The sequence below is a fragment of the Argiope bruennichi genome, chromosome 4 (genome assembly GCF_947563725.1).
Source record: "Argiope bruennichi chromosome 4, qqArgBrue1.1, whole genome shotgun sequence".
Lineage (NCBI taxonomy): Eukaryota > Metazoa > Arthropoda > Arachnida > Araneae > Araneidae > Argiope > Argiope bruennichi.
This window is the reverse complement of record NC_079154.1, coordinates 2,974,462-3,118,640: the sequence shown is the minus strand read 5'-3', so window position 1 is coordinate 3,118,640 and position 144,179 is coordinate 2,974,462. Positions and strand designations below refer to the sequence as shown.

The 144,179-nt window shown below is 30.3% G+C and overlaps 5 protein-coding genes across 7 annotated transcripts; 3 read left to right on the top strand and 2 right to left on the bottom strand.

Moving 5' to 3' along the window:
- The first annotated feature begins 30,159 nt into the window (after positions 1-30,159).
- LOC129966010 (alkaline ceramidase 2-like) lies at positions 30,160-46,534 on the top strand. Its single transcript, XM_056080341.1, has 6 exons — positions 30,160-30,525; positions 32,857-32,977; positions 34,614-34,867; positions 38,651-38,788; positions 43,481-43,732; positions 46,238-46,534. Coding segments are annotated over exons 1-6 (831 nt in total). The 5' UTR covers positions 30,160-30,523; the 3' UTR covers positions 46,302-46,534.
- Positions 46,535-54,089: 7,555 nt separating this feature from the next.
- LOC129967078 (substance-K receptor-like) lies at positions 54,090-77,124 on the top strand. 2 transcript variants are annotated; one of them, XM_056081743.1, is made up of 7 exons: positions 54,090-54,560; positions 63,989-64,142; positions 66,662-66,867; positions 67,842-68,024; positions 70,367-70,468; positions 73,873-74,109; positions 76,995-77,124. In XM_056081743.1, the coding sequence occupies exons 1-7, from the start codon at positions 54,345-54,347 to the stop codon at positions 77,094-77,096; spliced, it is 1,200 nt and encodes a 399-aa protein (XP_055937718.1). In that variant the 5' UTR covers positions 54,090-54,344; the 3' UTR covers positions 77,097-77,124. The 2 variants fall into 2 exon arrangements, with proteins under 2 accessions (XP_055937718.1, XP_055937719.1); XM_056081744.1 differs by lacking the exon at positions 70,367-70,468.
- A 4,082-nt stretch (positions 77,125-81,206) lies between these two features.
- LOC129967068 (slit homolog 1 protein-like) lies at positions 81,207-99,725 on the bottom strand. The gene is made up of 6 exons (XM_056081730.1): positions 99,314-99,725; positions 98,570-98,739; positions 89,022-89,182; positions 87,999-88,113; positions 84,800-84,948; positions 81,207-81,417 (listed from the first exon to the last, which is right to left on the bottom strand). Exons 1-6 carry the CDS (start codon positions 99,536-99,538, stop codon positions 81,278-81,280), a joined length of 960 nt encoding a protein of 319 aa, XP_055937705.1. The 5' UTR covers positions 99,539-99,725; the 3' UTR covers positions 81,207-81,277.
- An 18,251-nt stretch (positions 99,726-117,976) lies between these two features.
- On the bottom strand, positions 117,977-120,850 carry LOC129966728 (uncharacterized). Of its 2 annotated transcripts, none has more exons than XR_008784292.1 (2): positions 120,507-120,850; positions 117,977-118,832 (listed from the first exon to the last, which is right to left on the bottom strand). XR_008784292.1 is itself a non-coding variant. In XM_056081269.1 (2 exons), exons 1-2 carry the CDS (start codon positions 120,826-120,828, stop codon positions 118,411-118,413), a joined length of 468 nt encoding a protein of 155 aa, XP_055937244.1. In that variant the 5' UTR covers positions 120,829-120,843; the 3' UTR covers positions 117,977-118,410. The 2 variants fall into 2 exon arrangements, 1 of the variants encoding a protein (XP_055937244.1); XM_056081269.1 differs by having other exon boundaries at positions 120,783-120,843.
- Positions 120,851-123,553: 2,703 nt separating this feature from the next.
- LOC129965405 (slit homolog 2 protein-like) lies at positions 123,554-135,278 on the top strand. The gene is made up of 6 exons (XM_056079256.1): positions 123,554-123,913; positions 126,551-126,720; positions 129,052-129,212; positions 130,974-131,088; positions 132,981-133,129; positions 135,055-135,278. Exons 1-6 carry the CDS (start codon positions 123,698-123,700, stop codon positions 135,201-135,203), a joined length of 960 nt encoding a protein of 319 aa, XP_055935231.1. The 5' UTR covers positions 123,554-123,697; the 3' UTR covers positions 135,204-135,278.
- The last annotated feature ends 8,901 nt before the right edge of the window (positions 135,279-144,179 follow it).

Sequence of the window (144,179 nt, the reverse complement as noted above, 5' to 3'; positions counted from 1 at the left end):
GTTGGACAAGAAATTAAAATTTTAGTGATAATAGTTTAATCTTCCTCTAATGTTTTCTTTCATTTCAATAAATTTTGTAAACTTTGATTTACAAAAATTCCTTTGATTCATATATATATATTTTTTTCTTTATGTGCAAAGAAAGAAAAAAGTCTTGAATTACCGTAAGTGAGAATATTTTACTAAGCCTCGTGCTGCTAAATAAAATAAATGCTAGTTTTTCCATTTGATTCATGCTTCATTTGCTTTAACATCTTTCAACGCGTGAAATGTTTTTTAAACCACAATAATAATTTTAAAATGACTTTATTTAAACTGTGGTAAATAATCGGTATGCCAAGAATGCAAGTGCTGATGTCATCAACTGAGACCACTGACGAATTTTTGACTAGACAGACGCCTAGGACTACTGGGTTGAAGGCCAGTCGATAAAAGAAATGCTTATAACTTAATTTAAAATAAGTAAATTTGCAAGAAATACAAATCCTATGAATATTAAAATATTTGAACTGCAATGCGTTTTCACATTGATTTCATAAAATCATTATTAAGAGAAAAAATGAATTACTTATCCATAATTCTCATAAGGTACATTAATGAATCATTTAACTGATTTTGTAATATTACGCTTACGAGACCTGGTAAAATAAAAATTTCTATTACCCTATTGGTATCAAATTTATTTTTTCCCTAATATAAAAAATATTTTCAGTTTAAATGTTAATTAATAATTTTACGCGGTTTTTCAAGAATTGTATTGCTTTAATCCTTTACGGTCTACTGTCCAGTACCACTAGACGTCACATTTTGGTTACCATCCAGTAACACTAGACACAAAATTATTAATTTAATTTCCCTAAAATTGAATTTGTATTGTGTATGTGTGTTTCGTTCATCCAAATTGACTTATTTCCATTTATAAATTAACTTTTACCTGGCTATCAGCACTCTAATAAAATCAGTGGGTAAAATCGAAGGGTTCATATTTTCTGACATACATGATAAAAAATAAATAAAAACCTTATACATTTTTACAAAGTTATAAAAAAATTAAACTAAAGAACAACATTAACAGACTGACTGAGTTTAAAGATTTCGGAAATGCGAAACTAAATTTATCAGGTATTGAGAAAAAGAGCCTCATAAAATGCCTAAATCTGCCACTGAGTCAGATGAAGATAAGTCTAAGATCTAAGTCTAAAAAGCTACTGAACTGAAGTAACTGAAGTAAAAGTACTTGTGAATATTTTGTAACAGTAAAAGTTTTAGAATGAAATTTTATTGAATTGGTTACGCTCTGATATTTGTGCATGAATTACTTGTATTAGCATATTAATAGGAATTAATGAGTATAGGATTTATTAGTATAAGAATAGGAATTAATTTTATAAATATTTTATTAGTAATTTGCGAAACTGTTTTATTTTAATTTAACATACTATTTACTAATTACTTCAGCGTTTCTCAACCTTTCAGTATTCGTGGCCCAGTTTTTAATCATAATATTCATCGCCTCCCCCCCCGCTTACAGTATAATGTATACAACAATAATATATATTGAGTATTATGGATTCTGTTTTTAAATTATTTTTAACTAACTGCCAAAACAAGAGTAAAACCGAGCCAACGTTGGCGAGAAACAATATCTTGCATTTTGGACAAGCGGGCGGTGAACTGATAAAGTGAATGGAAGCGGGGAAAATTTAAATATTATATTTGAAATAAAAGCCAAACAGGGAGATAACGTAAAAGAATATGAAAGTAGGCAAATTCGTAAATGAAAGTTAACCTAGACGGGGTGAGCTAAGTTTAGAAATTGAGGATACATTTTTTCGAATAATAAAAGAAATAAAACAGAAGCATGACAAAACAAAAGTGGGAAAAAAAATAAGCAATAATTGTGGAAGGGAATCCATACGACCGATGACGTCTCGAACATGCGCGAAGCAAATATTTTCTCATAGGAAGAAGGAAAATGTTCGATAACGCAAGTTTCAATTCCAGCCAGTCTTATTCCAGTCGATCTTTTTATCGCTATTGAATCTATCGTGAATGTGTATGTTAGATATGCTTTCGTGTTAATTGCAATTCACTATATTATATATTCACGGCAGCAGATTTATGCAAACTCATGAATAAATTTTTAAGCGGAAGTAAGCAAGCATTAGACGATAGTCAAGCATCAACAAGTACACGGACGAGCGTGGTTCCGAAAGTAAAATCAAGGAAATATTCTCAAGAATACTTAAATTTTGGGTTTACCAGTACTGAAGTAAATGAGGAAGAAAGGCCCCTGTGTATCATTTGCTCAAAAATGTTAGCTGCAGATAGCATGAAACCTAATAAACTTAAATGACATTTGGAAACGCTTCATAGTGAGTACGTCATCAAACAAAGAGAAATCTTCGAACTAAAATTAAAATCATATAAAAAGCAAAAATCATTTTTTAAAGAAACTTTGTATGTCAGTAAAAAAGCTTTAATTGCATCTTACAAAGTTCATATAAAATAGCCAGATGCAAAAAGCCTCACGCCATTGGTGAAGAGCTTATTTTGCCAGCAGTAATTGAGATTGTAGAAACTATGTTTGGAGATAATTTTTCAAAACAATTGCAGTCCGTACCTCTTTCAAATGATATTGTTGCTCGTAGAATTGGTGATATAGCTGAAGATGTACAGTGTCAGCTTTTCTCGAAGTTGCGTGAAAAATTGTTTCCAATACAGCTTGACGAAGCAACAGATGGTAATAAAGATGCTAATTTAATTCCTATTTTCGAATTTGTGATAATATGTCAATAGTAGAAGAACTAATTTTATTCAAACCAATAGAACTCAAAACATCAGCGCTCGCATTATTCCCTATTTTAAATAATTTTATGAACGAGGCAAACATAGAATGGAAAAATTGCGTCGGAATATGCACCGATGGTGTTCATTCAATGTCCGGAAGATTCCAAGGTATACAAACACTTGTAAAACAAAAATCGTCTCAGTGCACACATTGCAGGATCCACAGAGAAGCTTTGGCTTCGAAAGAAATAAGTCCTGGTTTGAATATTGTGTTAACTACGGTTGTAACCGTAGTAAATTATATAAAAATGAAACCCCTGAAATCGAGAATCTTTTCAGCACTTTGTAAAGACATGGGTTCAGTACATTCAGCGTTACTATTTTATTGCGAGGCAAGATGGTCGTCAAGTGGGAAATTTTTGCAACGTGTTTATGAATTTGTTAAAAAAAGAAATTGCCCTTTTCCTAGAACAAGAAAACAGACAGGAGGCCGAGAATTTTCGCGATAGTTTATTTGTGATGAAATTGAGGTACTTGGTCGACATATTCGAGAAATTAAATAACTTGAATCTTCAACTCCAAGGAGTAAATACACATATGTTGGATACGAGTGATAAAGTTAATGCTTTTTGTAGAAAATAGAAATTGTGGAGCAGAAATTTAAAGCAAAAAACCTAACAACGTTTGCAAATGTGAATGATTGTACTAAAACTAATAAGGCTGAAGAAGAAGACGAAAAAGTTGTTTTGTAACCATTGAAAATCATTTAGCCATGCTGGCAAAGAATTTAAGAAGTATTTTCATGCTGATTACAAACTGATAGCAAGTTACGAGTGGATTAGGGATCCATTTCATAAGACTTCCGAAGGACTCTCAATTGATGAGGAAGAAAAATTCATTGACTTCACGACAAGTGGCGAAACTAAAAGGCAATTTAGTAATAAATAACTATTTGAATTTTGGGCAGGAGTAAGGATGATTTTCTGCACTAAAAACAAGGACATTTCACATTCTATTACCATTCATACTTTAACTTATACATACTTTAATAAATTATTAAATATATCGAAATGTATTTTGTTTTCTATGTGTATGTGTGCTTTCCTTTCAGTCAGTTAATCAATTTTTTAAAAATAATATTTTCTCTTGGATATTCTCGCCCCCCTTCCAGTTTGCTCGCGCCCCACAGGTTGAGAATCGCTGAATTACTTAATTTTACCCTACAATTTTATAAAAACACCTAAAACACTAATATTTTTTTTAAATATCTCATCTTCCTATTTTTCTGAAATAAATTTAAATCTTACCAAACTGATTGGTCAAAATATTTAAATATTTTTTCAATAGCAATTGTAATGTTTTTAACCATTTAAAACCATAAATTTGGAACAAACTTTTAGAGTGTAATATTAAAAGGACAGACAATTGATGAAAATCTGTATATTCAAAAATATTCCTATTCAGGTTATTACTGATAGGAAAAGATTTAGATTAATAATCTTTCATATTGACTGAGCAATGTGTTCAGAGACCGAAATGAGATCTCGAATTTTTATCTAAAATCAAGTAAAAACTTTTTTGTTGACATTTGCATCTTAATAAAAAGAAATCAAATTTCTACAAAGTCAAGCTTCTTTACAATTCAAACGGAAAAATTAATTTTTAAAACAATTATTTTCAAAAAGAATTTAAACTAAATCTGAAAATGCAGTTAAAATCAACTTCTTAACTACATTAAGAAATTAACTTTAGTGAAATAATATATTTACAGTCATTTCGTTTGTCAGAAATTTAATTGCACAGATTAAGTTTTTCTAAGTGAATCAATTTAGTTGCATGAAGACCAACTGGGTAAAGAAAATTCTTTCGTAGAATTTTAATATTCCGAATAATCATCCAATAAAAAATAACAAAAATTGCTAATAAAAATAACGAACTTAAAAAAATAATTCGGTTTTTTCCCCTTTTTGTTTCTACATTTAATAAAAGTGAACAAAATTTGTTTTAACATAGACCCTTGACAACATTTTCCAAAATACGATTACGTTACCATGTATAATTAACGAATTATTCTTTTCATGAAAAATAATTTCAAAATCAATGCGCAAATCAGTTCATACTTTATATAGGTTTAATTTAAAGAATGAATTTCTTTAGTCATTAGAGGATATACCCATTGCTCTCCTGGAGTAGAATTATTCTTTCATAAGCAATTATTTTAAAGTAGAAATTACTTTTCTATAAAATATTATATAATTAAAAAATATTATAAATATCTTATTTTAAATTAAATTATCATTTTAAATTTATAAATATTTTATTTTATTTATTATAAATATTTTATTTTATATTATTTATCGTCTATAGGCCTACCTTTTAGCAACACTATATCTGTCTACTTGCAATAAAATATGACAAAATTCTTACATTGTCTAAAATATTTACTAATCGATTACAGTAGTAAATTCTAAAAACCGACGATAGCTGGTTTTCTTCATAAGTTTGGAATGTATGCAAGACTACATTTGAAATATAGTCTTGCACATATTTCCCAATTTAGTTCACAAATACTGAAATATAAGGAAGGTTTAAAGAGCATTTTAAGAGACAAACAAATGGTAAACTTTTCAGTAATAAAAAATTTCAAAATAGATTAAATCAAAAAATTTTCTTGATATAAATTGTCAATCTTCTCTGCTTCTAAACTTTTCTCTTAAGATTTTTCTTAAGAGTTCTGCAACAATTCTTCATACGTATTTTTATTCGTCAACAATAAAAAAATATATTTCGTTTGCACATGAAAGATTTACTATTCATACCTTTGTTCGATTTTCAGAGATGACTTAAACTATTTTTTTTCTTGTCATCGTTAAATCACTTCTTCAAAAGAAACTAAAATCTCCTGTCAACAGATATGCATTAATGAAACGCGTATACTAAAGTATTCAAAGTCTTAACGTTACATATCAAAGGAGTACCTATAAATGTCCTCATATTAAAATCGTCTGTGATAAAATTTTTTTTAATTCCTATCAATTTTTAAAAATTAGACAGAAATGAAACATATCGTTTAAAAACGTAAAAATTAGAATTTTAAACATTATTTTTGAAAAATGAATTTCTTTTAGAAATTTTTCCAGAAAAAAAATTTGGGGGACAATTTTCTCCAAATTGAGTATAAAAAACATGCAAAAATTTAATAATTTCTCATAGCCTGAAGTCGCAACTGCTGTTTAACATCTGTTTCATTTCCTCATGAAAGTTTACTCTTCTTTCTTCCGCCTGAACGAATGACTTATGTTTGCTTTTAGACAAATTCAATCATTACTGCAATGCTATTGAAACTGTTATCAAAATATGCATATAATAAAAAAGACGTTTAAAAAATATTAGTAGAATGGTACAAAATCGTGAAGCTGCCTAATGAAGAGTACTTACTAATATCATTATATCAAAATCATCTGCGCTAAATTTTTTAAGGAATTAATAACAATTAAAAGAAATTTGCACAATATTAAAAGTGTCCGTTAAAAAGGCTTAAAATTTAATTTTATGATGGTATACGTTTTTCTGATCATTTCTTCCGATGTTTCTGTGAGAAAAAGACAAAATATGGATTCATTTCCCATAGCCTAAAACAACTTCGCTCAGCGCACATCTCTTCCATTATTCACCCTCAAGGCATTTTTCTTACATCCATTTGAACGATTGACTTATAACTGCTTTATGAATTGTTAAACCTTTACTTTGAAACAAACGAAAATCAGGAAAAAAGACATGTATCAAAATAAAACTGAAATTTAAAATACAGTGACAAGTAAACAGTCATTTTAATGCCTTTAAATTTTCTTAAAATTGATAACAATTGGAAAAAATATTGTTCAAAAATAGAATTAACAGTATTCAAGTAGCAAAATTCTGTATTTAAAGCATGTATTGAAATTTAAGATTATTAGCTTCAAAGTTACTGCGGAAAAACAGAAAATTTCGGTTCATTTCTAATTAATTGAATATGCAATTAATCTCTGCATTTAAATAAGTTCGTAGCATTTTTTTTCCTGTCTTAATAAAATATGTGTACAAATTTTGGTTAAATCAATCCAGTCACTTAGGAGGAGAGATGGAACATACATATGTACATAACCATTTAATTTATATTAATATTTAAAAAATACATGCGAATAAAAGAATTGCTAAATATCCCAAATGAATGTGATTCTTCAATTTTTTCACTACTAACGGGACATGTACAACTTAATCAAATTTTATTATTACACTTTTTATAAAAAAAAATGATTTTTTTTATTTTCTTTGCTCATTTAATCTATTCAATTCAAGGCTAGAAGCTCATATTCCATGATCACCAAGACGGCTCTGCCTATTTCCCCGTCAAAACTCAGTTTATAGAAGAATTTTCTGCTTTACATATATATTCACAAGTTTTTATCTGTTTTTATGATAAATATTGATTAGATCCTGTACATTTATGAATAGGCTTTCATAACAACTAGCAATAATAGAATTTTATATATAAAAATTTTTATTGGTCATGAGAATTTACGCACTATAACCCAAAACTGTATTGAAGCCAAAAAAAATGTTTCATTATTAGTGCCGGGTACTGCTTTAAAAATCATTGAAAAAAAAATCTATAATTTTTTATTTTTTAGAAACTATTGTTTTAATTATTAGAATAAATGGTGTTAAAAGAATTTTTAGTTAAATTTTTCACTGAAAGGATTAAAATATATTATTACCTTTTTGATTAAACATTTTTATTCTGAAATTATTATTAAAATTGAGAACTGTTGTCTATTTATTAAAATTGAGAACTGTTGTCTATTTATTAAAATTGAGAACTGTTGTCTATTTATTAAATTTGAGAACTTTATTCTAATCTATCCCTATTTGCAAAAAATGCCCAACACTGTTTTTACAATATAGTATAGAATTCTGAATGTAGAAGAACATTGTTGAAATATCGTAGAATATCTTGTCCTTATAGGGATGATCTGCTGAGAACTAAGAAAATTTCTCTTCTGAAAATGAATCGACTTTTACTACCGAAAAGCTTAATCTTCAATAAAATCTTAATTATTAAATACAAAGAAAGTTGTTTGTCGGTTTTTAAACTATAATATATAAAATCTCAGATAGCTTTAACATTACAAATGACAAACAACTTGAGTGCACGAGAACTCGTTTGGTAATTAATTAATATTTCTGAGGCAAGGTCACAAGATTATCCCATTCATCTTCATTTTCCTTGTAGCGTTCGCTTCTATAATCACCACGTGACCTTGTATTCCCGATACGTCTACGCAGTCCGTGATAATAATAACTTAGATTCGAAAAGAGGAGGAAGTATTTTTTTCCCATGTAAATGAGATTTTCTATTGCGAGGTATTATTTATACTGAAAGGAAACACACCTTAAATCAATACGAAATACAACTTATTTGTCGGCAGAGTAAGTCTCTTTTCGGTAAATTACATTGCCAAGGGTAAAGTCTCGGTCAGACTTTCCCGGCTGAAATGGGAGAGTTATTTTTGGAAAAAAATGCATCAGGTATTTTTATATAACGATCTTTATTTCTTTGTTTCCATTACTTGACTCATTTTATAATGATAACTATTGGAACAGTTTAAATTTCATACGAGTGACTAAACCTTTTTTTTTTTTTTTTTGAGACACAAATAAATTTTTCATAAATAAATTTCAGATTAATTATACATTTCTTTTTTAAATGGAGCCCTTATCCAATGTCTTTCTTAAGAACATATATGAAGAGATTTTAGCTTAACCCTTTATTTGCAGACAATGCTTTAAAGTACCGTTTAAATAGGGCTGATATCTACACAATATGATTATATTTTCGAACACTATTTGAAAAAACACGAAGACTGTTTTTCCAATAAAAGGCAATAGATAGCATCTAAAAAATAAATCCCGCGTTCACTCTGTACCAAAACTTAACGAAGGGTTCGAAAACAAATTTGAAAAATGGATGGTAAAGTAATTTGGTAAATAAAGAGTTAAGCAATAGCTCCAATTGAAGCTTCTTGTACTTTGACAAACAATAGTTTCACTCATTATGGGAAATATTGTGGTGAAACTCGGTTTCATTTTAGTAGATTCCATTGTACAGTTACTCTGTATCATTGCAATTTATCCCGTGATCTTCTTAGTTTCAGTCATTAAGAAGTAAATAGAATCTTATTAAAAAAATCAGAATTTTAAAAAGAATTTTATCAAAATTGCTTATATAAATATTTTCACCAGTGTTTCCATATTTCAACGAGTTTAGTTGTGCAAAGGTATAAAATAAAAGTGGCTGATTGAAAGATAGTAAACATTATAAATATTTGATTAATTAAAAATTTCAATTCGAGAGCGGATCTAAAAATCTGTATAATATCAGAAAGCAGCAATTTTTAACTAGTGACAGTAAAATTTTATTTTTAATATTTGGCAGCCTTCATAATTAATATATCAATAACAGCAAGTGATTTTAATAAAGGAAGACATAATAATTTATAGTTAATTACCACTGAATCATTTTAAATGGTCATTTTAATAAATAAATCATTTTAATTTATAAACAATATGCAGCACCTTATATTGAACAATCGTACTATAAAATGTAAAATAAGCTATGCAGTTCTCATCTAAAAAGAACAAAGTATCGAATATATAACCCAGCAGTTAAGTTTCCGAGTGAATGAAGGGGACAGTGGACTTTGAAATAAGCAAAAATGGACGAAAATGTGCCATTTTATTTTCATCGTATCATCACAGAATTATAGGTTTATATTCAACTAAAATAGTGTTATAAAATGTATTGTTCAATTAATAAATAATTGAAGAATTAATAGGGGGAAAATGACATCTTAATGACTTTTCTCAAAATTTCAAGATTTAAATTTTGAAATGTTCCAGGCGTCTTAGTTTTTGAAGAAATGAAATGAAATTGATAATTAAGATTTCTGTCAAATATTAAAAGAAATTTTACGTTTCGAGTTATGATAGAAGTAAGTTTCTTTTAAATGATAAGAGGACTGCTTGTCACTCTCTGTTAATTTCGATTTTCCATAGCATGAATCTTTGTTTAATCAGCTTGATGTGTTCAGCCATCTTCTCTGTAATGATAGTTGGCTCTTTATTGATGCAGAGGGGGATGGTGTCATCGATAAAAGACTGAATCTGGTTTCTTGATATGTGACCTTGAAAACATTGTATTCTTGTTAATAATATGTAACAAACTGTTAATGTTCGCAAGAAAAGATGGCTTGACAAAGACGAAAAAAATAAAGTTGAATAGAATAACAGAAGGCGTAAAAGAATTTTGCTGAAATCAGAAACAAGAAAACTACTATAGATCTTTCTATTACCTGCTTAAGAATATTTAATTATATTTTTAAAAAATATTTTGGAGCCAAAACGCACAGATAAAATGCAAATATTTTAATACTCTGCTGTATATATACTATACAAAATCCAATTTCAAAATTTTAGTAAATGAATATTAAAAAAGGAATTTCTTAACTTTTCATTTTAGTTAAAATTTATAAATGATTTAAATTTGAAAGTCAGCAAAACGTTAGAGATCATTTTATCTCCTTTTTTGTAAACATATGTGTATCGAAAGAATTATATTGCTCCGATACCTGTTTTTCAGAAACTAATTAAAATTTTTAACGATGAATATCTCTTGGATGTAAACAAAGTATTAAAATTATTATCATTCATTTAAAATTTCGTACTTATTTTGGGAGTTCTAAAAAGATAGAAGGAAAACTTTAATTTTTTCTAGACATTCCAAAGTTCAAAGGAATGCTTATCTTTTTTTAATTAAATATATTGCAAATTTTCCATTCATGATTTTTTCTCTTAAACTGCTGAACTATAAAATATTTCAAAAACTTTATTTCCAAACACTGTAATCCTATTAAATCCTCATTTCTTTAGTTTATAAATTGTTAGTTTCTTTGCACGCAATATTATGAGACTCTCTTTCGACTTTTACAAACTTTTCAAAAGTAACTCATTTCTTTTAATAACCACGCACTTTTTCTTTTTCATTTAAAGAATAAAAGATAATAAAATGGACCGAATTCTGTCTGCTTTTAATAATTTATATTTTCCTATCTTCTTATCGAAATGCATTTTCCATGTTTTTCATACATAAGCTCTTCTTTATAATACATAACTAATTTTTCCTTTTTTTTTTTATCTTTCTTCTTTTACTCCTAATAAAAAGCGCTAATAGCATCGCCATGAGACACTGTTCAGATATAAAAGAGAAAATGAATACAAAACTGTTTTTAAATGTTTTATTCCGGATGAATCTATAAGAATTGACTACTGTTGTTTTTATATATGCCTTCGGTTTTCATGTGGGCACGCATACCCCACAGTAAAAGTGTGCAGTTTATATCTTTTCTGTGCCAAATTCACAAGCACTGGCATTTACAATTTAGTGTGAAATATCTCACAACCCTGAAGGCATATAAGACACACTCTCCTAAACGTCTGTACATGGCTTGCCTCCAAATTGCGATACCCTTGGCTACTGTCTTCACAAGATTCGCCTCTTTCTTTAGGCAGTTCTAGCTCAATTTTCATAGTTTTAGCCTTTGTAATGACGACCTATTTCAAGCATTGATTTACCTTAATATCTGCTTAGTACCGCTTCCAAAGTTTTGATATGACACCGCGCGATTTTTATTTCCTCAGGTATTTCAATATGCGTACGTCCACATCCTAAATCCTCGGTAGTTTTGCCCTCGTAAAAATAATCCAGATGCGTCTTTCTGAGCCATAGCTATTTGGTGCGGGCTCTATTCGACTTACATTACACGACTTCGCTGAAAGGATTGCTTTTATGAAATTCAATAACTAAATAGCTCCTTTCGACATTCCACCAACGCTATCTGATGGATTTTAACTTGAAACAGAAACGTTATTTCTGAGGTCAGTCATAATTGTGAATTTTTGCCATAGTGTGAAGTTTACATATGATTCTAAAATATCCTAACTTTATATACCTGAATATAGCTCAGGATATTTAGGTTAGTACTATTTGATGGTTGATTTTAATTTGAAACCAACATGTTATTTCTCATGTCAGTCACAATTGTGAATTTTTACTGTAGTGCACAGTTTTCTTGTGATTCTAAAATATCCCAATTTTATATACCTGAATGTAGCTCAGGATATTTAGGTTCAAATTCAAAAGTTGCTTTTACAAAACAATCATCATTCTCTTTTGTGTCTTCATAATTTAGCTTTTTTTTAAATTAAAATTTTGTTGATATATTAAAACAGGGAGTGCATGCTTAGAGTATCAAACGATGCATATTTAAATGACGTGCGCCGTTACATTTGTTCCATTGCGCAGTTGCTTTTGTCGTATCCGCTGTTTGCGTGATGCGTGAAGGTCAATTCTAATCAGCCCCGTGCCAAAAACAGAGTTCATAAACATTTCTTCATAAGTTTTATCAAATCAAACATTATCGAATAACATCTCTAAAAACTCAATATGACATTTCGCAAATAGTTTATAACCATTATATTTTAATTTTGCTATCATTTGATAACTTGATTTAGATAAATTTAAAAATCATTTCCCACAAAAATAAATTTTCTTCTTAAACTTTTAAGAATTAAAATCTTTTCAGTGATTGAAGAAAGAGACATTTGATTCTTTTTTCCCTGATTTTTCGAATATTTTAAGAGTTTCTTTTCATATTTGCTCAGATATAAAACACACAAATAAATGCTCTAAAATATTTATAATTCAAAAGCACTTACAAGCTATGCGCATGGAAACCAAAGCTACAACTAAAACTGCGAAGAAGATTTTCCTGTGTTTGAAAAACAACTTACGAGTAGATAAATGCAGAAAGATAACTATATATAATATTTTCTCATAGATAATATTTTCATTTCATCAACATGTGTTTGGGCTTGTTTAATCTTAGTAAATATCGTATTTTTAAGCATGATGTTCTTAGGCATAGGCTAACAATGATGTTCTTAAAATTGTGTAATGTGGAAATGTTACGCACTGAATGAAATGTTCCATTTAACTCCTGAATCTTGAATGCAAGAAGAAACTAAATGTCGAATCGCAAAATTGACGTTTTGTTACTTCTTAAGTACTTGCTCACTAAGAAATGATTTTTTCAAACTTTTTAATAGAATTCTAATCGAAATTTTAAGTTTTCTTCAGTAAATTTAAAGCATATTATTGCACAAAAACCATTTTAGACCAGTTAAAAGGTTTTTAAAAAATTAACAGTCCCGAATATTAATATTATACAAAACAATTTTTCCTCTAATTTTAATGAATTTTAAAAATTTAATTTTAAAAACAATTTGTAGCGATGCTTTTATATAGTTATAATGAAATTCACATCAGTTATATTGTTTCGTTAAATTTTTCACTTGTATGCTTCTGCTAATATTAAATTAATTATTTTAAAAAATTCCTTCTTTGCACATGAAACCGAAAACTAATTTTTCACTTCCTCTTTTATCAACTATTTTTTTTTTCTTCTGTGGGCCGTAGTGGCCAGGTCCCGGCTTAGGATCCGGAGGGTCTCAGGTTTGAAACCCGATTCCTCCTGAAGAACGATCGTGAAGAACGATGGTGCACGCTAAATCCGTCGGGGCCAAACTTCCTCCCGCTGGTGTGGTGTGGAAGTTTGGAGAGGAGGTTCCAACTCAGGTGTCATTCTCGTTACCAAATTACTTCCGCCGTAGTGTTGTTTTAAAACGGGACGTTAATAGAACTAAATTCTTCTTTTACTTACTCGTATTCGAAATATACAATCAGAATGTAGGGTAGCCGCTAAATTATTCGAAAGCGAGAGTTTAGCAAATCTCAATGTTTTAGCCCCACCCCCGCATCAGAAAAACACATTTTTGAAATTATGTTTATCTGTGAACATAATAACTCAGAAATGCTTTGAGCTGAATAAATGAAATTTGGAACGTGGATTTCACACTAAATTTTATAAGTTCTATCAAATTTTGAATGGAATCCATATAGAGGAAATCTGTCTATACGACTATCCCAATGAAAATGAGCACTCTAACTACAAAACATGTATATAGAGTTAGATATATAAAATTTAGGGCAAAGGTTTAGCGTCTGAATTTTAAATAGGAACCAAATCTGTCGAGTGATGACCATAAATGGGTCTGCAATTTCACAGATACGCATGTAGGATAACTCATAAGCTCAACAACTTTAATAAATGAAATTTTGTATGTATTCGTATTGCTAATAAATAACTGTCAATATATGATTCAATCGGTCTGAAAAGAAAGCGTCCAAAATCGATATTCGATTTTCTGGTAAATGTGTATTAACCGCATGTGAGCGCTTAACAGCTAAAAAATCATTGAAAATTGCCCATTATATTCAATAAAAGAGCTATATTCATGACAAATATCGCTATTTTTTTCAATTATTCGCCAATGGCATGCAGTTAATACACAAATACCGGTGTTTGTTTTTTTTTAATTATTATTATTCTACAAAGAACACATGTGTTATATGTGAAAATAAAAATCTGCACACTCATGGTGTTCACGTCCTTAACCAAAGTCCACAATTTTATGCTGGGAGGGGAGGGGGGGGGGGAATAAGCGAGAAAATTTGGGGGTAACCACTCCTGCTTATTTTGTAGATTGCTAGTTCTAAATATCATTAAGCACAGAATACAATGGCCGTTTCAATCTAATTGTGTTTTTGGCCAATAATTGAGAATACAGGAAACTTTCTAGTATACCCTCCATTTATTAAAAAGTGGGGAGGAGCTTGTGTACCTAAGTCTATCATGCACCTAGGGCCTCCACTCTTTAATTGAATATTATTTAGTTTTATTATTGAAGTGTTCCAGTAGCAATCCTTATTGCTACTTTGTCATCCATTTTGAGAGGGCCACGGTGGCCTGATGGAAAGGTCTGGGCTTCGGAACCGGAAAGTTTCAAGCCCAATTCCAGCGAAGAACTATCGTGTAAGCAAGTCTGGTGCACGTTAAGTCCGTCAGAGCCAAACGTCCTACCGCTGGTGTGGTGTGGAAACTTGGAGAGGAGGGGTTCCAGCTCAAGTGCTGTCCTCATCATCTGAAAGCGGCCCAAAATGTCGAGGTCCGTCCCAATATAGCTCTAGTGTCGCTTTAAAAAAAAGGGACTTCAATATAACTGAACTGAGCCAGTCATTTTGAAATCTTGTAGGAGAAAGCTTTGACAAAGTATAAATGGAAAAGAATGTTAGATACTCTTAGGTAAAATTTTGTAGCTCATATTTTTTATTATTTCACTAAGGTAAATAAAATAATTTTCTTTGAACTTTAGTACATGTTTTTATTTGTAACATTAAGTACTACTTGAAATAGTAAATAAGTCTCTTAACTATATAGGCTTTTCAATAGAAGACTTTTGTATGAAATTTAATAATTTTGTTAATTGGGTCATGAATCTAGGTACGACAGCAGCATATTTTCATGTTGCTATTTTTTTGAAAGTGTTCTCATGATAAATGGAGGGAAAAGCTTTAAGTATTTAAAAAATTTTGAAGTTAATCATTTTTTTTTTGTTATTAAATGTTTTTGTTGTTGTTGTTGTTGTTGTTTTTCATGGACAAGGTGTATATCGTGCTTAGAAACTTTTGCTGTGCTTGACTTTTTAAAAAATGTTTGCTATTATCATTATTGCAAATTTTTGATTTTTTAAAAAACATAAACTTGAGAATTTATTAAAAAATATTTTTTGTATGTTTAAAAGAAAAATTATAATTATAAATAAGATTCATGCCTTATTTTAATCAAAATTTCAATCTTCATCCCACTTCTGTACCTTGAGTTCCTAATTTATTAATATTTCTCTTTCATTACATATTCATAATAATGTATTCAGATGCCTAGAAATCCTGATGGAATAAAGAGGACAAATCCTTATACGGATGTTGTTACTTAAGAAGCACTTTTTTCTTTACTGACCCTAGGTACAATCAGACATAAGACCATTGGGGGGTGGGGGGAGGGGTAAAAAACGTTTCAAACAGAATTTATTATTTCAAGTATTTAATGATGATTTCAAACTTTTTCCTATGTTCTCAAATAACTGTATTTGTGTATCATTAATCACATGCAATCGGCTGACAGCAGTTACGAAAGATATCTTTAAGGAACGATCTCTGACCCCTGGAATGCGTTTAATACAAAAGCAATATAAAACCGACAGATTGACCAAAATGTGACACATAACTACAATTGCAGTCACAAAATCAGTATCAAATTTCATATATTTAAGTCAGTGTTCATCTTGTTTGCATACATGTGAACACTTGATGGATTTGGTCCTAAATTTGTTTTGTATTTGCACTTAAGATGTAAAAATTGTGTTCCAAACTTTATATAGCTTTCTTCGTTTTGTAGCAATCGTATGAACTTATATTCAAACACCCGAGCCAATCGACTTTCTCTGATTAGATATCGTACAAAAATGGTTGGTCATTTACAAATGCGGTGAAACGACAAGACACCAAACTTTAATTGTCTACCTTTGTGTTCATTGACCGACAGATAGCCTGATGGAGAGACAAACATGCATCATTGAAGGTTTATATGCAAGTGGAAGTACAGACAGCATTCCGCTTGACAAATTTAGTGCAAATTCGAATCTATATTTCATGTGCAAAATATGCGAGCTCACTTTTAACTGACCGGCCTCTGTGTTTTGCAGTTATCGGGTTCTCTTGAATTAGAACCACAGGACAGACAGCTTCCTGCGAATGAATTTCGTTGAATATTTAATAGAGACCTAGAAATTTAGTCTTAAGTTCATATATCAAATTTCATTCATTTAGCTCCAGACGCTTTTGAGTTATTGTGTTTACAAAGGAACAGACAGACTAACAGACATAATGCAAAAATTTGTTTTTTGGACTCGCTTCCGGTATTATTTCCAACAGTCTGTTTATTGGTTTTGTCCACCAGGGAGGTCTGAAAATATGTGGAGATGTGTCAAAATCCTGATTTCGATTTCTTTTTCTTTGTATACATTGTATACGGGAAAGTAAATGGGGAGATATAAATGCATTACATAAAGTTATTAACTCTCTGTGGAAGAAATAGGTTATATGTTTCAGCTGTGTAAATAAATAAATGTTGTTTTCATTTCTTTACGTCAACTTATACGGTGTTTTTGTATGTGTGTGTGTATTTTCGTTATCATTGTTTCCCCCCATTTCGCTTCTGTAATCAAACCAAATGCGCACTAGTATCAATATACGTATCTCTTGCTCACCTGTTAAGATAATTATTGACGTATCTCAGTATAAAATAAAATTGGTATAAACAGGTTATATCGTTGCAATGAATGTATAAGATTTAAGATGACTGCTCGGATGACTGATTATGAGATTTGGAGATTACTGATTGTGATTTCGTAAATGAGCTACAGATGACTGCTCGTTTATGAAACAATGAATGGGAAAATATCTTAATCAACTTTGATTGAAACAGATTTTGATTCATTTTCCAATTTTTGAGTTTTTATTAATTGGCCATATTTTTTGGAATTATGCCTCAAACATATTCACCTATTGGTATGTGAACACAATAAAGCAAAAATTGAGAGACAGATAGATTTAAAATGCTTTTGTCATAACACCAAATCTGCAGATGCGCATTCATTCGGCAAGGTGAAAACTGCCTTCAATATTAAAAAAAAATGATTAAAAAAATCATTTTGGCAATTGACATGCAGTATGTTACATCAAAAATTTAGATTCCTATGCGTAGCAATTAATCTATAGATACTGCAGAATTGCAGTATAGTAATTGCACTGCAGCAGTAATTGTTAACACTTTTACTCTTTAGAGAAAACACTGGAAAACATCAAGTTAATCTAGACTTTTTTTTTAGTCTTATTCAATCGAAGTAAAACTTCCGGGAGCGGGGGGGGGCACCTCGAAATGAGGATGAGATGCTTCCGGCATGGTTGTTGGATCTCCCCACCCTGGAGGGTACAGAAATAGGTGGGGAATCTAACTCATCCCATTGATGATGAGACGTACTTCCTTCAGGGAGGGTTGTACCGTGGCCAGTGATAGCCCTTAGGACTCAACCACAGTTCCCGTCAGTGTTGCTGTTGCGGCGGTCCGGTCATTCAGTTTTATGCTTTAAATCCGTGTGCCTTCGTACTACTAATACGCATAGTTACTAATAATATTTCTTACAGCTATTTTCTATTCAAAAAGGAGCAGTAAATAACAGTAACATAAAATGTTAGAAAAAGATTTTTAAAATCATTCCACCGAAAACTTTCCATGAGTAGAAAATTTAAAAATAAATGAGCAAATAAAAAATAATGAACGACAAATAAAAAAAATATTTTTAAAAAATTTATTGTAATTAAATATGAAAATGTTTTTCTGAAATCCAAATTATTTTTTCCGAATTTGTTTCACGAGTAGTCGCCGAATTTCAAATAAGACGCTATATTAATTTCCGCATTCTCAATTACATTCTGTAGAATTCTATTTAAATCTTGATTCATATATTAAGAAAGCCTGTAGAAACCGCGGTGGCTTGGTGCTTCGGACCAGAGGGTTCCAGGTTCGAGACACGATTCCACCGAAGAACCATTTTCTATGCGGCTCTGGTGCACGTTAAATCCGTCGGGGCCAATCGTCTTCCCTATGGTGTGGTGTGGAAGTTTGGAGAGGGGATGCCAAATTTGATGTCGTCCTCGCCATCTGACCGCTGTTCAAAATTAAGAGTTTCGTCCCAAAATACCCTATTGCTGCTTAAAACGGGATGTTAATGTAATTAAACCAAGCTCAGAACTCCCGCTTTGAGATCAAATACAAGAAGCTCATAAAAAAGCAAAAAAAGCAAGTTACTTAAAGAATATCGACATTTGTTCTGTGCATTCCTATAAAGACATTTCATAGCACAGCAATAAATATATGTAGAAGAATAAATTGATTATTTTTTGCATCTGGATAATTTTTGTATCTACTTTTTTATGTACCCTTATTATCAATTTCATTTAAATTAATTTCTTCAAAAATTAAGAAACCTGGAACATTTCAAAGATATTTAATTCTAATTACGATATTATTTTGAGAAAAGTCATTAAGATATTTTTTTTTTCCTCTTAACCCTTCAAATATTTATTTTATTGAACAATATATCTTACGATGTTACTTTAGTTGAATATAAATATATATTTTGGTGATAAAACGATAAAAATAAAATTGTACGTTTTCGTACCTTTTTGCTTATTTCAAAAACCACTCTCCCCTTAAATCAAATACTTCTCACCAATTGAGAATTGTATGAGAAAAAAATATCTCATAGGAACCATATTATGTAAAACAATATTTTTAAAAAATTGCGTAAGTGTTATTAACTTGATACTATTCATCCGTATCAATTGCAGAAATGCATAGTCTCACTATTTTCGGCGTATATTCTACTAAAATTCTACTAAGCGTTTATTACAGTGAGTCTTTTCGCTCTAAGGAGACTTCGGAAAGTTTGTTTTCTCCACAGAGATATCTCCACCACTCTGATATCTTCATTACTTAGCACCATCTGGGTCGTAATATTTTTATACTTTTCTGAGGGATAAATCTTCTGGCTTCTCAAGAGATGGAATACTCTCCACATTCATAAATTTTTCAGCTTATGGATCAAAACGTATCCAACCTTTCTTACCCGCTTATAACATATTTACAAATTTGAATTAAAATCTGATATTATTTTTTATTTGAGCTGAGGAACATATTTTATTTCCTAACTGATAACTTTGTCAATGAAACAGTTTTCATTTTAGAGATAGACGCCTTTGGCGACTAGACAGTTCTTCAAGATCCTTGGTTACGAAAACTTTTAATACAGTATTTTAAACTTAGCTTTTTCTGAATGACACTTCTAGTATAGTGTTTTTAACCCTTAACACTCAACAGGCACTGTGAAAGCAGTATTTTGTTGTATGCTTATTTTAGAATTGAAGCACATATAATTACACGTTTATTTATTCAAAAAATAGAGACGGCGCTTTATCGTGGATCCCAGTTATGAATTTGGGTTGTTAATCAAAGTAATTGCATCGTGGTTATAAGTAATTATATTATATATGTTCCATATGTGTTTTAAGCATAAAATATGTATGCAACCAAATGCTGCCTTAGCGGTCCTATGGAATGCTAAAGATTATAATTGCTTTTTGATAAACATTCAACTCGTATTATTTTAGATGCCTTACACATGTTCTATATCAGGGATGGCGAACCAGTGGCACGTGTCACAATATTTTGGGCAGGTTACCGATCAAAACGGTTTGCACGGTTTGCAAAACGACTTGCATGTGACTTCATTTGATAAACTGAACTTGTCGCAATTCAATTGGTTAGAAATCGAGAAATTTGAAATTTAACTGGTTGATTTCCAGTCTTGTTCAATATGGATTCAAAAATTTATTGTAACAAAGAAAAAATTAGAATTGATTGAAACAGAATAATTAACAAGCAATATAAGTAAAAATGCCACCAACAAATTTTTGGAAACATGGGATACGATTCCAGACACATTTAACTGTTTGAAGAAGCTGGCTCATTCTATTTTAAGCATATTTTCATCTACCTATTCCTGCGAGTCATTATTTTCAGAGATGAATAACTCTCGCTAAGAACTCTCGATGAATAAGACTCGCTAAGAAACCGTTTGGCAGATCACTCCAATTCAGGGTGCAGGGTGTGCTAAAAGTAACATCTTACTATCCTTATATAAGTTATTTGTCATCTATTCTTCAACAACAGAAGTCACACTGTTACTTTAGTTGGAATTATTCGTATAACTAAAACATTTACTACTATATTATGCAAAATGTATTTTTACGTAGTATATAAAGAGTTTTCAGTTGTTAGTACTTAGTTTCATTATTTTTCCAATAATCACAATTCAAAATTATTTGTCGGCACGTTTATACCTCATTAAACATTTCTTCAGAAAAAATGGCACGTTGATCCATAAAGGTTCGCCACCCTTGGTGTAGATTTTGTTTCTCTACATCAGAATGAAATATAATTAAATATCATTCCATCTTTCATGTCACTCATATTGCATTATTATCATTATTTATGATTAAATTCATGAGGAAACACAGAAATGGATCTTTTGGCATTAGAATTGCATTGATTTGGATGAGTAACAAAAAATATTTAAAGACATTTATCAATAGTCATACGACTATCAACCTAAATATTTTTGTTTTCTAGATGGAAAAATGACAAGAATGAAGTGTTTAATTTATAAGTATATTTTAGTAATATTATTCAAATAATAATAATCCTTACGAATGTGTGTATTTAATAATCCTTACGAATGTGTGTATTTATTTTAACTCTAAAATATATGATAAATTTATTGTTTTCAGGCAATTGGACGAGTTTTTATATAATAAAGGAAAGTAACTGTGAAATCAATTTAAAAATTAATTTTGAACTAAAATTATTTAATTAGAATTCATTTCAAGTGAAAATGCAATGAGGTTCCTACCTAAGCATTAAATTATTCAAAATAAATTTCTAAAAAAAAATGTCAATGGTACAAATATAATACCCCTCTGTCCGTGACTCCATTTTTGGAATTACACCTCTCAACACAATAGCTAAAAACACAACGGGCAGCGGTGGCCTGGTGGTAAGATTTCGGCTTCGGAACCGAGGGGTTTCAAGTTCGAGACCCGATTCCACCGAAGAACCGTTGTATAAGCGGGCCAGGGGCACGTTAAATCCACCGAGGTCAAACGTCCTCCCGCTGGTCTGATGAGAAAGAGTGGAGCTGCCAGCTCAAGTGTCGTCTTCATCGACTGACAGCGGTTCAAAATGACGAGGTCCGTCCCAAAATACCCCCAGTGTTGCTTTAAAGCGGGACATTTGTATAATAAACTAAACTAAACGCCGCAATGAACTTTATGGATGAAATTTAATATATTGTTTTCCTATCCAAATAGCGGATTTTAAACAAATTTTGAACGCAATCTCTGAAAATGAAGTCTGTCTGCCTGTTCCGTGCCCTTGCGAGCTAAATGGATGATTTTTTGCGCATGATTTTATTTTTAGAATTCTAGATATGTGTTAGCCGTCGATTTCATTGTTAATCTACTCATGTTTTATATATATATATATATATATATATATATATATATATATATATATATATATATATATATATATATATATATATATATATATATATATATATATATATATATATATATATATATATATATATATAAAGTAATATCAGCAAGGAGGAGGGCAAAATCATTGATAAAAGTTGGCAACAGATTTAGTCAAAAAGAAATGCTTACGATGCAGAACTTATCTTTGAACAATCTAGATATGTAATCTAGACAATTTTGAGGAACTAAGCAAAAATAATAGGTTTACCTTAGTGAAAAGTGATCATTGTAAATTAATCTTTAACATCCTGCATAGCTCTGATATTTTATTGTTATTTTTATTTATAAGATTAGATAAACCCAAAAGATGAAATCTTTTTGACACATGATTTTATTTCTAGAATTCTAGATATACTTCAAACCCGTAACCGGTTTCACTGACAATGCTTTTTGTATTTATTTGATAAGAAATAACAACAAAACGAGACGGAATATAAAGGAATTTATATTTTTGTAAAAAATTTGCAACATATTTTTTGTGAAAATGAAACGTTCTAATGTGAAGAAATGGTGATTTTGAATAACACTAAATTTATAACCTAGATAATTTAAAGCACTAGTTTTAAAATAAGGTAAAAATTGAATTTAATTCATTTTAACGCGGAAAATAGTCTACCAATACATTCATTTATTCAATACTTCAAAAAAATCGCTACGAAATGCAAATTTTTACTCTTCAAAGTATATATATGCCAAATTTGGTAGTTCTCGATGAAACGGTCTGCCTCGTAACAAGATAGCTCACAAACATTTTCCTTTAAAAATAGTAGATATTAAACAAATCAACATATTCATTTAACTATTTTTTTTTAAGATTGCAATTTCTTATAAATTCTTTTCCCAGTAAAATTCTGTAATATGAAATTTCCACCCATACTTTCTTTTCTACATTCCAAAGGTATTAAGAAATCAAAAATAATAAAAAAATAATTTTAAAAAAATTCTCTCTCTCGCTTTCTTCCTTTTTTTCGCCTCAGATAAGAGAGTTATTTTTGGCGGTTATTATCAAAATTCTTGTGAGTCACTTCTTTAATTACTCGGTGGCTACAAACTTAATTTCATCGTGTCACTGTAGCCAAAGAGATGAGATGCCAAGACCATTAAGATCTGAAGAGAAACGGTGAGATGCGTTTTGTATAGTTAGAATTTAAATCGGAATCAACTGCATTTCTATTTTACAACATAAATCTTAATAATCGAGAATGAATCTGTAGACCATCCGAAATATTAAGAAAAAAATAGACTGATCGTTATACCATAATTTTAAGTAATATAATTAAAATTAAACAGTTGTAATTCGGAATCTAAATTCAAAATGTTTTCAATTCGAAATTTTTTATTTTTTTAATATTCATCAATTTCTGTGACTCCGTTTCCTATAATCGATAATCTTGAATGGCCCATGGCCTACATGTTAATATCTGGCTAATTTTTCGACATCAGAATCCCCATTCTTAAAAACAATATTCTAGTCATATATGATAATTAAAAAAGTAATTAAACTAGCATTTATTATTTCTATATATTCATTTTTCATGAAAGAATATTAAATACATACTTAGAAAGCTATCGCATCTAAAATTTTTTAAAAAAAGTATATATTTAAATTATAGAAATGACAAAAAATAAAATTTTTCTGACATTACTGAATAAATAATTTTCATTTTAAAACTGTGTATCTGTAGTTACTCCTTGTTAATATAATCCCCAGTTATCTCTGGCAAACATCAAAATTTCGAAATCAAAAATCAACCGTTACCAATCACTAATGAGAAAGGGTTTTTCATGTATTTATTGAAGCGGATCAAGAGCGTTCGATTGCAAACGCCATTTTGAAAACAAAATGATTTTTTTATTACATCACATTCTATTGGTGAAAGATTTTATTGCTTGCTTTCGGTCTGGTTGTATTCTTCCAAATTCCACTGGACACTTTGAAATATTTTTATTCGTAATATTTTTGTTCAGGACATAAAATTTCTTTGTGCTTTTTTGATTGTGCTTGCTGTGAGTATTGTGCTTGCTGCTCTCTAAATTAAATATTTACTTTTCCAATGCGGATTCTGTGCATATTAATTCATTTATTTATTTTATCACGTACTTCGAATATACAAAAGGATTTAGTCATTACGGGAAAAGAAATGGATCTTCCACTAAACACTCATTAATCATTTATCATTTTTTTATGTAGAGGATGTCGTCCTCGCAATCGGATGACGGTTGGAAACGTCGAGGTCATTCCCAAAATAGCCATAACGGAACTTTCAACGTAACTTTAGTCTACCTAACTGAAAGAATAGAATGAAGCACGTTATGAATTTATATTCCAGAAAAATCAATGTTCCTGTATTTAGATTTTATTACATTTAAAAAAGTATTATTTTCAAAAGAAATAATATGACAAATCATTTCATGCAAATTTCTCTTTTATAATTTTATTTCCATAATATAAATGTTAAATCCAGAAAAATATAACTCCATTCAATTTTACAACTAACAACATGAAAGGTTTTTGAATAAATCCATATTTTTGATAAAGAATGCTTTATCAAAACTTGAGTTTCGCTTTCTTGGAAGACTGTAGTTACGTGGCTTCGTGATCATTTCACCTCTTTGGGGTCAGTGGTTTAAGATTCCAAACCCGATTTCACCAATGATCCGCAGACCTAATGACGATCTGTTGACGCGAGATCTGATGATGCGGACCCAACATGTGACTCTCAGAAGTTAGCTACATTTACTTCCCGTTTTTAAAGCAACATTATGGCTATATTTTGGGACGGACCTCGCCATTTTGAACCGCGGTCAGATGACGAGATTGACACCCATCTTCAAACTTCAGCACCACACCAACGGAAGGACAAACTTTATTGTACCGATGTATACATAAAAAAAGGATGTAGTTCATAAGAATCGTCTTATGAAGAGACGGAGGAGTTTAAACTTGCATCCAAGTATTAATAAGTAAATTCCTTAGAAACATAATTTCAAATTTTTTATTTTTTTATAATATAATTAATGTAAATTTCAAATTCCTCAGAAATATAATTTTTTATGGAATCTGAATGTCGGCTTTCCGTTTTCGCCTAATTTGCTGTTTCCGAAGAATTATAAGATTACTGAAGTTGTTGTTTTTTTTTTAATTACTACGACTATTTTGATTACTGCAGATTAAGATCACTACAGTACTGATGAATTGTCCTTTTTATTGCAAGGATAATATTTAATATTGTTACTTATTCTAGTTTTATTATGTTTTGAAAATAAAAATTTAAAAATTCAAGAACTTTTCTAGAAAAAATTTTGAGCAAAAAAAGAAAAAAAAAAAAAAGACTAAGATAATTTCCATTAGAACAAAGATGCAAGATTTAGATACACTAAAGACATGAGAAAAATGTTGCTTTAGAACAAAACATTTTGAATTTAGTGAATCGGCGATTAGAATAGTGCTGGATTTAGACCTGATGGGACCCTAAACAGTTTGAAATAGAATGTCTTTTATAAGTCAACAGCTGGTATCCGGCTCGTTGCTGTCACAGAAGAAATAATTTTGAAAATATCGTTTGAAATTTAAAATAGCTATCTTGTTTAACTAGGAATGATAGAAAGAATCATATTTATTTTCTTGTCGATAATGAATATATTCATTGAAATTGAATATATAAAGGAGAAGCATAAATAATATATATATTTTTTTTTACTTCAGATATAATAATTATACTGTGCCTGTAACCTTCGCGCAAGTGCAAGCAATAATTTGGCAAAGTTTTATCGCAATCGGATGAAAGGTTCGGCAGCGCATAAAATACGAACAAACATACATTCATTTTTATATCTTAGATTTAAGTAGTGCTTTGGTATGAGGACATTTGCTCAAGCGAAGGATTCTTTGGGAGGATTCCCAGAAGTGGGGATTTCGATGATCCATTTTATGCTCCCTTTTGTCAGATCGGTGAATAATATGCTGGTTTGTTGACCAAGAGATATTGGGTTCGAAATTCCCTTAGTGCAGATTAATACAGTTTACCAAGTGAAATGACAAAGGGAAAGAAATAGTGTTGCTTTTATTGAAAGAAACTAAAATAAAAACTTACTTTAACTCACAAAGAGATATTGTATGCGTATTAAATAGAATTCTATTTTTTCTGCACTATTGCACATGTTCTACATACTGACCGTTTATGTAATTTAAGCAAAAAGCTCTGATGCAGATCTAGAATATGGTATAAATGTATACAAAATTGTATAATATTATTTGACATGGTATATTATTATTTGCGTAATTATATAATATTATAAATAATCACGTGATATTTATATTCTTTATCACATGATATTATACAGCAATGCATTATATTATTACTTTTTCCCAAGTATATAGAGACAGAATAGTAATCTTCAAGAAATTTTAACTCGAGATTTTGACAAATCTTCAAGTTTAAAAAAAATCATAGCTCGAAATTATATTTTTGATACTGTGACTATCTGTCTGCCCGTATGTGACAGAGAAAATTTTAAAACCCTTATATCTAGAAGGATGACATTTGGTATAAGATCTTTAAATCACATTTGTAGATTTCTAACAAATTGTGTACGAAATCCATTCGCAGAAAGCTTGTCTATTTGGTTGCTCATATATAAGTCAACTCTATTACTAAAAGGAAAGAGAGTTAAATGGATAAAATTTGGTACTCTAACTTAATATTTAATGTATAGATACCTATAAAATCCGTTGAAGATTGACGTTTTGTTTGTACCGTACCTTCATAAGCTTATACATATTATAATTCAAAACTGTAATAATATAAATACATTCAGATTGGATGTGATTCTATAACTACAACTTAAATTAAATATTGCTTTCAATCAGTTGAAAAGAAGCTCATCTAAATCACATGCTCGATTGCCAGCTCTACTAACCACATGTCAGGGATTAATCGCCAAAAAAAAAAAAAAAAAATCGCACAGGATGAATTCAACAAAAATGCTGATTCACGCCAAAAGTAATATTTCTTAATTATTGTTCGCTAATGGCGGACATTCGACATCCACGGACTTGCCCAAGGTCCAAAATATTACGCAAGGTGACAGACATAACATGTATATATATATATTGTTCAAATGTTATAGAAATAGTATGTCATATTGATCAAATATTGCGTTTTATTCTGCTTAAATGTTGGGATAAAATATTATAAAATAACACTTTCGCAAATTTTACAATATTGCATATCTTTATGTGAAGCAATTGTTATTTTTTTGGAAGTTAAACCCGATGGTTCGATTACCTCATCAACCGCATATAAAAGTGGCAAGCATTTTATACTAAAAAGAAAAAATGGAATTAGTATGGACTCAAATAGTACATGATATTGCACAATATTATAAATTTTTTCAATAGTAGTGTAGTATAATATTGAAACTGCGTAAAATCTAGAATTTTATATTGCCATCCAATTAGCACATGTGCATACTATGCATAGTATCGTATAATACAATAAAACTTGTAAAAGTAATGTTACTTAATATTGAAACAGCATAAGATGTAAGAATTTTATATTATTACCCAAATAGAACGCAATATCATAACATTTATTAAGGTATTGTTGTATAATATTAAAACTACTTACGCCTAATGCAAAGAAATCAGAGTTAGTATACATAAAGAAGAATTAGCAAATAACACTAACTAAGAATATTTGGAGAAGGACCTGACGTGGTGGGAATTTTTATAAGTGTATGTTGATGGGTGATTAAGATGAGGTTTATTGAACTTTAAGTTTCTTCTGTGAGTGAAGCATTTAGAATAATGCAAGAAAATATAGTCCATGCCATTTTTTGAGGGGGGGGTACAGGAGGGACATTATCAGTTATTATAATGTCCAAATATATTCAGTAGGTCTTCTTCTTGTGTACCGCCGATCACTCAAACACTACTGAACGAAAAAGTATTGACGGGATTTGTTGTGTATGCTCAGCAAGGTTAGAGTATTGATCACTCGAATAATTAGATTTGCAGCTATAATGTCCTCATTTTTAGTCATTGAATAAGAGATAAAAGGAGGAAATAAACCCTCTTGATACTTTCTATTTTGATAAACTTGGTGCATAATATATTCATTCTATAATAATTTGTGACAATATCTTAATGCAATTCTTTCAATTCCACGATATTTCTTGAAGGAGAAGCCGCCTTTTCATTCCAAGAAATATTATAATGTTTTAGCATCCAACGTAAAAACCATTATTATTTTTTTTTTTTGCTTTGATTTTGCTCTAATTAGAATTTTTTTGTTTAGTCTATGAATGTTAGATGGTTGTATAAACATTTTAATAGCGTTGTAAATTCTTGTGGTTGTTAAAGAACATGTGTACCAAATTTCGTCAAAATTCGACTAGGGGAGTTGAATTGTATAAGGTTCAAACGTAGAAACAAAGAAACAAATGAATTTTCAGTTTTATAAATATGCATACAATATATTTTCATGATATTTAGCAATCCTATACAATACTGCTAACTTATTTACTTCTCAATTTAAAAACTAATGCTCTAACTAATTTACTTTTATTCAAATTAAAAGACTTTTTCTCTAACTTTTAGGTTTTTTTCAATTCCTACTATAAGCTCACACTGCCCCTATATATATTTATATATCTTGTTCAAATTTTCAATTGTTAATAAAATGCTTTTTATTCATCCAGCCAAGTTCAAATACATTTTTTAAAACTTGTAGTGGATGACACTTCGTGTTAATACAGTTTCTTTTTCAAATATTAATTAATTAATTAAATTTGTCCAGTAATTTCTATTTGGTCGCCAAAATCGCCAAATTCTATTTTGCCACTTAATATTGCAATTCTGTCATATGTATATACATATTTATATTAATTGTAATTATTTAATAAAAAGTAACTAAAAGAAATCTTTTTCGTTCACCTAAGTAGGAATTGACTTAATTTTTTTATATATATGTAAGCATTATTTTATGTTAAGTAGGATGCAGTTTGAAGACAATGAAAAGACTTTTTACATTTTTAAATTCTTTTTAATCCATCGGGAAAGCATAATTATTTACAAGCAGAGATGTGGACAAGGTAGCGCAGCACAAAAGCCGAAGTGGGAAAAAAGGGAACGAAATAAATTTTCCCTCGTCTTATATAACCTGAGATTTTGATAGGGAAAATATTTCTACATAGTGCTAATATATTAATAAGATTCTGATGGGGATTTCTGACACATGTCAATCACAAGTAAGAGAAACACAGGGATCTTTTAAAAAGAATGTGCTTACTTTGCAGTTTTCTACTACTTCCCGCGGAGTGTGGGAAAGTTAGGCTTTTAGCCGATTCAGCAATTTTATAAAGTTTCTCTTGAATTAATTAAGTAGAGACAGTGGAACTGGATCAAGAAATAAGAGAATATTTTAGAATAAAGTTATTATGGGCCAAATTAAGATAAAATCTTGGAAATAATTAAATTGAAATTAAGAGTTTAAAATATCATCCCATATATATATATATATATATATATATATATTACTTGTTTATATTATAGCATACTTTCATTTATAACTGATTTATTTTCCTACAAACTTGCAAAACAATCTTTCTTATAAACTCATTTATTCAGTATATTCGCCACGCCAGCCAACTGCTTAATGATAAGGAAATTTATTATTAATTAGATGTATTGAGGATATAAAGAAAGAACTTGTCTTAAATTTGGATTAGACGATTTGATAAAAGATAAAGAATGCAGATTTATTAAAAATATTCAACAACAATATTTTGAGAAAAAAAAAAAGAAAAAAAGACGAAGAATCTTGGGAAATTAGCCTGTTCAGATAAGCGAAAGCTTTTTTAACAGAAGATGCATGATGAATATATGAAATAGCCCATAAATCCATTGGATTATAGGTTATAAATCCATTGGATTTCATTCCAATACGATGTAATTGCATCAGAATATATTAGTCAGCAACCATTTAGCTATATAGGCGGCTGTTTTCCTATTGCCTGAAGGCATATGTCCTCGACCAATGATCATAAAGATTTTCTCTCTTGCATCATTACTGTTCTTACTTCATCTTCGACTTTCCTTGCCTGGCAACAGACACTGATTGTTTTCTACTTTTTCAGTTGCGTGCTGTTGTTTTCATTTGCGATGTTCCAGTTCTTTTTTCAACTCATCTGAATTAACAAAGTACTTCGCTTTAAATTTCGAAACCTCCTACGCAACCACTAGTGTGCTTGGTTTTATGCACGAATGGATAAGATAATTTTCAAGCATTTGGCAGGCAGTGACGATAAAAAATAGTATAAAGAGTTTTTCTTAAATTGACAATTCTTTTGTCCGTCTCCCCATCTGTTGAATTGGTGTATGTTCTGCAACTTCGTAATTATTTCGGAAAACTTGGTTTAATGAACCTCGTATTTAGCTTCACTTATTTAATTGTATAGATGTACGTATTCTTTTAATTTTTATTCGTGGTTCTTATTTTTTATTATATTAATGCGCGTTCAATGCTTTGTTTATTTAATTTCAATTTATGTATCAATAAATTAATGTGATTTTATGTAACTCATAAGTTGTCTGAATTTATATTTGTGGTTCTTATTTTTTTTTATTACCAACTATATTAATGTATTTTTAATGCTTTGTTTATTTAATTTGATTTTACGGATATCATAAATTACTTATTTAGCTGTATGCTTTCTCTGAATTTTTGTTATTTATTTTATCCTATTTTTATCTTCAATTGTATTAATGTTTTTTATTGCTTTATTTTATTTTATGTGTTTCATAAATTGCTTTCTCTCATTTTTATTTTGTTCTGTTACTTAAATGTAGTTAAGATTAAACGCGTACTGTGCTTTGATCTTACAATTGATTTTAGAAAATAAATTTTTTTTAGTTTACTTAATTTTTTTTTTTTTTTTTTTTTTTTTAATCTTACGTACCTTTTTAGAAATTTATAACAAGCTTTTCATTTCCGAGGAGAAATATAAAATAATAATCTTAAATTTTTCAAATGAAATATTATGTTTTGATTTATTGAATGCTACCTAACTTATTAATTTATTTTAGATTTATACCATATTAATACCATTATTTATATTCTTGTGATGTTGATGATCCACATATTTTGAAGGTGTTGTATACTATCATTTTTGTATGTTTTGTTAAATATGTAAATATATTATAGCAAGTAAAGTATTCTTTAAATTTTAGATTATTTTGAATCTGTTAATGTTAAATAGCTTTCCATTTATTATAGTATGTATGCATAGTATCTTAATTCATATTCTTTTTCAATATTTCAACTCACTACATAAATTTTCACTTTTTTTTTTTTTTTTTTTTTTTGTAATATATGACTAAGCCTCTTGATATTTCCTTAAAATAGTATAATTTAGCTCAAGTGAATTGTTTTAAAAAAATGCTCAATTTATCAGAACATAAAAAAATTATTTTAATTTATTAAAACATAAATAATAGAACAAATTCTTTAAAAGAAAGGAAGAAAAGAAATTGAAAGAAAATTATATTAAAGAAAAAAGTACAGAAACTGTTAAAAGAAAAGTTTCTACTAAATTATTAGATATGTCTTAATAAAGTAGATTATCACAAGAATAATTTATTTTTATATTTTAGAAATTAAGATATGTATTTTTGCATTGAAAGAATGAATTATTTATGATGAAAAGCAATGTTTCAGAAATATTTTTAATGCTTTGCTCTGAAATGTGCTCTGAAATTTAATGCTTTGCTTTTTGAAATTACTGCAGTATAATTCTTCTACGGCAACTTTTTATTTGATAAGGACAAAGAATGTCAGACACACATGACATGAAAGTAGAGATTATTTAAAAAGCTGAGCTCATACTACTGAAAAATGTTAATCTCCTTAGTGAACTTCCTAGAGTAAAGTGATTGTGTTACATCTGTATATGTAGTGTTAAGCAATTTAATAGATAAAACAGAACAGAAAACTCTGTAGTAGATGAAACAGGAACTCTTGTAATTGAAATGCTATTTATTTCTTCTGTTGATTATTTTAATAATATCAAAATTGTGTGGTTGTAATGTATTTATGTAACTTCAGATGCTTTATTTTGCAAGGCATGAAAAAGGGAACTTATCTTTAACTATTAGTTTCATGCTTTCTCATATTACCAATATTACAGTTCTAGTATTGCAACTTGACTAAAAACTTATCTCTTTTTTAGAAAGGAATATAGATTATCTGTTAGTAAATTAAATATAAAGTGTTTTTCATTAATTTAGTATTTGAAATTGATAAGTATTTTAATATAATTATATTTAGCAGATTATTTTTATTAGTTTTTTATATATATTGAAAAAATTAATCACAATGTGAAAGACCTCATTAAAATTTCCTGAAAATAATCTTTGATTCAAATTTCTCTTAATTTCTTAATGATTAATAGTGTAGTGCTTCTCTTTCATGCCTATTTTCTAAATTAACTCTAGCCATAAAGTTTTATTCTCGTAAATAGTATTGAAAATGTAAAAATTTTAAGAGAATTTGTTCTTTAGAATATATTTCATATTGTCAAATTTTGTATTTCAGCTGATGAGTAGTTTTATAATGTTTACTTAGTGTTATAATATATTTAGTAATATGATATTTAGATTTCTGCTGTATCAGATATTGAAAATAATCTGCTAGTATTTCTGCTGTCTGTTTTTTGTAAATGGAATAATTTGGCAAAAATGTATTAAAATATTTTAAAGTTTTCTATATTATTTATATTAATATATTCTGTAGGAATATTAAAACTGTCGAAATGCAACATTCACCTTGGCCTCTAAGAAGAGGAACTTCACCCATTGATTGGTGTGAAGGGAATTATTTATTTTCACCAGTTATAGCAGAATTTGTTAATACTGTAAGTATCAAATTAAATTAGTTAATATCTTTATCTTTTTTTTATTGTGTGAATAATAAAATTGGAAAAACAATTTTTATTTTAGTTTAATATAACTAGTATTTAATTCATGAGAATAATCTATAGAATAATAACATAAAAATGAAATTGGATTTGAAAAGAAAAAAAGTATTTGCTGTCTATCTATTTATAATCATACTTTTCATTGTCTTTAATACCATTTGGTATCATCAGATTAATCTGCTTTTAAAAATAATTTATGCTTTTTATTTGGGTATAATAAGGGTTGTTATAAAGATGATGGTAATATGATCTGAATATCAGTTAATAATTTTAATTGATTAATACAGATACTTCTGATACAGATGTATAATTTAAAACATAAATTATTTTTTTAAGACTGTTTTTTTTTCTTCCCCTCCTCTCCTCCAGCAATAATTTGAGCTAGAAAAGTTTACCTATAGAAAAGCAAAGTGCTTTTTCGTTCAAATATGTTAAAACATTTTTACTTATTTTAAGTAATTAGTAAAAAAAAAGTTAAAAATCAATAATGCACAACATATAAAAGAATCTTCATTTTTTTTTTCTCAAGAGCAGTGAAATAAAACTAGTAACTGAGATCACATTATCATAAGTTAAATAAACTTGATGGTTTTTTTTTAGTTGTAAATCTAACATCTGTCAAATGTCTTATCTTAATTTTGTGTTGAAATATATGTGACTTATCAGAAAGATTGCTACCAAAACTAACAATTAGACTGTAACTTCCTGATATTGCATTCTCCAGATTTTAAAGTCATGCTGGCATACTAATAAAGTTTGTATATGTAATCAAATTTCAATTTCAGGTCATAATTTTTTTTAAATCTAAATGCATAGCAGTTTTTTGAAAATTTTCAATATAACATATTCCTTATTTTTATTTGCACACAAAAATAACTTATTGATATGTTATATCTATATATTAAATAGTAATTAATTGTGTATTTTTCAATGTATCAAATTACAATCAAAACACAGATGTACAGTTTTAAAAATAAGGTTTTCACTTAATTATGTTTATTCTTTTATGCCTTACAATATCTTATTATTTAATTACAAACTAATGTAATATTTTTGATATGCATCCAGTTATACCAAAAATAATTTGAGAGTAATTAGTAATTAGTTTTTGAATTTAAAAAGATTAAATTTATAAAATTGTAATTTCAGTTAATATATTTTTGTATGAACTTCTGTCTTATTACTGTTTATAGTTTTGAACTTGTATCATTATCACATTTTCATGTTTTATCATATTCAATTCAATTATTTAAATAAGGAAATATTTAAATAATTGAAATTATTTTACCACATAATTCTGAGAGTTTTAAGAAAATAAACATATCACAATTTTTGTCTCTTGAATAATTTTGTGCTATAGCCTTACAGATTTTTTTTTTTTTAAATTCATGTATTACTTGAAAAATTTTTTTAAAGTGTTCCTTGAATAAAATTTTCATTCAATATTTATTTTTTTGTTACATTTCTATGATGTTTTTTGTAAATAATTTTATTATTTGCACATGTTTATGTTTTATATTATGTTTTGTTTTAATCTTTCAATTAATTATGTTTCTTTTTGTTACATTTTCAGTTTAGTAACATTTTGTTCTTCATTTATCCACCTCTACTGACTACTCTGTTCAGGGAATATGCTCAATGTGTGAATCGAGGTGTTTATCTGATCTGGGGTTTGCTTTTAACAGTTGGTTTAACATCAGCGTATTTCCATGCAACTCTTAGTCTTGTTGGGCAGTTGTTGGATGAAGTTGCTATACTTTGGTTGTTAATGGCAGCCTTTGCTATGTGGCTTCCAAGACGTTACTTCTCATATGGCTTCAAGGAAAGGTAATTGTTTTTTCATTCTAGTCAGTAGAATTTATAAGACTGAAAAATACACTATATAAATTTGATTTATTTTGCATGAATGAGTAAGTGAAAATATCTTAGTTGAGCATCTTTGTAATCAAAATTGAAAATGAGGTGCGATCAATATTATGTAACATGATAAAAAAAAATTAATTTAAGTGAACATGAATTTACAGAATATATATGAATTTGCTACAGAAAGCTGTGATATCAAAAGATATATGAATATAAACATAGGAGCCAATATTGATTTATCTTGGTTATTTCTGCTAATGAATAGCACAATTGTAATTTTTAATTTAAATTGCCATTTGTTTCATTTCAAAATATTTTTACTTTTGAAATTGGATAGTTATGGTAAAAAATTATGATTTATTAATTTATATGAAAAAAATTACTATTATGATTAAGATGTAATTTTCTTATTTGTACCAACTTTTTTTATACTCTCCTTTCACCAACTAATCTAGTTTTAATTTCATAGCTTATGTATGAAAAAAAATGTATTGAATGAAACAAAATTGTGTTTTTAAAAATAAAATATTCAATAATTTTTTTTAAAAATTGTGTGCGCATGTGAATAATATGCTTTTTAAAGGAGATTGATATCACTTTCCAAAATGCCACATATATTTTTATTACCTTTAAATAAAAATAAAAAAAAAATGTAAACATTTTAGTGCCATATAAATCATATCTTTAAATAAGAAAAAAAAATCAGTGTTTATTTTTGTAAATTGACAAATATTGATTAGATTTATATTTAAAATGGTTTATTGTAGAGAAAGAAAAAAAAAAAACTTTTGCTATTAAATTAATATTTTATTAATTTTTTGTTTTCTCTCTTCCAAATTTTAGTTTTAAAAATAAAAAAATTTGAGTCTCCATGTTTAACATTATAGCATATTAACATATTAAATTGTTATTTTTTTTATTGTCTGTAAATTACATATTCTTATTTCTTATTCAAATGTTTTGTATGAAATGTTTTGCTCATTAAATTTAAAGCAAAATATACATGCAAATCTTGAAAATAAATATCTTTGAATTGCAAACTTACCAATTTTTTGAATTAAAAGTTATATATAAAAGACAGCTTCATTATTAAACAGCCTATTGGCTATTTCACTAATAAATTAATGTTTTGTATCCATTTAATTAACCTTCATAATAAATTTTGAAATTTTTTTTTTTAAAGTAGAGAAGTATTGCATAGAAATAAAACTGATATTATTACAAAGCTATTTTTTTTTTAATTTAAAGTGATTTTAAACTTATTTTGTTTTTCCAGAAAAAAAAAGGAAAAAAAAAACTGAAATTTGATTAAGTTAGAATTAATTAAAATCTTATTACATTAAAAAAACTTTTTTTAATTAGAACTGGCCACCCAAAAAGTAGTTGCATATCATGGTGTTAGCTCTTTGACCAATGATCTACTACATGGAGAATTTTAAATGATTTTTTTGTATCATATGTGACATAATCTACAGATTATATGCCAAGCTAAATAAGAACATACAGAAATATTAATTTTCATTTCAAGTGTATATAAGTAATTTCTAGTAATTTTATATAGGCTTGTATTTAATACATCTGCCTTTAAATTTTATAATGCGATTCATACGGTTGCTTATTCTTAATGTAGATTATTTTCTTTTGATAAATTTACATTTTTTATTACAATATTAAATTAAAATTCAATTAAGCATAGGGATTTTCTTAAAGTCTTGTTATACTCATCAATGTTTCATTTCTTTATTTAATTATTAAATATCAATTATTTAATATTTAAAAGTTTTATTCAACTTTGTACAACCTGTTTTGTGTCCATGAAATAATAATTAGATAGTTGAAATTGCATATTATGAAATTATAATTATTTTTATTAGATTAATGAATTATAATTTGAATGCAGCTATGCTGTAACAAACTTATGCAGAAAAAAACTCCAAAACTCTTACTTACAATTATAGGTATTTCTTAAGATGCTATAGTAACAGAAGGTAATTATACATACCAAACTATATGCATTTATGTAAAAAGTAAAGCATTGAATTAAAATCCATTTTCCATTATGATTGCATCACCTGTTGTATAGTAAGATTCATAACCATTGATTTATGTACCATATTAGTTCTTGGCATCCTTTGGTGATCATATAAAAAAAAATGAAGGTCCAGAAAAGATGAAATTTCTATGAATTTTAGTGCCAAATCTAAAATTCATAGAATTAATTTATTTTTTAATTGTATAACTACTGAAAATTGGAACCAATGTCACCTTAGAGGAATTAAATTTGAATAAGTGCTTTAGAAATGTTATCCTGGCTTCAAAATCATCAAATACATCAGTGTCAAAATTAACTGTAATAAAAAATATGTTGAAAAAACCAAATTTATTTTTTATGTCATTGTATTTATTTTGCACTTGTATAAAGACTTAATTAGTTCTTTTTGTATCTTTATTTTTTATAGTCTTAAATAAATTTTTGCTTTCTTAATTATCCACCAAGAATTTAAAGCTGTTTGCCTAATTAACATAAAAATTCTTTAATTGGAATAAATCTTGATCTAGCAATATGATAAAATATATTTAAAAATGAATGAGCTTTGGTTTTTGAGATGCATGTAAAAATGATTCAAAAGATGTGACTGCACATAGTTTAATAGTTTTAAAAATAATGTTGCATGGATTGATTCTACAAAATAAAATGATTTTGTTTTCTGTTTATTTCAAGAAAACTAAATATATGTGACTATTATTCTGTGATTTGTGCATATTTTATGCTCACCAAACAAAGGAAAAAGTGGGTGGATTTAATCTCTCTAAATCTCAATTGCTTTATTTTAATCTTAATTGAAAGTTCCATTATTTCTTTTAAGAAGAAAATTCTATTTTTTAAAAAATAAATCTGAGACTTTTTTTTTTTTAACTTGTGCATGGAAAACTATTTTTACAACTGTTGCCGAAACTTAAGTGTGGCTTTATAAGATATAATATTATTAAAATTTATAAATAATTCACATTATTTTCAAGTTTTCTTTTTCTGATTAATTTTTATTTGTTTTTAAAAGTATATAGCAATATATACTAATTTGTTATATTTAAAATTAATTTTACACTTTAAATTAATTTTAAATTTAAATACTAATTTTAAAAACCACTAAATTTGAACAGAAGAATGTTTTTTTCAAGCTAGTGGTTAATAAATATATTTTGCAAACTTTAGTTGTTTAAAAACACATTAAATCTCCATGCAGCTATACTTATAACCAAGCTAGTTATTTCCATAGTAGATGTTTAAACTCTTATAAATAAGATTTTAAAATGGAATCAAAGGAAATTCTGAAATTTTAAGAATGTTTCATTCTTGGAATTATCAGGAAATATACAAATCTTTAAGAATAATTTGCTTTTGATTTGAACATGAAAAAGGGAAACAGCCAGTTTGGTTATTTAATCAATTAAGAATTCTATCAACATTGACTAATATTATTGTGAAAGAAGAGGGACGATGTTGATATAGGAATCTTAGAACTAATTAGTTAATGATATGAGATATGAAAGTAATAATTGTCTGAAATGAAATTATTCTAAAGTAGTGGTTGACTTAATATTTTGATTTTCAATACTGTTTAGGTTGTTTACTTTTTGTTACATTTTTAATTAAGAATTGATTCATTGCAATGTTTTAATTTTTTTTAATTATTTGACATTAATGAAGTTAATTATTGCCATTTATTAAGTAATGTTAAATTTCAGGAAAAATTTCCAGCTTTCTGTGTTTATATTATCTTGCGCTGCGACTCTGATGGTATGCATTCACCCACCTTTAAATGCTTTTGCTTTGATGGGTTTGGGAATACCAGCTACTGCTCTATTAATTCTTGAGATTCGAAGGTAAGTTATGTATATCTTTTATTTATACTTTTGTATTGTTACTTAAAATATTTGCTACTTGGAACTTCAGGAAAAAAACATTTTACACTGCATTCCAAATATTTTATAATTTAACTATAACACTAATTGTCAAGGAAATTAATTAAATAAAAAAGGAGAAACATAGTCTTTTTTTTACAAAGTGAAATAATGTATTTATTTATATATCTAATCTAATTAGTAATTCTATAATTGTTTTATGTTTTTCACAGAAATGCATATTAATTTTTTTGAAATTTTCTTAGTAGATGAAGAAAATTTTTTAAGTTTTTTTAAAATCTAGAAATTATTATTTTTTTTATTAATATTCCATTATTACATTATTATTGATTTAATACAAATAATTTTCATAAACTGATAATGAGCATCTGACATATTTATGATATTAATAATATTAATTTTTGCATATATATATGATGCTTGATTCTGATAAGAAAATCAAAACATCACTTATATGTATATGATGCTGATTGAGAAAGTGTCCAGTAATTTTCTCTTTGAAAAACCATTTCTTTTGATTTATTCTTATTGTACAGAATACTTCTGCTTTTCCTGGTGCTTATTGTAACAATTTTATAAAATGTCAAGTTCATCCTACTTATCAGAAAACATATTTTGAATTTTATGTCTATTTCCTTTTTTCTGAATTTGTGTGATAAAAGATTAGCATAAATATCTATTTCTGCTTTTTATACTTTTGACTGTATGTATTTAGCTGTTATGAAAGGAAATTGAATTGATTTGATAACATTGATGTTTATATACAACATGTCATATTGGCATGGTGCCATATAAACATAAAACAATATATCAATTTCTCTTTTTATAACCAATCTCTGTTCAAAATTAGTATTATTAGTCATTATAAAGGATTCCACTGAAAATTTATTAACTTTGTGAAATGAAGAGTGGAATTTTTAAAATTCTAAATGTAGGTATTACAAGATATGGGCCGTTTATTTTGAAAATGGGGCAAGTCCATTTTTTTGTTATTGCGAGATATTTAAAGGTTTGCATTTCAATAAATTTAAAAATATTGGTAAGTATTAATAGATATATTTTTTGTATTATGTGGTAACAGATAATGTAAGTTTATAATCCAATAGTGTTTACAGTGCTGACTAAAAAAATAAGAGCTCCATTATAACTAAATTGACTTGCCTCACTTTCAAAATTGAGCCGTTTATTTTGAAAATGGGGCAAGTCCATTTTTTGTTATTGCGAGAAATTTTTAGGTTTGCTTTTCAAGAACTTTAAAAATATTGGTAAATATTAATAGATATATTTTTTGTATTTTGTGGTACCAGATAATGTAGGTTTAGTCCAATAGTGTTTTCAGTGCTGACTAAAAAAATAAGAGTTACATTATAACTAAATGAACTTGCCTCATTTTCAAAATTAAAGAATAATTGCAATCATTCATTTAATTGGGAAATAATATTTCAGTTGCATCAGCATATTTTTAAGAATAAAAACAAAATACTATTCAAATTTTTAAAAATATTTATTTATTTGATAAAAAGGGAAACAAAACAATGAATATTCTAATAGAAAATATAACATAACAACAAACAATTTAGTTTTATTAAGAATTTCAATGAAATTATATATTTCAGTTTATATGTAGGTATAATCAATTTGAATTTTATTCAAGATTTAACATTTTAAAAAAATTCATGATGAACGGGAGGTATATATAGTAATAAATCCATCATATCCTTGTATTTTTCAGATGTAATAAATCTCCTTTTTTTCTTACATAAAAGATAATTTTATATATCTGAAATTACTAGGAATTATTTACCTTCCTCATTGTGTTGACAAATCGATAATTTTAAATTCAAAATCTCGTTCTATCGAAGTTTTGTTCAACATTTTGCATGGTGCATCCTTTGTAAATCTGATCCAGCATATAGTTAATCAATTCACGGTTTCTACATCGGTATTTTTCTTTCTTTTTAAAACCGCTTTTTCCAGAGGTTGGGTTGAAAATAAATTTCCATGTGCAAAAAATTTGTTTTCGACAATTTTGTATTACTTTATAGTAGTCCTGGGGAATATGTAAAGAACTGGTTTCTGGATTGAATAGTTACTGGGTAGTTCCACTCCAAAATCACGATCGTTTGGTAGAAATGAATGTCCTGACAATAAAAATTTGTGATCAATGATATTTATTTCATTGTCACTGGACTGAATAATCGTTGATGGAAGTTAACATTATTATCGACACACAAAATTAAGATATACTTTTTTATTATTTATAAAATACTGTACAACCACCGATTTTCATTATCAAAAATAGATAAATAGAAACACCTTAGATTTCAGACATGATGTCAAATGGCCACATTTCCTTCACATAGAGCAAACGGAGCTAAATTTTGCAGTAATATATTCGGTCAAATATATTATGGCAATCTAAGATAGACTTGCACCACTTTCAAAATAAACAGATTTTCAATACTGTTAAGAGCTAAAACTTCCATCTCCAAAATACTAGAATCTAAATATTTTTTTACTATAAATTTTTTACTCGTAAAAAGATCATAACAAGTTTTATCTATAACTGACATTATCTCCATTTTTTCCAAAAATGGACTTGCCCCACTTTCAAAATAAACGGCTCATATATTATTATAAGGTCTCTTTGAATTCTAAATTAAGAAGTTAAGATTATTCAAATTGGAATAATTTAAATCCTTATAGCTTATGTAAAAGCCTCTTGTGCTTTTAATAATAAAACAATTTTGGATCTCTCATATAATTTTGTCTTCTCACTACTATTATAAGTCTTAAACATAGTACTGACTTTGCCATTCTTAAAAAATAGTTTGAGCATGATTGACTTGACATACAAAAGCATGTTAGTAAAAAATATGCTTCCATGGATTTAAAAAATTCTACAGAATATGAATTGATAATTTTATTAATTATAAAATCATTCTGATAATGGTCTAATATTTATTTTTCATTTAATTGGATTTTAACGCTTGAAAGACTAAAATTTACTATACAATTAACGCAAAGTAGTTAAAAATGACTGACTTGTGAAAAAATCATCAGTGCATAAATACATGTATTTAAAGTTAACACATTTATAAAGAAAATTTACTTTACATAGAAAACAAACAGTACTATTATTATTTATACATTTTTTTACAGATTTGTGGTAAAATGTTTTTGCATAAATTTTTGGCAAACCTGCATTTACATACTTATATTAGACATTCTTTTCATTAATTCAAGGCAAATAATGTAAAATGAATCACTGCAAAAAGTTAAGAATAAAAATTGTTACTCTTTATTTGCTGTGCAACTTTAAATTTTGTGCTGATTGTGGGGATTGATATAATACTTATCACTGGAAGAAATGGTATGCACGTGACTTTTGTGCATATGGACAACAATGAAGCGCAAAGAAACACATAAACGAGGAAATTTTCTGTGAAAAATATAAATGCTAAATTTTGTAATGTCTGAAAATAATTTACAAAATTCAGTAATAAAATACATTTAATTAAATCTCCCAAGCAGTTACAATAACTGATTTTGGGCAATATAGGTAGGTATTAGACTTACTTATATCAGAAACAAAGAAGAGGTAATATAAATGTAATAATTAAAAATGCTCTTGTATCATTTATAAAAAGTCACATAAAATCTGAGAAATTGTTTCATTATAATGGAATTATTTTTTTTTTTCTGAACAAAATTAAAAAGTAGTTTTAAAGATTTCCTTGAGCAATCTTGGGTTAATGGAACTTATTTTTATGAGGGCTTATTAAAGATAAAAACAAATTTGAGGTTAACAGTTCAGATTCATTTTAAATAAATTTGACTATCAAACCATAATTGTTTGATAACATTTTCTTTTCAATAGTTAATGAATAAAAAAATATTAAAAAGTAAGTTATCTAGTTTATCTTGCTAAACCTTTAATTGTGACCTGTGTAGTATATCAGGTGGCTAAAATTAAATTGCTGACATTTGTCGAAAAAAGAATACTCTATTTTGATTGTTTTTATCAGGAAGAAAAATATCATCATAATGGAATTAAATTGCTATTGCATTGAATATTACAATTCATAAGTCATAATTTTTTTTAAATATTATATTGTGAATACTGTTATTAATACACAGTTAAATCAATGCATATAAATAAAGATTATTTAAGATTGAATAAATGTGCAATTAGTATATATTTTCTTTTTACATTTCCTCTTTTTTTCCCCTCAATGTTCTGAAAGGCATACCATTGAAATTTGCTCTTATTTAGTCAGTTTTTCTCAGATAAAATACCATTTTATTATTTTCATTGATCAATTAAGCTTAAGAACTGAAACATGGTATATATATATATATATATATATATATATATATATATATATATATATATATATATATATATATATATATATAATATAAAAATTAACTAAAGAAACAAATGATTAAAGCAGTAAATTTTGAAGATAAAAAGAACCATCTGGAAAGTGTGTAAAATATTCAACATCAAATGAAACAAGCATAATTTATTTAACAAAATAAGCACTGCATGATCTTCTCTTTTTTTGTATTTATAATAATTTACTTAATTTTTTTTTTTTGTATCTCTATCAATTACTTATTCTGATTTCTTTTTAAAATCTCATATAGGTGCAAAAATATGAGGGTTGTTAAGCTTGGATACCGATGTGCATGGGTTTGGATGGCTGCTTTAATGTGTTGGATCAATGATCGTCTGTTTTGTGAAATTTGGTCCAAATTGAATTTTCCATATCTCCATGGTGCATGGCATATTTTGATTGCAATTGTTGCTTATAGTGCTTGTGTTTTATTTGCTTATTTTGATGCAATGGATACTGTTCCTGAACAATTACCAACAATTAGATTTTGGCCTTCAGACAGGTATGATAGATTTTATAACTTTAGTAGCATTATATATATATAATATAGAATTTTCTTTGGATAATTAAGAATATTTACTGCTAGTCAGTAATTTCTGCAATTGGCCATCATTTGTAATTCAAATGTGTTTGTTTACTTATTTATTTCACTAAACAAAATTTGAAATTTTTTAAAAACATCTTATTAAGCTAAACAGTTATTATGTACTCGCTTTACAATTCAAAATACTAAGTTATTTCAGTATTCATTTAAAAATATATGAATTAATGATTATATTTTCTAATGTTGTTGAATTTGAAACATTTTAAATTTCCAAATCAAATCTATTTTTAGGATTTTGATCTTGTTACAGTAATTGTTTATTCTGTAGAAAAATTTGACATTATCATAAAATATATCCATCGTTTTATAGTTTTTATTGAAACTATATAACTTTTATTACTTTGTAACATTTCAGATTTTCAATTCTTAGTAAATATTTTATTGTTAAAGGAAATGATATTGGAAAAATGTTTTTAGAGCTTTAAAATTTATACTTTTGTCTAAAGTTTAAAATTTCATAAAATTATTAAAATGTTACATTTATCTTGGGAATATTGAATAACTTATAAAAAAAGTAGAAAATCAATTCAAAATCTTTCACATTGGCTTTAGAAGTATTACCACAGTTATCAAAAATTTGATAATTGTGGATACTTTGGTACTTGTTTATTTTTCAAATGCCAGTTAGAAATCCCAAGTAAGAAGAGTTATAGGAGTCATTCATTGACCCCATTGTTAAAAAGGTATGTGAATATGGTTATTTACCATATAAAATGAAACATAAAATGTAGCTTTTAAAATCATTTAATAATATATTTAATAGGTACAGTCATACAAGAAGAAAGTAGAAAGTGTAACCTATTTGCAACAAAATAATAGAAAAATAAATTGATTATTTCATGCTGGGATTAGGAGCATTTGAATATAATATTTTCAATTGAACTAAATTAATCATTTGGGGCTATTGCACTCGTGATTTATTGTTGCGATATTGGCATGATTTTTGCTGACAAATCTTTTGGACTTACCTCATTTCTTTGTAGTCTTTTGACTGTAAAACACACAATACTTTGATACTAATATTTTTGGCAGAAGGTTTTGTTTAATCTCATTTTTTTACATGGTCTTCTGGTCCCAATTTAGATTACTTTATCTGTTGTATTTTGATATTTGTTTAGTTTATTGGATTGTTATAATTTTAATAAGGCCATTATTAATTTGTAAAGAAATAGTTACTCTAAAAAAGATTTGCTGTTCTCCTAATTTTCTAATAATCATGTGATGTTATTATGGTCATCCATCATTTAGTCCAAACTATCTATACTCCTCTTGCAATGATTACAAAGTGTCAGTTAGGTTTGAAATTTATTCTTTATGATGGTTATTCTTCTTTTGATAAATTTAAATAGGAATACTTTATTTGATAATATGGTTATTGCTTTTTTATGCCTAGGTATATAGGTAAGCCCTTATAGTTTCTTTAGAAAATGCAGTATCATTCAACTGTACCACACAAATTGGGCTTAGGCCAAATCCTATATGAACCTTTCTTTTACTTGTAGTGGCAGTGATATTTTTTTTAACTCTTAAGCTTTCCTTAACAATTCTTTACACTTTTCTGAAGAAGTAGAAAGTTGTTTCATTGAAGTATTATGGCTAAAGTATGTTTTCATCACAGTTGTATAACATTAATAATCAAATCAAAATGTGATTATTTTTGTATTTACTTTTTACATGCTGCAATGTTTGCATAATGTGTAGTAAAAGAGTGCAAAAATGCTGAACACACTACAGTTTTTTTAATACAATATTTAGCTAAAATTGGTTTTGGGTTTAATTTTTTATCTCATTTTATCATCTGAGTGTTGTTAAATAAATAAAAATTATTAATCTAATAAATGAGATTAATAAGAAAATAAGACCCAATGCATAAAATAAAAATGAATTCCATTTTTTGGAATTAATATACACATTGAACTTTAATAAAGCATGGACTATTTGGTTAGTTATGAAGTGCTCACATTATTTTTATATTGGTTTTTGTGCCAGTTTGAAAACTAGTCTTTTTTATTGTTATTTCAATTCAATGTTATAAATTTGGTTGCAAGTAGCCCTGTTGTGATTGAAGTAAAAGACATTTCGAAATGCAGTCTTTATTTTATTAGTAAAGAATCATCAATATATTTATTAAAATATGAGAAAATAGCTATCTATTGTATCAATTATAAAATTGGTGATGTACTCTATATGTTAAATTCTAGATTTTTATTGAAATTGGGATGTGTTAACCTGTCCTCAATCGACTTTTTAAAAGATTGATCTATGGCTTGATCAAAATAGTGCATAGTTTGAAAATTTACTAAATTAATATATTATGTTTGGATTTTATATGTTATGCTTCTAAATAGAAACATGCACACAGTTATATGGAAGTATCATTTCAATAAATGTTTTCAATTTTAGGTTCGAATTGGGTGTTCCCTATATTGTTCTCCGAAATGGCCGAAAGGATTTCCAGAAGATCTGAATGTATCGGTAGTCTTCCAAACTGCAGTATCGTTATTTTGTAAAGCTTACTTCCAGGCTTTTGAAAAATGCAACTTTGTATAGTATTTATAACCACTCTATTTTTTAGATCACATTATGTATTTTTGCTTAGTAAAATTTTAATCCTAGTTATCATCTGGAATGGTACTTCTCTGATGCAGCTGACTGGTGCAGCATTGTTTTAACTTTTTGTAATAAAAATGTTTTGCTTCAGGCTATTTGTCTTTTTTTAGCTCAAATCTCATTTAATCCTCTGCATACATATAATATGAGAGTGCACAGATATTATTTGAGCTTAGTGTTGATTCTTCTTAATAAGAAAGTTACTGCAAAATACAATTGTTAAAATTTTATTGATAATTATTTTTGGAATTGTAGAATGGCATTGTTAGGAATTATAGTTAAAGAGATTCCTTCAATAATTTTCTAAATTTGGCTAGTTGTTACAAAAATGTTACAAACCCATTAATAATCAATTACAGTTGCTTTTTGGGAACAAGAAATGAATTATCTAAATTTATATCAATTCATTAATGCACTGTGAATCTGGCAAATGTATGTAATAAATTGGAAATATGAAAGTGAAATATACTTTTAGCAAGAACAAGTAAAGTTGAAGTAGAAGCAAACTGCATATTAAGTATTTAGGTTCTTCTAATCATTGAATGCATAAATGTTATATTGAAAATTTAAGTTATTTTTAATTGTTAGTAATAGATACAAATGACTAAAATTAATGAGCTTAATTTATAGTCATTTTATTGGGAGCAGGTTTAGCATTTCGATGTTAGCATTTTTAATTGTTCATAAACAATTAAAAATCTATATATAATTAAAAGTATGTATTTATGCTGCAATATCTGAATTATTTCTTTAGGACTAATTTTATTCTTTCATTGATAATCTATTGTGGTGTTGCTTTATCAATGTAAGATTTAAATGTTTAAACAACATATAATAAATTTTTTTGGTGTGGGAGGAGAGAGCATTTCTTAATTCTGTATTTTTACTAATTTAAAATTTTTTGACGATTTTAATGAATAGATTCATAATAAGGAAAAATGGAAAATAAATGTTTGACAAATTATCTTTCAGCACAAATTTTTTTAAAAATGTTTAAAGTACATTTAATTAAAAATAAAAATATCAAAACTGTGAAATATTAGAACAAGGAAAGTTCTTATTTCTAGAGTAATGTATACATTAAGAATGTGCAAGGTTTTTAATGATATAGATTAATAAATTTTTAATTTGATTCCCTTTTTTTTTTCTTTGAAAATTATTGATTTATATTTTAGAAACCTATAAAGTATTTGCTTAACTGTACTTTATAAAGAAATATGAAGTAATATTTTTTAAAAATATAATGATCCTTCTTATTTTTGATATCAAACTATTACTGGACTTGTTAAACCATATTGTTTTATCTGACAAAAATTTATATTTTATGAATATAGTAAATTTTTATAAAATTTGCAAACTGCATTAGTTTTATTTAGCTTTAATCATATATTAAAAGAATCGTTATTGAATTTAACATAAAATATTTTATTTTATAATTTATGTGGCATTATGAAATGAATTTTATACACTGTTTCATCAAAAACTTGTGTAACTATCATTTAGCATTTGATAATAACCATAAAATGAAACTCCATCTCCTGTTCATTATTACTAAGACTAGTAAAAATTATGCATGTAGGCCTCATTTTGATTAAGGGCAGCAGTACTCTATATAATTTTTTAAATTCCATTATATATATATAATATCTATTATTTTGATTGAAACAGAATGCAGGTTTGAAGACATAGAAGATGCTTTGTATTTTTTAATTCCGGATCCATTCCGGGAAAGTATAATTATTTACAAGCAGAGACGCGGACAAGGCCCGTCCGCCACAAAAACAGAAGTGAGGGGGGGGGGGACAAATGATCACTAGTCTTATATAGCATGGGATTTCCGGCCACGTGTCAATTTAATACTCGGGTTCACCTGGACAAGGGCAAATGAATCATTTTCACTTGATACGTAGAAATGATTGCACAGTAATTTTTATACAGCTTCAGTTGAATTAATTAAACCGAAAGAGGAATTGGATCAGGAAATAAGAGAATATTTTACTATGGGTTAAGACAAAGTTAAGAAAAAAAAAATTAAGATAAATTTTTGGAAATTAATTTGGATTAAATTAAGAGTTTTAAATATCATTACACACACACATATATATAATATATATATATATATATATATAAATGATTTTTTTCAATGACATAAGTTGAATTTAGTTCCTTTGCGCATATTGGCCCTTTTAATTTTAGATGTGTGTGTGCAATACATTCCAGTGGTAAAGATGCTGAAGCTGATGAAATGTTTTTAATGTATCTTCCACAACCATCTACAAGATTTCAAAACAATAATAAAGCTTTTTTAAGTGCGACTAAGGAAGTCTTTGATGCAAATTGAGAACCATAATACATCGGTGGTTGTAGGCAGAAGCGTTGTTATACGTCATTGAGTGATGTAGCTACTTGTGGACACTTTACTTGGGATACTTTAGTGATGTAATAAGGTAATTATCGTTGAAGTACTTAGCTTAAGCGTTTTGGATGCGAGTTTCAATTAGAAAAATTTGAATGCATTGGCCGTGTTATGAAAAGAATGGGATCAAGACTGAGACAAAAGGAGAAAGCTTATACGATTGTAAGCACATATGAGGGGTAAAATCGAATTTTATGACAATAATAGATAAAAAATAGAATTAACATGTTTGGCCTTGCATCAAAATCTTAAGAGTGCTCATTCTAGGTGCAATTTGGATGCTCATTTGGGCAATTTTTTGGCACCGATTGTCCGTTCATTAAAATCCACAGCATGGTTTTTATTCTCTTGAAGGATACATGGTGTGCATTCAAAAAGGCTGAAACTAAACGGGAGTGCCTACCAATATAGCTACGTGTAGTTGTAGTTAAAGCCAAGTGACCTATTCTGATTTTCTGTAGAAACGCGCACTTGGGAACATCCAAACGAATGTGTGAATAAATGTCATTTGGTCATGTGTTTCCAACTCGACATTTGACCAAATTGGAGCACTGTTGGTATCCACGATGCTGCTAGCATTTTTAATGAGAAAAATGCAGCAAAGCTGTAAATTCTTGAGAACGTTAGCATATAGTCTGGTGAATATATTTTCCTTGCTTTCAAATATCTTAATAAATAATTTTATAAAAAATTGCTCGCAAAATATAACTTTGCTCAATAAAAAAAGAAAGGAAAAATGTTTAAGATAAAATAAAAATTTAATCTATGGGTCTGGAATGGCTTGAAAAGGTAAGATTATATACTTATAATATATATTTTAAATTTTAAAGTGATATTTTTGAGTTATTTCAAGAATATCTCTCAATAGTATTGATCTCGTGTTAGAAAAGTCATTTTTTGGAAAATTCTCTGTGATATTTATAAAATTTTTTCAAAAACTATATTTACCCTATTATCACAAAATATTGTACGATATCTACACGATGTTTCTCGATATTTTAAATACTGGCCAATATCGTGACGATATCGTAACAATGTCATTAGGTATTTTGTGCTAATATGGATTTCTTTAAATTTAACATCAGTGCAAAGATAAGCGTCTAACTTACTCTATAGAAAAAAAATTCAAATTTGTGTCTTTAAATACATTTTTAGGAAAAGCTACTTGGGCAATTTAACATTGCCAATATAGGACAGGAGGAACCGACTCCGTTTAACAGTAAGAAGTCCCATCTGCATGACTTGATGAAGTAGATAACGAATCAAGCACCACTGTTCTGATAGTGTCTTGTTTTTAGAATTGAAGGATCAAAGTTTCAAGAACTGAATCCATCAAGAAGCTTAAATTAATTCGAGCCTAGTGTACAAAATTATAGGGGTGTAACTTCGTTCATCCCTCAAAGGTTGGACTTTTTAGTGATACGGTTTCGGAATCAAAGGGCTACAGTTTCGAAATTCGTTCCCATAAAATATCTGCCTTGAATGCGGGCTTAGTGCAATTTAAATCCGAGGATAGGAGGAAGCCTTCTGAGACTGGAAGATATAAAAATTTGCTAAGGGAGTCGACCTTGTCATTTTACCATGGTTCAAATGTATGAAACTTCATCCTCATATTATTTCAGAATGGCAACTTAATTAAATTAAGCTGACTAAAGTGGCACATTCTGGTTCATAATTACGACTGCTTTCCTAAAATAATCATGCTATCACTGCAAAATGTGACGCTAATGTATTCGGAGAGGCTGCTTGTTGAATATTTCAGAATTCAAAAGCGCATTCATTTCAGGAATGCACACAAGATCACCACCAAATGCAGACTCTGGTAGGAGAGCACCAAAGAAAACGGATTGTCATCAAAGAGGAAAATGGAAAACAGCTACCGGCTCGTTGACGTTGAAATCTTTCGGAATATCAAACAATATAATCAGATAGTGAGGTTACAAAATAAATAAAAAATAATTAGTGAGACAGAATAAGATTTAAAAAAAATAATAAAACAGTTGAGAAAAAATGAAACTGGAGAGAAAAACTAAATGATATCTATAATTATGACTGAGTAAGCACCGTCCAATTTTTTAACTAATAGTTTCTCAAGAATCAGGATGGTAGAGTTCTTGATCATTTGGATTTTTAGTAAGGATTTCAGCTCCATTTCCAGCTGATTAGAAAGCTACTGTTAACGTTGGTTATTCCGAAGTTTTCACTCCTTGATAATGTGCAGAATCGAACTGACTGCTTTCTCACAAGAATACTTATTCTTATACTAAAATTCACTGCTACTAAATATTCGGACCACATATCTAATTATATGACTCTTCTTTGCTGTCTCTCAAGTATAGTACAGAGGGAGTCATCTAATTAGATGGATGATTCGGTACAATTAGAAAGTAAGGGTGGCCCAGTTGATGCTCATGGCAGTAAACATGCTAAAAGCACCATTTCCAGTAAAAAGTGAGCTAAAGTAAAAATTTCCTTGGATCTTTTTGATATTGACCTTATCAAAGATATGTTTCGTTCATCTGTGTTTTGTAGACTACCGCCATCTATTTTTTCATGAATCCAACATTTTCGCCTTTCCTTCATTCACGTATGAATGAAGACGGAACATTTGCCACCTGTCATTTCAAGGACCACCGTTCATGTCATCAAACTTCATTTTGGCCATCTACTGTTGGCTGTTGTGTCACATCTGCAACATCACAATGGTTTCTAACTTCATACGGTCACCACGAATCGAGAATGTCACGTTTTTAGCAAACCAGGCATAATGTTCACGGAAATGACATTTGTTTTCTGCACAACCACAGAGTTTTTGGCAAATCACAAAAGGGAGAGGGTTTTATATGATTTGTGAAATATTGGATTGGCAACTAAGTCATTGTGGCTTTTGTCAATAGACGGATTTAACATATTCTTTGGTTTTGTCAGCGTGTTCAAAGAAACTGACCTATATTGTTTTCTTGTTGTTTGTACTTCCGCCTTCAATTTAGCAAAGAAAAAGAAATTATCGATTTGTAATTTTATTTGCTTTTATCCCAATTTAAAAAGATGCGCATTTCAGACATATTTTATTGTATTATTTCAAAAAAAACAAAAACAAGAATGCATCGCAAGCACACAAGCTATATGTGCCTTACATGGGAATAAAGCCTTGAAAGTAAGGAGGTGTCAAAAATGGTTTGCCAAATTTCGTTCTGGTGAATTTTTATTGAAAAATGGACGTCTTATGAGACCCCTGTCAAATGTATTATCAATTCAAATCGTCGTAGTACAACATATGAGATTGCAGAGAAGATCAATGTATCGCGCACATACATTAAAAAAATTTAAAACAACCTGGCTGCTTCAAGAAACTCGCTTTATGGATCCCTCATAAGCTTAAGAAAATTCATTTGATGCAAAGCATTAGCATCTGTGATGAGTTTCTGAAGTGCAACGAAATGGATCCATTTCTGAAACAACCCATTATCGGTGTCGAAAGGTGGATAGTTTATAATAACGTTCATCAGGAAAGATCTTGGATCGAAGAAGTTGCACCAGCCCAGACAATACCAAAAGCTGAGATTCATCAAAAAAGATGATGCTCTCAGTTTGGTGGAATTAAAAAAGAATTTTGCGTTTTCAACTTTTATCAAGAAACCAAACGATTCATTCAAACAGTACATTCAACAATCGCCAAGCTGAGCGATGCAGCTAAAAAAAAGCGGACAGAATTGGCAAATCGAATGATGTTTTCCAGTATGATAATGCAAAGCTCCATACATCTTTGGTCACTCGCCAAAAATTATTGGAACTCGTTTGGGATGTGTTGTCACATCTTCCTTATAGCCCCGACCTTGGGCCTTCAGATTACCATTTATTCCGTTCCATGCAGAATTTCTTAAATGGTAAAATTTTGAACGAAGCTCATGATGTGAAATCCCATTTAATTCAGTTTTTTGCTTGCAGAAATCGGAAATTTTATTAACCTGGAATGACGACACTGCCTGAAAGATGGCAAAATGTCATCGACAAAGATGGACCATGCCTAACTGAATAAAGTTATATTTTTAAGCAAAAAGTTTGAATTTTCCTTCTTATTTAACATCCCCCATTACTTAGTTGCCAACCCAATAATATTAACGCTTTAGGAAAGCAACAACATTCGTCGCCATTGAATAATAAGCACCTGAAATCGTCCGATCTGCCTTTATAAGGTTAAATAAAATACATATATATTAAATAAATGTTACTTTTATTTTGCCGGCTGAGTTTGAAATCCGGCGCAGATTTACGCTTTTAGGATAAAAGCCTGATTCAAATGTCAACCATCTAACTCTCTGCGTTTGTGAGTTGTCTTATTGACAAACAGAACGCGTGTTAGACATAATCTGAAAATAATAATAATAATAATAATATTTTGAACTTTATTATAATATTTATATAATTAATTAATTAATTAATTTATATAATTAATTAATTTATATAATTAATTAATTTATATAATTAATTAATTAATTAATTTATATAATTAATTAATTTATATAATTAATTAATAATTATTTATATAATAATAATATATAATATTTTGAAAGTTTAAAATGTGGTGATGCATTTTCTTCCTCCCCTTCCATTCCATTTCCCTATTGTTCTTTTTTGACAATTAGAAAATTTTCTTTTTCGCATAAGAGGAAAAAAAAATTCTTTAAAGATAAACAGGCATCTTATCCTTCCATTGCAGAATTTTAAAAATCTCAATTTATATTCAGCATGAACAAATAAGTCGAATTTTAGCAAGAAATCAAATTTTTATTTATACGCAGCGCTTTCAAAAGAACAATGCAATTCAATGTTATAATAGTTAAGAGTACACACTCTACCCTGACGAATAGTGATTGGAGAATGAATAGAATTTATAAAGCATCTTTGTAGTACCATTATCAAATCTTTCAAAACGATGTGTGAAGTGTAATCGTATTTTTTTCTTTGAATATTAGAATGAAAGTAAGTATAAGAATAAAGGAAAAAGACTCCTTTTGTTGTTACACCTACGTATTTTTCTGATTTCTCTGTACTTACTAGTTCAAACTTTTTACTGTATCCGCCTGATGCTCTTCGATGTTCCATCCAATGAAACGATTGTGACTCTGACAAACACAGAAGCAGACGCAATAGATATGCTTATCAATTTCGATAAGCGTCACTGAATTCTTTTTGATAATTTTATTATTTCTTTTTCGAAAGGTGCTCAACCGACCTTCTGTCTTGTTGTGAGACATCAGCAGTCGTCGGTCCGTCCGTTAACGTATGCAGTGATCTATAAAAATAAATAATACATGATATCTTTGATATCACTTGATATTTAGGCCTAGAAAAATAAATCGATCCATTGTTTTGATTGTGGTTGTTACAACTCGAATCGTTGTTATGATCTGAAGTATATTTCAAATACAATAAGTTTTCTGTTTTATTTTGTTTTGGTGCTATGACTTCATTTGTGCATTCATGTTTACTTCGAACATGGCCCTGCTAATGCCGTTTGTGCGGGAAACTCAAGTAGCAGATTTTAATGTGAGTGATTTGGATTTTTCGAATCACACAAATCTATGGATACGTTTACCTACTCACGAAATTGCCCTCAAAGTGCTCGCACTGTTACCTATAATGGTAATGGGGATATTTGGAAATGTTGCAATCCTAGTTGTAATGTTACGAATCAAAGTAAGTCTTATTTTTTATTTTATTGAAGCGAATTTATGTCTACATAATTGTTTTTTAATGATCAAAGAATTCTGTAATAAATTTAATGTATGCAGAGAGTTATTCCTAAAGATAATTTTTGATAGAACTATTTTGTTTTATGAGTTTGTATAATTCTTAACTATTATATTTAGCATTGTTCGGAGTGAAAATATTTTCATCCCACAGTCTTATAAAAATTTAAACAAAAAAAAAAATCTTCTTATGAGCACAGAATCTAATTGCCATTGCTATCCGTTTAGTTCTAAATTAAAATGGAAGTACTAACTGCATCAAACGTTCTGAATCCCAGTAAATTACAGATTGTTCTAAAAAAACCGATCACGTAAAGAATGATATAACATTATTATAAAAATCACGAATGGGAACTCGGTGACAAATAAAGAAGAGGCAAGAATTTATAGCAACAATGGCTGTTATCTCCTGATTCCAAATGTAGAGAAGAAGTAATTTCATCGACAAATACAAAAGCATACGCAAAATACACACACAAGTAACCGAAATTTCAGTCATTTAAATTAAATAAACAAATAAAATTATTTAAACTATATATAACTTTTTTATTCAATAAGAATGGCAACATTGAAGTTAAAATTATCTTTACAAAACATAGAAATATAATTTTAACTAATATTTATCCAGCTTTAACGAACAACTGGTTACCTTACTGGTGGCTTTCCCATCATGATTTTCTTAGCGAAGTATTTTAAAACTGGAAATTTGATGAACGGGAAATACGTGCTATTTTAGAAGCCTTACATCTTTTTATCCATTAAGCATTTCTCTAATTTTCGATTCTGTCCTCTAAAATTTAAACTTTAATTTGAAATAGAAATAATTCAAACTTCAACTAATATAAAAATTTTTTTGCTGAATACTAGACAAGTATCGCTCAGTATTGTTGTCTTTTGTGTTTTACAGAATGATTTTTTTTTTTCACAATTTATGCAATATTTCAGAGGATCATTGATTAATTAAAAATTCTCCTTATTTCACTTAAAATTCAGTTTACCACAATATGAAAGAAGTTTCCAATTGATAAGAGCGATAATGTATTCTTATAGATTCGATAATGCTTTAGGAAAAGAACAATTTTTAAAAATTAAAAAAATTTCTTTGTTGCTTCTTGTGAAGCTAAACCTTAATTATAAGAGCAAAATAAAAAATTGTAAAAATAAATAAATAAATAATAATTAAACAGAAACTTATTTCGCAATGACAAAATAATTGATGCCGTCATGTCTCTTTATCTTTAACAGTGATGTTAAATACGCTTATATATATATATATAAGCATTATTTTATGTGAAGCAGAATGCTGGTTTGAAGGCATTGCAGATACATTTTATCTTTTTAAAATTCATTCTAATCCATCGGGAAAGCATAATTATTTACAAGCAGAGAAGCGGACATGGCACGTCTGCCACAGCGCGACACAAACGCAGAAGTCGAAAAAAAAACCCGGAAATAAATTATCCCTCGTCTTATATAACCTGAGATTTTGATAGGGAAAATATTTCTTCATAGTGTTAATATATTAATAAGATTCTGATGGGGATTTCTGACTCATGTCAATCACATGTAAAGGAAATACAGGGATCTTTTAAAAAGAATGTGCTCACTGGACAGTTTTTTATCCCTTCACGCGGAGCGTGTGAATGAATCGGCATTTAGCCGATTCAGCGATTTTATAAAGCTTCTCTTGAATTAATTAAGTAAAGAAAGTGGAATTGGATCAAGAAATAAGAGAATATTTTAGAATGAAGTTAGTATGGGCTAAATTAAGATAAAACCTTGGAAATTAATTAAATTGAAATTAGAGTTTAAATATCATTACACACACACACATACACACACACACACACACACACACACACACACACACACACACACACACACACACACACACACACACACACACACACACACACACACACACACACACACACACACACACAATTATATCTCTTAATCTAATTTAAATCCTTATTAATTTCCTAATTTTTATCTGAATTTAGTCCATTTTAATTTCATTTTAAAATGTTCTTTTATTTCCTGATCCCATTCCTCTTTTTCATTTAAGTAATTCCACACGCGCTGTATAAAACAGCTTATCTCAGCATTTTCTCACGTTCCGAGAGAAGGGATAAAATTCCTTAATGCTTACAACATTTTTTAAAGATATTTAAGATTCTGACACGTATCAAAGAAATCCCTATAAAAATCTCGTAGTAATATCACTGAAAGGAAAAATTTTGGTCTACTGTCGCGATATAGACTGACGCATTTTTTACCATTTACTCTTTGTACGTAAATTAGGCCTTCTGCTGTTAAATACATCAAAGTTTTAAAATTTCAAAAATTTCTTCTTTTCAGTCACGCAACTGCTAATCTATGTTTGCACACACACACACACACACATTGGATAAGTGAAGATATAATATTTTGTATTTTAACATGATGTAAGCATTATTTATTGTTGAAGTGATTTCGGAATTTATCACAAAGGAATATCAGGTTTAATATAAATAATATTATTAGTTAAAATATCAAAACATTTGCTACAAAGTGCAAATTTGTATTTTTCAAGATATGTTTGATCCAAATGTGGTAGCTATAATCTTAATGATCTGCTCTGTAGTGCGATCAGATCTCAGATCAACTTCATTATCTCTACTAATAATAAAGATGAATGTGTGTGTGAATCAGTAATACCTGTTGAAGTATAAATGTCTTTATATTTTAAACAATTTTTTTAAAAAAATATTTTAAGCATGCATTTGTTACAGAAATATATTTTTCATATAAACTAAAATGTAACCTGCTCGAGCAAATTATCAAGAAAATTCGGTATTCGTCAGTGTGTTGCCATCTCGTTGACAAAAGCTCAAATGAAGAGATTAAATTAACTTTCACTGCGAACTAAAACTGGAAAAGTGTAACCGCTTAAATCAGGACAAACAGCTCATTTCTAAATCGTTACTAAAAAGCATATACATCTAACATGAAAAACGGTTTAAATGAAGTAAAAAATTATATTTTATGTCATTTGAATTAATAAAGGCCCAACAAAAGAAAAATCTAGTACCCAAAAGTTACTATTTTAAATAACAATCCTATAATTTAGAAACGTTTTATTTTAAAATGCTAATGGATCATTTCATGAAAATGATAGAGAATTTTTAGACATCAAGTGAATTTCGTTCTATCTCAATCTCTAGAGTATTTATTTCTTTTGGGAGGGTACGTTAAATGTTATTTTAAGAATACTGCTATTGGTTTAACATGTTAAAGTTACATACAAATAATTTCTCGTCATGCTTTCCCTCGATGCGAAATAGGGTCAACTCCATGTAATTCTTTAAAATCGATAGTTTTTAAAACAAATTTTTTACAAGGGTAGATCAAATATAAATGAAATCTTTTTAGAAGATCTTATCTACAATATTGTTTATCAAAATGAGGCCATTTTTTCCATATTTTCCTTTAATGTTTACAATTTTTTTAACACATTGGGAGCTAATTGTTTAAAAACAAATTATGTGTCCTACGAAACTATTTCTCCTAACGTTTCTTTGAGGTTGAGGTTCTATATGTATCGCAGTCTGAATATTGTAAACCTTAACCGGATGCTCAAATACACTGAAGTTTCTTTCTAAAGAAAACTGGGCGGAGAATAGCAATGGTTGAGCGGGCATTTCCGTACCACATTACGAAAGGACATTTGAACATAGTTATCAAATTTGTTTTCGAAAATTCATTAAAACGAAAGAAGAAAATGGTTCAAAATAAAAGGGACATAATTGAAACGCTCATTTTTTAAATTTTAAATTGACATGAAAAGGTTTTTATAGAAAAATATCCTCCGAAATTGTTGGGAAAAATGATGAAATCAGGATTCATTTTTGACTTTTCAAAAATCGATTAGGAATTTTGAAAACCGTTTCCATTGAGTCCCTAATTTATTTAAAAAAAACTACGTGTCAAATTTAGTCATTGTGGATATAATTATACATACAGTTACTAAATTTGCGTAAGAGCATTAATGCTCTACCGTTTACAGTATTTTGAACGATTTTTGCACTACTCATCATTCCATTTCCTGAAAATATGCCGGCCTAAATAAAATATGTCGCAGATTTCATTTGTTCAAGTCATTGCATTTTCGAGTCATCGCGTTCTTGTGCATGCCGCAATAGCAACCGACCGATCCCTTGATGGATTTGATTTCAAATTTTATACGGATCTACATTTTAGATGCTAAACCCCCTCAAAGTTTTATCTTTCTATCTCTTTACCTTTTGTAATTATCCTGTTAAGTTGCATTCAGACAGCTGGACAGACAAATGGAAATCCACACATTTGATATAAGTGTTTCATACCAAATTTCATCCTTAATTAAAAGTGTTTTTGAATAATATTCCCCCAAAAAAAGACATCAGTCCAAAAAGGTCATTTTAGGGCTCGAGGAAGTCTGAAATGAGATGATTCGGCAAAATCTCAAATTTGAATTTTTTGACAATTAAAACATTTTCTCTGTATATTTCGTGTACGAGAAAATAAAAATGCCTTATTATTACCTATGTGCTAAACACTTCAATAAATCTTTTTCAATTTGATGAATGAATTTGAAATCAATTCGATGAATTTTTTTTCAACACTAATTATGCACATTTATTCCATTAAAAGCGAAACAAGTCAGAATTATCAAAATATCAGACTTGAACTTTTACATCCTCTGTAGCTTACTGATTATCTTAAAGTGCAACATTCGGACCGCAACTCCCGATCTTTTGAAGCCATATCAATAAATTTTATTAGTATTATCATTTTTCGCATTGATGGCAATCTTACTTAGCATGTTTTTACTTTCTCTTATGTGAAGCATACGTACAAAAAAAAAAAAAAAAGTATTGTAATCGTCAAAAACGGGAAAAAAAAATCGAACTTGAACTTACGACGAATATTCTTGTTTTCAAGTTCGACAATGTTGATCAAGTAATCAATCAATAATGTCAATCAAGTTCGATGTCTGAAATGATGTCTGTCCGTGAGCAAGATAACTCAAAAACGCGTTGAGCTATAACAATCACATTTTTGAATGTGGTATCTAAATCAAATTTGTAGATTTTAAAGGAAATTTATATGTAAGAAGGTTATCTGCCGTTGCAAACGCAAGTGATCAGGACAAAACGAAGAAAGCTAGAACTATAAGATTTGTTCACATATTTAATGTCCAAAAATTAGATATGTAAAGAATTTGAAAAACTAAATCTGTCTAGGGATTGACCGTCTCTCAGTCAATATTTACACAAGCATGCTATAGGCAATAGTTGAAAAACGCAATGATATAAATATGTAAAATTTAGTCCGTGAATTTGGGAATGCAGTTATAATTCGTTGCTTCATTTTGAATTCAACCGTGCTTGTGTATTAATATATCCAGGGATTCATCACCAAAGATCGTATACTAATAGGCACTTTCAAAACTATTGTTAGCCAGTAGCATGTCATTAATAATGCATAAGTTCGTTTATTAGAAAGTATGCGTAACAATTCTGGAGAGACCACTTTCGCTGATTTTTTTCAATAATTATTATTGAATTATATAAGAAAGATAATTGAAGAATAGTGAAAAAATTTCATTTAACATTTAATTATTATTTGTTAGTTGAAAGATTAATAATTTAATTAAAACATTATTGTTATAAAAACTTTATTTTCGGAATAAGTGAAAAAACATATTTATTAACAATAGTAAAAAATTTAATTAAGAAAAAGAGAATTGTTTATAAAATTGCTTACATAAACTATTACTGCGCGGCATCGAATTGAATTTGTCTTAGAAATCTCTTTAAAAATTCTTCATGCGGAATGAATTGATAGCAACCCATTAACATATTTGGTGATTTCATGCACACTAAAAAGGAGTTTTTAAAAGTCTATAATATTATTGCTAAAAATATAATGCTGCTATCATGGAAATTCATATCTACTAGTATTCAGAAAACGAACTAAATAATTGAAGCCTATTTTCTTGTTTTATATAATAAAAAATTATAGCAACTATTAACTATAACATATTCTAAATGCACGTCAAAGAAATAGTGAAGAATGTTTGAATCTCGTTTCTTAGTGATACGCGTGCATTGCAATCCTTACATTTCATTTTTCATCCTATTTGGCCGGAAAAGATTAGTTAGTAATCATCATTTATCAGTGTAGTTACCTTTATGCACATTCTTCTCACAACTTCACTTTCAGTACAAAGATATAAAAGAGACTCGATAATAGACAAAAAACAAAAACAAAACAAAATAAATTAATCAAATTTTATATTAATTTTTAGTCCTTTTTTTATCAAATGTTACTATCGCTCCTATCAAATGTTAAAATTTTTTAATTGATTATAAATCGATTATTTTTTCATATGTACTTTGATGTTTTAAATATATATATATATATATATATATATATATATATATATATATATATATAAAAATTAAATCATAGCTTTTAAGTTGCATTTAAAGAGTTTTAAAAGTTTTTTTTTTTTTTTAATCTTTCAAAAAGCTGTTCTCTTTCTTTCTGCATGCCGTTTTGCATACAATCGGCCACCTCGTTACCACAGAACAGAGCTGTATGAAGCATTTTTCCAGTGACCAAAGTACACCTTATGTAAGGCGCATCTTGTCGTCTTTCACTGCTTGTGTGGTTATCCAGAAGCCAACCAGTGGTACTCTTAATCTAGGGTAAAGCACATCTTGTCATATATCATTTTCAGATGTCTTCTGTCAGATTATTTTTCTCCGATTTTTTTAAAAAAACTTTTAATATTTTTTCGCAATGATTTGCAATAAAAATAGATGAAGTGCATGATGTGGACATTGACGAGGAAATATCCTGTGTTGCTGCAGTTTATGTGTTGTGTGTTATTGTGTTGTACGCAGTTAACTGGAGTCGCCTTAAACACAGAGAAGCGCAACTCTTTTACTGAGTATTTTGCACAAAACAGAATATTACCTTGTTAGGGCAAGCATTGTTAACTAAAATGTTGGACAACACTTTGAAAATAAAATTATAATACAGTATAATTGATTCTTATTAAATGTGACATTATTTTTAAATAAGTCATAACTGAGATGTTTATGTTTTCTTGCACATTTAGTTTAAATTAAAAACTTTTTTTACAAAGATTTTAATTTAATCCGCAAGGCAACGGGACTGTTTCCGCTGCCCGTTGCCTTGAGGATATCGCTATAAATCTTTCATCCTACCGTCTTCGACAGGCCATAAGAAAAGATATAAATTTAGATCACAAATATTTTAGTTCCCCTTGGTGTGTAGAATCCAGAAAGGACGTCATTTTTAGTTTTAGTTGGAAACCATTCCGGTTTGTATGTTTAACTAATTCCAACCCAAGTTCTGTCGCTGTTTTTGACTTTTATCACCAACTTCTTATGAGCATACATCGCATTTTCTTTCCGCTTCTGTAGTGCATTGAAAGTGCACTCAAACTGCTTTGAATTCATCTCCAAGCATCATAAACCTGAATTCTATATTTATGACATTGATAGTTGTGGATTCCATTTAAAAGAATTAAAAAACTCCATAATGATCTCATTATTCCAAATCATTAGAAAGTTCTTGAAAATATAAGATTTCTTAAAATTTAAGTTTTTAAACTGAGCAGCGACTTTGGATGACACAAGATTTTGGGATGGATGCACGGCCAGACTGATCTTCAAATTTGCCGGTCCTTTAATGTCCGTTCATTTTACCTACAATTTGCCAAAAACTCCAGACAAGTCCAGTTTAATAGGGTAAGGACAAGAGGGAGTGGCCCCACAACGGGCAAGATGGCTGATGTATGGTTATCCTACCGGGATTAACGGGAACGGGCCAGCTGCCTTACGGATTGTGCAAGAAAACATAAATACCTCCTTTATGAGTTATTTTAAAATAATGTCATATATAATAAGAATCAGTTACACTGTTTTATAGTTTTCTTTCCAAAGCCTTATCATACATTTCGTTAACAATGCTTGTCCTAACAAGGTCATATCCTGTTTTGTGCAAAATACTCAGTAAAAGAGTTGCGCTTCTCTGTGTTTAAGGCGACTCCAGTTAACTGCACATAACACAGGATATTTCCTCGTCAATGTCCACATCATGAACTTCATCTATTTTTATTGCAAATCATTGCGAAAAAATATTAAAAGTTTTTTAAAAAAATCGGAGAAAATTAAGCTGACAGAGGACGTCTGAAAATGATATATGACAAGACGAGCTTTACCCCAGGTTACTTGCCATAGGAAGAGTACCACTGGTCGGCTTCTGGATAACCACACAAGCGGGGAAAGACGACAAGATGCGCCTTACATAAGGTGTACTTTGGTCACGGGAAAAATGCTTTATACATCTATGTTGGATGGCCGGTTGTATGCGAATGGCATGCAGTAATGGAAAGGTGAAATTGCTTCAATTTCTAACATTTGAAAAATATATTTACAGGCTAGATTTGAAAAGCTTTCATTCATTTTAAAAAGAATTCAAAGGAGGTGTATGTTAGTCGAGGAAAGTTTACGGCAGTGTTTGTAAAAAAAAGAATTGATGGGGCATTATGAAAAAATTTGGATCTCCAGGGGATCAGGTTATCAGCTAGTCAAGTGCATATCGATAATAACTTGCGCTCCTTTATTTATAAAATTGGAAAGGGGTTAAAATTTTATTTTCACGGATATTTGCCCATATCAACGAGTAATTAATAAAAAAATGAAGCGACAAAATTGATTTTATCTTCTTCACTTTTTTTCTTATGAAAAGATGAACACCTCATTTCGTAAGTCTGCTGAAAAGCTATCGAAAAGGCTGTAACCTGCTGTTAACCTGTTTACTTAGTGGGTTTCTTAATAATGGAGCCATTTTCTGTTTTAATAGATATAACCGTATTGCACTAAAATGATTCTTGGGACACTTGAGATACTTATAGATGCCTTGTAATTCATGCATTGAATTACAACATCTGTAAATGACTTATTTTTAGATTATAAATCGGAAAGATATAGCTTTGATACAGATATCCATATCAAACATAATGACGTTACTGTTCTTTTACTTCTCTTTCTGAATTGAATAGAATCTCCATTTTCGTATATTCATGTTTACGCTGATATGTGTATTCACATATGCGCTGACGTTTTGCACTAATTGAAATCTTAAAAAAATTCTTTTAGCCTTTTCATTTTAATTTGGTTGTCATCTTTTTAGCAATTGTGTTATATATTCGATTTTAAATTTAAGCAGCAAAATTAAGTAAATTTTGGCTGAGTTTATTTGAATTAATAATCTTACTGCTGGTATATTCCCATTCTTTCATTCTTTTTACAGGGAATGCGGACCTGTACGAATATTTTCATTTGCAACATGGCGTTGGCTGATCTCATGACCATTCTGTGCTGTTCTTGGACTATCATCGTAGTAGATGCCTACCAGAACTTCATTTTAGGAAAAATTTACTGCAAATTGGATGGTTTTTTTCATGGTAAGACATTCAAAATTCTGCAACCTTTCCAGTACTTTGCAAATTTTTATAAATAACCTGACAGGATCAGACTATCTCTAACAAAATTGTTAATTTTTTGGCAACAATGCTTTTCGTATGTTAACTTCTAGAATATATTAATTAAAATTTTTTTATTATATTTAACTTAAAAGTAAGTTTTTATATCTTTGTGAAGAGCAATAACTTAATAGTAATGGTAGCTATTCCGTTAAAAAATATTCGCACACTGCGTGAAAACTGTAGGACAGATAACTAAATTTTAGTAAATTGCAATAAACAAACAAATAAATTACAATTTAAAAAATCTGTTCGGGCTGCTACATTCTCAGTGCAAAAAGTAGAAAGATACTTCTAAATAGTGTAAATAATAGAATTATTAAATAGAGAATTCTTCCACTATTGGTTTTGATTATCTCAAAAATTCGCTTTAGAATCAAATCTTATAAAGTTTGATTTTTTGTTTGGCAAACTTTTCCCCATATATCAAGCAACACTCTCCGAAGCTCATTTACATATTCAAACTGCTTGCCTTCCTTTTAAACGTGGCGAACAATCCTTGCCCATATATACTTTACAAGTTTAGTTTTGGAATTTTAACATGCCAGGTAAAACCCAAACGTTATTTGCTGCAAACAAATTTTTAACCCCATTAGATATGTACTCCGTCGTATTGAAAAATTCAGTCATCTCCGCTTAGCTCAACGCCATAGGAAAGAAGATGTGAATTCAAGACTTGGGTATGTCTGTATATTTATGCCTGACACTCAGTAACACTAGGTTTGCCATTCTTGAAAACAAGGCTTATTCTTGCTCCTTGCCTGACTGCCATAAAACTCCCCTCTCCCTCTTATCTGGGAGAATAAGTCTTCGCTTTGTTGCAGAGACAATGCCTATAGCATTGGTAACTATTGGAGCCATTGAAATTAGATTTTTCTCATCAGAAAATATAATGGAGGTTCATTCTGAATTTTGAAACATGGGATTTTTAGCCAACTGCAATCGGTATTCAATGTGTATCTCAATCCATTTAGGTTGATGTTTCCTTTTTCTGAATACGAACTTTTGAAGCTTTTCATGCTGTTGTAAGCAATTCTTCCTGAAACGAGTGTGATGCCTGCACTATTTTGAGCTTTGGCAACAATTTCATTCTTTTTTTTTTTTTTTTTTAAAGTTCCAGAAAGATTTTTCTTTGGTCGGTTGCATCAGTTTTTTTTAGGTCTGCCAATCTTCTTTTTGATTTAATGACTACCAGGATTTCTTTTTAAGTTCAAAACAGTATTTTGGCTGATTGTACCTGGCTACAATCACTCTAACGCTTTTGTCATCATTTTTGTCGGTGACAATTAGACAGTTTTGAAGCTTATTTAAAGATTTTTCTAAAAATGATGAAAAAAAGATGGAAACAACTGTTCCTAAGATAACTATTCCTAAAAATGATGAAAACAACTGTTTTAAATAAAATAGAATATTTTTCTTAATAAAAACCGTTAAAAAGAATAAAACACTCACTTTTAATGTCTATAATATCGTCCAGAACAATTATTTTAGCATGTATATTTCTACTTTTTTCACATACCAAAAATCGTTCAGTACTGTTTTTTCTTAATTTTATTAGAAGTTGATAAAATTTACTCATTTAAATTTTAAAAAAAATCAAAGAACGTAAAAAGAAAATTTAGATTAATATTATCAAAATACAAATCATAATTAAAAAATATAACTGCCCTACTAATTTTTTCATGTAGTGTACATAAGTTTTTTTAAAACTAATAAAGAAATAAAGGAAATTTGATATTTTCTTTCTTTTTTTTTCCGATTTGAGCAATTTCAAATTTCCTATCGATTATGTAACGGAATTCGAACTACAAAATGGAAAAAATCCATGCGGTCCCAATAAGTACAATAGAATATTTGTGCCTAACGATTAATAAATATGAAGAAGTTTTGCTAACTCGAGCATTTTTAATTCGAATTGGTCGATAATCGGATTTTATCCAAAAATCATTATAACATTTCGCAGTCCTCTGATTCCATTCTGCTTCGCGTGAATCGTTCTGTATATTTTGAAGTTTGTAACTGTTGTATTCAAAGTGCTTTATATTATTTGCTTATTAAAATGACTTAATTATACATTCAAATTATTATTTTTTGAATTATTCGATTCTTTAAAAAATTCTCGTGTACGAATATAATTATATATTATAATTCGTACATGTATAATTTTATATAAGAATTTTTTTCTTATAATTATATTTATTTTTATAAAATGACTTAACATTCATATATTTTAACTACCAAAACTAGTAAATATTAAAAATGTTCTTGCTGTCAATTTTAGACTTAATTTTAAAAAAAAAATGCTGTACTCATTTTTTAACACTTCATTCAAAATTTAGAAAACTGTGGTTCCATCAGCTTTGCAACAGCCAAGTTGTACTGTACGTAGACCACTTCGATAAATGTGAAGTGAAATGCGATTCAGTTTTTTATCTTTTCAGTGACATTCTTACTCGCCAGCGTCTTTTCACTCATCATCATATCGGGGGACCGCCTCCTGGGCATCGTGTTCCCCTTCTCTCGTCGCCTCAGCCGAGGGCAAGCCTGGATCATCGTCGTTGCCACCTGGGTGGCGGCCATGATGTGTGCTTCTCCAACTGCCATCTGGAGGTGGCTGCAGACGAGGAAATGGCATGACTACGAGGAGGTATGAAGTAGGCGAATGAATTCATAAAATAAATTAAGATCGCAATAACTATAAATTGATAATTTTGCAATATAAATGAACAGATTTAATTTCTTGCATCAAGGAACTTTGAAATTATGCTTCATTTATTCTATGTCATTTGGTGACAATTTTTAAAAGTATAACTAGATATTTGCCACAATGCAAAAGTATGTCGAACACAAAAGATAATAAAATTGTAAAGTGAAATGAAAGCATTTGATGCAAATAGGATTGAAAAGTAGCTTGATTCATGTAATGAAGTTTGAAAACATTCACTCATGATTGGGGGGGGGGGGGGGTAAAATGTGTTTATGTTAAATATTTATGATATAATTTATTCTTTTCCAGAAATTTGATTCAAATTCTGTCAATTATTTATTTTTATAAATCATGCTTTTGATACACATTATTTATTTCTCTTTCTATTAGAATTCTCAAGTTATGTAACTATTGGAATGCCTTTCTCAGTAATGAAATTTTCCTTTTCCTTTTTTGTGTGGTAAAATTTTGAAATCGCTATACGTTTGCATTTTGTATAATTATATACAATTTTAATTTATTTCAGAATTTACTTTTACATTGATCTATTGATAATCTCAAGTATTAACGAGATTGGTACCACTGGTAGTTCCTTTGAAAAAATCCACTCATTTTGAAATTCTATTAAATATTAGTAATTACAAAACAATAAAAAAATAAAATTATATATATATATATATATTTTATAATTAAATAAAAGTTTCTTTAAAGTATTTTTTTTAACTAAATTTCTATATTCTGAGAGAAAGTTGGTTTAAATCTAGGTACTATCAAAAACTGTTTTCAATTTAGCCCGAACTTCGGAAGGCTGGCCTGTAGACACCAGCCGAAAATAATAAATGCAGTTGCGTCACACATGGTTCAAAACTCGAGGTGACATTCTTTGCATTGCCTTATTTTGTTTTGCATTTCAGGTGTGGTGTAATGAGAATGGGTTTCTCCTGAAATACTATTGGCTGATGATACTCATTCTCTTGGTTTACATGCCTTTGACGGTCATGGCTGTCGCCTACACTGCAATCATCCTGCAGTTAGATAAATACGAACATCAATTGTTTCTGAGAGAACACCCCTTGAAAATGAAATACAGGAAAAAGGTTGGCTTTATGTAACTCTTAGTGAAATTTTTTTTAAAAATTTGATTGTCAGTTTTATAATTTTGATTGTAAAAGTATTATGATGATTATTTTACAACTTTTGATTATTATTAATCAATTTTAAAAATAATGTACAATTTATCCTCATAAAAATTGCTGTGTTCAATTCAAATAAATGTTATAGAAAATTAGATATATCGATTACAGAAGATAAAAATTAAATTGTTATTTTCTATAATCCGATCAATAATTTATTTATGAACTAAAACATAATTTTTTAATTCATCCTTAAATTTTTATTGTTTGCTTTTAAATATTTTCCAGATCAGGTGTATTATTTGGTTTTGTTTAATAAAAAAAATGATATCCTTTTCAATAAAAAAAATTTCAGTGCAATATTTTTACAATTTTCATTGTCACCTAAACTTTAATGATAGCAGAATTCTTCCCCCATAAAACTTCCTCTTTTTAAAATGAAATAACTCTGCAATGGAGATAGGCAACAGATTGAAACCAGCGGCATGTTTGATATTTAAGTTATCATGCACATGACGGAGACTGAAAAATAGAAATAAGAAGTTCATTAAAGTAAAAACTATTATATAAATCGAAACAAAAAACCCCTCTTGATTTTAACATCATAATAGTATAAACAGCTTATGTCTTAAAAAAGCAATTACAAACAATGAAGTATGATTTATAAAGCTACTTCGGTCTCGGGGCTTTTCAATTTATAATTCCCCTAAAATGAAGATGAAGCATCCAGAAATTCTATTGTTTAACCCTTAAATGTGTGATTATTTCGTGATGAAATCGTTTATTATAGGAAAATAGTCGTAGCTTACATAAGAAATAAAGAAATAAATCCATGTAATTATATGGCATATTTATCTTGAAAAAAAATTGTATGTAGACTTTTGGCAACTTACAGTACTTCCCAAAACTGTAGCTTGTATATAATATAATTTTCAAATACAACGTCAAATATTAATAGCTCACCTGACAACAAATGGGAAGTAATATTTTAACAGTTAGACAGATCACTCCTAAATAGGCAATAGAAACTATGAAACTATCTCTTCAGGTAACTTCATCACCCACCACATTCAAATTTTTAAAAAAAAAAAAAACTTACTTGCCAAAAGTAATGTAAACATTTTTTTTCACACATGATTTATTGTCAATGGTTATCAATGCGCTTTCGGAAACGGCCACACTCAAGTTTCAAACGGACACAATTGGCAACAATATACATTTAAAGGTTAAGCTGTTTTTCCGATCGTTTCTGTTATCATCTTGTCTATACGCAAACGTCGTCGAAAATAATTTTTTGACTGTCAACTAGTTGTTGCTTAGTTACCAGATTTCTATACGCTGCTAAGATGTTTGGGGAGAAGTATCAAAATGGGATGATTTAGTCGTAAATAGAGACAGCAGATAATAATGAAAAATTAATCTTAATGTTTGGAAGACATTTCAGCATGAAACAGTTGGCTTGAGTTATGAATTTTTTACTCAAATCATCGTTGCATAAAAATTTAAACAAAAAAAAAAAAAAAAAACGTATGTTTGTTACAATGTAGAAGCAAAACCAAAAAATAATGCAATTTTTAGTTTCAAAAAATTAAATAATACATATATCGCAATGTGTTGTAAATTGATGTTAATAGTTTAGTTATATTAACGTCCAGTTTTTAAGCAACATTAGGGCTATATTGAGATGAAATTCGTCATTTTGAACCGTGGTTAGATGACGTGGGTGGCACTTGATCTGGCAACTCTCTCTCCAAGCTTCCACCAGAAGGGAACCAGAAGGAGGACGTTTGACCCCGACAGATTTAACGTATACCGGTTAACCTTGCACGTTGGTTCTTCGGTGGAATCGGACCTCGAACCTGAAACCCTACGTTTCCGAAACCGAGAACTTACCACCAGCCCACCGCGGTCCAATTTATATTAGTAATTCTTTTTGCAATGAACTTTCAGTTGTGTATGGACGATTCAGATGCTAATTTTAACTAAGCATGATCTTAAAATTCGCAGTAAAAATTGTGGGAATTAATTCAGCTATATCACATATTTGAATTATAACACTTATGTTGCCAAAAATGCAAATACACTCCTCCATTCAATACAAGATGACTAATATAAGCACACATAAACTGAAAGCGTCACTGACCATTTCCGCTGATGGTGTGAGCGGAGTATTAATAAGTCTTTATTTTCTCCAGCGGGGTTCTCGGTTTTTTCAGTCAAAATCAAAGTTGCATTTGATATAATTAATATTTTTAGATTTGGCTGATTACAATTTTCACCTCTTTTAAAACAATACTATTTTTCAGGTAATAAAGGTGCTGTTTATGTATGTCCTTAATTACCTTGCTTTCTGGGTTTTGTTTCAAGTCGTCGTTCTTTATCGTTATTTTAAACCCCCTCAGCAAGAGGTATGTGTTTTTTCAGCAAAATCTGTATCTTAAGTCTTTCATTGTTTTTGTATTAAGAATGTCAAACGAAAATTTTGGAAGTTCCATGCTGCTTCAGTGCATTTTTTAAAGCTCTGACATTGAAACGGTTGCACCTTTGTCTTAACCTTAAAGATGTCGGTGGTATGTATTTTAAAACAAAGAGAAAAGAAATGACGGAAAGACTAAAAAATGCTGGATATGAGGATTTCTTTTTACTCAAAAGGAATTAATACTTCCTTATCGTATAATTAAACAATTTTTGTATATCCGAATCGGAGAAAAAATTTCTTAACAGATGCGGTTATAGAACACATTTAAAACTGAAACAGAGTTTCAATTATAAAAGTGAACTAGGAAAAAGTTTTAGAAACCATATTTTAGAATATTCGAAAACATATTTACCGAATTTCATTGTCCTAGGTTATTTATGGATACTAATTTACTTAGAATATTATATATGCAAAATTAATACCTATTTTTTAGATTTTTATAATATATTTTAGTCAGATTCTTTCAGGATTTAATTAATCTAAAATCATGACAATTATTTCATATTTAAAAAAAGTATCAAAAATTTACTAACAGCTTAATTTATATCAAGGTGTTGTTTTTTTTTCCTCGAAAGATAAGTTTTGATTTCGAAATGTCATAAAGTGCAGAATGATACTGAATCCATTACTCCATATCAATACCGTTCACACCAGACCCACTATTGCGCTCAATGAAAGGTCACGCGACCGCAATGGGACAATGGCAAAGCGTTGTCTTATCGGGACAACTATTTGCCATTGTCCCATTGCGTCATGCGAAACTGAAGCTGCTGTGAAGCAATGAGAATAATTACATTTCTGAAGTGATTGTAACGTCATATAAATTGGGCCCCTTTTCGAAATGATACTTAATGCGTGCATTGTCTTTATTTGTTTTGTGCTCTGTTCATTTGTGTAGATTAAAAGTAAACAAAAAATGATTTCATTTTCACCTGGCTTTATGATCCATGCTTCATTCTAATGAAATATTAATACATAGGTTTGGAGGAAATAGTGAATGGGTCTGGTGGTTATGCAGATTTCTGGGATTTAACTCAATTTCCAAATACAGATATTTCTTAACTGATTTTGATTTAATATCTACTTAAGTAACTTTTAAATAGTTATTATGACGTCTGAAATAACAAATCTTATATTTATCTTCCAAAGAATATTCAATACCTTGCCTTCAAATACCTTCGAAGAATAAACAATATGCTGCCTTATTTCCAGTATCTTATTTTTAAAAAAAACTTCGGTTTATAAGTAATTTTAAGCTAAACCGAAAACTTGCAGAATTGTTTAAGTCAGTTGAAATATTTTAATATGAAGTTTGTCGAGCTTTTGACTTGCAAGTCAGTCAACCAGCTATGAAAGAAAATGGACCGGAATTATCTGAAAATTGAATGATGATTATGATTCGAATAACTTTGAGTAGCTATCTCTTATGAATAAAAGTAAAACAAAAAAATTAAATTTTCCCAAAAATAATATCACAAAAATTTCGTGTCCCCTTCCCTAAAGTAAATGGGTACTTAAGCAGTTACCTACATTGTGTATTCAATGATACTGTCCTATTGTTGGAATTAGTTTATGTACATGTGTTGTGTAACAAAGAAGCCATGATAGTGCAGCGGCCAAACAGGCGATAAATGACTGTTTGTTTCGCCAGTTGGCGATAAGCATCAATCATACCTATAGAGATGAACTTTGCTCTCCAACGAATACGAGTGACTCACTTCCTAGCTTCGCCGGCTTGCTCCGAACTTCTGCTTCGTGCTGGTCGATGGAATTACGGCCAATGTATCATGTTCTATATTTGTTAATTTAATTTGTAATTAAAATTTATTTTTGTTATCTACATGGCTGGCAGTTTTCATTAGTTAGAAATGTTGTAATACTTTAATTTAAAGTACATTTTGCAATGCGTGTTAAACCACGCACCAAAATAGTTTGATTTTTCAGTCCATAAGCCCCTTGCAGTTGTTGCTTTTGTAATAAAATATCACCATACATTGTTATACAACATGCAATTATAGACATTAGATGATATACACAACGAATTGCATCAACTGCTTCTCAATTTTACTTATATTTATCTTCTGTTTAGAAACAAGATGACGATGCTGTCATATTTTATGATTGTAACTTTGGGGAACTATGGATTTTATCGGACAATCATAGTGCACTACAATATCTTAGTGGCTGGTGCTCTGCAGGCGATGAAACTAGCGTGTATATTCCCTTCAAACCCAGGAAGATCTCTCAGAACCACGATGTCCTCCTCCAATGGATCCCATCACACGTAAACATTAATGGTAATGAGGTCCCTGATAGATTGACCAAAGAGGGTAGTGAGAATGAAACGGTCACTGGCTCTTCGCTTACTTATTAAGAACTATACTCAAATGAAAGATCTAAATTCAATTTAATATGACGTATTCCACCTGCGCACCAATGGTACAGGGGAACATCCCCCGGCATTCTGCTGGAAATCAAATGTGGCAGTTTCTCCCAGACTGCCCTGGCTAGATTAATAAGTGGTCATCTTAAGTGTCTTTCCTTTGAAAGTGGTGGAAAAATCCATCCCACTTGTAAAAAATGCTGTGACCATCCAGCTTCACCGGATCACATTCTGGGTTGCATCGGACTTTCTAAGGGAGACTTAACGTCCAATCCCCTTATTATTATAGATTTTTTGGAGGTCAACAACCTACCGGGGCTGATCTGACATATGCCATATCTTTTGAGGATAAGCAACAACAACAACAACATACTATGCCACACAATGTGCAATTAGACATTAGAGGATGTGCAAAACGAATTTTAATAACTGCTTCTGAATTTTACTTATGTTAATATCCCGTTTAGAAACAGGGAGATAACTATTTTATAACGGACTTCGGTACTCTGAATCAAGGTAAGATGGCGGAACTGGTCATGATGTCGACATCCTCGTTCGAAAATTCTATTCCACACTAACCAGATGATATTAAATCTAGGTATCCACACCCTACACTAGGATCACATAACGACGAATACTTTATGGATTTATGTTTCGAACATGTAACTTCTATTCTCCATCGTAGACCGAGACCACCAAACTCGTGGATGAGATGTCACATTAGTAGACTGCAAATAATTTATTTTGTTGAAACAAATATTAATATTATTTTCAGTATTTTTGTTATACATATTTTATGCTTTTCTTTGTTTTTACTTTCCTTTCAAAAATATCTTTGCAAATCTTGATTTTTGATTTAGCAGAGTAGTTTATTGTTAAAAACCTGGGCTTGTTTCTGCAATTTGAAATGACATAATTATCAACTTTACAGTTCTTTTTTATTTTCTCAGCTTCCATCCTGGTATCGGAAAGTATATTTTCCAGCTCATGTCCTCACCTACGCTCAAAGCGCCATTAACCCCATCATTTATGGCGTGTGCAACGAGAGTTTCAGGAAAGCTTTCCGGATAACTTTCCGTTGCTTTTTCAAGAAAAACAAGATCCGGCCGACTGCGGCTCCCAACTACGTGCATTCTCCCCAGAGGGCGAATCGTCCTACCGTCAACTGTGTGAATAAAAACATTTTTGTAAGTAACTTTTCGTTGTTATTCACTAGTATTATTTTGTACCACTAATCTTTTTCTTACCTGTGTTTTGACTGTTTGTGCGACATATTTACAGATTTTGTACCATCGGAAATTTAATGTTTATACTGAAGGATCAGAAAAACTGGTACACCAATCTGATATGGTGTAGAGCCTCCACGAGCTCGCAGAAGTACTGCTACAGGGAGTGATATGAACTCAACTAATTTGTGAAGATGTTTTGTAGACCGTTCACACCATGACTTTTGCAGAGCAGCCCACAAAACCATGGGAGTGCGAGGTGGTGGAGATCTTCTAAGAATAGCATGTTGCAAAACCCTGTTGCCAGATGTGGTCGATAATGTTCATATCAGAGGAATTAGGAGATAATTCCTCTGAGGAAGTGAGGGAACGAAATTCAGAAGTGTGCTCCTCAAGCCACTCGATAGCTATTGCAGACCTCTGGGGTGACGCTCTATCCTGGTGGAATTTCCCACGTCCGTCGGAATGCACATAGGGCATGAATGGATGCACGTGGTCAAAAAGGATGTTAATGTACTGCTTACCTGTCAAGGTCGAGTCTAGACGTATTAACGGTCCCATTTCATGCCAATTGCACACCCCAATACTATCACAGAGCCTCCACAAGATTGAACAGTTCCTTGTAGGCTTGAGGGATTTATGTATTCATATGGTTTTTTCCTCACCCGTACACTGTCATACGTCCGATACATTTGGAAACATGATTCGTCAGACAAGAAAACCTTTTTTCCAATCATCAAGAGTCCAATGACGGTGTTGGCGAGGTCAGGCAAGGCGCAGAGCTTTGTGTCACTGAATCAACAATGGTGTACGAGATGGACTGCTGCTGCGAAAGCCCATGTCAATTCGGGTACGTTGCACAGAGCATACGCTGACACTTGTTGATGAACCTGCATTGAAATCCGCAGCAATCTTAGAAAGTGTTGACAGACTATCTCGTGTAATGATTGTTTTCAGTCGTCGGTGATCCTGTCCTGTCAAGGTCCTTTTCCGGCCGCATCGCTGTTGGAGATCTGAAGTTTTACAGGAAACCAAATATTCACGGTACACCCTTGAAATGGTCGTGAGCGAAAATCCAAATTTCATCGATACTTCGGAAATGCTGGACCCCATCTCTCGTGCACCGACGATTAGTCCTCGTTGGAAATCCCTTAAATCTTGATAACCTGCCATTGTAACATCAAGAATCAATGTAATAACCTCCTCAGATACCTGTTGTCTTATATACATTCGTCGACCGCATCGAGCACCACCATTATTTGTATATGATCTGCTACACCAGTTTTTCTGGCTCTTCAGTGTACTTATGGACTAATAAAGTAAGCAATTAGAAATTCACTTCTACGCTCCATCTAATCTCGAATTACCTTATTAAACATTTTCTTCGTCTGCCTTATCCAGTCACCCTACGAGTGGTCAATGAATAATAAAGGAGAACAAGAATAGCAGATTATGAAGATTTCATTTTTTGGAGGATCTTAATCTCTATGTACGTGGTTTTAGTTCCCCGTACTATTGCATCACATCATGTTTGAATGTTGCATTATTTATTTATGAGTGTCGGGATCAGTTCCCCTTCTTAATTCCAGATGGCATTGCATTCCCATTGTCTTTATGCAGAAAATATTTCTGCATTATGCAGAAAATACTTCTTGTTTGCTTGACAATCAAGAAAAGTAGACGTTCACGGGGAGTGTGAGTGATGAGTAGCTCTGGAGGAAATTTATTTTAACGATCACGCAGAAATCCAGCGAGTTTCTCGTGAAATTAGTAGTTTATGAAGAAAATAATTTTTATTGTTCTGAAGAAATATTTGTAACCGTGATATGGAATTGCTTATCGGAAATTGTATAAAAATAAAGTGTGGCTAGATGTGAATAAATGGATGATTAGTAAAAAAACTGTTTCCTGATTTTTCTTACTTAGAATCTTCGATTTTTTGCAAACAGAAGCACAGGGTATGAAATACTTAGAAGAATACTTAGTTAAGGAAATGCCCCCTATATTCGACAATAAGATACAAATAACATTTCAAAGGTAATTTCATAACTTATCCCATTTTGTCAGTCAAAGATTCGTGAAGATGAAGAAATGTAAAAAAATTTCTTGGTCAAAGCGACTCTATAAATAAGGAATCTGGCATTACCCCCCCCCCCTATATGATGACCGATAGTCTTTTCAGAAAAAAAAATTAAGTCACAATGTTTCACAAGAAGGAATACCTGGAAATCTACGGAAGGCAGTTCAAGGAGATTTCGGGTTCAACTCTTGTAATTGGAAAATATTAGTATCCCACTTATTCATTTGAATGATCTTCTCACCTCAAATTACCTAGAAAATCAATGCACTTCTTTTGCCCTAATCTGTATGTCATGGACTGGCAAATTAGCAATGAGGGAAAGAAAAAATAGAACAATAAATTATTTGAATTTACTTCCCGAAGTCCTGATTCATTCCACAGATTATTTTACTCCTTTTTTTTATTGTATTACCATTTATTTGATGCTCACATAAAAAGTTTATGTGAATTATGTGTAATGAGAGTAGCTCATAGAATTAACATATCATTTAATGGACTGAAAAATGGATACGGATTTTAATGTTTCTCCTTAAAAATCTTCGTTAAGAGACATCCTAGTAATATCCTCTAAAAATCTTACGTTAAGAGGTATCGTAGGGTTCTCTTCTATTTACAATTTAAAAGTGAAAAAGAAAAGGAGATAATTATCAAGTAATTGATCACATTTTTATTGTATGCATTTTTGTGTTTTTTTTTTTTTTTTTCATTTTCTCTTTCTTATTCAATTATTTTATGAATTACCCACAACGTCTGATTTCATTTGCAGCAAAACGGGCAGGTTGCAGCCCCGAGCACTCAGGAGACAGAACTGAAAGACGTGCCTGACAAAAACTCCCACAGAAAAACCAGAACCTCCAATGCTACTTGAATTAAATAAAGTTTCGTTTTATTTTGTAGCATTTTTTCATACATGTGGTGTAAAAATATTATAAAGGATATTCAGATATAGAAAAAACTTCTTCATAAGATTATAATAAAATCATGCTATTGCAGCCCTCGATGTCTATTTGAAGCTGCAATCTAATCGATAAAATATAAAAGGCTTCAATTTAATGGCAAATAATGGCATCATTTTGCGATTTTGATCCATTTAGGAGAATAACAAAACATATCTTTATTTACAATTTGGTACAAAATGGACCAGTTCGAATGCAGAATTTTTACTTTCCCATATACAAATAGAAAGTATTCTAATCGTCAAGAACTCGAACTCAAGATTTTCATGATTCTTAGAATTCCAGACCTCTTGGTACAAGAAAAATATATTTTTTGGAGTTATGCATGTCTGTCCTTGATCATTCAAAAATGCTGGATGAATTTAAGTATACAGACTTTACATAACATTTATAAATTATCAAAATTTGAACAAAATCCAATCAGAGGAAGTCTATCTGCCTAGTTGCCAGAGAACAAGTAAACGCGATAAGTAAATAAAATGTTAGATAAATAAAATTTGGACCACATGTTTAGCATCTAAAATAAAATGTTGATCCGCATGAAATTTTTTTAGCAAATTTGTCAGAGGTTTGACCGTTTGTTGCTTGCATGTAAACTCAGTATTTTTGCTTGCATGTAAACTCAATAACTTAAAATCGTCATGGATTAATAAATGGAATTTGGTGCGTGGTAAGATATCAACTGAAATTATTCCAACAAGAAGTTAATGTTATGTCAACAGTTGGTTTCAAGCTGCATATGTGCGTTCTGATCCAAAAAAGGTTTTGCAAGTCTTGGAAAACGTAAATATGAATGTATGAATGAATGAATGTATGAATTTTAAAATTTTCATGAGTTCAACAAGTTTCTTGAACCTTTATGGCACCAGTCAAAGCAATTTTTGGCTTTTGCGTTTTTTGACAGCTAGTTTTTTAAAAAACGAAAAGGAAAATAGTAAATACTTTAAATAGAAAAGAAAATGATAAACGCTTGAAATGAGCTCGATTTGATTCAGATGTAGTCCTTGATGAAAAATTTTAAGGAAAGTGTCATTGTTTTTAGCTTTATGGACTTAAAACTTCATAGGCTTGAAAGAATTTTAAAGAGTTAAAATTCTTTTAGATTGAGATGAAATGTACAGTAAATAAAATTAGTTTAATTAAAATTGTTCGAATTTAATTTTCTTGAAATTCAAATGCTTTGTATCTTGATAAAAGTGCATAAAACTTATCTCAAAAAAGGGAAAAAATTACAATGAATCATTTTTACAAGATGCAGATGTACAAAATTTGGTTAAGATCAGATATTCATGTATGGTTCAAAGCGATTATGAATAATCATTTTCATAGAAAGCAAGCAAATAAATAGAGTAACAGATAAACAAGCAATAATTCGAAACATTTGGGGTTTTTTTTTCAACTTGGGGGGGGGGGGGCGTTGGCCTAGTAGTAAGGTCCCGGCTTCAGAACTAGAGGGTTTCAGGCTCGATCACCGATTCCACCGAAGAACGTGTCGCCTCGTCATCTGACCACGGTTCAAAATGACGAGGTCTGTTTCAAAATAACCCTGGTGTTTCTTTAAAAAGGGACGTTAATATAACTAAATTAAACCCTATAAACCCTACTTTGTGTTACAATATTGTCACGTAGATACTTTAGTATGGAATGCAATGACACGCACAAGAAGTAGATCTAAACCAATTTATTAACTCAACTCTGAACTGAGAACACAGTGACTGACAAATCCTCTGCTTTTATACTAACAGGGAAAGTTCCAGAATACTTTTCTGGAGACAGTAAGAAAAAGTCCAGAACACTTGTCTGGTAAACTAAAGAAATGTCCAGAATCTTCTGGAACATGAAATAAAGGGAAACATAAAATCAAGGAATTAAATATTTATATAAACTGTGAATCGCGTTGTCTCTAGTGGGATTCGAACTTACAATCTCTTGATTATGAAATCAGTGCTATGACCATTCGGCCATCGAGAGTCGACTGCCTTTTTTCAGTGGGACAATATTCTGTGTACTTCTATGTTTGATGATAGTTCGGTAGTTGAAAACTCTGTTCGAAATTTTTGATGGCTACTATACTTTTCTTTGCATACGAGAAATTAAAAAAAGCATTCAAATCTATTCCTACACAGGATGGGACCGATTAATGGAATGTTCTTGAAAGACTCACGAAATCTTTAATTTTGGCAGAAAAAGAATTGATCATTTACACCATTTTCTTTCCTATATGTTCTACAGTATTCGTTCTCTTAATTCGACACCATTTTTTTTAAAAAAAAACATAAGTATTTGGGTTGAGAGTGCGAGGTATATTTTGGATGTGAAACTAATTGATATTATATGAAATAATGTCTCCATCACTAGTGGGTTATTTCTATCCTGTCTTACAGCATTGAAATTTAGAGAAGTTGCGGCTGTGATAAGACGATGAGTTCTTAGAAAATTTTCGAATATGTGATTAATTTTTATATGCATTTAATTGTAACAGTTTATCATATTATTTTTTATTTTATCTTCAGTTAATTTACTTTTACGTTTAATTTTACCCAAGAGATTTTTACCTATTAATTTTTATACTCCACTTTTTCTTTCTGACTATAAGCTGTCTTTTTCAAAGCATGTTTTAGAATGTATTTATTTTATTACATAATTTGAGGATGGACTTTATTTTAAAAAATCACAACACATCGATTATTGAATCATTTATATCAATGAAAAGCTGTATACTAATGCATTAATGATTATATTTCGATTGATAACTAATTAAAGGGAACCTATTATATCATTACATTGAATCAGAGACGTGCCAAAGTGATAATTCGAATGGTTCTTACAGCTACAAAAATATGCAAGTAGCAAATTTCTTGCTTAATGTAAAAGCGATCTATCAAATTTACAACAGTTAATGGGTGACTTTCGCAGATTTTTTTTTTTTTTGTTAAATTAATGGGAAATTAAAGTTTAGAACCTTTCATACGTTATTTAGATTCATCAGAGAAGTCAGTATTGAAAATGCTAAAGAATGTTTTCGTAACTTCCACCTTATAAATAATATTTTAAAGAAAATTGCATCATTTCAAAATTGTTTGCATTTAAAATCCATAGAGATAAATGAAAGCAGTTACAGGATAAAATTTATTTTTAAAGAACCAATAAATAAATTTGTTCTTATGCTGTGTTCTTGTTTTAATGAATATTTTTACAATGGAACGTTTTTACTTCTTTTCTATATAATTTTCATATGTTATGTAATAGGCTGGCAACAAATTATTTCATAAAACCTGAATTCTTTTGTAAATATTTGCTTCTAAATATTATGAAAAATGTGCCTTAATATCGATCTTATAAGCATGCAGATTGATATTACAAGGAATTCATATTTTGCCGGAAATGCAATACTGCGAAGAACACAGCATGAAACTGGAATACTGTGCCTTTTTTCAGCATTTCTATTTTTAATGATTTTTTTAAAGTACTCACGTCTGGCGGAATTCGATGGTTTTTAGCTAGTGAGGGAGTTTGATAAATGATACTAATACACTACCAAGAGTTTTAATAAACAGATGATATTATTTTGTAAACTATTATCTTTTTAAAGAACGATTCTAATTTATATAAAGAACCAACTAAAAATTGAAAAAAGGCTCATGTGAATACTGTATTTGAAATTATTCATTGTTTAAAAATCAAAGTATTTAGTGAAAAGTTATCATAAGAATTTAATAATTTATTTATGATTTGCTCAGTATACTGTGAATTAGATACTTTTACTGAAAGCTGGATTCAGCATGCAATACGAGTTTTTAGACATATATAATATAAATCATGAAAACTATTTATTATTTTCCCATTTTTTAAGAAAAAATACTTTTCTTATCACTTTTTATTATTTATTACAACATAGATTAAGAGATGCAAATTCGTCTTCCAGCCATAAAATGTTAGAAAAAAAGTGGCTTGTTGTTGAGAAGATAGAAAATGTAATGGATGGATGGATGTTTTTTTTTTCTTAAATAAATGAGAAACAATACGAGTTAACTATTTTTAAAATTCTCCATTTTTTTCATTTGCTCTGTTGCTAAAAATCAAAGCAGCAGATCTAACATTGTAAATAATCAACATCAACATCCTTGATTTCTTTTCCATGTAGCATCGTGGGCAATTCACACTTTCCGGAAAGAGCCAATGGTTTATTTTTTATGAGCCACCACAGCCGGCAGTCACAAATTATAGGATTGCCTGGAAGAAAAACATGCAATAAAATTAAAAATAATAGATTTTCTCCTAGGAATAATTTTTTAATAATATCTTAGCACGAGTTGTTTCTGGAAATAGGTTTCTTATCTTGGTATATTGGTTGGATTTAATTTCAATTTAATAGAGTCACACTCTGCATATAAAGCACGAAGAATCGTCATATCGAATTATCGAATTCATTATTAATTGTAAGAAAATTCGTTGATTTTTGTACGGAAAAATTCGTTATATGGAAAACTCATTGATGGATTAAGAATTTCACAGTCCAAAACAGTGCACATTACAAAATTCCCAGTTTATTAAATTGGTTCATTTGATTTTACATTTAAAATACTTTTAACTTAATCAACAAACTGACGATTTTATTTGTCATTTTATGAAAAAAAAACATGTGATTAATTATTTATATATCACACTATCTAATTTTATAAGCAAATTTATTTAAGTAGAATTTGGTTTGTGACGATCAAATAAGCGTAATGAAACAGACGAAATCAGTTACTTTTGACAAAGTGTAGATTTTATCCTAATATTTAATAATTCATAAAATTGGAATATTTTGCACATTTATTCGCCAGTTTAGGTATTCATTTTTTCATTCGACCGGCGTGCGGCGTTTTCTTAGCCTATCGACCTGATCTCTCTAGTCGGGTTCCAGAAATAACATATAAATTAATAATGTCTTAAGGAGAATGCCTTACATAATGATTGCGCATTGATGGATCGTTGCATTGCTGAATGGAATAATGTATATAAATAAAACTGAAAAGTCAATGTTTCGTAGATTATAAAAAAACCAAATGACTCAAAACACTTCCTTTCTTCAGATTTTGGTCACAATTGCAAGAACAGACGCTGAAAGGATGATTCAGTTGCATTGCGAGAATATCGATGCTTGAAGAATGTGCAAAAAGGCTCTATATCGGAAAATGGATTGAAAGAGACGATTTTTAAATTTGAAATGGGTTTCAAAACTGGGTATACTGCTAGGAAAAGGATTTCAAATGAAAGTGAGAAAGAAATTGCTATTAGTGGAGCTGAAAGAGAGTTCGGTTCCCAATATTCTTCAACAAATGCTAAAGCGGTGTCACGTCATTTGCTTGGTTCTAAGATGCGAAAGCGATTTGCGATTCATTTTAAAATGGTATTCATATCAGTTTCATGTGGTGCAAAAATTGTGCTCTCAACATTCAGACAATGCTTTAATTTTTCTTACTCGTTTCTGGGCAGAATACATATTGATTGTGCATGTCCTTGGAATGGTCAGATGAGATATATTTTACCCTCTACGGGGCAGTGAATATGAAGACCTGTCTCATATAGGTTCCGTCATGCCTTCACATTGTGCACGAATAGCCTGTGCATTCTGATGACATTCTGATAGTTTTACTGCTGATTTCATTCTTAGTCCTTTTTTCTTCGAGGAAAGAGGCTTTTGAGACCCCTTTCCCATCAAGGGCCTGCAATCACTAGTGTTCGTTACTGCCTCACCAGATCGCGAATACTTCGGAACTACCGTCTTCATACAAGTTGATGCAACACCTCATTTTGTCGGACAAGGAACTTGCTATTTCTGGTTGTGGGATTCCTGAAAGATCGTGTCTAGTGAGAAAATAGAAGGACACATCTGAAAGCAAGAATTCGCCATATTGATGTAATTCATCCCAAAAAAATATCGTGCTCCTTTGAACATTTAATAAGGTACTACGAATGTGTTATAGACGTAGATGGAATGCATATTGAACATACGATGTGATCAAATAAAGTTTTATGTTTCAAATTTGTGTTTTTTTATTTTTTAAGCACCGCTTTTTCACCAGGTTATCGAAATATGAATTATTAATTTTTGCAACAGGTCTCTTTTCTTCTTAGTCTAAAAGAGATCCAACAAAATTTACAATGAGAAGGGTCTTTACATATTTACGTTCAACCATCATCTTTAAGAATACAAATAGTAAAAGTAACAATTAAAAATCACAAACAGTAGAAATAATTACTAAATATTTCGCTCTGAAATTCGTATTGAATGAAAATGTTATATTTATTTTAATTGATCTTCTTCTTTACTACTTGCAATGCGTATGAAATTTCATTTTTATTCTTTAAAAATTATTAATCACCTATAGAGAAAATGAGTTTTCGATGGCTTCTAAAAATTGCTTGCTCAAACTGATTTTTTATTTTTCACTTGAAAACTATCAACTGAGAAAAGAAATGTGTGCATTACAATATTTTATGTGCAAATTTTTTTAATAATTTTCAAAAGAAACAAAGGATCCTCTCAAAAGATATTTCATGTCTACTCCCACAATGGATGTAATATATAAATATATATATTTGTAAATTGTATTTTAAATTTACAATTTACATTAAATGTAAATTTATTTCAAGGTCATTTTGTAAATGCATTGCATGGAAAACAATGCATGAACTAAACACTCAGTATCGATGCAGACCGGTTCTTAGAGTGGAACGTACAATCCTTACACAATTGCAACAACTGCTTCACGAAAGAAATGTTTTGGCAAATTATTTTTAAATAGCTCTAGAAAATATGTCAAAAGATGAATGTAAAATTATTACAAGCGTAAAACAAAGGCCACTAGCAAGCACGTGTTTCGATTGAATACTCTAACCCCTAACAAAGTAGCAACTGTCATGTCTGGAAATGATTTTAATGATTGGGTTATCTTAATTGAAAAATGAAATGACACACTGCGACGCATTCTTGATAAACACAGATTATACCCATGAGTTCCTGAAGTCATTGGAACTTCTTGTTATATTACCTGCGCCATTTTATGTTGAAAAATGAATCCGCTATAATTCTGCTGAAAATGAGATGACGAAATACGATTCACTATAAAAAGAACTTGATCCACATGCCTTCCCAGTCTTAATATTACTCGAAAAATAGTGGACATGCATTTTCACTTCAACACCTTGTGATTCCCTTTAAAGTTTTGCTTTCACAATCACAGTAAAATAAAAAAAATGTTATGCAAAAAATTCATTGTATATATCTCATAAATAAATGGAAAATATCTGTGCACTGAAATGCAAAGTATATGAATTGTTGTTGATAAATTTATTTCATTTGATTGCCCTTGTGTGTGTAATGAAACTATCATAAAAATGAATGTAAGCTTTTGAAAACAGAATTTTCTCCTTCCCTTGACCTGCTAATGATGTTAAGTCTGATCAAGTATGAATATATCACTAATTAATATTTATGATTTATTTCCTGTGAAAATGATGCTCGAGCATAGAGTCCTTTTGCATAGAAGTACCGAATTCCCAACTACTATAAAATGTTACAGATCAGATTTTCCGCTATTTGAAATTATATATTAACCATACAAACCTTCTAACATGAGCCATTCGATTTTTGAAAAACTGTCTAAAAATGCTGTAGCTGGAATGACGGCAATCTGATTGTATCTCAAGCCGACCGTCTGCAGACGGGGCATGTGGCTGAATAAATCATCGGGAATCGTCGTCAGTTTGTTTCGGCTGTAAAACAAAAATTGTTAATAAATCACGTATTAAACAATTGACAGAATGCATTTAATAGAGCTTAGAAAGCAACGTATTATTCGTTATACCTCTTGTCGAAAGAGCGTTTTAAAATAGATATTTCATCCATAATTGCTTTGATCGTAAGTATTTATATCAAATTATTGTAATTTTAAAAATTAGACTAAGATTTATTTTTCGTAGGCATTTAAATTCAAAATAAAAATTGTAGAAATAAATATCAATGTTGTCAAATGTTCTATAAATTCTGAGTCGACTGAAAGTGCCACATTTCTAAAGAAAAAGGCGTTAGTTGATTATATAATAAAGGGAAGAAAATATTTTAATATGTGGCAACAGCGGTTCGCACATGTGTCGTGGACTTCGTGTCTGCGCATACGCAGTTAAAGAGTATTGAAGTAATATAATGTATTATTCCTGCATGGTTGCTAATTCAGCATTGGCCGAGACATCTCACCCTCACCCAGTTTCTTTGGATCGGATACCTAGCTCGCTTCTGACTTTAATATTAATCCAACTACAGTTATGCTGTTTACACTCGGCCAGTTACAAGACGGCCAATAGGCGACGCATGCGTAGAAAGGCTGAAAGGCTGTTCGGTTCATGGCAAGTACAGAGGCATGTTGTTCTCCGATGGGACAACAACATGCCTCTGTAATGTATCCCCCCCCCCACTGCTGCGCATGCGTTTGCAGAATTTGGCGGGTTTTTACTTTGGCGTGAAAAAATTGATAATTCATTGTTAAATATCAAGCATAAATGTTGTTAATATCTCTATGATAGTGCGCCAATGGTGGCAACCATTCTTCTGTATAGATTCTGATATTTGTTCTTTATGATTCTTGTTCTTCTCGTTTCGTGATTGGCGTTCTATGGTGAGCAACAATATTTAATTAATAGTATTGAACTGTTAATTAAATATTGTTGATTACAAATTAGTTTCGTCATTTAAAAAACGAACCAGCACTCGCCGAAACTTTATAGAAAAAGTAATGCATACAGTCCATTTAGTAATCTACAGTTAATATTCTACATTTATCATAGATTAATTCAGACATTTTTTGCTCTTTGATGCGATGTTGTGTGTGTGTGTGTTTTCATTTTATTTGCCATTTCTTTTCTATAATTTCCAAATTTAGGCATGTTGACCCCTTTTTTTATTTTATCATGTTTCTTTGTGTAAATATTCATCATTTTAAGAAACTAATATGAATCTTTTCTGTGAAAACAAAATTTCAGGGACACCAAAATGGTAATTTATATCCAAGCTTGGAATGTCTGAATCTATCTTATGAAATGGTGGCAAACATAAATCAGTCACTTTCTGCACTTGCGCTGCCTACTGCCGTTTTATAACTGACCGAGTGTAAACCCGGCATTAAGGTAAGTTTCTGAAGCAAATTCTTCCTACAATGCCAGTTAATTGTATTTGAATTGTTATTTAAATGGGAATCTTGTAAAAGGCAGTAGGTCATGCAATAACTTGCGAATGCTCACTTTTCAACAATCCTCTCAAGAAAGGATTATCGAGAAAAGACACGTAAAATTTAAAAATTTTGATTCGTCTATTAACTAAATAAACAGTATAAAACTGAAAGCAAGAAAAATTTCTCTTTTATTTCTTCCATTGTAAAATTGATGATGTCTTCCTCTATTATCCTTTGAATAAATAAGTAAAGAATTAATGTGCCAGAAATGTTTACAGGATCTCACAAATACATTAATGCCTTATTTGATATGCTTGCTTAAAATATTTTTAATGTTTTTATATAATTTGTCCCAAAGTATTTGTAGGTTTTGCATGCAAACAAGAAACGTATCTAAGATCAAATGACTAATTTATCTGAATAAAGATTTGCATTTGAAATGAGAAGTCTTCGAAATCTTCCATTTCGAAGTTTAGAAAAAGCTAACGAGATTAATTTGTGAACTTAGCTTTAAAAAGTTTACTGAGGATAAAACTTTAATTGAATTCAAATGGATATTACCTTGACATCTAACAAATGTTATTAGATTTAATTCTAATAACAATTGTTAATTCCTGAATATATCTGATATCAGGGGGCTACAATGTAGAATCATTTGTGAATTTATGTTTCGATCCCAGGCTCCTTTAATTCCGAAAATAAGAATTCATTTTGCCGCCAAATTACCTCGCCAATGGAAAACAAGCAAACAAATCTCACAGACCCTTTCGATGACCTGAATTGCTTTTGATGCTATTTATAGCTGTCGGATTCTTACATAAATATCATGATTTGCAAATCGAATTCAGATTAATCTTTTAAATGCCCCAAATTGTTTAAAGAAGTTTGAAAAAGAGTAAACATTCTGTATTTTTACTAATGTGGATATTTTCAAAAAACTGAATTGTATTCAAAATTTAATTTCCTTATATATTATTTGAAAAAATAATTAAAATCTAATTAGTGCAGAGTAATTCGTTGTTACTTTTAGTTATAAGATAATGCCCTTTTTTTTTTAAGAAACAGTCATTATGAACATCAATAACTAAAAACGTTGTTGGTTTTTCTCAGTTTCATTTTGGCTGCAATCCAAACAGAAAATGAAATGCCAAAGAGTTTTTTTCCAAACTTTTTTTAAATTACTCTCCAAATTGAATACTAAATTGCAAAGTTCGATGAACTTTTAAATATATTTCTAAGAAGGGACTCTACAGTGGTTTTTATTCTAAAATTATATAATATAATTATCATGTATTTTATAATTTTTATTTAAATCATTCTTGATTGTGTGTAATTCTAGAGGAAATTCGATTTTAGTAACAGCAATTATTTTCAATTTTGGGTAATTCTATATCTTTTTATGTAGATTTGAAAGAGATGATTGTTTAATATTCAAAAGAAAATTAAGGAGAGATTTATTTCAAATTTTGCATTATTTGGTTAAATAAAAGGCATCATATTTGGGAAAAACTACTTTTTTACCACTAGTTAAATCAGATAAATTTATAGAATGCTTAATCTTCAAAGAAATATGGTTATCCAAGATCACATCATACGTACTTAAAATGCAAAACTTGGACGTTGAAAGGATTGGGGAATATGTCCCTGGTCAGAGATGTCAGCTTGCATTCATCGAAAGCAACTTTATTTAGCTTTACGAAGTCAACGAATGTGCCTGTAGATACGTCGTAATTAATATAAAGAATATAAAGAATCATCAACAAAAACTCCTTTATGTATTTCTTTACAAAAGTTTAATAATATCTTTAAAATGAATGTATGAAGTATAAAATTGGAGTTCATTTCTTCTTTAAAGCACATATATTTTGGTCTAATACATATATAAGTAACTAAACGCTGTTTCAACCTGAGTCTTTTTGTTTTGTTTATGAATATAAGAAAAAACGAAACGCATCTACTTCTAAATCATGGAATTTCTTATTCAATATATAAGAGTTACTCTTAACAACAATTAGTAACTACTATAAAGGACTGAATTAAAAAATAAACAATTTTAGCATCAGGTTTTGGTGTATATATAAAAAAAATTCTTCCAACCCTGTCTCTAGAATTTGGTTACATATAATTGGCCATGGGAGGATTATGGGGTTTCTATAGTCATATTAGAAATTCATTGGTATCTATAGAAAAGAAAGGTTGTGCCTTAATACCAAGAAATTAAAATTACTATACATCAAAATCCATTCAATGATGGAAGAAGAATGTTATCAAAACCTGTTTTTTGGAGAAAAAGTTTTACAGCTACAAGTTAATAGAAAAATTTCTATTAACTTGTGATTAAGATGATGCTTGATCCACAGATTTGTTCTACGTGTTTTGATATATTTACTTTGAACTGAAAAAAAAAACCCATTAAATATAATAGAAACATAAAATTTATTCTCAAAAATTACATCTGAGCAATAATATTCTAAAATATGGCTCCATTAATATAAATTAGCGAATCGTTGCAAAAACTTTTTAACTTCTTACACATGCCTAATTGTTTTAAAATAGTGTATAATGCTATGGATAATAACCATTTTTATATTCAAAACAAACAAATTTCATCTTGTTTCTTACCTGGTTTTATAGATTTCGTTTCAGTTGCATAAAAAGAGATCTGCTCTAATTCCTTCGTGGCATATTTGCTGAAATCGAGACCCAGCGTCTTAATGGAATTATAGTAAACGTTCAAAATTCGCAGATGTGTAAGGGGCTCCAGCAATCTCCAAACGACGCCTCTATTAGATTTTTAAAAAAATAACGAATTATTATAATCATGATTTTATTGAAAACAAGTGGCAATCGCATTCAGAATATAGGATTAAACTCAATAAACTGAAATTAAAAAGATGAGTGAATTTTTAATGAAGTTGTATAAAATGTGAACTTACATGTGAATTTAATATTAGTAGATGAAATATTTTATAGGTATACATATCACTATAAATAAATGATTAAACGGATAAAACGAAAGCGTTGGTGAAAACACAAGTGTAAGAATAATTTTACTAATAGATTGGCAGACATAATGATTAAATAAAAAGAATATTTACAAGGGACATCATTTATTTCACGCTGCTGGAAATAAGGCCCTTTGTCCCATCGCTTATAAAGATATGATTTCATAATCGTAAATTTCTTAAAATTGTAGCTAGAAATTACCTAGAGCAAATGCCTTAGATAACTTTCATCCGGGATTTGTATATGAGCTTTATTTAATATGACTTGGGGAAAAAAATTGTTTTCTGCTATGTTATGGGTTTCCTTGTATGCACAAAATACCCAGTAACATTGTTATGATATCTTCACAAAATTGTTCGGAATTCAAAGTAAAGAGCGGCATCGTGGAGATGTCGGGCAATATCCTGTGCTAATTATACCTCTCTATTGACAAATCTATCCATAGATTATACCATAACGGAGAGGTGGGGGAGGGCGTATTTTATTCCGACCGTTATTATTTCCAGCAATGGATCATTCCGTGTGTACTTTGGAGTTTCAGCAGAAAGAAAATTTCTTTAGGTTTCAGTCTCGTACTTTTGCTACATTTTTTCCAAAATTAAATCATGTTGCAAAAATGGAACAATATCGTATCCAAAAGCATAAAGTAAGAGAGCATTTCTGAAATGTCCAAAATGATATAGTGCTGTAGAACATTTTGTGCCAATAAGGCAATAATATTACACGGTATCTTAGAGTTACATACTGTGTATTTAAAAAAAAAATCAGATTTGGGTAATATTATGTCTCATAATAAAAAAAAACTAATTTTTCATAAATTGGGAATTATTTCAAGTGGGCAAAAAAAAAAAAAAAAAAAAACGTAGCTGGAATAGTCTCCTCGAAACTATCTCGTATCCTCTCTGTTTAAGATTTTATCCCCTCCCCCACACGCATAAAACTGGGGACTTTGAACTGGAAAACACCAAGAGTGCTCAGATATTTATTTTCAGAATCACGCTTAGGAGAGTTGAGTACTTTGTAGTATAATAAAGAAAACCGGTATTTGTGTATTATAGACTGCATATCACTAGCGAACAATAGGTAAGAAGGAGAATATTACGGCTCGATCTTTGGTGATGAATCACTGAGTTGCGGATAATATAAAAGAGAACTGAATATGTATTTGGCTGCCTTTTTTTCTGACTGATTGAAATAAAAATTTGACATAGAACTATAATTGTAATAACAAAATTTTTGTTTTTCATTACGTGCCGCCATCTAGCGAATAACTTCAAGCGAACACTTCAGTAAGTACTGATAAATATTGATACTCATTGCAGAATTAAAAGCTAACAGAATTATTGAAACTATGAAAAAATAATTAAACATTGAAATATTTCCGAAACTTTTATATTAAAACATCCTGTGAAATATTCTTACTTTCTGCCAGTGCACAATTTGCTCAGTGTTTAATAGCACAATAAGCATACATTTGCACCGACAAGAAGCATGCATCATTTCATTATTTTTTTTTCTTTCTACCCATTTTTAACCTTCTTATTTTACTTACTTCCATCTTCCCTTTACAAATAATAAATATTTAAAAATAATGTCAGTTTAAAAAAAAAAGGACCCCATAATGGAAAGCAAAATGTATTCCTCGAAATTGAAGTTATTATTGAAATTTTTAAGCATGGGTGAATAACATAAAAATTATTAAAGTAAACTGTTATATATTCATGAATTCAACTTATAAGTTCGAGCATTTTATATTCAGACGGTAAAAGACTATTTTTAACAAACATTGTGCTAATTGTGATTTCTTAAGAGAAAATACTTTTAAATTATTAATAATTAAAATGGATAAAATTTCATTTCATAGGCCAAATGCCAATTATTTTAATATGAAAACAAAACTCATTGAATGGGGTTCCAAAATACTCTAATATTATTTTACAATAATGGAATTTATAAAACATGACGGTAATAAATTGAAAATCTTAATTCGTTTTATTTATGTAATACAATTCAGCTGCTGCCATTGAGAGAAATTGCAATAATATATCTTCTGCAATAATATGGCATTCATTTGTGCTATAATCATTGAGTCCGTCAATTTTATTCCTATTCATTTTCTCTAAGTAGCGGCCTTTGGCGAATCGTTTGCTCCAAGTAATCGTTCCTCCGGCTGTTAAAGCTATTAATTCGATTAAAATTTCGTCTTTTTGCGTGATAAAACAAAAAATAAACATAAATTTAATGGAAATTGAAATTTATCCGAAAATGCATTCTTTAATACGATTTACAGATGAATTATCAAAAAAATTCAAACTCATTCTTTTGAAGACTTATTTTTTATCAATTATTTTTACTCGATTTTTTTTTTGCCAACTCCCTGTACCCGAAAAACAGCGTTTTAATATTAAGTTTGCCTATCAGTCTGTTTGACTGTCTGCGAACATGACAGCTGAGAAACGCTGTGAGCACATGAAATCACGATGACATTTGGAGACTTTCTACAAACTCCACTCAAAGAAAGTCTCTCTGCTCGATTACAAGTGAGTTCGATAACTTCGAAACGTAAAGAGCTAAGCAAATAAAATTTGGTACACGGGTTATGAAATTTGATTCAAAAAATCATCAAAGAATTAACCATCTGTTAGTCTGTACTTTCGCATGCAAGTAAACTCTCATAATTCGATGACTTTATGAATTTCGGCATGTTATTTTGGGACGACATTTGTGCCTCCGTATAAAATTGTGGTTTTATTCGGTCAGCAAAAAAGGTTCAAAAGGATTCAATACAGATATCCCCAAAGAATCAGTAAAAATGTTAGATTCACATAATTCATTCTGTATTTCGTGACTATTGTTCGATTATGCTATGAGAGGCATTTGTGACTTTACCCATGGTTCGTAATTTTATGCAGGGGGGAGGGGAATAAGACATTCATTGGAGAGTATGCGAGAAAATTTCGGAAAGATCACTCCCACTGGTTTATGCCTACTTTCAAAATAAAATATTTTAACATTAAGTGCATTGAGATAAGTATCTGCAGAGTGCTAATTTAACAGTAGAAATGTTAACAATTTATTCACGTCAGCATGCATATCGGAGGGAAGAATAGCATGATACTTAAGAAAACTAAACGAAATATCCTGGAAATGAAAATGAATTTCCAAAAAAGAAAGCAGCATCGAGTGAAGCACTAAAGACATGATTCCAAAGGAACTAACTACTATTATTCACTGATACATTGAAAAACTAAACGAAATATCCTAGAAATGAAAATGAATTTCCAAAAAAGAAAGCAGCATCGAGTGAAGCACTAAAGACATGATTCCAAAGGAACTAACTACCATTATTCACTGATACGTTGAAACACTAAACGAAATATCCTGGAAATGAAAATGAATTTCCAAAAAAGAAAGCAGCATCGAGTGAAGCACTAAAGACATGATTCCAAAGGAACTAACTACCATTATTCACTGATACGTTGGAAAACTAAACGAAATATCCTAGAAATGAAAATGAATTTCGAAAAAAGAAAGCAGCATCGAGTGAAGCACTAAAGACATGATTCCAAAGGAACTAACTACCATTATTCACTGATACGTTGAAAAACTAAACGAAATATCCTGGAAATGAAAATGAATTTCCAAAAAAGAAAGCAGCATCGAGTGAAGCACTAAAGACATGATTCCAAAGGAACTAACTACCATTATTCACTGATACGTTGAAACACTAAACGAAATATCCTAGAAATGAAAATGAATTTCCAAAAAAGAAAGCAGCATCGAGTGAAGCACTAAAGACATGATTCCAAAAGAACTAACTACCATTATTCACTGATACGTTGAAAAACTAAACGAAATATCCTAGAAATGAAAATGAATTTCGAAAAAAGAAAGCAGCATCGAGTGAAGCACTAAAGACATGATTCCAAAGGAACTAACTACCATTATTCACTGATACGTTGAAACACTAAACGAAATATCCTGGAAATGAAAATGAATTTCCAAAAAAGAAAGCAGCATCGAGTGAAGCACTAAAGACATGATTCCAAAGGAACTAACTACCATTATTCACTGATACGTTGGAAAACTAAACGAAATATCCTAGAAATGAAAATGAATTTCCAAAAAAGAAAGCAGCATCGAGTGAAGCACTAAAGACATGATTCCAAAGGAACTAACTACCATTATTCACTGATACGTTGAAAAACTAAACGAAATATCCTGGAAATGAAAATGAATTTCCAAAAAAGAAAGCAGCATCGAGTGAAGCACTAAAGACATGATTCCAAAGGAACTAACTACCATTATTCACTGATACGTTGGAAAACTAAACGAAATATCCTAGAAATGAAAATGAATTTCCAAAAAAGAAAGCAGCATCGAGTGAAGCACTAAAGACATGATTCCAAAGGAACTAACTACCATTATTCACTGATACGTTGAAAAACTAAACGAAATATCCTGGAAATGAAAATGAATTTCCAAAAAAGAAAGCAGCATCGAGTGAAGCACTAAAGACATGATTCCAAAGGAACTAACTACCATTATTCACTGATACGTTGAAACACTAAACGAAATATCCTAGAAATGAAAATGAATTTCCAAAAAAGAAAGCAGCATCGAGTGAAGCACTAAAGACATGATTCCAAAGGAACTAACTACCATTATTCACTGATACGTTGAAAAACTAAACGAAATATCCTAGAAATGAAAATGAATTTCCAAAAAAGAAAGCAGCATCGAGTGAAGCACTAAAGACATGATTCCAAAGGAACTAACTACCATTATTCACTGATACGTTGAAAAACTAAACGAAATATCCTAGGAATGAAAATGAATTTCCAAAAAAGAAAGCAGCATCGAGTGCAGCACTAAAGACATGATTCCAAAGGAACTAACTACCATTATTCACTGATACGTTGTAACACTAAACGAAATATCCTAGAAATGAAAATGAATTTCCAAAAAAGAAAGCAGCATCGAGTGAAGCACTAAAGACATGATTCCAAAGGAACTAACTACCATTATTCACTGATACGTTGAAAAACTAAACGAAATATCCTAGAAATGAAAATGAATTTCCAAAAAAGAAAGCAGCATCGAGTGAAGCACTAAAGACATGATTCCAAAGGAACTAACTACCATTATTCACTGATACGTTGGAAAACTAAACGAAATATCCTAGAAATGAAAATGAATTTCCAAAAAAGAAAGCAGCATCGAGTGAAGCACTAAAGACATGATTCCAAAGGAACTAACTACCATTATTCACTGATACGTTGAAAAACTAAACGAAATATCCTAGAAATGAAAATGAATTTCCAAAAAAGAAAGCAGCATCGAGTGAAGCACTAAAGACATGATTCCAAAGGAACTAACTACCATTATTCACTGATACGTTGAAAAACTAAACGAAATATCCTAGAAATGAAAATAAATTTCCAAAAAAGAAAGCAGCATCGAGTGAAGCACTAAAGACATGATTCCAAAGGAACTAACTACCATTATTCACTGATACGTTGAAAAACTAAACGAAATATCCTAGAAATGAAAATAAATTTCCAAAAAAGAAAGCAGCATCGAGTGAAGCACTAAAGACATGATTCCAAAGGAACTAACTACCATTATTCACTGATACGTTGAAAAACTAAACGAAATATCCTAGAAATGAAAATGAATTTCCAAAAAAGAAAGCAGCATCGAGTGAAGCACTAAAGACATGATTCCAAAGGAACTAACTACCATTATTCACTGATACGTTGAAAAACTAAACGAAATATCCTAGGAATGAAAATGAATTTCCAAAAAAGAAAGCAGCATCGAGTGAAGCACTAAAGACATGATTCCAAAGGAACTAACTACCATTATTCACTGATACGTTGAAACACTAAACGAAATATCCTAGAAATGAAAATGAATTTCCAAAAAAGAAAGCAGCATCGAGTGAAGCACTAAAGACATGATTCCAAAGGAACTAACTACCATTATTCACTGATACGTTGAAAAACTAAACGAAATATCCTAGAAATGAAAATGAATTTCCAAAAAAGAAAGCAGCATCGAGTGAAGCACTAAAGACATGATTCCAAAGGAACTAACTACCATTATTCACTGATACGTTGGAAAACTAAACGAAATATCCTAGAAATGAAAATGAATTTCCAAAAAAGAAAGCAGCATCGAGTGAAGCACTAAAGACATGATTCCAAAGGAACTAACTACCATTATTCACTGATACGTTGAAAAACTAAACGAAATATCCTAGAAATGAAAATGAATTTCCAAAAAAGAAAGCAGCATCGAGTGAAGCACTAAAGACATGATTCCAAAGGAACTAACTACCATTATTCACTGATACGTTGAAAAACTAAACGAAATATCCTAGAAATGAAAATAAATTTCCAAAAAAGAAAGCAGCATCGAGTGAAGCACTAAAGACATGATTCCAAAGGAACTAACTACCATTATTCACTGATACGTTGAAAAACTAAACGAAATATCCTAGAAATGAAAATAAATTTCCAAAAAAGAAAGCAGCATCGAGTGAAGCACTAAAGACATGATTCCAAAGGAACTAACTACCATTATTCACTGATACGTTGAAAAACTAAACGAAATATCCTAGAAATGAAAATGAATTTCCAAAAAAGAAAGCAGCATCGAGTGAAGCACTAAAGACATGATTCCAAAGGAACTAACTACCATTATTCACTGATACGTTGGAAAACTAAACGAAATATCCTAGAAATGAAAATAAATTTCCAAAAAAGAAAGCAGCATCGAGTGAAGCACTAAAGACATGATTCCAAAGGAACTAACTACCATTATTCACTGATACGTTGAAAAACTAAACGAAATATCCTAGAAATGAAAATAAATTTCCAAAAAAGAAAGCAGCATCGAGTGAAGCACTAAAGACATGATTCCAAAGGAACTAACTACCATTATTCACTGATACGTTGAAAAACTAAACGAAATATCCTAGAAATGAAAATGAATTTCCAAAAAAGAAAGCAGCATCGAGTGAAGCACTAAAGACATGATTCCAAAGGAACTAATTACCATTATTCACTGATACGTTGAAAAACTAAACGAAATATCCTAGAAATGAAAATAAATTTCCAAAAAAGAAAGCAGCATCGAGTGAAGCACTAAAGACATGATTCCAAAGGAACTAACTACCATTATTCACTGATACGTTGAAAAACTAAACGAAATATCCTAGAAATGAAAATGAATTTCCAAAAAAGAAAGCAGCATCGAGTGAAGCACTAAAGACATGATTCCAAAGGAACTAACTACCATTATTCACTGATACGTTGAAAAACTAAACGACATATCCTAGAAATGAAAATAAATTTCCAAAAAAGAAAGCAGCATCGAGTGAAGCACTAAAGACATGATTCCAAAGGAACTAACTACCATTATTCACTGATACGTTGAAAAACTAAACGAAATATCCTAGAAATGAAAATGAATTTCCAAAAAAGAAAGCAGCATCGAGTGAAGCACTAAAGACATGATTCCAAAGGAACTAACTACCATTATTCACTGATACGTTGAAAAACTAAACGAAATATCCTAGGAATGAAAATGAATTTCCAAAAAAGAAAGCAGCATCGAGTGAAGCACTAAAGACATGATTCCAAAGGAACTAACTACCATTATTCACTGATACGTTGAAACACTAAACGAAATATCCTAGAAATGAAAATGAATTTCCAAAAAAGAAAGCAGCATCGAGTGAAGCACTAAAGACATGATTCCAAAGGAACTAACTACCATTATTCACTGATACGTTGAAAAACTAAACGAAATATCCTAGAAATGAAAATGAATTTCCAAAAAAGAAAGCAGCATCGAGTGAAGCACTAAAGACATGATTCCAAAGGAACTAACTACCATTATTCACTGATACGTTGGAAAACTAAACGAAATATCCTAGAAATGAAAATGAATTTCCAAAAAAGAAAGCAGCATCGAGTGAAGCACTAAAGACATGATTCCAAAGGAACTAACTACCATTATTCACTGATACGTTGAAAAACTAAACGAAATATCCTAGAAATGAAAATGAATTTCCAAAAAAGAAAGCAGCATCGAGTGAAGCACTAAAGACATGATTCCAAAGGAACTAACTACCATTATTCACTGATACGTTGAAAAACTAAACGAAATATCCTAGAAATGAAAATAAATTTCCTAAAAACAGCATCAAGCAAAGCACTAAAGACATTATTCAAAGGGAACTAACTGCCATTATTCGCGCCAATTAATGGAATTGTTAAACTATGAAATGTGATTACTTTTTAATTAAAAATAATAAACAAAATTTTGAAAAATATTTATACTAATATTCAAGAAGTGTTTGAGTACCAAATGTTTTACATTTTCTGCGAGAAGTTTATCCTATGCGGTGCTTTGAATGTTTTTTGCAACATGCATATCGCATCACACATATCACTATTTACAAATAATATGCCAAGTCACACATTTTAGCATGTTAGAATATTTAAAAAATAAACTTTAAAATCTTTCCAAAATATTTAATGAAATGAGGCATTATTTTTTTTTCTGAAAAAGACATTCATGAACTTGCGCATTCCTACATTTAACTTTGATCTTCAGATTCCTGCAATATAAAACATTTTTTTTTCATGAAATATCTTTTGAGTTTGTTCCCAGGTTATGAAAACGAATGCATTTTATACAGTCCTTCGGATACCCTTCGAACTAATTCAACTGATGAACTACTTTTATTGGGAACTACCAAAGCTACCTGCAAATCTTTTTTACAATTTGGGAATCAGTTCGAACTATATGAAAAGGGTTTCATCAAGTATCCTCTCTTATTCAGTTAGTGCCATTTCAACTCCGATGAATTTGGGATATAAGAATATTTTTTAAAAATGCAAAATTTCATCCCAAATGAATACACTCTTCCATTTTGTGCTTAGTAATGATGTCGCTCGGGATACATGCTTTACGTGATTCATTCTGCTGGTTTCGCCCACGTAGAAAAACAATCTTTTCTTCTTAACCCAGAAAGTTTAAATTTTCTTATTTTAATTTCGATTCCCTTACGAGACAGTTGTTAAAAAGTAAATGTACGTATGAAAATTTTGGAAGCATTCTTTGAGTATGTTCCGCCATTGTTTTCTTACCTCATAAGTTTTGCGCTTTCCAAATGCAGAGTATCCAAACCTTCGAGAGCACGCGGAGGCCGATCAAACAGCTGAATGAGTGTCGTGTTCTTCAAGTAAAGGGATTCGATGGGCACTTTTTCAAATATTTCATAGGGCAAATACTGGAGAACTGAAAACTGAATATGAACCTAAAAGCAAGAAAAGGAATCATTGAATCTTTCTTTCCAATATTAATAAGAAATCGTTCTTTGCAATCTTGCCATCTGCTCCGATGATGCAATAATTAAAAAAACAGGTGCGTGGATAAATCAACATTTTCATTTCGAAATTGTTTAAAATGTGTCCTTTATTTGCAAAACAATTTATGGACTTAATTTTTTATATATAAACCTCAGTTCCATTTACATGATTTCTTCATTTGCGTCTCTAATTTCGAGGAACGTAAATATTTTGAAATAGTGAGCAAAATGAACAATCTCTGATTTTTGTTCATTCAGTTGTTGAAATACAAAAAATTGTACTTTTTGCAAAGATTTACGAAAATAATACAGCAAGTTTTTTTTTTAAATGGTTGCATGATTTTACGTTTAATAATTTATTAACACAGTTATTTGCAATGAAATCCTCCGGAATTGTTCTAAAAGTTTCAACAAAAAAACTATCGTCCGGAAAGTATGTGTTAACTTTAAATAATAACAAATCCTCGAATGAGAAGCTGATATTTCAATCCTGATTGCAAAAGATGAGTTAGAACTATATTACCTCTCGAAATCCATGTTTCGTCGAATTTTGGAAAACATTCTTTAATATTTGCGTGTCATCTACTTGGTTGCATTCAAGAACCGTGTACTGGCTGCTCTCGCACGTGCATGGCTGAACGTCAATGGGCTCGGGACAACCTGGTTTTAAGGGGAGATTTACGGCGCTAGCAATGGCCACTAGCATCACCAAAGGCAATGAAGTTTTCACCAAGTTAATACTTCTCATTTTGAGCAAATTTGATTGAAAATAAAATCTTGAATATTCCTTTTTCTTATTTGATTAAATAATGTTTAGCTAATTAATCTCTTTTAATACTTTCGTTTTAAAATTCTGACAAATGCCCGTGATTTACACAGAAAATTTCATTGGCATTCAATTCGATTTTCCACGCGCCCGTAAGTGGGTAAGTAAAAGAAAGATTCCGCTTTTGTGGTAAAAGGTATAGTAAAAAATGTGGGAGGAAATAGATAATTAACAGGTGCTCCATAGATAACGAATTCTTTCAAGTAAGCTTATCATCATTTATCCCTTTTTATACAATAGGTAACATTTGTGTAAATTATATGCAAATATTTAATCGCATGCTTTTACAAGATATCATTGGAAATTATATAAATCGATTCATTTTTATGTTTAAATAGGGAAATGTCAAAAGTTATCAACCTCTAACGCCATGCAATTTTAATTTGAAAATATACAATAGAATAGTCCAATACATCACCATTTTATTTTAATACATCAAAGCTTTGGTATGTTTGCCATTCAACATGTATTAAGATAAATCATTTCGTCTATTATGAATATATTTAATGTTACTACCATTAAATGCACCACAGTTGGTATGTTTAAAATATGTATATTTATGTAAATAATTTACCTAATTATCAATTTAAACCGTCATGTAAGAGGGTCTAGTACATGTTAAATCCACGGGGGCCAAACGTCCTCCAGCTGGTGTGATGAGGAAGTTTGGAGAGGGGGTTGCCAGCTCAGATGTCGTCCTCGTCATTTGACCGCGGTTCAAAATGACGAAGTCCGTCCCAAAATATTCCTAGTGTTGCTTTAAAAGCGAGACTTTAGTATAACTAAATTAAACTAATTTTTAATTAAAAGAATGCGGAATCACTGATTATCATCTGTACCTTAAATTCGCTGTTTACCAGTAACACTGTTTACATATATTGCTGTTTCTAGTATAGAATGAAATTCAGAAAGTTATTCAAAGACGCAGGCATTGTTTTTGACATCTAACCTATTTTCAAAAAAGATCTAGTCCTATATATTTTCTGTGGCTCGAAAAATGGAATGATTCGTCTAAAATTAAATCAATCTTATATATCACCAAAGGTTTATAAAAATGTTTAAGTGTTTATGAAGTCAAAAGCTCATTTCGAATCTCCTGCCTGAAATATCAGAACAAGGTAATACATTATTCTTGATTTGTCTCTCTCGTTTTCGTCAGACTTGGTAAAGGAAGGCATAACGATTTTCCATTCGGATTTTAATATGTACAAAGAGATTATGTGTTTAATATGTTTCTTGCACTAACACAACTTTAATGTAAGCGCCATTCGCTCCAAATAAATGCAACTTATTTCAGTTCTACTTCGTCAGGTCAAACTGCGGATATTAGTCACTTATAAAATAAGAATTCTCAAGCAGTTTCTTCATCATTAAACCTTTATTTTCTTTTCCTGCAATACAATGCGGTGGCATCCTTTAAATCAAAGAAAATGTTTGAAAATGGCATTCTAGGAATCTGGCAAACGCCACATTTGATTTTCAAACCACACTAAAGAATCCATTTCTTTTACGAAGCAACTGTATTATACACTAGGAAGTAGGGATTGCAATACCGGGATACCGAATACCGGTATTTTGAGCCATTTTACAATTTCGTAATACCAGTATTCACAGGTTTAAATACCGGTTTTTCGGTATTTACTAGAAATTTTTTAAATTGTCTCCACTATATGTTCAGGACGTAGTATACGTTTTTGTTTTTATGTCTCCCTAATTGGTGAAATTAATAAGCTAATTAATGGCTTAATTAATTGCTAAAATCTAAATTAGCGAAACATGGATTACCCCTGAAAGAAGACATTGTATCCATAACGACTAATGGAGCAACAGTTATGAAAAAATTTGGAAAGTTGATTGGTGCAAATCAGCAATTGTGCTATGCTCATGGAATTCAATTAGGAGTAATAGATGTATTATACCAAAAAAATAAAGAATCCAAATATTGTGTATATAGAAACTTCGGATTCCGACATTGAAGAGAGTGAGAGTGATATTGACAATGAAGATAATGACAATGTAATTGTCGAAGTTGATATTGCTAATGAGGATGAAATATTAACCCATCAAGAATTGCTTCCTATAATTTATAAAATTCGAAAAATTTTTAAGATATTTAAACTTTCCCCTACAAAAAATGCCATATTACAAAAATATATACTAACTGAAAATAAAACAGAATATATGTTAATAATAGATTCTAAGACACGTTAGAACAGTTTACTCCTAATGATGGAATGGTTTTTGAAATTTAGAAATCCAATCCAAAAAGCAATAATCGACTTAAACCTGCAAATTAATTTTTCAGACAGTGAATTCGACTTAATATCCAGAACTGTATCAGCTCTACTTCCAATAAAACTGACTATAGAGGCATTATGTCGGAGAGATTTTAATTTATTAATAGCTAATGCAACAATAAATTTCATGTTGCAATCATGAAAGAACAGCACACATCACTATCTGAAGAATTATATATTACATTGAAAAATCGCACAGAAGAAAGGCATACCGAAATAGAAAATGTCTTATGGTATTTACATAATTATAATGATTTTAAAAATGAAAATGAAAAAGAAGAAAATAAAATAACCAATTCAAATCTGATTAAGTTTATAGTAAATTTTCTTAAATGTTTTTACCCACAAACCTATCCACATGAAGAAGAATACGGTTCACTTATCGAAGATTAGAATGTCAGTACTGTTGATAGTGAAAAGGAATGGTCTCTTGAACAAAAATTAGAATTAGCGATAAATAAAAAAATTTCAACGAACCAAAATACAATACAGAAATCAGCTATATCCAAAACCATCCGATAAGAAATCGATTTATTTGAAGATGAGGGATTTAGAGGTAAATACTTGGAAAAAATATATCGCGTATTGCTAACAGTATCACCAACTAGCGCAGATGCCGAAAGAGCGTTTTCGACAGCTGGTAATTTTTACACAAAATTACTTTTCAGCTTTAATGACAGTACAATTGATGCATCATGTTTTTTTAAGATCACATTTCAAAAATTTGTAATAGTACCCCAGACTGAGTAGTGATATTTACACTTTTTTTGTGATTTAAATAAATAAGTTGTTCCTTTACTTTTTTTTGTGATTCTTTATATACTGTTATAATTTATAAGTTACAAATTTTTTTTTTGTGATATTTACATTCTCTTATAAAATTGGCAAATAAAACGAAGAAATACCCGTGTTTTCTTTCTTTTTCGAAAATTTCTAATACCGGTATTAATACCGGTATCCCGGTATTAAGATCTAAAAAGTACCGAATACCGGTATTGAAATTTTGGTCCGGTATTGCAATCCCTACTAGGAAGATAATGGCTGTTAGGAATGTATTTTCGAATTATAGAGGTAATTTATTTTCTTTGTTATATAATTCTTCTAGACTTTTTTCTTCTATATTTCGGGAATCATTAATAGCTATTTATTTATTTGAGCCGAGTGGTAGGAATAGATTTTCTACTGCAAAGGAGGAAAGCTTCCTGCCCATTCTTATATACTTCTACGTTGTTATAGGGAAGAGAATAGAGAATATGTTTAGATATTTTCCACTTAATTGATTAGATTCAAAATTTGATATATATCTACAATTTTGAAATCAAGATAATAAAATCGAATTTCATTTATCTGTTTGTTTCATTTCAGAATTTTCATATTCACTTCTTCACGTTCAGACGAACTAACATTTGCCTCTTCACTTATAAGGTCTAGAATAAAATGCGCATTTATAATTTGGGCTTAAAAATCGTAGAATAAATCGATCTAGTTTATTACATTGCTGACTCATCGCGTATCTGAAGACGGATCAATTATATTCAAACATTTAACAAATTTGGATTAAAGCTCGATACAGATCTAGAAATCAGGTTGTTAAAACCAGTGTTAAACTTCATTCACTCTGCTCGTAATGTTTTTTAATGATGACATTCATAGACACTCTGATGCGAAATTCCAACTTCAGGGAAATCCAAAACATCGAGATTTATTCTATCCTCGAATCAAATGTTTCACACTATTTTCATATTTAATAGAATAAACTGAAGCTCGTAAGAGCTTCAGATTTTAGTAGAATATATTGCTAAGCAGAAAGAAATGAAACCCACAGAGAAATAAAAAAGAAAGCTATATTTCTTCTTTTTTTTATTTTCGTACTCTTTTTCTTGTTTAGATTAACCTTTGGGCCATTAAAGCAATTGCTAAAACATCATACATTTCCTTATTACTTATAATTCGTAATAAACTTGAAATTTTTTTCTGCAATCAAATCAATTGACAAAGTTGTGAACTTTGGAATGCATTGTTACATTCATAAAACCGACAATTCTGAGAAACATTGAACTAGTTTTGAATATGAGGCACTTTGATATAGAATTACAAGTTTCACAAATTTTAGCCTACAAATTTAAAATGCTGTAGTTTGACATTTAACAGCTTAATGTGATCACGACCCTAATTCAAATACAAATTTTACACTTCAAAACTATTTAAAGGCTTTACTTTTCAAATATTTAATTAGATGACATCTATTTCAGAAATGCGTTGCCATCAATCATTCCATTAAAAAATGAATAGAAAATTTGAATTATTTGTGGATTATGTGCAATTTTTGAACAAAATTATAATTTTTTAAATAATTTAAAATCAACTTATAAGTTTGAAAAGAAATGCCCATAAGAATCACGGGTAGAGCAATTAAGGGATCGAAATTTCTGGTACCTAGCTTTTAAAATTTATGACGTTACCAATAAGCTATTTATAATGATAACTATTCTCCTTATTTTTTACTATGAAAACTTTTCCGATTCATTTGGTTTCCAATATTCTGTAGAACATGCAGTTGAAATTCGATGTATTTATAACCAACTTCTTCTGTACCTTCTTCTGAATAGATATGTATTTTATATTAACTTTCACCAACTCTCAATACTTTTTTAGAGATTTTTTTAAAGACGCTATAGTCTTTTCTGAGAAACAACGCAGAGCATCTTATTAAATTCTTTCAAAATAGCATTTGCAATTTCACTAAGAATACCCAATACCCAAGATGGAAATTTTATAAGTCGAAAAACGACATATAAGCTTTGTCAGATTTATGAAACTTGTGATAACTTATAAGAATATCATGGCTAATGATGAACTACGTTAAAAATATTTGTTTTATTTTCAGAATTTCCGCCAATGATTCCGCTCAATACATCATCGACTGAGTTTCTGTTCTTTGTGTTACTCTATCGAATACTCGATTACCTTTTCGTATGAGAATATCAGCGACAAAATATTTGGTGGTTCAACACTCTGATGTGGAATTTCTTGACTCTTCATATATTAACGAAAACGATGTGTGAATATAAAATATTCCGCAGTTGCATATCTTTGAGGTGTTGCACTTCAATGGTAAAGCAACTACCCTTATATTGAAGAATTCAATCAATTTGGCAACATTTGTTTGATATTACACAGCTTTAACGAGACAGATTCATCTGTTATAAATTCTGTCTCAGAATTCACCATCCTTCATCAGGTGGTGCTTGTCCTTGGAGAAAACATCCGGAAAAAGATATTTCATTTAATGGCGATTCTTGCAACTATTCCTTTCTGTTTTATTTATGGAGACAGAGATATGTTTATAGAAACTACGCATTTAAGATTTAATGATATTTGTGTTTTGTCTGTAGTGTTTTTAATCTTTAATATTAGTTTAGTTTTTCTTGGTTTTATGTGTTCCAATTTTAAGCACGACTTTAGGACTTTTAAGTCGATTTATAATTTCTTGTAGGAGGTAATTTAAAACTGCTTTCAAAACGTGTAAGATTTTTATTCTGAAACTCTCATTACATGTAAGCAAAATTGATTTTATGCTGCTGTTCTGAAATTCTTACGAGAATAGATCATTTTTATTGCTGGCTGAATTTCACCAATTTCTGCCCATTTTTCTTTGTAATTTTCTGTGTGTTATTAATTCAAATATGTAGTAGAAAACCATCCGGGGAAATGCTTTGACCTACAAGAAGATATGCTTCCTTTTTTGCCTTGTTCTGAAACGGATGCCTGAGATTTATTCGTATTTCTTTAAATAATGAAAAGGATAGCAAAATTTTGTTTATATTTTACCACTTTAAAATCTTTCTTCTAGAGCAGATAAGTTTGCAATTGAATTGACTGGCTATCTAGTCAATCAGCGATTTATAGATAAAAGGAACTTAAAAATATCAGTGTTCCATTATTTGCAATGAAGAGAATATCAAGAATTTGTTTCGAATATTTTAAATTGACAATCGTGAAAAATGTAAAGCCAATTTTAATAAAAACTCTGTGGAACAAATGACGCGAGTCTGAAAATATAGCAGCAAAAAATAAGAAACTTTAACATCAGAACCAGGTTGCTATGAGTAGTGTCAATCACAAAAAAAAGAAAAGAAAAAAAAAACTAGTCATTTTAAGAAGTTAGCATAGGATAGTGTTTCTATATTTATACATTATTTCACAATAAATTTTTATGACTTGGTGTTCGTTTGCTTCTTCGTATGCTTCTAAAACAAAACCTTTTCATTAAAAAAATCCAATATCAGGATTATCTATTCAAAGCGCTGCTCACACGGCGCACTATCAGCTCGGACGGACTTTTTATTCGTATTTGCAGTTTATTTAGAAATTTCAGTCATGGCGGGAACTTTTCGCAATAGATGATTTTCATATTTCCATTCACAAACATAAAATGGAAGAATCTCTTAAAATCCAACGTACACCTGCGCAGAAGCCTGCTACATAATGAACATGAAAGGGAGTATAATCAGTGTGTCAATTTTATTTCTCCAAAGTCGATGAAACAGTAGCCATCGGGAAAAACAATGGTTGGACATTTTTAGAGGGATCCATAATGAGAGAAGCAACAAGCGTTTTGTAATGCGCAAGGAGCAGCTCATCAGGCTTCGAGGCAATATGCTTATGATGTGATAAGATAAGGTTTCGAAAGTACAGCATTGAATGACATTCTTAACCCTTCTTCGCATGTTGGTGGAAATTTCTATCTTAACATTTAATGAACAAAAAATTTCACTCAAAACAGGCGCACTGTAAATTGGTTGTTGCTGACAACTTTTTTCACGTCTATTGCTTAGTAAAAAACGTAGCTGTAAAAAAAAAAAAAATCAAATCAGTCTTGCAATTATTACAGTGTGTTTGAACGTGTCTTTCCGTTATTTGTTGTGGGTGGAAGAAACGTGCGATTTATTGAATAATTTTTTTATAACTAATCTGAGATTTTTTTGCTAATGAAAGCGATATAGAGTGTAGAAATTTGGAAGAGGAACACTGAAGAGTTTGTACTGACCTTAACATGTAAATTTGCATGATGATGGATATATCCATCTTAATATTTCTTAATTATTTTATATATTTAAACCAGGATTTTTTAAACATTTTTCCTTGAATCTAGAACATGAATTATATCACCCTGATTTATTTCACAAAAAAAATCATGCAAAGAAGGGTTAATGGCACAAAAGTGCAAACAATGGCTACCCCATTTAACATCAAAACCCGCATTGGAGAATTTAGGTATGGTGAAACCCAAGACAATACTGAAAATGAGGCCTCTCTTTTGATAAACATTTTAGTTTCACATTTAAATGCATTTAACTTAAATAAGCTATTACTTTGTTGATTTAAACTCATTTTTATTCGAAAATCTTTGTGGAAATGTTTTTATTTACTGACCATGATTGCAGACATGTTACTGTAAACACCACTTAAAGTAATCGCGGTTAATCTTATCATTTCCTTTGTAAATTCAACCACGCACAAAAATATTCGGATTGTGAGATCACTACATCGCTTATTGTTATTGGTTTTGCAACAGAGAATTAACTGATTCTTCAGTTTCAACTAGCTTGAAGGATTTACGTATTTATAATTTCTTGCTCTTCTTTTCAGGCAGGCGTCCCATTTTCTCATATGATGAAGTCACATTTTTTTTTCTGGATTAGATCGATCAAAATTGGTTTAAATGGACAATAAAGCTGCCAGATTGGGATTGAAATCTGTTGAACAACCATAAATCATTGTCTCTCGCGACTGAATTATGATAGCAAAATGGATCGAAAGAGAAATCTCATAGTTTTAAAATCAAAACTGGAGTTCTTAACAAGCATAAAAGTTTAAAATTAATCAACGCAGCATATCTAAGTTGCAGTTTAAAATTTTGCAGGTTTTTCTTCGTAATTTTTTTTTAAATCACTAGCTTTTTGTGAGCCAGATCAAATAATAAACATTGACAATTCTAATGGGGATGATTGAGTGGAATAAAATCCTCCACCGAGCACCAGAATGTGTCAAGTACTTGATGTTCTGAAACTTACGATGCAACATCGATCAACAAATTTTAAAAATATGCAATTACGAACGATATACAATAAACCCTTAAAGAATAATTTTCTACAACAATTATAGAATATTTTTAATTTTTATTTGAAATATTGTAGATAGCCTGGATGTAAGTGCTCTTTTCTTTTCCGTTGAAATGATAAAAATAAAGTTTATTTTACCCTAATTGGGTTACTAGTATCAGCTCGTTAATGTTGCCAAAATTTCAAAGTCACGAAGTGATCACATAAAGTGGCATCTACGGTATCTCTTAAATACTGTTACGAAATTTCCCGGCTTCGTTTGGATAGTGGGAGTTATATGGTGTGGAGAACGCTCAATTAGCAGGCGGCAGTAGAAAAAAAACGACGTTTATTTACACGAAGACACACAGGACAGCACAGAGAAGACAATTATATTCAGCCGCGGGACGTGCAAACAGCAGCACACAACAAGACTCTACTGCAGACAGTAGCGCACAGCTTAGTTCAGCACTAGACTCCGTTGCTGCTCTGCTAATCTCTGGAAGACTCGACCTTCACTGTCGCTTCCGACTACGACTACTCTGGCAGCTGCGGCTGCCTCCTTTTATAGGTCTCAGGAGGCGGGGCTAGAAGCCTCTCAACCAATCAGGAACGTTCGAAGCGTATCTCGGTTCCTACTGGAAGGAGCGGGAAAATTCTCGATGTTTCGGGTATAATCTATTTTGGCGCCAAAGTCGCCAAGTTTGTCACCAAGCTCATGGACCTCCGACGCGACACTCGGACTCCATCTAATACAGATGACTGTAAAACTGTCTTTTTGATGATGGAACCAACTATGCTGGGAAGCCGCATCACAGATTCGTAACATTGTCCCCCTCCTAAGGACTGCACGTCCCGGGCGTAGGCTTCCGAATGATGTGATGATGCGTTTGGCGACTTCTGCACTTTTGAAGATGACATCATTTACTAATTTGGCGGCGACTAAAGATCCATCCGAACCTTCTCAATGCTTTTGACACGGACCTCTTCGTCGTTTCGGATGGTACACCCAGACTTGATTTCTCTTCTTAAAATGCAATATGTCCCATGGAGCAAAACGCTGGATCGTAGTAGAGTCCTCCAGAATGAATTCTTGCCAGGCTGGTCGGTTGGTCACTTTAAACTTCTTCCATCGAACCAATCGCATATCAGGATGATCCAACAGTGCCTTCTGAAGTCCACTCGAAAGCCAGGTATTCGCCTTCATCGCCAAAGCTTCAGTGGGAATATCTCCGCCTATTCCTGGCTCATTCTCGACACTTGAGAATTGTCCGCAGCTCTCCACACTGGATCTTCTGAAGAGGACATCTGCCTTTACGGGAAGGGCTCCTCTGAAACGACACAACTTGACCGGATATACAGCAGATTCATCGGCTCCTGTTTGCATGACACTCCTTGAGAAATCCACATCAAATTCGAATTCTGGGAGGGAATTGAGACCGTGATTACAGAGATCAGCGATTCCAGCCACGTAGTCTTCTTCCGTGTCACTATGCCAGGAGATACCAAGAGGCTTGCAGAGAGGTAGTCCCTTTAATCTTTGGGACGAATCCAATCCAAACAGGGTCGCATTAACTCTTGCATCCATAGGCATCGAGCACGGGTCGCCACCAACAGACCCGTCCGAAGAAAGTTCATCTTCACCATCCCCAAGCGCCTGCACTTTCGGTTCCACTTCAGGGGACTCATTCGGAGAAGACTGTTTCAGTTCCGCAATTATTTGACATTCTCCCTGTTCGTTCCTCTCCTTATTAAACTTCGGTTCATCCTCCGGATGGCTAAGTTCCTTTTCGGTGACACCGGTCTCCAATCGATCTTCAGCCGTTTCTTCTCTCACTTGGCTCTCACTGTTTCCTTCCATTTCTTCTGTGATAACTTGGATGTCTTCAGTTTTGCAAACTTTATCTTCTAAAATTTCTTTCCACGACGAAAGGCCTTTCTTCAACTCACGCTTCATTTCTTCACATCCGGTTTTCATTTCTTCCGTGAAGGCTTTCATTTCTTGCAAAAGTTTCTCTTGTCCAGCTTCCATCGATTTCTTCATCTCAGCCAACACTCACCATTATCGCTATCAGCCATTGTAGCCTGAGATCTCGTTTTCACCGTACACTGTTGACCACTATCCCACTTATGACACCAAATGTTACGAAATTTCCCGGGTTCGTTTGGATAGTGGGAGTTATATGGTGTGGAGAACGCTCAATCAGCAGGCGGCAGTAGAAAAACAAACAACGACGTTTATTTACACGAAGACACACAGGACAGCAAAAAGACGACAACTATATACAGCATAGAAGACGATTATCTTCAGCCGAGACGTGTAGCATACAACAGCGTACACAGCAGCATACAGCAAGACTCTATTGCAGACAGTAGCACACAGCTTAGTTCAGCACTAGCTTGACTCCGTTGCTGCTCTGCTAATCGTTGGAAGACTCGATCTTCACCGTCGATTCCGACTACTCTTCTCTGTCGTTTCCGACTACTCTTCTCTGTCGCTTCCGACTACGACTACTATGGACGCTACGGCTGCCTCCTTTTATAGGTCTCAGGAGGTGGGGCTAGAAGCCTCTGAACCAATCAGGAACGTTCGAGGCGTATCTCGGTTCCTACTGGACGGAGCGGGAAAATTCTCGATGTTTCGAGTATAATCTATTTTGGCGCCAAAGTCGCCAAATTCGTCTCCAAGTCGCCAAGCTCAGGGACATCCGATGCGACACCCGGACTCCGTCTAATACAGATGACTGTAAAATTGTCTTTCTGATGATGGAACCAACTATGCTGGGGAGCCGCATCTCAGATTCGTAACAATACTTTACCTTATATCTTATACTACGGTCTCTCTTAGTTAGTAATAAGTAAATAAAACCAATGAAATAGAAACTTGACTAATTAAACTTGATAAGTGCAGTCATAATATTTTATAATTCATAGAATTCATAACTTTCAGGAGCTTATTTATTTGGCAATTACCCTAATAATTTTTTAATTGATCTGTAACTGGTGCCTACGAACAAAATGGCCCTAGTTCTGTCATTGAAAATCAAACCATTCCCACTTCAGCTAAAACTGTAGATGTCGTACATATCATATGGCCATAATTTAAAATCGTAAGGTCCATTCCAAAACAGCGCTCTGCCAGTTTCAAAACTGTATGTCGATGAAATTGAAATGAGACCCTTTGACAGATTTGATAAGGATCCACACTTTACATGCGAAAACAGCTTCGGGCCAAATTTCATTTACTTGCCAATTTTTTAATCTATCAAGAACTCTCCATGTTGTAGTTATTGTGTTACTTTTCACTTCTGACAGGCAGGCTTTCTATCAATGGATCTCATTCAAAATTTGATGGAAATCTGCAAATTTGGTGCGACGACCAAATATCAAATTTCTTCCGTCTTTTTGAAAGCGTTTTTTTTTTCTTTTTTTCTTTTTCTTTTCTTTTTCTTAATTATCTTGTACACAGAAAAACAAAATTCCAATAAAATAGTTTTCAGACTGAAGGGTTGAATTGAGCTTGTTTATGGCACAAAAGCCATCTTTGGCTAAGATGCGCCACATTCATGAAATTAAAATCAATATATATGAAATTTGTATCAATTTATAATAAAATCAGAACATGGAATGATTACAAAATCCAAATGACTAAAAGCCTAAAAATGTGAGTTATAAAAAAGCGCAGCAATGATGTAAGGTATGATACTGCACTGAAAAGAGCAACTAATGTTTATACATGATTATGAAAACCAATACTTTTTTTAAAAACTAATAAGGTTAGCATGCTGAGTTTTGGAAAGCAACTCGCCCAAATCAGGATGGAATTTTTAAAAATATGCAAGACACTGTAAAGAAAACCGTGGGCATTCTATAAGAATGTGTCAAACAGACATAAGACTGTTGCAAATTGAGCAAAATGGTGTTGGGTCCGCCATCAACAAATGTCGATGGGTTAATCGAATGTGCCCAATCTTCAACCTAATTAAAATTGTGTCCAGTTTTCTGCTGTGCAAACTGGGCTAGAGATCTAGTGTAGGCTTCATTGCATAAAGCTTATTCGAATCTATGCGTCCCATTCAGCTTGCCATTTGGAAGGCAAAATGTGACATATATGATTCTTATAATCAGAAAGAGGAATCTGTGATGGCAAGATAGTAGTAGCCAATTCAGCTGCCATATCGGTCTTTTCATTTCCCGGAATTCCCACATGTGCGAGAACCCAATATAAAATAATTTGAAAGCCCTTCCAGATACGTTTGTCGTACAAATTTAAAATGTTGTGAAAAGCAAAGGATGGCTGCGAGTATGTAAAGATGATAGGGATTTCGGACTCAAGAAGTTCTGAGACATGGAAATTCATCAAAATTTGGATTTGAATTTCTTTATGATTACAATATGTTCTTTTTTATTCTTATAAAGATAACAACATGGTAACGTGCACACAGGCGCGAGCACGTGTATATTTACACTGAGCGGAGAGCAGTTCTCTCGAGAATAAAGACAATAAGCATGCTAAATTTTCCTTGAATGTGGGGAGAGTTGTTCAGATGAAATGACTAAAAATCTCTATACACATGTTCTATGGGCGCATGTTAATGTATGTCTTAAATAGATCTCCATTAAGTAGTTTTTGCGTTGATCTACGTAATATGGAAAAGAAAATCGAGTTCGGACATATTACCTCCATCAAATAACAGATATGATCCAAAGTATATCTATAATTTTGGAAAAGAATAATAGTATTTATCAAGTTTGATTCGTTTTCGAGTGTCATTTCCACACATTCCAGTTTCCAACCGTCTTCGGAGAGCAGCTATTTCACAGGGAATATTGGTTACGGTTACTTTCAATTAAATCTTTTATGCCTACTTTAATGTTTATAATTCATCCAAGAAAATATTGTCATTTGATTATATTTACATTGTACATATGAATCATTTCTTTACATCATAGTATTATTAAGAATGTAATAGTACTTTTAATGTATCTAACTTTCTCTGTATTGCAAAATTATTTTCAACTTTCATCATTAAAGTATGCAGATAACAAATAGAATCCTCCTTCCTTAGCTTTTAACAATGGGAGGATATTAAACAATTAAATATCTGTCAGAATAAGGAAATCTGTCGCTAAAAATTATGAGAAAAATATTTAAAAACATTTCAGAATTAAAGAAGCGATTAAGAGGAAAAGATTAAGCGACAATTAAGCAGTATCATTAAAACTATAATTTTTTTTAAATTTTGAAATTGTGTAAAAGTTAATTTTGATAAATATTATTTTGAGAGTTTTTGTAGGTTAAAATTTCTTCCGAAACACGCATTTCCTCCCTCCAAAGAACGTATATAGTTCTAAGTTGAGTAATTCTGCATCAAACGGTCTATTTTTTTAGTCAATAGATACACACACGCACGCAAGTTTTGCGTTCCAAACAAATAATTTTTTGATTCAAAGTCGTTTGAGTCATTGGATTTATCAAAAATCATCCATATTTTCTCTCATTTCAATACTTTCATCATCCTTCCTAATATACAAACAAAGCGTTCAACTGGCAAAGTAGGTGCAAGCCCAGAATAGTTTCAACTTTCCAGGACACCAGAACTTAAAAAAAAAATTGGAATGAAGAGATATTTTTGAGAAAGAGAATTTTTTCTATAAATTTAGTGTTATCCGATTTTGAGCTTTTATTTGATTTATTATGATTGTGTACTTCAACATATTCAACTTAAGATATTGTTTAAAATTTTAGAACACTGTTCTTAGTATTTCCCCTTCCCCCATGTTTTTAAGTCGCTTGCGGATCAGTTGTTGATGTTTTCTACTTTTTGCAATTGCGTAATTTTTCCGTATGTCAGCAGTTTTGATAAATTCATATCTAAGCATTTAGAATGCATTTGAAAAGTTATATACCTTTTACAATATTGTTTTAAAAGGTAGTAAAATAAAACTTGTTTGATAGTTCTTTTTATTCTAGAAATACTGAGATCAATTCTCGGCTAATAACCTGAATTAATTGTTCATTATATTACTGTAATGCAATATGTATTAGTTACAAGTCACTTACATAGAGATTAAAAAAATACACAGTTTTGAAGTGGGAAAGTCCCTCTCTCCTTAATCTTGTATTGCCTAAGGAGAATTTAATTCGGCCTGGTATACGAAGCATTTTAGTAATTTATGAATGTTAATCATTTCTTTCTCTATTCGTACACGAGAATAAAAAAATTGCATTTCTATTACTGTATTTCCATCACATTTCTTCCTTTTCTGGAAAGCTGACATACTTGTATGCATATCTGAACCATCTCCCCATGAATTTCCATAATCGCAGCTTATAGATACTACGTAAGAATTAATAAAATAATTATGACTTTAAAAGAACACAGAAAATATCGGCTTTTTCATTAAAAAAATTTATTTAAAAACTAGGTATGAAATGTAACAAAATCAAACAGTACTCAGAAGGAATTGTAAAGAAATAATACGAGTATAATTCTAGAGGCAGAATTCAATAAATTAAATACATTCAGAGTTGTAGATGATTAACTGCTGAAATATCTCCCGGACCACTTTGTTACTTCAAAATAGATGCCTCCTTTGACATTATAATCAATGCATGAATTATTGGTGGAAAATAAATTTGGTATGGTAAGGTTAATTAATTTAACAAATACTTACAAAATCCAAATAACATATGCAAATTGTACCCATTTCGAAGCATTAAACATAGTTTCGGATAGAATGAAGGCATGCTTTTTGAAATGTATTTTTTCATAGTACTCAAAGTGAAACCGATTCTGATTCATCAAATACAATTTCAGTATAAATAGGAACGTATTGTCTTCTTGAATTGCAAATATTCATAATATACACTCCGATACATATCACAAGGAAGCTTGACAAAAGAAGAAATATACCGAAATAAACTCTGTCTACGTATATTAATACCACAGATGCTGTTTGTGTAATCACAGCAGTAATAATCAAGGCATAACCATACATTTTGGCACAAAGCCAAGTCATCTTTCCTACAAAGAAACAAACAAAAAAATATATCATTTAAAAAATTCGTATGTTATGGCATATTGAGTTTATAATACTGAATTTCTTAATGAACAAAAGGTCCATTTACAATTCACATAAAATAACTGTCGCTAGTAAATGGAAACTGTAACAAGAACAACATAAATTGAGGGAGGAGTTAGTTAAATTCATAAGAATGAAACAGTACTTACTTTTGTTAACACTATCATAAATCTATTTGCGAAAGTTGATGCTAGAACATTGAGGTTATGTTATACAATGATTTTTGCTGCTCCATATAAAATTCCATAAATTCTGATGCTTCATATTAAATGGCATCAACTCAAAACATTTCTTTGGCTTCGTATTTTGGCCTTAAGATTTAGATGAAGCTTCAGGATTTAGATTGAGGCAACGGTGGTCTAGTAATAAGGTCCCGACCTGACAGCCGTAGGATATCCTGATTCGAAATCCAGTTCTAATGATCGTGTGAGCTATTTTGACCAAATCCGACGTCGTAGGTCAAATGCTGTTCCATTGGTGTTGTGCAGAAACTGCGATTGAGCATAAAATGACGAAATTCATCTCAAAATAGTTCTAATGTTGTTTTCAAGTGGAACATTAACATAACAAAACTAAACTCTATGAGTCGAAAAAAATTTCTTTCACAATTTTTTATAGACTTTCAGCTTTTCTAACCACTTTTTTTTGGCGTCTGTATGTATATATGTACGTACGTGTGTGTGTGTGTGTGCCTGCGTACGGATAATGAATGCGAGTAAACTTGGCAGTGTATATGAACATGCATATAGGTACAAATGAGTTCTTTCTTTTCTTCAATTCAGCATTTTTTTTTTTTTTTTTTTTGTATTTGGAAATGCTTTTTTTTTTTTTTTTTTTCATTTCGTAGATCACCACTTGTTTCAATCTGATTTTATTGATTCGTTTTAAGATCAGTATTCTTGAACATCATGTAATTATGAGATCACAAATTTCACATTTCATTTATTTTTTTATGCTGGAGCTATGGTTAAGGAATTGAAATCCGCTAATATTTTCTCTCAGAATTATTTTGATTGTTTATTTGGATATAGTAAAACAATTTTAACCTCAGCATTTGGCATATTTATGCAAAAATATCTTTGAACCCATTTCCAGAATTTGATAACATATAATTAGCCATGAGAGAAGCATGGAGTTTCTAGGTTTATATCTGCGGGATTAAGAGATTAGACTTTAACTTAAAAGATTAACAACATCAAGAGAAGACAACTTGGACTCTTTGGCTAAGATAATTAAAGTTTCATTTTTTAAAACGATGCACACATCGTGATCAATAGAAAAGGAAGCCAGTGTCTGAACACCAAGGAAAAAGTTAATATACATCAAAACTCTTCAAAGATCGAAGAAAAATGTCGGAGGATAAATGTAATTATAAAGCTAAAAATAGAAAAACATTTTTATTGGAAAAAGTATAAAAATGTTTGAAATTAACTTTAAATTTGATTAAAATTGAATTTAGAGTAGACATTTATATCGCTAAAGTAGTTTTATAAATTTAGATGGGATAAAAATAATTTTTGGTCAATGATTTGTCCAGAAGTTAGAGCTGAAAATGTTTTACCGCCATTACATAGCTTTCAGAGGGATGTAGAAACTTTTTAATACCACGCAAAATCTTTCTAGGTGCTAAGGAATGCGTGTATAAAATTTCGATCCATTTTTAATTAATTAAAAACCAAAAATTTCCAAAAAAGTTTTGAAGTGATTATGTTATTTTGTTGCAATGGAATCTAAATTTATTTAATGTGATTCTATGAAGAATGGAAACAAGGTTTTATGAGGGCGATTTTGTAAAATATATTCTTCACTTTATGAACTGCTTAGAGATTCTTTGATATATTCTATTCTATTCTATTTTTAAAAAACAGATACATTGATTCATAAAAAGCAGAATTAATTTTGAAGAGCTGTTAATAATCGATGGTAAAATTCAAACTAAACCACGAATTTAATAAATCTGATATTAAGATAAAAATGACGGTTTTGACGAGATGCGATAAGAATTCTTCAGCAAAGAAGCTGAAATTTTGACTTTATCTCATAGTTCTGTTATTTTATCACTACCTCTACAAACCGAATTATTTCGTATGGCTTTCCAAGGGCTTTTATGCAAGTCTTCAATATAAACATAAAATGCCTACATTACGAAAAATAAAATGAACAGTTTCAGGGCTACATGGTACGTAATTTAATACGACGGGTAATTTCCTGCCTTTTGTTAAAAAATGAAACTTTCTAAAGCATTAAAATATTTTTTAACAACTTTTAATCTCAAATCCAGAAAAGTGAATTTTTAGATTCCATGATTGAAATATTTTTGAGCAATGAAGCGATACCTCAATAACCTAGAATGAATTTTAGAAATAGTTAAATATCTATTGGTTCGTTGGGAATTTAATAAAACAATTTAAATATTCTGAAATGATTTGCAAATAAGAGTTGGTGAAACATTTTGCTTCATTACAATTTTCAAAATAAGATGAGTAAAAATTAAAAGAAATAAATTGTTATAATAAGGGCAATTAATCTTCCAAGTTCTCATCCACAGTTGCCCTGGTTGGAAATTAATCTAGTTCCTGTTGCATCCGGTGAATTCCACGGAATAGTATGTTTTATTTATTGTACGGCATTTAAGTTGTGAATTGCATTATGCTATGAGTATTCAAAAGACATTACTTCGTTTTAAAAACATTTGGAAGTATTTGCGATCTTTTGCATCTAAATAGTGATTTACAAAGTCGATAGTCTGAGCGTTAAAATGATTTAGTACAGAAGTTAACACTATTGATTACATTCGATTATAAAGTTTAGGAGATCAAGGATCCATTTCAGAAGTTTCATTCATTTTTCTGAAAGAAATCAAAATATCTCTTAAAAACATTTATTGCCATTTGTCAAAAGCAAACACAAGAAATTAAAATACACAGGCAAATATAAAATGATAAAAAAAAGACATGCTAAAAAATGGCAAATTTGTAATCTTTATCTTATTTGTTCATTCAACCGTCAGTCATAAAAATTTCAAACGTGCAGTTCCTACAATTAAAATTTTCTAAAATCATTCCCATCCTTGAAATGAGGCAAAAATTTCAGTAGAAGATTTGATCGAAGATGTTGTCGTGGCTAAAAAACAGTACATCTGGTTCCACTCGACCTCCTTCTGTTTTTTTCATAGCAATGCAAGTCAGCAACGCCCCATTCAACATATAAAGTGTTCCTATAGATATATCAATCCAAGCCTTGCCAATAGTTTCTGGATGCATTCTTAAATCTGTTGTCCAAATTCTCAGGGCTATATCTAGCATCATTAGAGCCAACGCAAGGCACAAATCAATGCGCCAATATAAAACTGACATTTTATAGTAGATTCCGTTGGCTTTCCTCTCTTCAAGTATATGAGAATGAGACCTCCCATCATTAGGAGACCACCTAAAATACTCGAAGCATAACTCATTGGCGTCGAATCGTAAACAAAGGCACTTTTGCATTCGTATCCAGTACCAATTAGGTACACGTTTATACCAAGTGCTTTCAAAAAGCGATCGTCCATTTCCTTCAGCCCGTAGGACAGGATACTTCCAATCAGGAGTGTTGAGACCGACACCACGAGTTGAAAGGAGACGATCTGAGGCACGGTGCTCATATCGAGCAAAAATAGGTTATAAAGGATGGATCCGATGAACATGGAAATGGTTCCGAGACGTTGGAGAGAGGTAACCATTGTAGTTTCTGAAAATTTAAAAATAGATACATTCATTTGAAATAAAAGCAATATACGAAATAAATACTTTAAAAGGCATTTGTTTTTAAGGGCTCCCGATAAACTGCCAAGAAAGGCTTTTGCCATCTTGGTTGCTTGCAATTTGGTATTGATGATCGTCATGTCATTTAAAAATCGCAAACTAAACCTGGGAATGCAGTCATCTTGGCGAAATCTTATGTGAGATTCCTACAAGACAACTCAGATGAGACATAATGAGTATACCTTTACAGTATTCAGATTATCTTAATGTAATCTAAAAATTGCCAAATAAAGTTAGGGGACCATAAAAAATAAACAAGTATCCTTTAAGATGTTTTGCAAACAGTCTCATTAATTCTTGGGCGACAGGAAAATATCAATATTTTTTTAAAAATTTCAATTAGAATACAGTTTTATATTCATTTTTTTTTAAGAAAACATCTCTTTTTTGATAAGGAATTTCATTCGAAAATTTTTAATTACAATGCTAAACGTATTATTAAATTTATCCTAATTAACGTATTGGGATGAGTTCAATCATCTATATCGAAACTTATTTTTGTACGACAACTTTAATTCCTGAGATATGAGGAATTGGATGAAATTTACTGCTATCTGAGATTAATAGTTCTAAAAGGATGATAGGATTTTTATTCCGTCGAAAGATTCGATTGCATTTGGAATGACAGCCATTGTTCTGTAAGTTATTTTCTAAATTGTATGTATTTAGAATGCAACGACTGACTCACTGATTCACCTTTGTTAATCAATTCTAAATGTTTATGCGCAGAATTGAAAGTGCCGCCATAAAGAAGCTCGTTGAAAGCATTATCACAGAATAAATAGACACTTTAGGACTGATTATTGAAAGTTTTAATTGGATTGCTATTGAGACAAAATTAGGTGAAAAATAAATTCTTGGCCTTTTTCTGATAAGTATACCGAATTTTAGATTTTATATCCCAACGAAAAATCTAGAAGGAGTAAAATAATTCTTAGTTATGTTTCGAATATCATTTGTGCAAGCAAAAAACAATTTAATAGAAAAAAAACTTCGAAACGTTTTCTTAGTTAAGACAGCCTTAAAATTTATTCATTTCATCTCATCCAAGATTTTTCCTATCATAGCTTTGTAATCCACATACTAGCAAATTTCATTTGTCTGAGAGTCGTAGTATTTAGCTTATTAAATCAATGATTTTTTTAAAAATTCCATTATGTGCATTTACGGTCCATTAACACCAAAAGCAGAGTTCAAAATACTTCATTTGAATTATTTGCGTGCTTCTTTGAAATGTTTCATTTTAATTTTTAAAAAATAATCTTTTTGCACATTAAGATCAACGTTGTTTCTAACTTTGGTATGTCCCACTTCTCAAAATGGATAACGCACTCGATTTATCGATTAAAAATACAGTCAATAAATATGCTTGATTTCAATAGACTGTATCAGTCGCGTTTATACATATTTAACGTACTAAATAGCAACAGTGCATTTTTTTTCGTTCAAATTCATGAAGACTGGCCAGTGAATACATAAAAATTACATATTACTATTGAAAACTGTTTTGAATTTTGGAATAAATGCGAATAATGTTTGCAAAATAAAATCATTGTACTTAATGACAAAAGCACAACATCCTGTCGAATGTTTCACTTACTTAAAAAATACTTCAAACTTTTCTAAAATGAAGAGAATTGAGGGAATTTAAAACCGTGTAGTCAGAAATTATGAAACTTCATCTGGTGTTTTTTGGTTTTAGCAAACTTACTATCATTGCTTAGTTGTTTGACTGAATGACAAAACAACAAGCATTTGATCAGCTACATAATTCAAATCTTCCCATTACATAACTTGAATCCTCTTACTACTTGGTGACTCATATTATTTGAATCGTCTTGCTGTTTGGCTAGTTACTTAATTCTTCTATACGGACTGAAACGACTATTCGACTTCTTATATGATTCGAATCCTGCATCCATATGGTTAAGAGCTGCAGTAGGACGATTTGCAATGCACTGTCTTGATAAATGGAAACGGGGTTTAATGCATTCATATTATTTTGTCACTTCATTTCTTATGTTATAATCTTAAATTCACACCTTTAGGAGACGGATCATTTTTGTGCATTTTAATATTGTCATGTTTCGTGATTTTCTATTTTTTAAGTAGATTACTTTTTATGCAAAATTTCAAAACATTATATTGCCAGCATATTTCTTATGATATTTTATTATATATTGTTCTGCAAGTAAATATTCCCCATGCTAGTGGAATGAGCTGCATTCCTTCCTACATCGCTGTTTGGATTGAGGAGATTTGGTCTCTTTGCATTTGAATTATTGTCCACTACTAACTGTTCCCTATTAGCCCTTCTACCCTTATTCGGGTTGACTAGATAGGTGTGGGTTTTAAATAAGCAGTACTTAATTATATCATTCTACTCGACGTAACATACTTGAGCAATGTACTACCTATTGATATTATTTATAGATCACGTACTTTATTAATGATATGATCTTACCTTACTTTCTGTGTATTAAAACTACCTACTACGTTGTGAAATCGGTATTGGATCGCATAGTTGAATAATGAAATCATTAAAATCCTGCTATTGAAAGAGTCGATATTGTTCTTGACTCATTTCACAAAGCATAACAAAACACAGATAATGAAGATGGCGCAGGACCATTTCTCCTTATCAAAGCAATCAGTAGTACCTCGATAGTGCCTGAGATAAAATTTTGATGCAGTTCCTAAATCTGGCCTTCTTTAGCATACATTGGGGGAGGATTCATCCCCATTTGTTTTACACCTGGAGGCAGCCTGCTTGAAGACAGCGATTCGTTTCTACAACTCTTGAAAGTCATGCGTGCCTATCTATTTCGGAGCATTGCATATAGCTTCAAATGTAATGGAAGTATGCTTTCGAGTTTAAGAGCGCAGGTAAGAACAGAACACATGACCTTCGATCATCAGAATCTTTTCCTTTACGTTAAAAAATGAGACTCATTTTAAATTTATATTTGAAATATTTATATTTAACCCACTGTTTTATCTGTTTCCTTAAATTTTATGCTTCTATTCAGATAAAGCAAATAAAGTATTTAAAATAATTTTCATAAGCCCCTTCAGCAACCACCTGTTAATCTTTCATAATAGTAGTATCCATTGAATCGTTCATCCACTTTGATAAGCTAAATCTTATCATAACAAAAAAAAAGCATTAAATATATTTACAAATTAAATATAGAGCAATCTGATGGGTTAGCTGTACTTGTTAAGTAGCGAAACAGACGAAACTTGACCACTGAGGTCTCTCTCAAAGTTTTAATGTGTGACATCTGTCGAAAAGGGAAGATGGCAGGAGGCAGACTGGATGACATATCTAAGAGTCACGAAAGTCTGATCTTCATGAAACTTCTTCGCATACATAGGGGTTAGCATTTTTCCGTCTGGCATAAAAATGAACGACCTTGAATGAGGCCATGAACTATCCACGTTCTTCGATTTTTATTTTCATCGTCCCGCACATTACTGTTTAATATTTCTACAGTAAAGAAAACTGAGTACGAATTTCAAAACCACTTTTTTTTTTAAAACTGAATGAAACAAAAATCTACCATTTAAATAGCAAGGTGGCGTATCAAATTTCAGTTAAGTCCTTGCGATTTTCATTTATCGCGTTTACATGCATGGGAATGGGCAAACTGACAGACAATAAACTCCTTGTGAATCCCTCAAAGTTTAGTTTAGTTATATTAACAAAGTTTAGTCCAGTTTTTGAAGCAACACTAGGGTTATTACAGACGGACCTCGTCATTTTAAACCGCGGTCAGATGACGAGGAAGACACCTCAATTGACACACTCTCCCCAACCTTCCAAATCCCACCACTTGGAGGAGGTTTGGCCCCAACGGATTAAAAATGCACCAGACCCGCTTACATGACGTTTCTTCAGTGGAATCGAGTCTCGAGCCCGAAACCTTCCGGTTCCGAATCCGAGATCTTACCACTAGGGCACCGCGACCCATCCCTGTAGAAGGTGATTGTTTTCAATGTTCAAAATTTGATAATGATCTATACTTTAGAAGTTTCGACCATATATTCAATTTTTACGAAAAAGTTCTTTACATTTTGAAGTTATTGTGTTCGTTATAGACAGACCTTCACAGACAGACAGGCAGTTTTCTGCGAATGGATTTCATTGAAAATTTTATTCACAAATTTACTATAAAGACAAGATACCAGATTTCATTCATCTAACTCAAAAGCTTCTTACTTCTCGTGTGCATAGCTAAACATACATCCAAAATCTTGATTTTCGACTTCAGGAAGGTCCATTCTGAATGATCGCGGAAATTCATCAAAATGTGGGCTAAAATATTTTGAAGATGACAGTATTTTCTCTTTCTAAACTTGGTATATGAGAAAGGGAAAATGCTAAATAATCACTTTTACAGAATCTTTGTTTTATGCATTGCAATTTGCTATAGAAATTTTACCTAGCAATGCACATCACACGTCATTTCAGAATTTGCTCCAAAAGCTTTGTATTCTTATCACTAGCTCTTTATTCTTGAAAATAAAACTCACATATAAATCTCGGTGAGAGAAGCAGTTGTGTTGAGCACATGACATGACTCTGTTGTTACTGAACTCTCTGTATCTGAACACATGTTACTTATCTCACCTTTCCCAGGAAGAAATAGATAAAAATTGCAATTACTTTCAACCGGTTTTCTCATTTTAATTTAAATTTTTTATTTTGGGGATGAACGTGTATTAAATATTTTTGGAAATTTGATAATATTTTTTTATTTTTATAAAAAGACCCCAGTAAATTAAAATATGAAATTTTTTCCAGTAATATTGGTTTTATTTATCGGAATCCAGTTTGTTTCATCTGATGAAGACGTGCCAAAAATAGGCTGTCCTCCAAAATATGTTGTCGAACCTTGCGTTTGTGAAAGTGGTCCCCATCCGGTTTTAATATGCAAACATATTGACGACCCTGAAGTACTGGTCAAAATTTTCGACCGTTCAACTCCCTATTGGTACCAAGAGGTAAGATTCATTTAAAGATAACCTTAGAAATGAGTCATTTATGTTTTCATTCTGCCTTTAGATATATTTTTAATAAATGTGTTGTTTTAAATTATTTTGATGTTATTTTTAACATATTTATAAATGTTTCAAATGAATTTTTACACTGAATTGTCTAACTGCTCTGAAGATAAAGTTTTGAATAAACTAAAGTTTCTTTTGAAGATAGTTTTGATGATTTTTATAATGTCATTTAATCAAGCATAATGAATGAGCTAGTTAATCAAGGGAAAATGAATACATTTAGTTGATAAAAGTCTTTATAAGGAAACTGGCCCACAGTTAGTTATCACTTGCAAGAAAACAACAAAATCCTCGAGTAGCCAGCAGTTAGTTGCTATAGTGAACCAGTTTTTGTAGGATACTGGTTAAGTGTATAGCCAGAGGTAGGAATCGATAACTTCTTCAGATTAAAGGTAGATTTACAAGAAATGTTTGTACATCTATTTTTACTAAATTCCATTTTGATCCTTTATTCCCCGCCCACTCCTACCCTTCATCATTCATAAAGCAAATTGAAATTTTTATATATATATATATATATATATATATATATAATCTTACTTTTTATTTTCAACGTAAAAACTATTAATAATCAAGAGTATTCTTCACAGTTACATATTATGCAACCGTTATAACACGACAAATTACAAGCGGCACAGCAAAATTGGACGAATAACAATCGACTGTAGGAATGGGCATTTATACTATGTTTACATATAAAATTTGCAAAATTCGGCTTCATGAATGAATACTTCTTGTGAATGGGTATAGGTATGTGCTCTAAAATAAGAACTTTAAATTTTTATAATTGTTAAGTCCATGAGGGCATTACACTGCTTTTCAGGACAAAAACTGATTGTATATTGAACCTGTCAGTTTGAAAGTACCCGAAAAAATAAATATATTGCATACAGATATTCGAAATTCGAAGTCTTTTAAAGAAAGCTAATTCAAATAAATACATGTCTCATAATCAATATACATTTCTAATTCAAAATTTCAATATTTTCTGATATATTTAACACGAGAAATCTAATTTAATGTTCTTCAATGATATTATGCTTACTCTCTGTGTCGCTGCTGGACCAAAGAAATCTTTCTCTATACAAACAGACTGAATAAATCGACTGGTTAGAACATTTTTAACGAAATTATTCCTTTTTCAGTGGAGTTTTGCAGATAAACCGTGTGATAATATTTTCTATATTTCAGAATTTCAATAAATGCAAACATGAATTGTTTGATACGTCTGAGAAATGAGACATTTTTATATACGTTATAATAGACATTTTTATAGGCATTTTTATTTTAGGCATTTTATTTCCATGAGGCTAACTGGCGAGAATTAACCCCTAAAGTGTATTGTCCAAATGTGGTTCATGCATCGAATTTTTAGAATTTTGAATTTATAACTTGAAATTGTCTTTCACAGATATTATAATTCGAAAATATATAAGTTATATAAAATAGATATTTGCGTAAATAAGATTTATTTGCTTCTTTTTTGGTACCCTATTGAACCAAATGGATGTAACACGGAATAATGCATTAGTTTCCTACTTATTTTAAATAGCTTAAGTCTAATAGTTGCTTCTCAATGTATTGCATTTATGACATTTAAATCTAAACTTTTGTTAATTCACATAGTTACTTAAATCTTTCTCATAAAAAAACACTCCACAATCATGTTTACTTCCCTGCAAATTATATTTAATTCAAACTCATTTATTAACCAGCTGCTAACCCCGCGATTTCAGTGGTTAGAAATGGAAATCAGGCCATTTTCTATTGCATCCCGCGTTTTTCACAGTTTGGATCATTTATTTTTACGATTGCAGATTCTTAGTATCCTGTAACTAAGTTCACTTTGATTGGAAAAAAAATATTTGAGATTATTTGCAAACATCGCATATAAATAGTGATTTTAAAGAATTACTCAGTTAGTGAGTTAACGACTCGATAAATATAGCACTTCCCACCTCTTCATCATAAAATGAGCCGAGGAAGCAACTAGGTCAGTTATATTTACGTCCCGTTTTAAACCCCGTATACTAGGATTATTTTGAGACGGACCTCGTCATTTTGAACCGCGGTTATATGAAGGGGACGACACTTGGGTTATCAGCCACCTTTCCAAACTTCCACACCATGTTTGGCCCCGACAGATTTAATGTGCACTTTCATGACGGCTCTTTTGTAGAGTAGGGTCTTGAACTTGAAACTTTCCGGTTCCGAAGCTGAGACCTTATCACTTGGGTCCGCGGTACAGAGGCCTAGGTCAGATAGGAATTTAAAACAACGACTTTTGCATGTATTTTAAATATACAAAAATCTAAAGTCGGTAAGTGTTACAATCACTAAAGAGTTCAATTTACTCAATGGGTGCGTCTATTGAAAAGTTGCTTGCTAAGTGTCTGTGTCTTGGGAAGGATTAAGTAATATGCGCATATGCATGCATCTCTTTCAACTTCCGTGTATGCAGTCGCACGGACAAAGACAAATGAAAAGTGTAATATTGAAAAAAATGTTCAATTAATTTAAAAGCATTTTCTTGTTACAGTAAAACTGATGACACTTTTTGTGGCGTTTTCTCAGTTCCACCTGGAGGAGTCAGTATTGCAGTATTTGCCCCACGACATGTTTCAAGGAGTTCAAATTCTGAGAATTTATTTGAAGAATGTTACTTTGGTGCAGTTGTTTGACGAACCGCCAGAAAATCTTCAAATGGTCGAAGGTTTGCATATTGAAAATTCTAACGTTTTCAGGTAAAAATTTTGAAAGTAGACATATTTGTTTAACATGATACATTTTCTTTATAAATTATGTAATATATAGATATTATTCCTTCAAGTCCAGGGGAATAATCTGTATTAAATTCAGCTCGATGATAGCATAGTGATTCTAGAGAAGTAAAATAACTATATGTAACGAGAAAAGACCACGTATAGTACAATTGGGCAATAATATTTAGAGTTAGAATTCTCATTTGGAGGAAAAATAAATGACACAGTAGAACGTCGTCTGTGTCATGTGCAAATACACGTAACACACATAAATGATAACTTGGGAATGAGTTAGAAAACAAATGTTTAGTTCGATCTTTCCAAAACTCCGAAATCACATATATCTTTATAATTGCCACGACGAAATCTTGAATGTACGAATTAGGCACTGTAAGGTACGTAGAAAGAGTTCCTTCTTCTAGGTATTGCTCAACACGGGGTAGTTTAGTTATATTAACGCCCCGTTTTAAAGCAATACTAGGGTCATTTGGGGACGGACCACGTCATTTTGATCCAGGGTCAGATGACGAGGGTGACATTTGAGCTGTAACTCCCCTCCGAAGCTTCCACGCCACACCAGGGGAAGGACGTTTAGCTCCGACGGATTTAATATGTACCACACCCGTTTATACGACGGTTCTTCGGTGGAATAAAGTCTAGAACCTGGAACCCTCAGGTTCCGAAACAGAGACCTTACCACCAGGCCACCGCGGACCACTGAATATGGGGTGACTTATACTAAGTGCAACTTTATCAAAATCCATTCATGAGTCCAGACACATTTCTTTAGAAGCCCAGTATAAGCGAATGAAAGGATCTGGACTTTAGAAAGAACACTGGACCTTTACTTAATGACCTGGATAATAGAAAGAATGCTGAATGATAGAAATTCCACATGCGCTGTCGAATACGCCAGGCAACTAATATATGGAGCGGCATAGTGATCATATAGTCTGGTCAGTCCTGTTTCTTTGTTAGTAATGATAAGTGAGGGCTTCATTCCTTTTAGTTTCATAATTATCCTACATAATTATAAACTTAGAGTGGAATTGACAGTAACAGGAAGCTAGACTGTCTTTTCATTATTAGTCGTGGAAGCTCAAAGTTCAGATTTTTTGCTGCTGTAAGAAAAATAAACCAATGAATGACAATTGAAAAAAATTTTTTGAGACTATATTGTTTAGTTAATGAATACTGATATTAATAATGTTCAGTCGAGGATTTTCAATATAGTTTTGTTAGAAATTTCAATCTAAAGTTCAGATTGTCTTGCGGCATCAAGAAAAATAAACCAATGAGTGAACAGGGGGTGTTTTTTTTCTTTTACTTTTCATAATGATAAAATTTATAAAACAAGACCAAACCTAAACATTTTGTGCAATCATTTCTCAAGCCAAACGTGTGCTACACGTTTTTCTGCCATTTTTTATTTTCTGCTCCACAATCTTGTACTAACTTTTACTCCATATCTTTGAAAGTTTTCATGATACGAATGTTAACAGTAAATTTTGCCCCTATGCAGAGTTGTAAGCGGTGTCATTTTATAGTGCATCTTCTAGGTATTATTCCTAGATATCTTATTCCTATCTTTGTTATGAAGTTAGAAGCAGAAGGAGCTAAAACTTTTAATTGGTACTCTGCATATGTGCGGGGTGTCCACTCTGATCATGGCTCAACAATTAATTCCTATATCGTTAAAGAACTACATGTGCGTTTATTTCAGACGATTCAAGATAGTTTAAAGGGTCACTACGATAAAAGAATCTTTAATTATTTATCATTATTTGCTCTATAGGATCGGTGATTAGCCCAAAATAATGAAATTCAAAATTTCATATTTCGGTCCATTTTAATCGCAGAACAGTAGACTTTCTTCTTTAGTTAAACCAATGGAAACATTTTTCACTAAATATGACTCATACCATTGAGAGATTAAAAAAAATATTAAAACATAATTATTTATGTTAAAAAATTTTCTAACTGAAGGAATACAGTACTCATTTCTGACAGTTTAGAATTAATTGCTAGCCCATGACTAAAGTAGTCACCCCGTACCTCGTTTCTTTAAATATATGCCAACTGCTTTTATTTAATAGATGGATAGCATAAAGATAGAAACTAGATAGTTACTTATAGTGAATGGATATATTAAGTTTATTATGTAAATACTAGATATTTACTTACATAATATAGATTATTTTGAATAAATAGATGTTAAATAATGATTTTTTTTATTAAATACGCAATGTGTCAAGTGTTCAATCTCAACAAATGCAGCATAAAATTAATCAAGAGTATCGATTTATTTTGAAGAGGGATGAGTTGGGAACAGTTACAGAATTTCACGAGTCTCAGGCTACTGAGCGTGTACTTCAATATCATACCTTATCTTGGAAGTGAGTTCAGCACGTATGTGTCGGATAGTTTGACTCAGCTCACTCTTTATGACACCCAGACGGAGCTCATCAAACCAGGTAAGAATTCTCTTGCAACACAGACAGGAATGTAATAAATATTAAAATTATCTATTTATTTAACAGGATTTTCATTTCTTGCTTAACGTTCTTTCTGAAATTCTAATTTTAAAATAGTTATGTCAAAATTAATTTAATGATTACATTTTTTTAAAATTATATTATATATATATATATATATATATATATATATATATAAATTGAAATTATGATAGAAATTCGAAGAGGAATTTACCAAAAATAAGGCAAAAGTCCCCACAAAATTTTAATTTATTACATATAACTTTTCATTTCTGCATATTTGAAAGAAACTCTTCTTTAATATAAGGATATTGCTCAATATAGTTTTTATCATGCATGATGCCTTTGCTTCAAAGTTGTTATCGACACTCCAATTCTATTTGAAAAGATTCAGACTCATACTATAGAATCCCTTCTTCAAAGCCCATTTCGCCCCACTAACGAAAACAAATCGTTCTCTCCGAAGGGGCAAAAAAGATGGGACTGTGAGGATAACAGAGACGAGCTGTATGATGTGTGGGAAGGAGAGGCAGCTCTGATTTGGAGATCGCTTCATTTCTGGTCAAAAATGGGAGTGGAGGAAGATGAATGATGACACATAACAGATCTTTGGTCCATCTATTTTCACCGATTTTCTGAGCTTCTTACCTGCACCTTAATGGCTGTTCATATAACATGTGTCTGAGGCTACTGCCGAAGGTTATTGGCCGGCACCCTATTCGCTGTGTGATTATTGAAAAAAGTTTTATTTTTTAATTAATTCTTTAAGTATTATCGACCTCTGGACTGCATAGAGTTGCGACCATAAAACTCTTAATGTGCCGCTCTCCAGCCACAGTAGCGTAATTTTTCACAAAATCAAGGATAATTACCTTCATTATTATAAAAACCAAACAATATTTAGTGCGCAGATCGCTAGCTCCTGAATTACCCAGACTTTGGAAAAGATGCGAATCCCACAATTATTTTTTTTTTTCGTTTTCTATATATCTAGCCAATAAGAAAAGTAATTATTCAATTGGCTTAAAGTTTCTTATTTTGACTTTTTTGTTTCCAATAGAACTAGCCAATAAGAAAAGTAGTTACTCATTTGGTTTAAAACCTTTCTTGAAAATGAGAGTAAATTTCCTTTCTAAATAATTTATCTTGCTTATTGGGTGTTAATTGCACAGAGAAATGCCTTCCAAACTTTTCAAAATCCAATGTCTTTCATTATTTTCCGTAAGGAATTATCACTATGTTCCAACTTGACAGCAAACATGAATTATAATTTGATTTCCTATCCGCATCGACTAAAAACTCTGTGATGATTAATAGTATCAAAGTTCACACATAAATCCAGTTTTTAATCTCTTACGAATGGGTTAATTATTTCAAAAAAATAAATAAATAAATATTTCGTTTCTCTTAAGGCAAGGAAATTTAATTATGAATTTAAACAGCTGTGTACAAATGTCCACAAATTAAAAAAAAATAATAATAAAAGCTCTGATCTGAAATTTCTTTTATTGATTTAAAAAAAAAAGCTATGATTTGAAAACACGTAATATTATCAATGTTATTCTTCTTATTTTTATATTCGTAATAATTTACATAAAGTTGCAAAAATACAATTTAGTTTTAGAAAAGCATATTAATAAAAAGAAAGTAAGTCCATGAAATTAAATTTCTTTATTTAATCAACAAATACGAATGTGCTTTTTTTATAGTGTATTAAAGAGAATTTATTTTATTTTTTAGGGTCCTTGATGAAGTATAAAGATTTAGATAAAGTCGCCATTGATGCCTGTGGAATAACAGAGCTCACTCGAAAGATTTTTCCACGACCTTTTAATGGCAGATTCTTGTATTTTAAGTAAGTCATGATATTATTATTTTTTTTGTAAAACATCTTATTATTTTATAATTTCAAATAATATCTTTAGATCAAATTAAAATTCAAAAGATTAACTTTTTAGTAAAACTGATTTTATTTCTGTATAATTTTCTTATTATTTTTAACACATTTTACAGATAGTGGAATAAATTTTCACGATCTATACAAACGTCCCGTGCTTTGCTTTAAATAAGAAAAAGTAAATTTACATTTAAAAAACAGGATATATTTCTAAGATTTGCTTAGGTACTTTTTTTGTAAATTTAAAATACTTGCATTTAATACTATACTTGCATTAATACTAATACTATTTTGATATAATTTATAAATCTGAAAACAAGATTTAGAAATGGGCATGAAATATTATTACAAAAATTCAAGATAATAACATAAATTATGTATTTGTTTTAACATGATGGGATTATCAATGTTTCGTAAAAGAGAATTGAATTTTTAAGGATTATTTTTACACTCACCTAGTAATAAGTACTAGATTGTATGTATGAATACCCATTTCGAATGTGCGCCATAAAGTTAATATACGATTAAATGAGCAGCCAAATAACATAATAACTGAATCGATTCATCGCCAATCGCTGACACTAAGCCAACTGGGTCTTTAATCATTATGTCCTTTAATCCACATTTACACACAAAAATACTTAATGTAAATTTACCTTTACACATATAACATCGAAAATTATAATTTATTTCCTGAGAAAATAAAAAAAATGTAACAAATAGGCATTTTAATAGAAAAAAAAATTCTAAATAATGTTCATTTCTGATTTTCGAATAAGCTTTTCCATTATACATATTTTACGCTATTTTATATTTTATGTCTATGAAAAAAAAAAACTTTTATATTGATAATAATCCAAGAAATGTGCATCAAAGCTCATTTCGATGAAATTCTCTATTTGGCATTCCCCAACATATTATGATGAAATAAATTTTTCTTAAGTTTCCATCCTGAATGAATGCTGGAGGAACGCCACTGAAATGGTGACACATTTTTATTTAGTAGCATTTGATAGTATAAAAAGCATTAATAATGTAAAATATCTAAATCTACTGTACTGAGCCCTACGGGATAGATAGAAATACATTGTTGTAATAGATGTTTCGGGTAAATGTCCACCCTTGCGAATGTCCTAAGGATTATCAAATTCTGTTCCACATTTTTTAAGTGACATAAAGAGCTTCAAGCAGTCAGTAAGAAATTGGATACTAGGACTTACAATCTCTAGGATATCCTTCTAGAAATGGGATATTTCTAATGCATATAAAAAGATGCCTGCTTTTTACCAGAAGGCACCATTCACGCTACATAAACACACCAAAGAAATTTTTATAAACATGTAAGTCGAAAAAAATCTTTAAAATCTGTGATAAGTAATCATGTGAATGAATGAGGATATTGTTGCCCTTAAGCAGTCCGTTCTTTCTTTTTGGAAGCAGCTTTCTCTTATACAAGAAACACTTAATTGCTACTTTTAATAAACATTATTTAACATATTATATGAACAATTGAATTCTCGAATGTCTTTGAATTTCAAATAAGCAGCTAAAATAATTTTAGATTCTGTAAAACTTTACCCTTATTTATGCTACATAATTTTGATAATTCAGCAGACCGTGTAGATTTACATAAAGCTAGAAACGAGTCATTAAGTAAAACTTAAAAAACAACATACTGAACTAAAAGTAAACTTGTTGCATATTTATTAAATCGAAATTAGATAAACCTAGTTGAATATGCAAAATTTAAAAGATTTTTAACAAAATATTTTAAAAATAAAAAAAATGTTAAAACCTTTAAAAATTATTATATATATCTATATATATTCTGATTTGCTTTACTTTTTTAGTGATAACAAGCTTTCATCTATACCTGATGACTTATTCACAGACATGCCAAACCTTCACACTGTGGGACTTAGAGGAAATCAGCTCAGAACTGTTCCTGCCATAGCATTTGAAGGCAGTTTTTCGAAACTGAAATTTTTGTGGTTAGATGGTAATTGGAGTTATAGTTAACTTTTTTATTTGTTATCTATTCGTATATCTTTGTCAAATAATCTTTTCCCTGTACATTATCTGTTTGTTCATTTTATTTATGAAATAACTTTGTTTCATTAAAATTATGTTTTGTTTTCAGTAAATATATTTTGCAAGTCTAAAATTTTATAGGATTTACTGAAATAGAATCATGCATCGAAGCATCGTAATTTTATGCAAATTTCAGGATAAATATCGATTTATTGAATTGCATATAAAGAGATGCCGTAAAGTCATGAATTTAAGAAAAATTATTTTAACATTTGTTCATAACTATTATTAAAATTAATATATTAATATCTTAAAAGCAGTAAATAAAAATGGACGTGTCTTTTTAGCATTCTTGTATTTAAGAGATTTTTTTACTGAAATTTTTTATCAAAATAAAAACGTGTGCAAATCAAAAGCTATACAAATAAGGTCAAGCAAAATATAATTTCTCATTATTAATAAATATTGAAGGTATCACGGTGTGTTTGAAATCTTAATTTTATTAAATTGTTTCTATCAGTCTCATATTTTCATGTTTTTGATTTTATTTGCAGAATTTTCAAAAATAATATTTCTTACTTTAAAGTACACCGATAAATGCATGTTTTCAAAATACTTCTTTATTGTTAACAGTATTCTGATTGATTTATCAAAAGCCATGTATAGATTTCATATATGGATATAAAAATTACTTGGAATCAGTAAATGTAATATTTCTCGTGGATTAATTTTTTAAAATTAAAATGACCTGGATTCCTTCGTTTGATTTGATTGTTCAAAAGTTTAAAATTAATCAGAAAGGGTTTAGGGAAAAAAACGGGGTTAAAACAACATATAATTCTTAATTAATAATTTGTTATTCATTGTAATGTTTTTCTAATGTAGAATTCTTCAAATAACAGTAACTTTTTATCTGTTCATTTCAAATAATAGTACATTTTCATGCTTTAATTGTTTTCTGAGATACTATTTAAGTCAGAATATAAAAACAGAAAGAATTCAAAACAATAGCTGGAAAATGGAAAGTTCTAACAATTTTTCTCAGCACACTTTTGATTTCGATTGATGCTTCATGATGCTTTGGCACAAATAGGATTGTTTTAAAGAGAATCACCAATAATACCATAATAAATCTGAACATCCAGTCAGCACCTCGGTGTCAAAATTTTCCAAATTAACACGATTGAAATAATTTTCTCTTATGCATCATATTGGAAAGGGAACCATTGATTGGTTATCAAGTCTCCAGCATCAGACAGCAATATCAGATAAACCGTTCATCGCAAAAGTTGAATAGTTGTAAAAAAAAAGTCATTGCAAATTGACCAAAGATGGTCAGCTGAGCCACAATGCCATCAGGTTTGATTTTCAAGTAACATTCTTTGTCCACTCTTCTTGACAGCCAGGCATTCCCTTTTATCGTAATGACTTCAAGTTTGGATAAAATAATAACAGTGATGATTAAATATCAAGTTACTTTTCAGAATATAGGCAAGAGGTATCCTCTTACAGGAGGAGTTTGAGGAGAACACTAGTAATGGCTTCTTAACTTTTATTTATGAATAAATATCAAGGGGCTAGAGCTGATTTCTAACGAGGCACAATAGGCAGTTGCCATCGGAGAGAGGGAGGGCACCAAGCGAACCCATTAAAATAAGGCAAGCAAATGCAAAATATGCGAATTAAAAATTTGTAAAAGGAAATTCTTTGAACTATAAAATAGAAGAACTGAAATGATAAAATATGGGAATCTTGTAACTGGCAAATAAATTCCAATCCGAATGTACTGACCAAGAAATGATCAGAAACGATACAAGATAATTATTTTGATAAAATATCGATAATTAATATTTTGCATTTTATACCAAATATTCTTTTTTCTCTTTTTTATAGGTAACCCCTTACATTGCGATTGTAGAATCCTATGGCTCATTAAAAATAAGCCATTTGATCTCCTTGGAATATGCTATTCTCCCAAAATTTTTGAAGGAAGGAAATTAAAAGATATTCAAGCAAGCGAGATGGTTTGCCCGTTGCCGTGAATTAACATTATGAATAAAGACTGACTGTACCAGAGATATGCCTGGAAAATAAAATAATTTCTTTTCACTGTGCAACATTAAATATTTATTTTATTAAAAATGATTCATACGAAATATTTTTATTACCAAACCAATTATGTTTTCCGTGCTATACATTCTTGAAATATTTTAAAATCATACAGCAAAAATAACTTTCATATTTCACCGCAGATAGTTATTGCTGGTAAACAACCAATATTTTTAATTCCACTTTTTTACATATCGTTAATAAAAGTAAATGCAAGACAACTGTGCTTCATGGGTTTAGAAAACCTTGAAATAATAAATTTTAGAGCTAAATAAATTGAACAAAAGTAGCTTAAATCAATGAAATTAAAAGATATTTACACATAGCAGAAACGTTTAAGATTTCAGTGAAAGATACAACGCAGTTCTTAGAAAGTTGATTAATTAATAGATTCAATTTTCATTCACTTTCAAAGAGGAAAAAAAATGTTCATTGTTGAAAAATTGTGACGAAAAATTTTATGTTACATTTTTACAACTTGCTACAACGTAGTTTTTCGGATTTCTGTTTCTTTGCTTGCTTAAAATGATTTCTACTCAGCTAGTTTGTGTAAATGATTAATGAACATGAAATATCTACTAGGCGGCATCTTTAGACAGATAATCATCAAGATTATTGAGTATCTAAGCTCCCGAAAAAGGGTCACATAAATTTCTTATTATATCATTAAAAATATTTTATCACATCTATTCTTATATATTAATATTAATTCTCGTTATTTCAATTCTTATTTTATCAAAATTAAAACATTTTAGATTTACTTAATTTAAATTTGAAAAAATTATTTTTCACACTCTCCTTTTTGTAGCATATTTGCCTTCCTGCTATTCTATATTACCACTAGGATTACCAAAGTGTCATTTCAACTCCTCTGAGAAAACTTTTCGCTAATTTTCCTCAAGAAAATTATTGCCGTATCTTATGAGTATATTTTAATTAGTTTTTACTCACATTTGGATAATCGCAAATCTTATCTTTTTCTTTTTTTAGTTTCGGAGGAATGTATAAACCGTACCTACTTTTACCGAAGTGGCCATTTTGACATCCGAATAAATATTGTTGAGAATACGTACATTTGTATTTAAATGTGCAAAGGCTTGATAGGGACGCACATAGATATAGGTATAAACATATAGAAATATGTGTATAAGAAGCATGAAGACCAAAGCCAGTCAATTAGAAGCTATTATAGTTTGTTCGTAAGAAGACGTGTGAGTCAATGTTTTGGCAGAAGATGATGGTAGAAGAATAGATGATCTTGAAGATCTAGATAATAAAATAAACACTTTTTTTTTGTAAGTAAACAAAGAGGAACTGCTTTTTCATTACACTAAACCTCAACTAACCTGAACAAATACATTTTCTACTCCAACCTCAATAAATATATAAAAGTTTTTTCTACATTAACTTCATAATAGATAGGTCAATTTGTATTTTTTTTTCTAATTAAATGCCGAAAGGGATCATTTTGGCTTCTTTGGTAGAAATAGGGATGTCAATTCATGGTAAACCTAGTGTTAAGCTATTTCAATTGGATGATATTCTGTACACACGAGTTCTTTCTTCATGAATCACATATTCCTAGCACACGAGTCTTCAATTATTTTTTATATCTTTTTTCTCGCTTTCGAAAGGAAAAAAAAAGGAAACCCATCTATACCAACATGCTATTGATATGGCTGTGGACGTCTCATGGCAATATAGATTGCTTTAAATATGCTTCACACTTTTCAGGTAGGTATATGATCTGAGAATTATAAAAAATATTTAAATCACTTTTAACATTTTAAAAAAATTTGAACATACTCAAAATAAACGATTTTTTTTTTATTTCAGCAATTTTTAAAATGATTTATTTATTATAATTACATTTTCGAAATGATTTTTCAAAACAATAAGGATTACACATCATCAACAAATTTTCATTTATTTTAAGAAACACATATAAGAAAATGATTTATTTTCAACAATCGTAGCCTAGAGTTACTCAAGTATGGACACATTTTTCCAATACCTACAGTTAATTAAATGAAAGAAAATTTTTCAAATCCTTACAAAACATTAAACATTTTCTTTCTTGTATGACTTTGAATTTTATTTCAATATTTTTATTTAAGAGATATTTCACATTTACAGATTTCTGTAAAAAAATTTTAAACTCAAAATGAAAGCTGTCGAATGAATCACTCAAATCTGCTGAGCTGCAGTTTTGCACACTTTTATGTTCTCGCTGATAGTATTCTATATTATCAGAGACTAATAATAAGTTGAAAAATAAACTTAACTTTTCATAGTGAAATGATAGTGATTTTGCGAAAAATTTATTTGAAGATTCCATATTATGGATAATAGCGAATTTTAAATTGAAGTGCAAGAAGCAAAAAATTTAAATAAAAAGATTCATACTTTTTATTGCAGTAATAAAAATGTGTCATTAAAAAGTATTTTATTCCATTTACGTTAAATCGAGTTCTTTTTTTCAACTGAATTAATTTATTACTTTTAATTAGATCTTATTTATGTAAGAAATGAAACGCTCCTATTTATGTCAGAACTAGAGGATATCTACAAAAGTTTCAGTTAATCCGATTTTTTTTATTTACAAGCTATTTTGGATTAAATATATCAATGACATAATGAATTACAAATGCAAGCATACTGCATTCGACAAATCTCTGATTTCTAATTTTTTTAAAAATTAAAAACCACCTTATTTATGCCTAAGTTTATCGAAGTTCAAACTGAGTTTGTTACGATTCGAGCACAAAAAGGAATAGGGCCGATATATTTTTTTCATAGTTTTGGCGTCTTTTTAAAAGAAAGAATCTCTTAAACTGGAAACACAGAGTTTCCAGAGTCAAAAGATACCCTTCACCCATGTATTTGCAATTTTATGTCAAGACATGCTTACTTCTCTAGCCAAAATGAAACTGCTTCCGAAGTTGTAAGAAAATGTTTCATTACAACTCAAGTCTATGAATCACAAAAGTAAGTCATAATTAGAGGAATAGTTGAATACCCACTTTATCATAAGAAAATTGTGATTTCCTTTTAAACAGCCTGAAGTTTGAATATTGAATCAGGGTAAGTCTATGAATCACAAAAGTAAGTCATAATTAGAGGAATAGTTGAATACCCACTTTATCATAAGAAAATTGTGATTTCCTTTTAAACAGCCTGAAGTTTGAATATTGAATCAGGGTAAGTCTATGAATCACAAAAGTAAGTCATAATTAGAGGAATAGTTGAATACCCACTTTATCATAAGAAAATTGTGATTTCCTTTTAAACAGCCTGAAGTTTGAATATTGAATCAGGGTAAGTCTATGAATCACAAAAGTAAGTCATAATTAGAGGAATAGTTGAATACCCACTTTATCATAAGAAAATTGTGATTTCCTTTTAAACAGCCTGAAGTTTGAATATTGAATCAGGGTAAGTCTATGAATCACAAAAGTAAGTCATAATTAGAGGAATAGTTGAATACCCACTTTATCATAAGAAAATTGTGATTTCCTTTTAAACAGCCTGAAGTTTGAATATTGAATCAGGGTAAGTCTATGAATCACAAAAGTAAGTCATAATTAGAGGAATAGTTGAATACCCACTTTATCATAAGAAAATTGTGATTTCCTTTTAAACAGCCTGAAGTTTGAATATTGAATCAGGGTAAGTCATTTTATTCTTATCTCAAACATTAATGCGTCTATGTTTTCCTGTTATGTGTTTTGAAAGAAGTTTCTCAAAAAGTCTGTAAGTTTGCTGATTTTGCCGTTTATATCATAGTGATCATGTCAGAATGCCAACCTCAATAATTAAAGGTTTTATTGAAAATAAACAGTTCTTGAACAAACTTTCCAAAACATTTTCTAAAAAATGTGCTCCATAAAGTATCTCATCCATTTAGTGTTGCGATGGTTCAGTTTTATGATAGAATGCTCGAAACTCGATTCTACCAAGAACTGCCGTATAAGATGCCGTTTGAATCAGATTTATCGAATAATCTACCCTAATGTCCATAAAACTCTTAATTTTTAAAGTCCATTGAAAGCTCATCCATTAAGCTTGTTCATAACAATAACAATCAATATGAAATTCATTCCTAAACGCATAAATTTCGGCAACAAAATTCGATCTTGAACTGAATTTTAGTTCTGAAATATCTTTGTTTAAAATCTATATCCGTCTATGTATGTTCTTTTCTACTGTTAAAACTCAGTAAAGCCAACATTTTCAATAACAGTTTGCTTAGAATTGCATTGAGTGATGAATAGAACCAAATTACTTGAAACTTGGACTTGACTAATAATATGATATTTTAAATTGTTCAATGATATCAAATTCTTTTTCTTTCCCCAAGTTTCGCAACGATTTCTAAATATAAAGTAAAGAGGTATGTGTCTCCCTTTATTATTTGATGATGAAACTGTTCCATTATTAGGCTCTTAATTTGCGTCCTGGAATAATAGGAATAAAAAAAATATATATAATTTTAAAACCACTTTTTTCGGCATTCGGAAATGGACCATTTTAAATCAACAAAGAAAAATGATTTCACAATGGATTGATTTTCAAAGAAGATTTATTTTCTAAAATTTGACTTTATGAGAATTTTATTTGATGATAAAAATACTAAATAAAAGTAGAATTTGTTTTTTTAAATTTGCATAAATGGTTCTAATGGTAGATAAATATGTTAAAATAACCCTTTTTTGCCGAAAATATCGAAATTTTTTAAAACTCAATATATTTTCTAAATTATTTTCTTTATAAAATTTTTTAAATTTGTTTCTGCTATTATACGTCAGAAGTAGTATTCATTTTTTATGTCTGCATAATTAACATTTTAATACTATTTTACATCTTTAAATGTTTTTTTTCTCAAATTCTCCCATTTGATAAAATTATCTTACGGAAAACCTCATATAATATAATGCATATCTTTCAGTCTAATTTCACCAGTAGGCAATTTAACAAATCTGCCTTGCATTTTGACGACGCTAATATAAATTAATCTCTTTTAACTATTTATTATGTACAATCGAAGAAAAAGAGGAGCTATCGGACATTTTTTTCTAAAAAATATTCCTACATGAAATGCTAAAGATGTTGAACGAAAATGTTCATAGAGAATCGCCATATTATTTAAAACTGCATAAAATTTGAAATTTCTCATGGCGACACCTTTTATTGATGTCAAAAAGTTCAAATTTTTCTTAATGTGTCATACAACGAGTGATATTTGACATTTTTTGTTAAGCGGTCGTTTTTTCATTTCGTTAAAGGGCTGCGGTGACCTGGTGGTAAGGTCTCGGTTTTGGAATTGGAGGGTTTCAGTTTCGAGTCCCAATTCCACGAAGAACAGTCGTTTAAGCGGGTCTGATGCACACTAAATCTGTCGTGGTCAAACGTCCTCTTGCTGGTGTGGAAGTTTGGAGAGGAGGGGGCCAACTCAGGTGTCATTCTCGTCATCTGGCACCAGTTTAAAATTATGAGGTCCGTAGCAAAATGGCCCTGGTGTTGCTTTAAAACGGGAAGTAAATAATTTCCATATTTCTTCAAGTAGGATTTAGATATTCTCTGAATATAAGGAAGAGCATTATTGTGAGATTTTAAAATCACAATTTATATATTAAAATCGATTGCTGCTCATGCATGACAATATATTTACAATAAAAATTTCTGCTAGAAGTTTGATTCTTTTCGGCGAAGAAATATCCAAGAGCATTGAAAATTTTGTCTAAATTGCACTTGAGCCTGAATCGATATTACATTAAAAGCATCACAATGGAAAATGGTTTGTTTCAGTAAAATAAATAAAATTCGAGAAGAATTTTATTGTAAGTGAGATATTAATTTTAATGTCAAAATTAATATATTACCGATAAAGAGAGAAAATGCTGGCTGTCTTTCATTTTTTTTGCCCTTTATTCTTGCATTTCTTTATAAGTATATATTATTTCTATCCCCATTACTTTCTATTCATAAACAGACATGAAATAATACGCCACTTTATTTTATGAGCATATAAAAAATGCATCGTTTTAGAGACAATGTAGAAAATTTAATTCTACGGGGAAAACTATTCTTAGAAATGAGCTGAAATTCTGCACAGACAATAAAATGAACCTGACCTTCGATTAACCAAACTTTAACTGTGTTGCTTTTAAAATGTTTTAAATTTTAATAGTGAACTTCTTTTAAGCATATTGAGAATCGTTTTCAATAATAAACATGGGGGCAAAAGGTATAGAATACCTTATATGTTAAATCAAAACTACATTAGGTTAGCAGCTATATGATTTTTTAAGACATGAATAAAATTCTAATTTTTTTAACATTAGAAACTAAGGCTTTTATTAGCTCCTCATTTCGAAATGATTATGCCTATGCAAATGAAATTTGGGTTCCGGGAAAACTTTTGTTGTAGTTTTAAAATTTGATTTCAAAAAATGGGTATGGTCCTTAGAAATTCAGAAATTTATTCCTATTTCAATATATAGACTGCCCTTACATGAGAACTTTTTAAAATAAGTCTTTAAGAATACATTTATTTATTTCGAATCATATCATTTTTATTATACAATGGATGATGTTAAAATGAAGCTAGATGACTCTTCTTTTCCGTGGCTATACAGCGGTAGCCAATAAATGCACGGATATTTTAATTCTCTTATAATGTTACATACATTTGAATCGATTTTTTCATTTATTTTTACGTTTGACGTTGTAGACGTCTTTAGTTACAAGTTGTTAACGGATTAAAAGGATCTTAATGTTGTTTTAATGCTTTTTAATGAGAAAAAAATCTCATGCATCTTTTTAGTCGAATAGCAATATTTAAATATCGAAGAGAAATACAGTTTGTTTCCTAATTCAAGGTCTATGAAATAACTTTTTAACCTATTGACAAAATTTTGAACAAATCCATCGGTAATTTTTCACGTAGAAAGTTTTTGCTTTGTACCGTTATTTAGTCAAAAAAAAAAATCTTTCAATTTTTAAAACAGTTTTGTCTTTTAACTAATGTATCTTTATTTTATATATGTTCTTCCAATCTATTTTATGCAAAAATTAAATATATATATATATATATAACTATTTTATGCCAATTACAAAAAAATCTTATCTAACAAAGTCACATACCTTAAAAATGTTGAGAGAACGTCTTTCGAATATTTGATATTCATATTTTACATGTTGGCGATTCCATTCATTTTGCAACAAAATTCTGAAGTTTAAAGATAATGATCTTAACCCTAATTGCATTAATATTCATACTAACTTTCTCATTTTCAAATGAAACCAGTTAAAAATTCCAACATCATCACACTGTTATCGAACAGACGTGTGCATTGCTGATCTTCAGAAATTTGAATAAATGCCGTCTAGCGATATTTGTTATCAGATTAATTTCATCTCACTCGAGGGAAAAGATGTAATTGATAATAATAGTTTATTTTATTGTCTTTCAATTTAGTTAATAGCTGATATTTGTAAAGTTTTGCTTCCAGAGTAAATTGATAACCGCCCATTACAATGGGGAGAATTTTCTTCTTCTACATCTTTGCTTCAGCAAGGGTTCCCTCGCTCCCAGCAGAATCCCGTTCCGCCAAATGAGCCATGGGTTTGTTTCTCCTATACATTGAATGACTTAAATTGCTTTCATTTCACCCATATGGATGAGCTGCGCAGAGTTTTTGTCAATTCTGAAGGATATAAGTATATGCAGATAAGTGATAAATTACAATTATTGATATCACGTTGAACTGGAGCTTCCTTAACAAAAAAGTAAAAATCTAAGTATATGCAGTGAATTTTCAAAGCTATTTAGTTTAAATACCGATTTTAAAGTGCAATTAAAGTATAGAATAATTGTTCATTTGGTTTCCTTTTATTCTTATGTAAATATTACAGCCTTGTTATAAGGTAATAGTGCATCTTTGAAACCATCCATGTAGGTTTTGAAGTGAAATAATTTTTTTTAAAAGCAACAATTGTTATGTTAACAGGGGTCACTAGATTTCTCGTTTTTAGCATGCCGAACGTTGTGAACGGATCAAGGGATATTTCATTTTCATGTTTTTTTCATCTAAATCGATGTGTAGCCAACCAGAGGGAAATATTGAACACATTGAGGACCGCAAAGAAATCTTTTAGACATACTCCTGACACAGCACGTTTTTGAGCAAACTTGTACTTCTTAAATCATCAAAATTTTGTTATTTATGAAGCAATTACAAACGGGACACGAAACACGAGAAAACTCGTAAATGGTCCGTAACAAATGGAACGCAAAACAGACGCGAGCGATCCTTAATGTCTTAAAACAACGTACTGTTGCAAATCGTGCAGAACGCCATTGCACAAGGGAATATGCTTTGCCAAATATCGCACTCTAATGCATTATTCAAGTCTCTGAAATAAATATTAGTTAAAATGTAAAAATTCTGATAATAAATACATGAATAAAATATATAGCGATATTTAAGAATATGTAAATGTAATACCAAATGCAAATTAAAAATGAGTATATATGTATTCTACTGCTTGCCAAGCATGCTTCTAGAGCGTTCAAAAATATGCGGGTCCTGGAAGCGCATTGAACGCCGTAGCAATGTGAATTTGGTTTCCATTTATTTTTAAGGGAATATTATAACTTGACTCTTATGAGTTTGCGGTAGCGTGATGGAAGTATTGTGTGCTATCAAACGAGTCAATTTTGATAATACAGAAGCTGGAAGTTAATCAAAATTTTCTATACCTAACTGCGAATCGCCCCTTTATATCACGCTATGTTAATATAGAAAGAAGAAAAAAAGCGCCGCATTCAAGACAGCTGCAGTCATTGCAATCCTAATCTCTGTAAGTGACTTTGTCTCCGTTTTAAACATTTCTCCCTTTTAGCA

What these genes read in the sequence shown, in the direction of transcription:
- LOC129966010 (XM_056080341.1), top strand. An exon ending in TAGCAGAATTTGTTAATACT is followed by an intron (nt 32,978 to 34,613) that starts GTAAGTATCAAA and finishes TTACATTTTCAG; the next exon opens with TTTAGTAACATTTTGTTCTT. An exon ending in TTAATTCTTGAGATTCGAAG is followed by an intron (nt 38,789 to 43,480) that starts GTAAGTTATGTA and finishes AATCTCATATAG; the next exon opens with GTGCAAAAATATGAGGGTTG.
- LOC129967078 (XM_056081743.1), top strand. Translation starts at nt 54,345, where the DNA reads ATGTTTACTTCGAACATGGCCCTGCTAATGCCGTTTGTGCGGGAAACT. An exon ending in TTGTAATGTTACGAATCAAA is followed by an intron (nt 54,561 to 63,988) that starts GTAAGTCTTATT and finishes TTCTTTTTACAG; the next exon opens with GGAATGCGGACCTGTACGAA. An exon ending in GTGTGAATAAAAACATTTTT is followed by an intron (nt 74,110 to 76,994) that starts GTAAGTAACTTT and finishes TTTCATTTGCAG; the next exon opens with CAAAACGGGCAGGTTGCAGC.
- LOC129967068 (XM_056081730.1), bottom strand. Translation starts at nt 99,538, where the DNA reads ATGAGAAGTATTAACTTGGTGAAAACTTCATTGCCTTTGGTGATGCTA. An exon ending in GAAAGCGCAAAACTTATGAG is followed by an intron (nt 89,183 to 98,569) that starts GTAAGAAAACAA and finishes AAAATCTAATAG; the next exon opens with AGGCGTCGTTTGGAGATTGC. An exon ending in CGAATGGCTCATGTTAGAAG is followed by an intron (nt 81,418 to 84,799) that starts GTTTGTATGGTT and finishes TTTTTCTTCCAG; the next exon opens with GCAATCCTATAATTTGTGAC.
- LOC129966728 (XM_056081269.1), bottom strand. Translation starts at nt 120,828, where the DNA reads ATGGATGCAGGATTCGAATCATATAAGAAGTCGAATAGTCGTTTCA. An exon ending in GAAGTCGAATAGTCGTTTCA is followed by an intron (nt 118,833 to 120,782) that starts GTCCGTATAGAA and finishes TTAAATTTTCAG; the next exon opens with AAACTACAATGGTTACCTCT.
- LOC129965405 (XM_056079256.1), top strand. Translation starts at nt 123,698, where the DNA reads ATGAAATTTTTTCCAGTAATATTGGTTTTATTTATCGGAATCCAGTTT. An exon ending in CTCCCTATTGGTACCAAGAG is followed by an intron (nt 123,914 to 126,550) that starts GTAAGATTCATT and finishes GCGTTTTCTCAG; the next exon opens with TTCCACCTGGAGGAGTCAGT. An exon ending in GGCAGATTCTTGTATTTTAA is followed by an intron (nt 131,089 to 132,980) that starts GTAAGTCATGAT and finishes TTACTTTTTTAG; the next exon opens with TGATAACAAGCTTTCATCTA.